Source organism: Salvelinus alpinus, chromosome 23, assembly GCF_045679555.1.
Source record: "Salvelinus alpinus chromosome 23, SLU_Salpinus.1, whole genome shotgun sequence".
In the NCBI taxonomy this organism is placed as follows: domain Eukaryota; kingdom Metazoa; phylum Chordata; class Actinopteri; order Salmoniformes; family Salmonidae; genus Salvelinus; species Salvelinus alpinus.
Genome location: NC_092108.1, coordinates 9810313 through 9911349, shown reverse-complemented (window position 1 = coordinate 9911349; position 101037 = coordinate 9810313). Strand labels below are relative to the sequence as shown.

The 101037-nt window shown below is 44.5% G+C and overlaps 2 protein-coding genes across 6 annotated transcripts in view; both read right to left on the bottom strand.

Annotated features, from left to right (window-relative positions):
* Positions 1-19273: 19273 nt before the first annotated feature.
* Positions 19274-61649, bottom strand: mfsd14a2 (major facilitator superfamily domain containing 14A2). Its single transcript, XM_071360872.1, has 12 exons — positions 61434-61649; positions 54470-54565; positions 46878-46940; positions 46371-46498; positions 44564-44678; positions 41690-41908; positions 39968-40081; positions 29511-29582; positions 29251-29363; positions 24134-24231; positions 20496-20662; positions 19274-20030 (listed from the first exon to the last, which is right to left on the bottom strand). Exons 1-12 carry the CDS (start codon positions 61515-61517, stop codon positions 19818-19820), a joined length of 1482 nt encoding a protein of 493 aa, XP_071216973.1. The 5' UTR covers positions 61518-61649; the 3' UTR covers positions 19274-19817.
* Positions 61650-66427: 4778 nt separating this feature from the next.
* Positions 66428-101037, bottom strand: part of LOC139550190 (unconventional myosin-IXb-like) — a 97544-nt gene continuing 62934 nt past the window's right edge. Inside the window, exons 20-42 of one of the 5 annotated variants that reach the window (XM_071360890.1) lie at positions 100648-100770; positions 100254-100403; positions 99002-99159; positions 98091-98378; positions 97361-97540; positions 96463-96525; positions 95845-95908; positions 90409-90515; positions 89858-89961; positions 89516-89673; positions 87922-88029; positions 87411-87581; positions 86977-87012; positions 85821-85932; positions 85335-85408; positions 81304-81496; positions 80972-81100; positions 80586-80691; positions 76882-77013; positions 76498-76621; positions 75345-75466; positions 74952-75055; positions 66428-67464 (exon numbers count right to left, since the gene is read on the bottom strand). In XM_071360890.1, coding sequence (XP_071216991.1) covers positions 67274-67464; positions 74952-75055; positions 75345-75466; positions 76498-76621; positions 76882-77013; positions 80586-80691; positions 80972-81100; positions 81304-81496; positions 85335-85408; positions 85821-85932; positions 86977-87012; positions 87411-87581; positions 87922-88029; positions 89516-89673; positions 89858-89961; positions 90409-90515; positions 95845-95908; positions 96463-96525; positions 97361-97540; positions 98091-98378; positions 99002-99159; positions 100254-100403; positions 100648-100770 — 2997 coding nt within the window. In that variant the 3' untranslated portion in view covers positions 66428-67273. The remainder of the gene's footprint in view (positions 67465-74951; positions 75056-75344; positions 75467-76497; positions 76622-76881; positions 77014-80585; positions 80692-80971; positions 81101-81303; positions 81497-85334; positions 85409-85820; positions 85933-86976; positions 87013-87410; positions 87582-87921; positions 88030-89515; positions 89674-89857; positions 89962-90408; positions 90516-95844; positions 95909-96462; positions 96526-97360; positions 97541-98090; positions 98379-99001; positions 99160-100253; positions 100404-100647; positions 100771-101037) is intronic. The other 4 variants (XM_071360891.1, XM_071360895.1, XM_071360892.1 and 1 more) reach the window with 4 other exon arrangements.

Here is a 101037-nt window from a genome sequence, read left to right as displayed (position 1 = left end):
CCTATTCCCTACATTTGACCAGAGCCCATAGGGGACTATATAGGGAATAAGCCATTTGGGATGCACAGCATGTCAGAAAGGCCATCGCAGAGTACACTTATTCAACATCATGGAGTGAGATGAGATGAGAGGGTCAGGGAGGTGAGTCGATATAGCCTGGCTAACAAGATTCACGTGACTCACCAGGAGGGAGAGCTGTGACACGCTGGCCTGGACAGGAGGCTGTTGGAAATGCAGTAATGTGCTGAGCTTTGATTGGTTCTCTCAAATGTTTTTGAGAGAGAAAGAGGTAGAGAGAAATGTAGAGCGAGAGAGAGAGAGGAAGAGAGACAGCGATGTGACCAGCAGCTTTGAGCCAATGAGCTGATTTCAGCACCTCACTAGTGTGGGAGCATCTGGCATAAGAAGACGCTATACTGAAGCTAATAGAATCGTGATGCACCTATTGGCACAAATTATAGTCTTATAAAGTCTGTCTGTGGGGATATTAAGATGATGAAACTTGGCAGTTTTAATCACCCTGTCCTAAATGCCAGTCTTTTGTTCACTGTCTTACATTCAACACAACATTTCCATCAACATTTTATTTGAACGTTACCTACCTAAACACTTCATAACCATAGTGCACTACGTGTTATTACGGATGATAGGTTCAGTACACATCACTGCTTTTTATTTATTATTTTAAATAAATTCTCCCCAATTTCGTGATTTCGATCTTGTCTCATTGCTGCAACTCCCCAACGGACTCGGGAGAGGCGAAGGTCGAGTCATGCGTCCTCCAAAACATGACCCGCCAAGCCGCTCTTCTTAGCCCCCGAAGCCAGCCGCATCAATGTGTCGGAGGAAATACTGTTCAACGGACGACCGAAGTCAGCCTTCAGGCGCCCGGCCCGCCACAAGGAGTCGCTAGAGTGCGATGAGCCAAGTAAAGCCCCCCCCCGGGCCAAACCTTCCCCTAACCCGGACGACACTGGGCCAATTGTCCGCCGCCATATGGGACACCCGGTCACGGCCGGTTGTGACACAGCCTGGGATCAAACCTTAGACCTCTGCGCCACTTTGGAGGCCACATCACTGCATTCTTTACCAGAAAGTAGGCTGGCCCCCTTTGAAATCAGGTAGGTCTATTCATTGCTCTCTTTTTTATCTATAAAGCTCTCTTACAAAAACTTCCGCCATACCTAACATCATTAATAACCTTTAGATGTACAAATTACAAGCTCCCGAGTGGAGCGTCACTACAGTCACCCTGGTTCGAATCCAGGCTGTATCACAACCGGCCATGATTGGGAGTCCCATAGGGTGCTGCACAATTGGCCCAGCGTCGTCCGAGTTCGGCCCGGTGTAGGCCGTCATTGTAAATAAGAATTTGTTCTTAACTGACTTGCCTGGTTAAATTAAAAAATACCCGGTCTCAGGGATGGCAAACTCATTTGCTCTCCTCCGAGTTATGTCAATCAGCTTTTAGTTTATGTTTTGCAAAATAAAAGGTCAAATAAATCAAACATATTAGCAACACTTACATAACACATTCATAAGCATTATATAATCATTTCATAACAACCACATGTTGACAATTTCCTTTGAAGAAATTAAGCTTCATTTAGCAGTATGAGGTGACTGATAGAGAGTGATTGTGGTAATGCATGTTTTACCACCTTGACAATGTATTTCAGGAACCTGTTCAGGAAATTGAAGCAGGACAGTATTTTGTGTCCAGATATATCTTGCTCTCAGTTCCCAGTCGAAGATAACCATTTCCTTTCCCATCATTTGTTATGGAAATAAGAAGGAGGGAACAAATACATGCCGAGTCTAGTCAATGACTTCATTATAACTATATATACAGTGGAGAGAACAAGTATTTGATACACTGCCGATTTTGCAGGTTTTCCTACTTACAAAGCATGTAGAGGTCTGTAATTTTTATCATAGGTACACTTCAACTGTGAGAGACGGAATCTAAAACAAAAATCCAGAAAATCACATTGTATGATTTTAAAGTAATTAATTTGCATTTTATTGCATGACATAAGTATTTGATACATCAGAAAAGCAGAACTTAATATTTGGTACAGAAACCTTTGTTTGCAATTACAGAGATCATACGTTTCCTGTAGTTCTTAACCAGGTTTGCACACACTGCAGCAGGGATTTTGGCCCACTCCTCCATACAGACCTTCTCCAGATCCTTCAGGTTTCGGGGGTGTCGCTGGGCAATACGGACTTTCAGCTCCCTCCAAAGATTTTCTATTGGGTTCAGGTCTGAAGACTGGCTAGGCCACTCCTGGACCTTGAGATGCTTCTTACGGAGCCACTCCTTAGTTGCCCTGGCTGTGTGTTTCGGGTCGTTGTCATGCTGAAAGACCCAGCCACGACCCATCTTCAATGCTCTTACTGAGGGAAGGAGGTTGTTGGCCAAGATCTCGCGATACATGGCCCCATCCATCCTCCCCTCAATACGGTGCAGTCGTCCTGTCCCCTTTGCAGAAAAGCATCCCCAAAGAAGGATGTTTCCACCTCCATGCTTCACGGTTGGGATGGTGTTCTTGGGGTTGTACTCATCCTTCTTCTTCCTCCAAACACGGCGAGTGGAGTTTAGACCAAAAAGCTCTATTTTTGTCTCATCAGACCACATGACCTTCTCCCATTCCTCCTCTGGATCATCCAGATGGTCATTGGCAAACTTCAGACGGGCCTGGACATGCGCTGGCTTGAGCAGGGGGACCTTGCGTGCGCTGCAGGATTTTAATCCATGGCGGCATAGTGTGTTACTAATGGTTTTCTTTGAGACTGTGGTCCCAGCTCTCTTCAGGTCATTGACCAGGTCCTGCCGTGTAGTTCTGGGCTGGTCCCTCACCTTCCTCATGATCATTGATGCCCCACGAGGTGAGATCTTGCACGGAGCCCCAGACCGAGGGTGATTGACCGTCATCTTGAACTTCTTACATTTTCTAATAATTGCGCCAACAGTTATTGCCTTCTCACCAAGCTGCTTGCCTATTGTCCTGTAGCCCATCCCAGCCTTGTGCAGGTCTACAATTACAGACAACAACTTAAGACTGTCTGGAGCAGGGGCGTCATGCAACACAAAAACCTGGAATCAAAAATGGTTTCTTCAAAGGGTTCTCCTGTGGGGGCAGTCGAAGAACCCTTTCAGGTTCTAGATTTCTCAGGTTGTATGTGGTGCACTACTTTTGACCAGAGTCCTATGGCTAAGTGGTGCACTACTTTTGACCAGAGCCCTATGGCTAAGTGGTGCACTACTTTTGACCAGAGCCCTATGGCTAAGTGGTGCACTACTTTGACCAGAGCCCTATGGCTAAGTGGTGCACTACTTTTGACCAAAGCCCTATGGCTAAGTGGTGCACTACTTTTGACCAAAGCCCTATGGCTAAGTGGTGCACTACTTTTGACCAAAGCACTATGGCTAAGTGGTGCACTACTTTTGACCAAAGCACTATGGCTAAGTGGTGCACTACTTTTGACCAGAGCCCTATGGCTAAGTGGTGCACTACTTTTAACCAGAGCCCTATGGCTAAGTGGTGCACTACTTTTGACCAGAGCCCTATGGCTAAGTGGTGCACTACTTTTGACCAGAGCCCTATGGCTAAGTGGTGCACTACATATGGAATAGGGTACCATTTGGGACTGACACAGGTAGTCAGACTCAGAAGGCTGTTGTTGACAGAGGCTGTCTGACAACTAAAACAACAGGGTCAGGGTTCAGTCTGATAAGAGCCGTGTGAAGGCCTCTCTCTCTTTTATCATGTATAATAATATTTGTAGCTCAGCCTAGTTTTTGTCATCCTGCCAAGTCCACAGTGCCATGAAGTGCGTGTCTTGGAGAAGATAGATATGCGGGGATGGGGAAGGAAAGGGGAGGACCTTCATGGCAGGTCTGTTCTGTCCAACATTCACAGTTCCCAACCTTTCCCTGACGGAACAAAGTCAGCAGGCATGTCTCCCAGAGGTCCTCTGCTCTCCTGGCAGCATCCCAAATGGCATCCTATCCCCTACACACAGTAGTGCACTACAGGGCCCTGGTCAAATGCAGGGGACAATATAGGGAATAGGGTGCCATTTGGGACTCAGACTTTGTCCAAGCGGCAGTGCGGTGGGTGGGACACACCCATCCCAGTGTTAATGGTTAACCCAATCAAGCTGGCCGGCAGGAGGGAAGAGGGAAGGGCGCAGCCAGTCTGGAGGTCTAGGTATAGAACAAGGGAACAGCAGAGGGGAGAGACAGAGACCCTTTCACACCAAGCTGCCTGACAGAAACAACAATAAAGTTCACAGAGTGATTCATACGAGGACTCCGCCAGGGCGCCACTGCGTTCCGCGCTGCCCCGTCAGGAAGAGGTAATACCCTCCATCCTCTCCACCCTCTGTCCAAGTATGACGTCCTCTTCCACCTTGCCGGCTTCCTCTCTGGACCGTCCGGAAGAAAGATTCCTTCCTGCTGCCCTTTTCTAGCGTTCCTCCATCTGGACTGATGGATGCTGGGGCTTTGAGGGGATAATGGACATACACACTGTCAGATACTTCCATAGTAAATGAGTATGTGGGTGTCTGCATGCGTCCATCTGTGCTTGTGTGCTTGGGTCCACGTGCGTGTCCGGTACGTGCGTGTCCGGTGTGTGCATGTCCGGTACGTGTGTGTCCGGTGTGTGCGTGTGTGGACCCGAGCCAATTCCAAAATTTGGAGGCATTCTTCCAGTCTCGGGCTCCTTAATCTGGAGCTGGAAGCTAAATCTGCTATGACATCATCTCTGCATCACAATACATTCCAGCAGATCTGCCCAGTCACATGGATTATTTAATCCTGACACAGAGGGACAAATAATGCTTCTTTTTTTTTACAGTCACTTTATTTGCACGTTAGAAATAAATCCTTTTTCATTTGCGCTTTAGAAATCCTTTTTCATTTGCACCTTAGAAATAAAACCTCTTTCATTTTCACGGTAGAAATAAATCATTTTTCATTTGCGCCTTAGAAGTATAAACACTTCTGTAAAGATGCACTTGTTAAAACATGTTACTCTCTTAACCTTGCCAGACAATTATCAGATCCATTGTAAGGGAAACGGAGACCTCTGCTTATGTGTTGATTTGCGATATCGGGATCGACGGACAACATCTGTACCCAATGTCATTAAATTCACCATTTATTCATATTGAATATCACATGGAAGAGATCCAGAATATTTTATCTGGAGATTTTCCTTTGAAAGAATTTGAAGTAACTGTAAACTTTGACAACTGTCTGTGCTGTGCCAATGTATCTTCTTTCACCCATTCTGATGACTAATTAGACTAGATGATTTCAGACCCCGTACCGTCCACCCATTCTGATGACTAATTAGACTAGATGATTTCAGACCCCGTACCGTCCATCCATTCTGATGACTAATTAGACTAGATGATTTCAGACCCCGTACCGTCCATCCATTCCGATGACTAATTAGACTAGATGATTTCAGACCCCGTACCGTCCATCCATTCCGATGACTAATTAGACTAGATGATTTCAGACCCCGTACCGTCCATCCATTCCGATGACTAATTAGACTAGATGATTTCAGACCCCGTACCGTCCATCCATTCCGATGACTAATTAGACTAGATGATTTCAGACCCCGTACCGTCCATCCATTCCGATGACTAATTAGACTAGATGATTTCAGACCCCGTACCGTCCATCCATTCCGATGACTAATTAGACTAGATGATTTCAGACCCCGTACCATCCATCCATTCCGATGACTAATTAGACTAGATGATTTCAGACTTGATGAATCAATATCATATACAGATCCAGACAGACTCAGGTTGCCTCCCAAATGGCACCCTATTCCCGAGACAGCGCACTAATACCCATAGGACTCTGATCAAACGTAGTGCACTACTACCCAAAGGGCTCTGATCAAACGTAGTGCACTACTACCCATAGGGCTCTGATCAAACATAGTGCACTACTACCCATAGGGCTCTGATCAAACGTAGTGCACTACTACCCATAGGACTCTGATCAAACGTAGTGCACTACTACCCATAGGACTCTGATCAAACGTAGTGCACTACTACCCATAGGGCTCTGATCAAACGTAGTGCACTACTACCCATAGGACTCTGATCAAACGTAGTGCACTACTACCCATAGGACTCTGATCAAACGTAGTGCACTACTACCCATAGGGCTCTGATCAAACGTAGTGCACTACTACCCAAAGGGCTCTGATCAAACGTAGTGCACTACTACCCATAGGGCTCTGATCAAACATAGTGCACTACTACCCAAAGGGCTCTGATCAAACATAGTGCACTACTACCCATAGGACTCTGATCAAACGTAGTGCACTACTACCCATAGGACTCTGATCAAACGTAGTGCACTACTACCCATAGGACTCTGATCAAACGTAGTGCACTACTACCCATAGGACTCTGATCAAACGTAGTGCACTACTACCCATAGGACTCTGATCAAACGTAGTGCACTACTACCCATAGGACTCTGATCAAACGTAGTGCACTACTACCCATAGGACTCTGATCAAACGTAGTGCACTACTACCCATAGGACTCTGATCAAACGTAGTGCACTACTACCCATAGGACTCTGATCAAACGTAGTGCACTACTACCCATAGGACTCTGATCAAACGTAGTGCACTACTACCCATAGGACTCTGATCAAACGTAGTGCACTACTACCCATAGGGCTCTGATCAAACGTAGTGCACTACTACCCATAGGACTCTGATCAAACGTAGTGCACTACTACCCATAGGACTCTGATCAAACGTAGTGCACTACTACCCATAGGACTCTGATCAAACGTAGTGCACTACTACCCATAGGACTCTGATCAAACGTAGTGCACTATGATGTGAATAGGGTGCCGTTTTTTGATGAAGCAACCTCAGTCCATCATCATAGAGTATGAAGGCCTAAATGAGGCCAATGACAGAATTAAGGCTAAGACTCTTACTAGTATCCATCTCAGAGACTCCCTTCAAGTCCACGTTACCGCCACATACCATACCACCTGCTGCTGTAGATAGCAGACAGTCCTATCAGGCTGCCGTGCCTACGTCGGCATTGCATACTGATATGCTAGGTGTGTGTGTGGACATACCACCCCAGACACCCTGGTATACCAGAAGAGAATAATCCTCAACATGTAGAGGATAAAAGGCCACTCAAAGAGATACTGGTCACCTCAGGTGTGACAAACTCTAAACCCAGATTGTCCCTCAACAACCCTACGGAGGCTTGGGTTTGTTTCATCAACTGTCATTTTCACTAAACCACTTAGTACTGTCGTAAACGGTAAATGTGTCAGATGTGTGTTTTTGCATTTAGTTGTACTATTTCCCCTCATGCTATTTAATCATTTTATTGATATGCCACACCTGTCAGGTGGATGGATTATCTTGGGAAAGGAGAAATGCTCACTAACAGGGATGTAAACATATTTGTGCACAAAATTAGAGAGAAATAAGCTTTTTGTGCTTATGAAACATTTCTGGGATCTTTTATTTCAGCTCATGAAACATGGGACCAACACTTTACATGTTGCGTTTATATTTTTGTTCAGTGTACATATTATCCATGGCATTTTGAATGCACAGTGATACCGTGACGAGATCCTGAGGCCCATTGTCATACCATTCATCCACCGTTATCACCTCATGTTTCAGCATGATAATACACAGCCCCATGTCACAAGGATCTGTACACAATTCCTGGATGCTGAAAATGTCCCAGTTCTTCCATGGCCTGCATACTCACCAGACATGTCACCCATTGAGCATGTTTGGGATGCTCTGGATCGACGTTTACGACAGCGTGTTCTAGTTCCCGCCAATATCCAGCAACTTCGCACAGCCATTGAAGAGGAGTGGGACAACATTCCACAATCAACAGCCTGATCAACTCTATGTGAAGGAGATGTGTCGCGCTGCATAAGGCAAATGGTGGTCACACCAGATACTGACTGGTTTTCTGATCCACGCCCCTACTTTTTTGCATACCTGTATTCCCAGTCATGTGAAATCCATAAATTAGGACCTAATTTATTTATTACAATTGACTGATTTCATTATATGAACTATAACAGTGAAATCGTTGACATTTTTGCATGTTGTGTTTGTATTTTTATTCAGTCTAGAAAGACAAAAATAATGGGGTTCCAAAAAAATGTTCAGTTGCCAGGACAACAATTTCCATTGAGACACCGTTGCCTTAGAGCACACAAAGAACTATACCCACGTTGGTCTTAACATCAGCATCACAGAAACCTTCCAATCTGAGAGGCAAGATGTTTCTTCTACACTATCAAAAGGAACATAACATTTGACATCCCAATTAGGATCTGGCTAAAAAAATACTTCAAATCAGTTATATAACCAATTGCCGCTATGGTTGTGAGGTCTGGGGTCCACTCACCAACCAATAATTCACAAAATGGGACAAACAATAAAATTGAGACTAATCTATGCAGAACTCTGCAAAAACATCCCCTGTGTACAATGTAAAACTCAAAATAATGCATGCAAAGTAGAATTAGGGTGATACACGCTAATGATCAAAATCCAGAAAAGAGACGTTAAATTCTACAGCCACCTAAAAGGAAGCGACTCCCAAACATTCCATAATAAAGCCATCACCTACAGACAGATGAACCTGGAGAGGAGTCCCCTTCGCCAGCTGGTACTGAGGCTCTGTTTACAAACACAAACAGACCCCACAGAGCCCCGGGACAGTAATACAATTAGACCCAGCCAAATCATGAGAAAACAAGAAAATAGTTGAGATTTGAGCACTAAATGCATCAGGGCATCACATGCATAGGCTTAGGCATCCACTGTGTGATATTAATATATATACACTGCTCAAAAAAATAAAGGGAACACTTAAACAACACAATGTAACTCCAAGTCAATCACACTTCTATGAAATCAAACTGTCCACTTAGGAAGCAACACTGATTGACAATAAATTTCACATGCTGTTGTGCAAATGGAATAGACAAAAGGTGGAAATTATAGGCAATTAGCAAGACACCCCCAAAAAAGGAGTGATTCTGCAGGTGGTGACCACAGACCACTTCTCAGTTCCTATGCTTCCTGGCTGATGTTTTGGTCACTTTTGAATGCTGGCGGTGCTCTCACTCTAGTGGTAGCATGAGACGGAGTCTACAACCCACACAAGTGGCTCAGGTAGTGCAGTTCATCCAGGATGGCACATCAATGCGAGCTGTGGCAAAAAGGTTTGCTGTGTCTGTCAGCGTAGTGTCCAGAGCATGGAGGCGCTACCAGGAGACAGGCCAGTACATCAGGAGACGTGGAGGAGGCCGTAGGAGGGCAACAACCCAGCAGCAGGACCGCTACCTCCGCCTTTGTGCAAGGAGGTGCACTGCCAGAGCCCTGCAAAATGACCTCCAGCAGGCCACAAATGTGCATATGTCAGCATATGGTCTCACAAGGGGTCTGAGGATCTCATCTCGGTACCTAATGGCAGTCAGGCTACCTCTGGCGAGCACATGGAGGGCTGTGCGGCCCCACAAAGAAATGCCACCCCACACCATGACTGACCCACCGCCAAACCGGTCATGCTGGAGGATGTTGCAGGCAGCAGAACATTCTCCACGGCGTCTCCAGACTCTGTCACGTCTGTCACATGTGCTCATGTGCTCAGTGTGAACCTGCTTTCATCTGTGAAGAGCACAGGGCGCCAGTGGCGAATTTGCCAATCTTGGTGTTCTCTGGCAAATGCCAAAAGTCCTGCACGGTGCTGGGCTGTAAGCACAACCCCCACCTGTGGACGTCGGGCCCTCATACCACCCTCATGGAGTCTATTTCTGACCGTTTGAGCAGACACATGCACATTTGTGGCCTGCTGGAGGTCATTTTGCAGGGCTCTGGCAGTGCACCTCCTTGCACAAAGGCGGAGGTAGCGGTCCTGCTGCTGGGTTGTTGCCCTCCTACGGCCTCCTCGTCTCCTGATGTACTGGCCTGTCTCCTGGTAGCGTCTCCATGCTCTGGACACTACGCTGACAGACACAGCAAACCTTTTTGCCACAGCTCGCATTGATGTGCCATCCTGGATGAACTGCACTACCTGAGCCACTTGTGTGGGTTGTAGACTCCGTCTCATGCTACCACTAGAGTGAGAGCACCGCCAGCATTCAAAAGTGACCAAAACATCAGCCAGGAAGCATAGGAAGAGAAGTTGTCTGTGGTCACCACCTGCAGAATCACTCCTTTTTTGGGGGTGTCTTGCTAATTGCCTATAATTTCCACCTTTTGTCTATTCCATTTGCACAACAGCATGTGAAATTTATTGTCAATCAGTGTTGCTTCCTAAGTGGACAGTTTGATTTCACAGAAGTGTGATTGACTTGGAGTTACATTGTGTTGTTTAAGTGTTCCCTTTATTTTTTTGAGCAGTGTATATATATACATACACACACATACAGTTCACGTCGGAAGTTTACATACACTTAGGTTGGAATCATTAAAACTCGTTTTTCAACCACTCCACAAATTTCTTGTTAACAAACTATAGTTTTGGCAAGTCGGTTAGGACATCTACTTTGTGCATGACACAGACAGATTATTTCACTTATATTTCACTGTATCACAATTCCAGTGGATCAGACGTTTACATACACTAAGTTGACTGCCTTTAAACAGCTTGGAAAATTCCAGAAAATTATGTCATGGCTTAAGAAGCTTCTGATAGGCTAATTGACATCATTTGATTCAATCGGAGGTGTACCTGTGGATGTATTTCAAGGCCTACCTTCAAACTCAGTGCCTCTTTGCTTGACATCATGGGAAAATCAAAAGAAATCAGCCAAGACCTCAGAAAAAAAATTGTAGACCTCCACAAGTCTGGTTCATCCTTGGGAGCAATTTCCAAATGCCTGAAGGTACCACGTTCATCTGTACAAACAATAGTACGCAAGTATAAACACCGTGGGACCACGCAGCCGTCACACCACTCAGGAAAGAGACGCGCTCTGTCTCCTAGAGATGAACGTACTTTGGTGCGAAAAGTGCAAATCAATCCCAGAACAACAGCAAAGGACCTTGTGAAATGCTGGAGGAAACAGGTACAAAAGTATCTATATCCACAGTAAAACGAGTCCCATATCTACATAACCTGAAAGGCCGCTCAGCAAGGAAGAAGCCACTGCTCCAAAACGGTCATAAAAAAAGCCAGACTACGGTTAGCAACTGTACATACTTTTTGGAGAAATGTCCTCTGGTCTGATGAAACAAAAATAGAACTGTTTGGCCATAATGACCATCGTTATGTTTGGAGGAAAAAGGGGGATGCTTGCAAGCCGAAGAACACCATCCCAACCGTGAAGCACGGGGGTGGCAGCATCATGTTGTGGGGGTGTTTTGCTGCAGAAGGGACTGGTGCACTTCACAAAATAGATGGCATCATGACGGAGGAAAAGTGTGTGGATATATTGAAGCAACATCTCAAGACACCAGTCAGGAAGTTAAAGCTTGGCTGCAAATGGGTCTTCCAAATGACCAATGACCCCAAGCATACTTCCAACATTGTGGAAAAATGGCTTAAGGACAACAACGTCAAGGTATTGGAGTGGCCATCACAAAGCCCTGACCTCAATCCCATAGAAAATTTGTGGGCAGAACTGAAAAGCGTGTGCGAGCAAGGAGGCCTACAAACCTGACTCAGTTACACCAGCTCTGTCAGGAGGAATGGGCCAAAATTCACCCAACTTATTGTGGGAAGCTTGTGGAAGGCTACCCGAAATGTTTGACCCAAGTTAAACAATTTAAAGGCAATGCTACCAAACACTAATTGAGTGTATGTAAACTTCTGACCCACTGGGATTGTGATGAAAGAAATAAAAGCTAAAATAAATAATTATCTTTATTCTGACATTTCACATTCTTAAAATAAAGTGGTGATCCTAACTGACCTAAGACAGGGAATGTTTACTAGGATTAAATGTCAGGAATTGTGAAAAACTGAGTTTAAATGTATTTGGCTAATGTCTATGTAAACTTCCGACTTCAACTGTATATACACACACACACACACACACACACACACACAGTACCAGTCAAAAGTTTGGACACACCTATCCATTCAAGTTTTGTTTTTGTTTTTACTATTTTCTACATTGTAGAATAGTGAAGACATCAAAACTATTAACTAACACATTTGAAATCATGTAGTAACCATAAAAAAGTGTTAAACAAATTACAATATATTATATATTTGAGATTCTTCAAAGTAGCCACCCTTTGCCTTGATGACAGCTTTAAACACGCTTGGCATTCTCTCAACCAGCTTCACGAGGTAGTCACCTGGAATACATTTCAATTTCAACAGGCATGCCTTCTTAAAAAGTTCATTTGTGGAATTTCTTTCCTTCTTAATGCGTTTGAGCCAATCAGTTGCGTTGTGACGTACATATACGGTTCCTTCGGAAAGTATTCACTTTTTCCACATATTGTTTGTTACAGCCTTATTCTAAAATGTATCAAATAGTTGTTTCCCTCAATCTACACACAAAGCAAAAACCGGTTGAATTGTTGCAAATTTATTAAAAATTCAAAACTGAAATATCACATTTACTTTAGTATTCAGACCTTTTACTCAGTTGTTGTTAAAGACCCTTTGGTAGCGATTACAGCAGAGTCTTCTTGGGTATGACGCTACAAGCTCAGCACACCTGTATTTGTGGAGTTTCTCCCATTCTTCTCTGCAGATCCTCTCAAGCTCTGTCAGGTTGGATGGGGAGCGTTGCTGCACAGTTATTTTCAGGTCTTTCCAGAGATGTTTGATCGGGTTCAAGTCAGGGCTCTGGCTGGGCCACTTAAGAACATTTAGAGACTTATCCCGAAGCCATTCCTGCGTTGTCTTGGCTGTGTGCTTAGGGTCATTGTCCTGAAGGAAGGTGAACCTTAGGACCTCAGACTGGGGCTGAGTGCTCTGGAGCAGGTTTTCATCAAGGATCTCTCTGTACTTTGCTACGATAATCTTTGCCTCGATCCTGACTAGTCTCCCAGTCCCTGCCGCTGAAAAACATCCCCACAGCATGATGCTGCCATCACCATGCTTCACCGTAGGGATGGTGCCAGGTTTCCTCCAGAGGTGACGCTTGGTATTCAGGCCAAAGAGTTTAATCTTGGTTTCATCAGACGAGAGAATCTTGTTTTTCATGGTCTGAGAATCTTCAGGTGTCATTTGGCAAACTCCAAGCGGGCTGTCATGTGCATTTTACTGAGGAGTCGCTTCTATCTGGCCACTCTACCATAAAGGCCTGATTGGTGGAGTGCTGCAGAGATGGTTGTCCTTCTGGAAGGTTCTCCCATCTCCACAGAGGAACTCTCAAGCTCTGTCAGAGTGACCATTGGGTTCTTGGTCACCTCCCTGACCAAGGCCCTTCTCCCCCAGTTGATCAGTTTGGCCGGGCAGCCAGCTCTAGGAAGAGTCTTGGTGGTTCCAAACTTCTTCCATTGAAGAATGATGGAGGCCACTGTGTTCTTGGAGACCTTCAATGCTGCAGAAATGTTTTGGTACCCTTCCCCAGATCTGAGCTCTACGGACAATTCCTTTGACCTCATGGCTTGGTTTTTGCTCTGACATGCACTGTCAACTGTGGGACCTTATATAGACAGGTGTGTGCCTTTCCAAATCATGTCCAATCAATTGAATTTCCCACAGATGGACTCCAATCAAGTTGTAGAATCATCTCAAGGATGATCAATGGAAACAGGATGCACCTGAGCTCAATTTCAAGTCTCATAGCAAAGGTTCTGAATACATATGTAAATAAAGTATTTCTGTTTTTATTTTTAATACATTTGCAAATTGCTTTGTCATTATGGGGTATTGTGTGTAGATTGCTGATATATTTTTTAAATCAATTTTCTTGAATAAGGCTGTAACGCAACAAAATGTGGAAAAAGTCAAAGGGGTCTGAATACTTTCTGAATGCACTGTTTATGTGTATGTATGTATATACACAAAGGAAGAGAAGTTTAGGCCTAGCGAGAGAGAGAGAAACACGGAGACATACGGCCGGCATGCTACCACTCTGACATGCATTTCTTTATCCTTGCCCGATAGGCTACTGAGTACAGATATAGGCTACTGAGTACAGATATAGGCTACTGAGTACAGATATAGGCTACTGAGTACAGATATAGGCTACTGAGTACAGATATAGGCTACTGAGTACAGATATAGGCTACTGAGTACAGATATAGGCTACTGAGTACAGATATAGGCTACTGAGTACAGATATAGGCTACTGAGTACAGATATAGGCTACTGAGTACAGATATAGGCTACTGAGTACAGATATAGGCTACTGAGTACAGATATAGGCTACTGAGTACAGATATAGGCTACTGAGTACAGATATAGGCTACTGAGTACAGATATAGGCTACTGAGTACAGATATAGGCGTCTGGGATGCTAATTCATACATTTTTCTATCGTCATATTTTGTATGATATTGTCAGATTATAGGAGTAACTCTGGTAGGCCTAAAACATGCTTCCTCACCTCAAGTTAACCCCCCCCATCTTCCCACGGTTACGCCTGACCACTGTGACTGACCCCAAATTAAGAAAAGCTTCGACTATGTACAGACTCAGTGACCATAGTCTTGCTTTTGAGCGAGGCCACCATAGGCTGTCGAGGGAAGACAGGCTGTGCGCCCACTGCCCACAAAATGAGGTAGAAACTGAGCTGTACTTCCTAAGCTCCTGCCAAATGTGACCCCATTACAGACACATATTTCTGTTAATTTATTTTCCCTTTCATACTTAAACTATTTGCACATTGTTACAACACTAGACAATATTATAACAATAGAAATGCCTATTCTTTTGAAACTGTTAATTTCTTATTGTTATTTCATTTCTGTTTTTCTCTCCCTCTCATAGACTCAATGAGAGAATGTTAGAGGTTAGTTTCCCCACCTCACACTGCTGCCACCTTGTGGCTTAACTTGTTTATTACTAATACAGGACAGGACAAGTGCGTGAGAGGATAGGGCACGACAGGACAATTCTGATTCATGTTATGGCTCGGACCATGCAGCTACAAAATGTATTTAAAATGAGAACTGGTGAACTGCATGGCACACAGTTTGTTCTTCCAATGTTCAGCCGTCGTCTAGAGACTGGGTGAGCGTGCACACTGCCAAGTTCTCTCTGGTCAGGTCACATGACCCTAATGACACCGATTGTCAACGTCCACATATTGACAGACCGTCATGAACTGTTGCTTTAAGTAGATAGTATGTGATGCATAGGATGTGATGGTCTTGGAGGGCTGCTACATTATCTCTACGTAAACGTTTAGAATCGCACGAAATTCTAATTTTTGAATATTCGCATGAAAATCTGTGGCCAATTGGAAGGAAAGCTAGCTACAGACTAAACATTCCTACTAACCGTTTACTAAAAAGGGCTCCATCAGTGGTTTCTGAATAATCTCGTAGTGGGAGGGAGGAGGTGCTTTGAAAACAAGAACATCCTCACATTACTACCATAGTAAAATAATTTAACACAAATGAAGAACAGAACGTTCTGTGTTTGTTCTGTCCGCTGAAGCCTGGGTGGTGTTCAGTGGGCATAACATGTAATAAAGCCTGAAACGGAATACAGAGAGGTACAATCTTAGTCCAATAATATATATTTTTTCCCATTGCAAAAACGTTTTGCTACGATGTGCACTAATAAACACGACCACGTTTCCAGGTCATGTTTTTACATGTAGCCTACTGTATGTGGCAAAAGACAAAAAGTCAAAACTCAATGTACAATAAATCTTTAATAAATACTTTGCCATTAGATTCCCATGTTTACATGCTATTATTATGATGATCATCCTCCACCGGTCCAGTCACAGAGGGGAGGCTCAGCTCAGGCCACAAACCACATCGGACTACAAAACAGGAGTGGCCCACAGAACCAAGGTCAGTATGAGAAATATATACTGAACAAAAATGTATAACGCAACATGTAAAAAGTGTTGGTCCCATGTTCCATGAGCTGAAATAAAAGATCCCAGAAATGTTCCATACGCACAAAAAACTATATTTCTCTCAAATGTCTTTACATCCCTGTTAGTGAGCATTTCTCCTTTGCCAAGTTATCCATCCAACTGAGGGGTCAACATTGTGAACAGAGTGCCCCATGGTGGCAGTGGGGTTATGGCATGAGCGGGCATAAACTACAGACAACGAACACAATTGCATTTTTTCGATGGCAATTAGAATGCACAGAGATACCGTGACGAGATCCTGAGGGCCATTGTTCTGCCATTCCTCCACCGCCATCACCTCATGTTTCAACATAAGGTATCTGTGACCAACAGATGCATATATCTGTATTCCCAGTCATTTGAAATCCATAAATTGGGGCATCATTTATTTATTTCAATTGACTGATTTCCTTAAATGATCTGTAACTCAGTAAAATCTTTGAAACTGTTGCGTTTATATTTTTGTTCAGTATAGTTGCTCCACACTACTGTAGCAAATCAGACCGGTTGGATCCCATCTCCTTTTAAGTTAACATACACACTGAGTTTACAAAACATTAGGAACACCTCTTTCCTTGACAGAAGGACCAGGTGAAAACTATGATCCCTTATTGATGTCACTTGTTAAATCCACTTCAATCAGTGTAGATGAAGGGGAGGAGACAGGTTAAAGAAGGATTTTTAAGCCTCGAGATCATTGAGACATGGATTGTGTCTGTGTGCCATTCAGAGTGTGAATGGGCAAGACAAAAGATTTAAGCGTCTTAGAACAGGGTATGGTAGTAGGTGCCAGGCGCACCGGTTTGTGTCAAGAACTGCAACACTGCTGTTTTTTTTTTTTATACTCAGTCTCCCGTGTGTATCAGAATGGTCCAACACCCAAGGACATCCAGCCAACTTGACAACTGTAGGAAGCATTGGAGTCAATATGGGTCAGTATCCCTGTGAAACGCTCTCAACACCTTGTAGAGTCCACGCCCTGATCAAATGAGGCTGTTCTAAGGGCAAAAGGGGGACCAACTCAATATTAGGAAGGTTTTCCTAATGTTTTGCGCACACACACGTCAAGTAAACAAATGTTTGTACATTTACTGAAATACATGTTTGAACTGTAAATGTGTTGTGGCTGGTGAAGAATCAATTGTAATAATTCATGTAGGATCTTAGTCATTGGCTTTACTGTCCTTAAGTGTGTTGTTGGTCCAATTCAATATTTTCTGAGCAATGGCATATCTATTCCCTATGTGGTGTACTACTTTTGACCAGGGCCCATAGGGTGTCAGTTGGGACACACAGGTAGAACAGAAAATCAGAGTTAATGGCCTCACTGCTAACCCAGTTGAAATTACAAATAGTATGTTTGGTTGGCATAACATGTATTGCTTAGAACATTAAATTATGCTAGTGATGTCATCTATTGATAACATTTAAACAAAATTAACAGCTTATTGTTAAATTGAACTGACCATTGAGAAATTCGTTTTTAAATGCAAAGCTGAACATTCAATAAATCCCCAAAATGTTGAAGAAATCCACAACTAAAAACATTGGAACATCTAAGTGTTAAAAGCTTTTAAAAAAAATTAAGTAGTCAAACAAATTAACAAAAACAAACAAGATTGTGATCATGAAAAAGTAAACTATGACATATATATTATATTACTATCATGCACACGCACCCTCACACATAAGGAGGGCTCTGTTGCGGAAAGACTGATACATGTTTGATAGTGTCTTGATGCTGTATTGTTTGTCCTTCATGTTCTAATACTTCAATGTTACCCCTTCCTTGTGTTTTTTGTCATAAATAATATATATATTTTTTTTTTAAATGGCACAAAACAAGTTAATTTGACTAAAAAGAAATTCTGAAAATGTCCAACATTTTGACACCAATCAGTTCTATTTGGTTATTTCAATGCACTTGAGGCTCATTTACAAAACAAAAAAATATTGTTTCAAAAGTACAACAGCAAAGATTTACAGTAGTATCTGCAACACCTTTGCAGTCAGACACGGGAGCTAAAACCACATTTGCAGTCTTGTCTAATGCCACACAACATTTAACCTTTACTATCCTACCGCAGAACAACAAATGATATTAATTTTTACTGAACCTAATAATATTACCACAGACCGTTTTATTAACAATATCAGTGCTCACATTGATACCAACATTACAGATAAGGAAACTTATTCACTAAGTATCTTAGAGTAGGAGTGGCTGATCTTGGATCAGGTTGTCCCCCGACCATATAATCATATTCACTATGATCTAACAGGCAACACTGATTCTAGATCAGCACTCAAGACACTTTGTTAATAAAGAACCAGAAACCGTCTATGGTAAAGTTGTTAACAGAACTAAAGTCATGCCAGTCTGTGTGTTAACTACGGTTGTTAACAGAACTAAAGTCATGCCAGTCTGTGTTAACTACAGTTGTTAACAGAACTAAAGTCATGCCAGTCTGTGTGTTAACTACGGTTGTTAACAGAACTACAGTCATGCCAGTCTGTGTGTTAACTACGGTTGTGCCTAGATTCACATGGAAGAGGGTTGTGAGGAGTAGAATTAGAAAACAAGACTAAAATGACTTAAGGCTCCAATAGCAGCGAAAGCAACAATTACAGACCCACCTCAGACAACAGTCTTCATACAGGTTGTTGTAATATATTAAATATGAAGACAACATCACTTCCAAGGCAACCCTAGCCTTAAGTGATGAACACAGGAAACATACCCAAACCAAAAGGTCCTGTACTGTCTGTCTGCTAGTCTAATGGAACAAGACGACAGGAAGGTAAACATCGGAAAACTAGTGGTTTACACACAACTCAGCTAAATGTGATATTCAAATGGAATGGAGGTTGGTCAGTCAAATGCTAGGTTCAACTCCCTCTGGAAAAATCGTTAAAGGTTGATGTCTATTGTGCTGTCCCCATCTGGATGGGTAGTGGTTCTTAGATGGATCTTCAGAGGCTCTGAAGTTCTACAGTGTTTTCCTCCCAAATGGCACCCCCTTCCCTTTATAGTGCACCAGAGGCTGGTCAAAAGTAGTGCACTATAAAGGGAATGGGGGCCATTTTGGAGGCATACAGTAACTTCTCTCCCAGCGTTGGACACACACACACACACACACACACACACACACACACAGAGGAAGACCTGCTTTCTCGTCTGCCACATTAAGACAATAAAATCAGTCACAACAGAAGTTTGGTAGCTTGTAAACTGGCCAGCGGAACTGACTCTAAGGGAAAGAACAGTGGTTGTCAGAGTGGGTTGCTTGGCTACATTGGTTGCATCACAAACGGTACCCTATTCCCTAGTGGTCCCTGGTCAAAAGAAGTGCACTATATAGGGACTAGGGTGCCATTTTGGACGAATAATTCACACAGAGCTTAGTAACAGTTCAGATAACCTTGGACCTTCACGCCAACCAGATCCCGCCCATGTGGGACGGATGGGTGTGCTGCATAGCTCTCTGGCAGGAACTCTACATCCCCACCTCCTTTATCCTCTTCCTGCTTCTCAAGACTCTCAGGGCAGAGATCAGCTCAACCAAGAGAGTCTCACTCACACACACACAACTCAGCTGCTTCAGATAAACCACAGCCCACGAGGTGTTCAGACAGACACACATCTTCCCTGCCCGAAGAAGAGGCCACTCATCTGGGTACATGTGTGAAAGTAATGGTTCACTTGTTTGGGCTCAGGGGGAGCAAGTGTGGAGTTTGTGCCCCCAGGCTGGCGTTATACACAGCTGCCACCCAGTAGCAGCTCCTTGCCCTCAGCCCCACTACTGGGAGGGCTGTGTGAGTGGCTCTGGGCCCCGTTGTTGTGTTTCTTGTAGCCTCCCGGCCGGACCCCCGGGCCACTGTGCTCTGGGATGAACAGGGCTACTAACAGAGAGAGCAGTACGGAGCACGCCCCGAACAGGAAGGGAGGGCCGGGGATGATGGAACTCTGGAGGAAGAGAGAGGGGGGCAGAGAAACTGATGATTAAATGGGGAGGGTCTTTGTGAAAGGGGGGCAGAGAAACTGATGATTAATGGGGAGGGTCTTTGTGAAAGGGGGCAGAGAAACTGATGATTAAATGTGGAGGGTCTTTGTGAAAGGGGGGCAGAGAAACTGATGATTAAATGTGGAGGGTCTTTGTGAAAGGGGGGCAGAGAAACTAATGATTAATGGGGAGGGTCTTTGTGAAAGGGGGATGTGTGTGTTTTAGCAAAGTGCACAACAACAGTTCCTTCAGTCAGATGTACAGTAGGTAGGAGATTATGAATGGAGAGTCTGAAGGCTGAGACCTCCATGTTCTTATAGGCGAGTGACGCCATGATATCAAAACGGTTGGATCTAAATAGTGTCTGAATATATACTCCTATACCGTTGTCTCTCAGTCCTGTCCCATACACTCCTCCACGGTCTCACCTCATCAGCAGGGTTGGCCATGTTAGGTTTGGGTTCTTTCCCAGGGCTGTCTACAGCGTCCAGATCAGTCAGCTCCACATGGAACAGGTAGAATATAAAGCCATAGAAGGCCGGGCCGAGCCCGTTACACAGACCACGGATACCTGTTATCACCCCCTGGACAACACCTAGGAGACGGATACAAAGACATTCAATCAAGATGCACTTTCAGTTAGGGCTGGGTGGTCGACCCCATTTTACTAAATACTAGTATTGATGCATGGATCAGTTTGGGTTTTTACTTTGCATACCGCTATTTCAATGTTTGGTTTGTTACATGTAAAATAAATGTAATAACTGAGTAAACAAACTCAAATGATAGTAATCGTCTGTTCCTACCAGCAGTAAGAGGGCGCTGACAGCCGCCTGTTCCTACCAGCAGTAAGAGGGCGCTGACAGCCGCCTGTTCCTACCAGCAGTAAGAGGGCGCTGACAGCCGCCTGTTCCTACCAGCAGTAAGAGGGCGCTGACAGCCGCCTGTTCCTACCAGCAGTAAGAGGGCGCTGACAGTCGTCTGTTCCTACCAGCAGTAAGAGGGCGCTGACAGCCGCCTGTTCCTACCAGCAGTAAGAGGGCGCTGACAGCCGCCTGTTCCTACCAGCAGTAAGAGGGCGCTGACAGTCGCCTGTTCCTACCAGCAGTAAGAGGGCGCTGACAGTCGCCTGTTCCTACCAGCAGTAAGAGGGCGCTGACAGTCGCCTGTTCCTACCAGCAGTAAGAGGGCGCTGACAGCCGCCTGTTCCTACCAGCAGTAAGAGGGCGCTGACAGCCGCCTGTTCCTACCAGCAGTAAGAGGGCGCTGACAGCCGCCTGTTCCTACCAGCAGTAAGAGGGCGCTGACAGTCGCCTGTTCCTACCAGCAGTAAGAGGGCGCTGACAGTCGCCTGTTCCTACCAGCAGTAAGAGGGCGCTGACAGTCGCCTGTTCCTACCAGCAGTAAGAGGGCGCTGACAGTCGCCTGTTCCTACCAGCAGTAAGAGGGCGCTGACAGTCGCCTGTTCCTACCAGCAGTAAGAGGGCGCTGACAGTCGCCTGTTCCTACCAGCAGTAAGAGGGCGCTGACAGTCGCCTGTTCCTACCAGCAGTAAGAGGGCGCTGACAGTCGCCTGTTCCTACCAGCAGTAAGAGGGCGCTGACAGTCGCCTGTTCCTACCAGCAGTAAGAGGGCGCTGACAGTCGCCTGTTCCTACCAGCAGTAAGAGGGCGCTGACAGTCGCCTGTTCCTACCAGCAGTAAGAGGGCGCTGACAGTCGTCTGTTCCTACCAGCAGTAAGAGGGCGCTGACAGCCGCCTGTTCCTACCAGCAGTAAGAGGGCGCTGACAGTCGCCTGTTCCTACCAGCAGTAAGAGGGCGCTGACAGCCGCCTGTTCCTACCAGCAGTAAGAGGGCGCTGACAGTCGCCTGTTCCTACCAGCAGTAAGAGGGCGCTGACAGTCGCCTGTTCCTACCAGCAGTAAGAGGGCGCTGACAGTCGCCTGTTCCTACCAGCAGTAAGAGGGCGCTGACAGTCGCCTGTTCCTACCAGCAGTAAGAGGGCGCTGACAGTCGCCTGTTCCTACCAGCAGTAAGAGGGCGCTGACAGTCGCCTGTTCCTACCAGCAGTAAGAGGGCGCTGACAGTCGCCTGTTCCTACCAGCAGTAAGAGGGCGCTGACAGTCGCCTGTTCCTACCAGCAGTAAGAGGGCGCTGACAGTCGCCTGTTCCTACCAGCAGTAAGAGGGCGCTGACAGTCGCCTGTTCCTACCAGCAGTAAGAGGGCGCTGACAGTCGCCTGTTCCTACCAGCAGTAAGAGGGCGCTGACAGTCGCCTGTTCCTACCAGCAGTAAGAGGGCGCTGACAGTCGCCTGTTCCTACCAGCAGTAAGAGGGCGCTGACAGTCGCCTGTTCCTACCAGCAGTAAGAGGGCGCTGACAGTCGTCTGTTCCTACCAGCAGTAAGAGGGCGCTGACAGTCGTCTGTTCCTACCAGCAGTAAGAGGGCGCTGACAGTCGCCTGTTCCTACCAGCAGTAAGAGGGCGCTGACAGTCTGTTCCTACCAGCAGTAAGAGGGCGCTGACAGTCGTCTGTTCCTACCAGCAGTAAGAGGGCGCTGACAGTCGTCTGTTCCTACCAGCAGTAAGAGGGCGCTGACAGTCGTCTGTTCCTACCAGCAGTAAGAGGGCGCTAACAGTCGTCTGTTCCTACCAGCAGTAAGAGGGCACTGACAGTCGTCTGTTCCTACCAGCAGTAAGAGGGCGCTGACAGTCTGTTCCTACCAGCAGTAAGAGGGCACTGACAGTCGTCTGTTCCTACCAGCAGTAAGAGGGCGCTGACAGTCGTCTGTTCCTACCAGCAGTAAGAGGACGCTGACAGTCGTCTGTTCCTACCAGCAGTAAGAGGGCGCTGACAGTAGACAACCGCTAATCAGCTAGCAAGAGCTTTGGGTGCACATTAACCTTTTCCATGAACAATGCCTGTGAACAGAACATCCCTGGTCATCCCTATCGCCTCTGATCTGGTAGACTCACTAAACGCACATGCTTCGTTTGTAAATGATGTCTCAATGTTGGAGTGCCATCTGGTTTGCTAAATATAAGGAATTTGAAATTAATTTCTAAATTTACTTTTGATACTTCACTATATATTTTAAACCAAATACTTTTACTCATGTAGAATTTTACTGGGTGACTTTTACTTGAGTCATTTTCCATTAAGGTATCTTTACTTTTACGCAAGTATGATTGTTGGGTACTTTTTCCACCACTGCCTGTGAGTTGTAACTAGTGTCATAGCACCCCAAAACATATACAGACATTAATTTGTGTTACGGTATTGAAAAATCATACCATTGGTATTTCGAAATACCCCCGTATGCGGTATAAACGGTACATCTTCCAAGCCGAGGAAGGACCACACAACATATCGTGTCCCTCCAAGTTTACTTCGATATGATGCTTATCAACATGTGTGCGTAAAGGTGTTTCCACCTCTCATAATACCTTTTACACACACAAAAAAAGATACAATTTTGTCTAGCGTGTTTTGTTTTGTCAGCATTTGGAAAGTTAAGACAAATTTGCTGTTTCAATCAGGCCTGTCGTGACATTTCTTTATCCGACATGTACTTTACCCGCATAAAAAAAAGTTGGATAGAAACATGTTTAGAGGAAAATAATAATTATGATAATGGAAAATTTGGTTGAAGTTTTATATTGAACAGTATAAAACAAAATCAGAAGAGAGCAAGCCTCATTGAAATCACTTATAATTTATGTGTTTCCACGAACTACTCAGAAAACATAGAACTTTTATTATTAGAAAAGGAAAAAAAAAAAATATATATATATATATATATAGTCAAATACTGTCAAATGTTGCAATATGATATTTGGGGCATATCGCCCAGCCCAACTTTCCGCTACTGCGTTTCCCTATATAACTTTGACATATTCACTACAATGGTCTTGAATATGTAATGTTGCAATCTTGACAGCAAGTTTGAGACTAAACATTGTACATGATCTGGAATAAAACTTCAGATCTGAGAAAGAGGGGGTCAATTTATGATTGGGCAGTCTCATATTGAGGCTAATACCGTTTTTGGTAGCATTAGCTTACCCTGCTGGTCGGGGTCTGCGTTGCGGGACACGATGGCACTGACGGCTGGGAACGTGATGCTAGACATGGCTGCTACCGCTCCTGCTGCCCACATCATCCTGATGGGAGAGAGACAACACACACACACACATCGTTACACACACACACCTCGTCACACACTAGAGCCCTGCATAAGAGTTGAATTTTAAAGGCCGAGCCCTACCCATGCCCCGTGACATTCAGGCTCTACCATACCCAGGCCTGATTGTTTCTGCTAAATTTAAAGCCCGGCCCGAAACCACTTCCTCTGTTAGTAAATCCAGTAGGTGCCCTCTCGCCCTCTAGGTCTGTCACTCGCTCCCTGTGCGCAGGCAGCTCGCCCTGCATGCACTCTGCTAATGGCGGCTCTGGGTCTGTGAGTAGCCATAGCAACGGCTCCACTTGGCCTGCTCAATGAAGAGACATGTTAGCTATTTTTAAAATCACTCATAACTGACAAAACTCAAGGAGGATTATTTTCTGTGAAATAATTTCTCCTGTTTTATATCTGACGAGGCTGAAGCACTTCTGACACCATGTTGTGATCTTAGTCAGATATGACTGTACTGTGCAGCAGAGCACGTGCAAATGGCTCAGCTTCAAAATGTTACTGATCAATTTAGTGATAGAGTCCTGCCCGTAACCTAGATATTTATGAGAAAACCAGGCCCTACCCGTAACCCAGTTATTGATGAAAACCAGGCCCTACCCAGCCCTAATCACGATGTATAATGTTGGCGTCCGTCGGGCTTGGGTCAGGTAGCAGTCATCACACACACGGTGGGAAATTAACTTTAGTCCACCAGGTACATTTAAAAGAAATCGTCCAGCCACTGATTGTTTTTAAATCAGCCAAAATATTTTCTGCCATTATTACACCCCAAAAAATATAACGAATGCGCATGTATTACTAGTGTGAAGTAAATGGGGTATATTGCTTAATTTAGGGACCTGGGTCTTTTAACCAATGCATGTTAAAATAAATAATTTAGATACAATAGTAAAACCAGATGAACAGTTCTACAACTGAACATCACTAATCAACAAAGTCCCTTCCCTGCCACAAAATGAGTGATAGGGCTAATGTATTACCCTAGTTCAGAGCTCTAAGCTGACAACGAGAAGATTTATCTTTTACCCCTTTTTCGCATTTTTTTTAACCAATTTTACCAATTGGTAGTTACAGTCTTCTCTCATCCCTGCAACTCCCGTACGGACTCGGGAGAGGCGAAAGTCGAGAGCCGTGCGTCCTCCGAAACACAACCCAACCAGCCACACTGCGTCTTTACACAATGCCCACTTAACCCGGAAGCCAGCCGCTCCAATGTGTCGGAGGAAACACTGTGCTCCTGGCGACCGTGTCAGGGAGCACTGCGCCCGGCCCGCCACAGGAGTTGCTAGTGTGCGATGGGACAAGGACGTCCCTGCCGGCCAAACCCTGGATGACGCTGGGACAATTGTGGGCCGCCCCATGGCGGCCTCCCGCTCGCGGCCGGCTGCGACAGACAGAGCCTGGACTCGAACCCAGAAACTCTAGTGGAACAGTTAGCAATGTAATGCAGTGCCTTAGACCACTGCGCCACTCGGGAGGCCCCTAGATGATGTGTTCTTAAGTAGAAATCTAGAAGCATTAAAGTATGAGTGTTTTAATGATAAGAAATTACTAAAGGTTAATGAATAAAAGTTATGCGCGATCCATGCTCAATCATTAGGTGAGACAAAAATGTTCAGATGCCCATTTAAAAGGAAAAATACTAAATCCTATCATTAACAGTGTATATTTTTCGTGAATAAATTTTAAAATTTGTCATTATCACAAGGTTGGTAGCAACATATGGATATCGTTTGTGGATATCTGTTGCAGCTCAAGTCTACTACAAAACCCACAATGCAATGCTCTATGTGCTGGGTAGCTAGCTAGCAAACGTTTTTACACACTAGGGATGTGAACATTTTTGCTTGACATTTAAAAAAACCCAGCCATTTATCAATTTACAATGCAGAATAATGGTCCTATTACATATGTATGACCGCTAGGGCTGGGCAATTAAATTGTATACAACTAGTGGGTCTAATCCTGGATGGTGATTGGTTAAAACCGCATTCCAGCCGGTGTCTATTCCACAAGTTACCACCGGCTAAAGCTATGACTTCGAAATGCCTATTTACTCTGTTCTATCTCACTGCGCAATCCACTGTCATCAGCCCAGCCAGGCAATGTATAAACTTGATCTCCACTATGAAAAGCATCTAGACATTATCTCCCATTGCTTTTAGAGTAGCATTTGGTTTTCAACAGCGGAGATTTGTAGAAACCTTGCGGTCTGCCTCTGACATTTGCAACATCGTTTTAATATTCAAATTCAATCTCCAGCTGTCCAATAGTAATGAAAGTGTCAGGAGTTGGGAAGAAAGACAGGCAGGCAGCGTTTCTTAGCCAGTCGAAATCATGAATCAGCCGGCATAATTTTTATGGATATATACAAAGAAATGTCATTAGAAAACAGGTAAAATTAAACTAAAACGTCATTGCAGCTTCAGTTTGAAATTACTGTGTTAGCTGTGTTGTTGGCTAGTTCCTCAGAACAACAGAGTCATAAGAGAGTACATTTTCTATGCCAGGTAAAATCGCGCTTCATTAGCTCATTGTTATGAATGTATCCAAATGAATGTCACTAGAAACTGCTTAAAAAGACAAATGTAGCTACTTTGTTGTTATTCTGGCTGCACTGGCTGATGTGAATAAGTTAGCCGTAGTTGGCTAGCTAGCAAGCAAGGAATTAGAACTTATGGCAATGTGAGCCAGTATGACAATGGAACATTTAGAATGAACGCCTGGGTTGTGTCCATAAATACAGAACAAAAAGAACTGAACGACTGCGTCACGTCTGGCAACCAAACCGATAGAACGAACGACCAGCCGGCTTGGATAGCAACCTAAAATGTGCGTCGGGACAATATCTCGCTGAAGGATGAAATCGTATGAATAAATCCATCAAAATAATGTTTATGAAAATATTATGTCAATGTAATGTCAAACATTATTTGAATACGTTGGTAACCTGTTATAGAAGTGATAATACCCTCGAAACCGATGTTTGGAGGATATATTGGCATGGTTTTGCGGCCCGAGACGAATCCTCCAAACACCGGCTTCAAGGGCATTTTAACTTAAACTTCTACCGCAACCCTTTACAGACATAGAACACAGCTACAGTAACATGTCCATAGAGACAATTGAGAACTTTACAATTTAAAAAAAGTGCTGCATCAGTTCTGTACCTTTTCAGACAGTAGAACAAATGACCGTCATCAGCACCATCACTCCTGTGTTCCAATGGCACGTTGTGTTAGCGAATCCAAGTTGATCATTTTAAAAGGCTAATTGATCAGTAGAAACCCTTTTGCAATTAAGTTAGCGCAGCTGAAAACTGTTGTGTTGATTAAAGAAGCAATACAACTGGCCTTCTTTAGACTAGTTGAGTATCTGGAGCATGAGCATCTGTAGGTTCGATTACAGGCTCAAAATGGCCAGAAACAAACTACTTTCTTCTGAAACTCATCAGTCTATTCTTGATCTGAGAAATGAAGGCTATTCCATGCAAGAAATTGCCAAGAAACTGAAGATCTGATAAAACGCTGTGTACTACTCCGTTCACAGAACAGCGCAAACTGGCTCTAACCAGAATAGAAAGAGTGGGAAGCACCGGTGCACAACTGAGCAAGAGGACATGTACATTAAAGTGTCTAGTTTGAGAAACAGACGCCTCACAAGTCCTCAACTGGCAGCTTCATTAAATAGTACCCGCAAAACACCAGTCTCAACGTCAACAGTGAAGAGGCGACTCCAGGACGCTGGCCTTCTAGGCAGAGTTGCAAAGAAAAAGCCATATCTCAGACTGGCCAATAAAAATTAAACATTAAGATGGGCAAAAGAACACAGACACTGGACAGAAGATCTCTGCCTAGAAGGCCAGCATCCTGGAGTCGCCTCTTCACTGTTGACGTTGAGACTGGTGTTTTGCGGGTTCTATTTAATGAAGCTTGAGGACTTGAGGCATTCGTTTCTCAAACTAGACACTAATGTACTTGTTCAACCTGCAGATCGAAGTGCCTCACAGAGTGGGGTCTGACATTTACAACGGTTACCATGCAATGCACCCTGGACTGAAGAGGCAGACAAATAGGAAAAATGTGTTAAGACCCTCTGTTAAATAAAAACACTTCGAGGTAGGAATATACAAAAAAAATATGATCAATGTCTCATTGGAGAGAAGACAACCTCCAGCATTATGACTTGGCCAGTATTGAAATCTGACATGTATGATAATTTTTCTGCGTTCTTAAAGTCGTATTCCTATAAACTTCCAGTGTAGTGAGAGCGGCGTTATCGCAATGCCACGTCATACCGGACACATTTCTTCCTGCTGGAACAGCAATAGCTCACATAAAAACATGAAATGACCCCAGGAAGAAGAAAAAATAAATAAAATGTATTTTTATTACAGTATGTTAGGGTCAGGGTGGAGGTCAGGGTTAGTTGTGACCAGTATGTCAGGGTTAGTGATAGTATATTAAAGGTAGTTAGTAATGACCATGGTTGTGATCTGAAGCCATACCAGGGTTAGTATATTCGATAGTAGGTAGTTGGTACTGACCATGGTTGTGATCCGAAGCCATACCAGGGTTCGTATATTCGATAGTAGGTAGTTGGTACTGACCATGGTTGTGATCCAAAGCCATACCAGGGTTAGTATATTCGATAGTAGGTAGTTGGTACTGACCATGGTTGTGATCCGAAGCCATACCAGGGTTCGTATATTCGATAGTAGGTAGTTGGTACTGACCATGGTTGTGATCCGAAGCCATACCAGGGTTCGTATATTCGATAGTAGGTAGTTGGTACTGACCATGGTTGTGATCCGAAGCCATACCAGGGTTCGTATATTCGATAGTAGGTAGTTGGTACTGACCATGGTTGTGATCCGAAGCCATACCAGGGTTCGTATATTCGATAGTAGGTAGTTGGTACTGACCATGGTTGTGATCCGAAGCCATACCAGGGTTAGTATATTCGATAGTAGGTAGTTGGTACTGACCATGGTTGTGATCCGAAGCCGTACCAGGCCAGCTGTAGAATCTGGAAGCCCAGGCCCAGTAGGATAGTGTTCTTATTCCCTATGGAGCGCATCAGAATCCCCAGAACCATCGTCTGACAAAGGGAACATAGCAGGTAGTCCAACAAAAATCAGCCAATCAGTACAGATATGTCAACTCTGTCTCTGGGACCTATTGCGAGGCAGAATATCGATACTAAAAGTATTTTTTTAAAACACAACGAGTGTCAAAAGTCACCAACCTGAGCAACAATGGAGAGGATGCCCACCACAGCTATGAAGGCAGCTACTGTCTCTGAACTGAACCTTTGTACCTGGGGGGGGCGGGAAGATACAGGTTAGAGACCTGGGGGGGTATTCATAACAATGTGAAATAGGTCCAAGGGTTATTTTACAGCTTGAATTCACACAATACCCCCATAATGACAAAGTGAAAACATGCTTAGGCATTTATTGAAAATAAAATACAGAAATCAAATCGACAATTATTCACACCTGAGTCAACATGTTAGAATCACCTTTGGCAGCAGTTACAACTGAGTCTTCCTGGGTAAGTCTAAGGGTGTTTTAACATATAGTCCTCTTTAAAAAGAACCGATCTCAGTCCTCTTTAAAGCATACTCTGGGGTAAAAGCAAAATAACTTGGATTGAGAACTCTGTTCTCTTTGTATTCACACTGCCCTTTCAAATGAGGACTATACTCTTTTGCCAGTTCACTTCACCTATTTTGTGGCCTCAGTCCACTTTGCAATCACATTGCTACTTTTGGAACATTCACTCAATGCACTCTGGGTTTTAATAAAGTGAAGACAAACAATTCCATCAGAACGTGTTATCGGACAGCTAGATACAGTGTACTTACATTTCGGAAGCTAATAGATTGCATTTAGTTAAATCTGCAATGCGTAACTTTTTGGGTGACCTGACCAAATACACAGAAATGTGAGTTACAGATCAGTCACTCACTGAAAGCAAGTCTAAGAAGCAGTAGATCTGTTCTATGTGCGCCATTTCTATGCTTCCGTTTCTGCATCTTTTACATTTGGTTTTGTACACCAGCCTCAAAACAGCTGAAAACACAATATTTTTGGTTATGGAAAATATATTTCACAGCGATTTAAATGGTACAATGATTCTCTACACTATATTGCCTTAATTTGGCGAAACTGAAAACTGAAACTATGCGAAACATTAGATGTTTTGCAACCAGGAAATGACGGAGCGATTTCTGCATAATGCACCTTGGAAAGATGACAATTAAAATCAGAATATAATATTAACATGTAAATATTAATTGGTAATAGAATAAATAGCAGAAGAATACTGAAGATTAAATAATGCTGTAATTCCCCCCCCCCCCCCCAAACATTATAGGCTACTGCCCCTTTAAGAGCTGACGTTGATTTTGTACCCTGTGTTGTGACTAAATCTACACTATACAAACCCCACAATCAATAAAAAGCTTATGAAGCGCTTTGCCTATAGATCACATATGGCAAACAAATAAATCTGAACATTGTGTCAGTACAAAACTCTACACACATTTTGTAATGGCATCCTTTGACAAACGCTAATCAATGTTCAAAAACAACACGTTTCTCTGCAAACATGCACATCATCTCTGTTTTGTGGCACCAATGTGAGGGGTATTGGCAGGGGAAAACGGTGTTGCAGTAGTCTAGTGTGTGGTGAAGAAAAAAAATGACAAGCGAACACTGGGAGCTTTGTGTTCACATTGTCCTAAAAAAGGGAACCGGGTCCCGGAATCAAGCGAACTGAACTCGGACCAGCTCTCGGCCTCAGTTCGGTTTGATTCAGGGGCTCTTTTGAGGGGTCCGAGTTCCTTTGGAGTGTTCACACTGCACAAAGACTTAAGCGAACCGCACTGGGTTCACAACATTGTCTGAAAGTGACCAAGTGTGAAAACACTAAGAGCCTTGCACACCTGGATTGTACAATATTTGCATATTATTCTTTTAAAAATTCTTCAAGCTGTCAAGTTGGTTGTTGATCATTGCTAGACAGCCATTTAAGTCTTGCCATAGATTTTTCAAGACGATTTAAGTCAAAACTATAACTAGGCCACTCAAGAACATTCAATGTCGTCTTGGTAAGCAACATCAGTGTGTGATATATATATGGTCTTGTGTTTAGGGTTATTTTCCTTCTGAAAGGTGAATTAATCTCGCAGTGTCTGGTGGAAAGCAGACTGAACCAGGTTTTCCTCTAGGATTTTGCTTAATACGGCGGCCAGGAGCAAAAACTCCCTATTAGTCGGGCCCAATGGAGAAAACCTGGGAGGACCAGTCTCCTTGGAGTTGCCATTCCTCTGAGGCTGTACCGGGTCAAGATAAGATTTCACCAGCGGCACCCAACCCGCTGGCGGCACCTTTTTTCGGCTGTCAGGAAGTGCATCCTGTGTCCCTTAGCTTAACTCCATTCTGTTTCTTTTTTATCCTGAAACTCCCCAGTCCTTAAAGATTACAAGCATACTCATAACATGATGCAGCCACCACTAGCTTGAAAACACGAAGAGTGGTATTCAGTGATGTGTTGTATTGGATTGCCCCAAACATAACACTTCGTATTTAAGACAACGTTTATTTCTTTCCCACAATTTTTTGCAGTTTTACTTTATTGCCTTGTTGCAAACAGGATACATATTTTAGCAATATTTTTACTCTGTACAGGCTTCCTTCTTTTCACTCTGTCATTTAGGTTAGTATTGTGGAGTAACTACAATGTTGTTGATGCATCCTCAGGTTTCTCCTATCACAGCCATTAAACACTTAACTGTTTTAAAGTCACCATTGGCCTCATGGTGAAATCCCTGAACAGTTTCCTTCCTTCTTCTCCGGCAACGGAGTTAGGAAGGACGCCTGTATCTTTGTAGTGACTGGGTGTATTGATACACCATCCAAGGTGTAATTAAGAACTTCACCATGCTCAAAGTGATATTATTAAATTTTTACCCATCTACCAATAGGTTCCCTTCCTTGTGAGACATTTGAAAACCTCCCTGGTCTTTGTGGTTGAATCTGTGTTTGAAATTCACTGTTCGAATGAGGGACCTTACAGATAAATTGTATATGTACAGAGATGAGGTAGTCTTTCAAAAAAATCATGTTCAACACTACACTATTGCACACAGTGAGTCCATGCAACCTGTAACTTGTTAAGCACATTGTTTTTCTCCTGAACTTATTTATTTAGGCTTGCCATAAGGAATGGGTTGGATACTTATTGAATACTGGACTTATTGACTCCAGATGTTTCAGCTTTTCATTTTTGGAAATCTTTCTAAAAACATAATTCCGCCGTTTGACATGATTGGGTAGTTTGTAAGCCAGTGACACAAACATCTCAATTTAAACGATTTTAAATTCAGGCTGTAACACAACATAGGAATAAGTGAAGGGGTGTGAATACTTTCTGAAGGCGTAGACGGACAAAACGCTCACATACACAGACCCTGAATCCCTACCTCCTAGGCACTGTTGATTTTGGATTCAGGGAAAGGGCTAAAACTCCCCCCCTCACTGGGAGATGCTTCCAGTTTTCACAAAAATAAATATTTCTATGTGGGCAGTGATACTAGTTTGCAAACAACGACTCGAATTGAGTTCCAACTGTCATAACACATTCAGCAGACAAACAGACAATTATATGACAAGTCTCTCCAGAAGAATTCTCTCCACATTCTTCACACTCCTCCTCACAAGCTTGAACACACCAGAGAGAGGCTGTGACTGGTGTTTTGTTAACTACTGTAGTCCTTCAATAACACAAAAAAAGGGCCTTTTCAGTGTTTACTGGTAGTGGATCTAATTTGTCAGTCAGTCAGTGGTTTATGTCCCACATGGCACCCTAATTCCCTACATAGTGTTCTGGTCAAAAATAGTGCACTATGTAGGGAATTAGGGTGCCATTCGGGACAGTGTGAGAGAATCAGACTGGCCCAGGGGTCTAGACTAACTTTTTCCACTGGTGGCACTGGTGCTACCAACTATTTCAGTTGATTGCAGCAGCACATTTGGCTGCACACATTGTTTATGATATTGACCTGTCCTATAATGTACCTGTATTCCATACAGAACCAGGCTAACAAATGACTAGCCATCTTTAAAATATGTAGGCCCTTGCAGGGCTTGACACTCAGGTAAATTTGCCCGGAGCGGGGCCTTCCGAGTGGAGCAGTGGTCTAAGGCACTGCATAGCAATGCTGGCTGTGCCACTAGAGATTCTGGGTTCGAGTCCAAGCTCTGTCGCAGCCTGGACGCGACCCGGGAGACCCATGGGGCAGCGCACAATTGGTAAAGCGTTGTCCGGGTTAGGGGAGGGTTTGGCCAGCAGGGATGTCCTTGTCCCATCGCGTACTAGCGACACCTGTGGCGGGCCGGGCGCAGTGCACACTGACACGGTTGCCAGGTGTACACTTGGCCAAAGCTACAGGCCAGAATGAAAATCATCCAGGAAAGTGGCTGATGCGCGCATCATTTAAATGTCCTCTTTAAATTTATGGACTGAGCAATACGACAGGTGGACTCTTAATTGGGGAGGACAGGGCTCATAGTCATGGTTGGAATGGAATTAACGGGATGGTATCAATCAAGTCAAATCAAATGTATTTATATAGCCCTTCGTACATCAGCTGATATATCAAAGTGCTGTAGAGAAACCCAGCCTAAAAACCCCAAACAGCATGCAATGCAGGTGTTTCAATACCATTCCATTGCAGCCATTATTATGAGCAGTCCTCCCCTTAGCAGCCTCCTGTACTCCATACACAAATAACATTTTAACTTGATGATATCATATTTACAAATCAAATCTTATTGGTCACATACACATATTTAGTAGATGTTATTGCGGGTGTAGTGAAATGCTTGTGTTCCTAGCTCCAACAATGCAGTAGTATCTAACAATTCACAACAATACACACACATCTAAAAGTAAAAGAATGAAATTAACAAATATATAAATATTAGGACGAGCAATGTCGGAGTGGCTTTGACTAAAATACAGTAGAATAGAATACAGCATATACATGTATATGAAATGAGTAAAGCAGTATGTAAACATTATTAAAGTGACCAGTGATTCCATGTCTATGTACAAAAGGGTAGCAGCCTCGAAGGTGCAGTCTTGAGTAACCAAGTGGTAGCCAGCTAGTGAGCTCTATATAACAGTCTAATGGCTGAGGTTGGTTGTTTTTCAGGTGCAGGGTTGTGTAACTGGGTGGTAGCTGGTTGGCGATGGCTATATAACAGTCTGATGGCCTTGAGACAGAAGCTGTTCAGTCTCTCTGTCCCAGCTGTGATGCACCTGTACTGACCTCACTTTCTGAATGATAGCGGGGTGAACAGGCCGTGGCTCGGGTGGTTGATGTCCTTGATGATCTTTTCGGCCTTCCTTTGACATCGGGTGCTGTAGGTGTTCTGGAGGGCAGACAGTGTGCTCCCTGTGATGCGTTAGGCAGACCGCACCACCCTCTTGTCATGACATTGCCCTGTTGGGTGAGGTTTATGACCCCCCCATAAATAACCTTTCCCCCTTTTCTCTCCACTCTACAGAATGGACTCTTGGAAAGCCCTGTGTTACCACAGAGAAAGTATGGTAACATCACAAGGTTGGGGAATGGAACAATATTTCCCTGTCTCAACCAGTTGAAAGTGTCCTTTGGTACTTAAAGAAAATGATGTCAGATCAGTTGGTGTCTGGGACATATCTGATATGAGAGAAATTGTATCTTGGAAGTCTACACATTCTAGTTATCAGATTCACATGGAATTATTGTGCAATTTAAATATGAAACTATGTGAGAAGATGAAATGTGATTTTAGCTTCTAAATGAGAGAATTGTTTTCATAAGTAAACTTATGCTCACTCAGTGGCCACACCCAAGTGAACAGACATTGGTTGGAGAGGGATGAAACACGCCCTTCTCTTCCCCAGTATAAAAGCCCCCGTGACCCAATTCACGTTAGACTAAGCAAACCCCAGCGTGAGCTGTGGTTGTGTGTGGTTGAACAACTACTCTAACGAAATTTACATGAGACCAGATCACGTGGAGTTGACGATGAATTCCGACTAGACCAGTCAGAATACAGCACGAGCTGATTATGGCAACTTGGTATGAACTTTGAACTATTATTCACTAAAGAAGAAGTGATACATCCGAGACGTAGAGTTATCAGCTGCAGCTGTAAACGTACGTGGCCTAGGAAAGGACAGACAATCTCCTAAGATCGACAGGGTACTTTAACGTATCCGCTCTACAACACTACGATCAGAAAGATTCTTCAAAAGGACAATGGCGATCTCTGCTGGGCAAACCAGTCTTCCATATTCAACCCATTTATCGAAGAGCAGCTCAGAGTAAATATCTTGCCTAATCAGGCCTACTACTGTTGTGTAGTCTGCAAACTTGATGATTGAGTTGGAGACGTGCGTGGCCACGCAGTCGTGGGTGAACTGGAAATGGAAGTGGGTCTAGGGTGTAAGGTAGAGGTGATATGATCCTTAACTAGCCTCTCAAAGCACTTCATGATGACAGAAGTGAGTGCTACGGGGCGATAGTCATTTACCTTTGCTTTCTTGGGTAGAGGAACAATGGTGGACATCTTGAAGCAAGTGGGGTCAGCAGACTGCGATAGGGAGAGATTGAATATGTCTGTAAACACTCCAGCCAGCTGGTCTGAGGACGCGACTAGGAATGCCATCTGGGCCGGCAGTCTTGCGGGGGTTAACGCATTTAAATGTCTTACTCACGTTGGCCACGGAAAACGAGAGCCCACAGTCCTTGGGAGCGGGCCGCGTCGGTGGCACTGTGTTATCCTCAAAGCGGGCGAAGTGGTTTAGCTTGTCTGGGAGCAAGACTGTGTCCGCGACATAGATCGTTTTCCATTTGTAATCTGTGATGGTCTGTAGACCCCGCCACATACATCTCGGAGCCGTTATTTTGCGACTCCACTGTCTCTGTACGGACAATTTGCCTGTTTGATTGCCTTACGGAATGAATAACTACAGTTTGTATTCTGCCATATTCCCAGTCACCTTGCCATGGTTAAATGCTTTCAGTTTGGCACGAATGCTGCCATCTAGCCACGGTTTCTGGTTTGGGTAGGTTTTAATAGTCACAGTGGGAACAACATCCCCTATATACTTCCTGATGAACTCAGTCACCATGTCCGTGTATTCATCAATGTTATTCTCAGAGACTACCTGGAACATATCCCAGTCAGCGTGATCAAAACAATCTTGAGGCGTGGATTCTGATTGGTCAGACCAGCGTTGAATAGTCCTTAGCACAGGTACTTCCTGTTCGAGTTTCTGCCTATAGGAAGGGCGGAGCAAGTCGTGATCTGACTTGCCAAAGGGAGGGCGGGGGAGGCCTTGTAGGCATCTCGAAAAAGGTGAGTAGCAGTGGTTTAGTGTTTTTCATAAGAAAGTACTACTACAGTCAATGTGTTGATAAAACTTCCGTAGCTTTTTCCCCATATTTGCTTTATTAAAATCGTCAGCTACAATAAATGTGGCCTCAGGAGATGTGGTTTCCAGTTTGCATGAAGTCCAGTGTAGTTCATTGAGGGCCGTCAGAGTATCGGGAGAATTCCTTGTTGTAATGCTGGTGAGTTACCACCACTCTGATATCCAAAAGGTATTTCCAGCTGTATGTATTAACACATTACTAGCCCAGAATGTTTTTTGTAAGAAATAACACAACAAAATACTGCAAAGTTGCTTAGGAGCTAGAAGCAGAGCTGCCATGTCTGTCGGCACCATCTTACACATTGATTGTTTGGAGGTATTAAAATAAAACCTTTGCTCAATCTCGAAGAGGGTTTTATTGTTTTATTGTTTTATTTTTCCAGGTTTCCGAGTCATCCTATTTTTTACCCATGTATTCACACACAAAAAAAATATTACAAAAATGTAAGTTCTAAGTTCACAACAATGCTTCAGGAGACTATTTTCAGGTCTGGGAACAATACAACACAGATGGTGTGGTTGCCCTTTAACTCAATTGTGCGCCTAGCAAATGACCGTTGTGTTTGGCTAGCACTGTACAATTTAGGCTACATGTGATAGCAGAGTTTGCAAAACAAATGCCATCCGATTAATACAAATGATCACGATATAATTCTGCCAGGTTGGCCTACTTTGCAGGCAACATTTATTTGGGAAAGCCTTTAGAGATGTTCATTCAAAACAGCACTACTGGATTGGGAATATCCAAGACTCAACCAACACTTCGAACCGAACTTTGAATACCTGGCTTGCGTACCCATTGCTGTTTGAATAAAAAACAAAAAGTAAAATTGTGAACAAAAACGAATGCAACCAGCTACATATATTTCACTGGCAACCTACGACCAATAAATAAATAAACTGGTGTCACACTGCCATGTCAAAGGGCAGTGTGACATATGCGAGAGTTTGGGGGTCGCAGTGTTGAGCCCTGCTGGCTGACTAGTTCGCTAACTGTAGTTAACTGGAGACATACCAGACCATGTTGTTGACACTATAAAAACAGTAGCCCTACTTGGCCACATTCTAAGGAGTTTGTTCAGAGGCCTGCCATTGGAACTCCCCACAGCCAGTGAATTCACAGATATGAAGCAGACCACATTGTATTATTTTTGTACTCTGAACTTTCCTGCGTGGGAAGAATGGACTTCTCTCCACTATAAAATGTGCTGATGCATCACTGAATCTACCCACCAAAATAGGGGTCGAGGCTAGATGTTAGAGGGTTGTGGCTAGGAGTTGGTTTGATGCGGATCTTACCATGATTACAGATCATCCTAAATGAATCGTGAATAATTATGAGTGAGAAAGTTAGACACACAAACATCATACCCCCGCAAAAATGATAACCTCCTCTGTTATTGTAATGGTGAGAGGATTCGCATGTTTTGGGGTTATGATCTTCTACTCTCTCACTCATCACGATTCAGGATTATCTGTAATCATGGTAGCGTCCACATTAATGTAGAAGTGTTTAGAAACATATTCTATTCTTATTGACAATAAAGGTGACTCCAAAATGACAATACATTATTTACCATTCATTTCTATTGGGCACAATATAATCTGAAACCACCAAAACAAACAGCAACTGCATCCAACAAATGTGTAGAGTCACAAGCTTGACGTAGTCATTGTGTGCTATGAATATGGGATCAAATACTAAACTTTTGACTACTTTAATACACAAATGAATTTGTCCCAATACTTTTGGTCCCCTAAAATGGGGTGGGACTAAAGTACAAAATGTTCTGAAATGTCTAAATGGTTCACCCAATATGGATGAAAATACCCTCAAATCTTCCCAAAAGTGTTTATTTTATTTTTAAAGTCCAGTATCTCTAAATATATCTGGAATAAATAAGAAACCTAGAATCAAATTAACCAAACTAATTAAGCCTAAGGACTTGAGCGGGCTCTACTATATCATTGGCCTGCTCACATCAATCCCTTGTTGGTGCCTAGACAGACGTGACTCACTTCGGATTGGGATGGAATCTACAGCATGTCATCCATGGGCGTTATGTTCTTTACCATTTATCAATAATTGTGGAAAAAAATGCAGGCCTTACCTGACCATTTTATAGTATGTAATACACTCAGTTTGGAAAAATGCAAGGAGATACTTAGAGAATCCAGACCATTTATCACTCTGGTCACCGATTTCCCTTAAATCGGGCAGGGCGGCAGGTAGCCTAGTGTTTAGAGCGTAACTTGTAACCGAAAGGTTGCAAGATCGAATCCCCGAGCTGACAAGGTAAAAAAAAAAAACTGTCGCTCTGCCCCTGAACAAGGCAGTTAACCCACTGTACCTAGGCTGACATAAATAAGAATTTGTTCTTAACCGACTTGCCTAATTAAAGTGGGTAAACTATGTTTTCAAATTACTGTGGTTGAAAAAAACATTTCAAATTCTACTGCTCGGAGGGATTTAATCTGACACATTGAGACATATTTTGGAAGAGAAACATTGAGTGCATTTGGTGATGAGGACTGGACTGCTATCTGTGAAAGGGTCTTGCCCCAAAACCACCTCTATAAGCTAAATTATTTAGAACCTAGTTTACACCGGTTTGCCTTCATTTGTTTCAAAATGTCAACCAGATACTGGCACCTTTGCGCATGTATTTTGGGACTGTAACAGAATCCAGTCTTAATGGGAGGAGGTTCATTTACAGATTCAGAAGATCTTAGACAATATGCTCTTTCACCAAACCTATAACTTCTTTATTTTGACTAACATTGTATTTGATCCGGACTCTTCTGAACATCTGTTTAATACTCTTGTCTATTTTGTTAAAATATTTATTTTGCTGTTGATGTCCACACCTGAAATACTGTCGGCGAGGATGTGGCTTTCAGGCTCCTGCTATTATAGCCCCAGAAAAAAAGCTCACTTTTAACCTGCATGAGAATACTGAGAAGTTCTGGAAAATTTGGTCACCATTATGGTCATATGTAGAAAACCTCCCATAAATGCCATATAAATCTTACCGCTGTCTTTTTATTTTACAACTGCTAATTTTTCTATATATATATATATATATATTTTTTTTTTTTGTAAAACCAGATTTTTATTTCTCAGAAAACTTGAGGGCCAAATAAAAATCACATGCGGGCCACCAGTTGGAGAACCCTGGAGGAGGTGAGTCTAGGTGTTGTCAGTACCTGTCTGAGATAGAGGAAGAAGCTGGAGTATTGTCCGGCCTCAGGTAGGTAAGACAGGAACACTGTGATGCAGATGAGAAGCACCGTGGAATCCTGGCCCACCTTCCTCAGAGACTGGAGGGGACATAAAATAAATTACATTCAGATACATTTTGTTGTCAAACACAGATCGGTTGTCCTGTTCCTTAGAGTTGGAGGCTCCCCTCAGGCAGAACGGTATTCAGCAAAATTACATAATTCATAGTCGCACCAATATTGTCTTGAATGGTCGTTTTATTACTGATGCCCAACTGAGCAGTCTACTCAATGCATCCTCATTAGGCGTTGATGACGATTCCGTCCAAGGAGCATTACCATGGCTTGAAAACACAATGACAATTCTAAAGAATGCAAATAATTAGTAGGAAAACCTTGTCATCATTTTGATGTCGCGAGATTGACTTTAGATGCAGTTGGCTATCTAGCTTATATTGAGGAGAGATTTGAGATAGCATTGCTAACTATTTTAGACTAACTTTGCTAGCTAATGACAACATTGCAGTGGTGTACAGTACCAAAGTAAAAGTATTCCTTAAGTAGTTTTTGGGGGTATCTGGACTTTACTATTTATATTTGATAACTTTTACTGTACTACATTCCTAATGAAAATTATGTGAAGGGAAAGGGGTCAGCCTGCTCCTAGGAGGTAGTATACTATATAGTACTCACAGCGAAGGGGTCAGCCTGCTCCCAGGAGGTAGTATACTATATAGTACTCACAGCGAAGGGGTCAGCCTGCTCCTAGGAGGTAGTATACTATATAGTATAGTACTCACAGCGAAGGGGTCAGCCTGCTCCCAGGAGGTAGTATACTATATAGTATAGTACTCACAGCGAAGGGGTCAGCCTGCTCCTAGGAGGTAGTATACTATATAGTATAGTACTCACAGCGAAGGGGTCAGCCTGCTCCCAGGAGGTAGTATACTATATAGTATAGTACTCACAGCGAAGGGGTCAGCCTGCTCCCAGGAGGTAGTATACTATATAGTATAGTACTCACAGCGAAGGGGTCAGCCTGCTCCTAGGAGGTAGTGTACTATATAGTATAGTACTCACAGCGAAGGGGTCAGCCTGCTCCTAGGAGGTAGTATACTATATAGTATAGTACTCACAGCGAAGGGGTCAGCCTGCTCCTAGGAGGTAGTATACTATATAGTATAGTACTCACAGCGAAGGGGTCAGCCTGCTCCCAGGAGGTAGTATACTATATAGTACTCACAGCGAAGGGGTCAGCCTGCTCCTAGGAGGTAGTATACTATATAGTACTCACAGCGAAGGGGTCAGCCTGCTCCTAGGAGGTAGTATACTATATAGTACTCACAGCGAAGGGGTCAGCCTGCTCCTAGGAGGTAGTATACTATATAGTACTCACAGCGAAGGGGTCAGCCTGCTCCTAGGAGGTAGTATACTATATAGTACTCACAGCGAAGGGGTCAGCCTGCTCCTAGGAGGTAGTATACTATATAGTACTCACAGCGAAGGGGTCAGCCTGCTCCTAGGAGGTAGTATACTATATAGTACTCACAGCGAAGGGGTCAGCCTGCTCCTAGGAGGTAGTATACTATATAGTATAGTACTCACAGCGAAGGGGTCAGCCTGCTCCCAGGAGGTAGTATACTATATAGTACTCACAGCTAAGGGGTCAGCCTGCTCCTAGGAGGTAGTATACTATATAGTACTCACAGCGAAGGGGTCAGCCTGCTCCCAGGAGATGGGTGCTCCCCAGGAGGCTGGTCTCATCTTCTCAGGCAACGACTCGGGGACGACCACCAGGATGAAAATGATGTCCAGCAGGGCGATGGCCGTAGCCAGGATCACTACCAGGGTGTCACCGTACGTCTCCGACAGGTACGCTCCAATGGCCGGGCTCGTCACTAGGCTGGCTGCAAAGGTAGCGGACACCTGAAGGGGGGGGGGGGAATGGTAGAGGGGAAGACAGGAGAAGAGGGAGAACTGAGAGGTAGAACTGGAGTCATTCTTAAATCAGGAGTATATATATTGTTCAAAAGTTTGGGGTCACCTAGAAACGTCCTTGTTTTTTTAAAGAAAAGCAAAAGAAATTGTCCATTAAAATAACATCAATTGATCAGAAATACAGTGCAGACATTGTTAATGTTGTAAATGGATATTGTAGCTGGAAACAGCAGATTTTTTTAATGGAATATCTAAATAGGCGTACAGAGGCTCATTTTCAGCAACCATCACTCCTGTGTTCCAATAGCACATTGTGTTAGCTAATCCAAGTTTATCATTTTGAAAAGGCCAAATGATCATTAGAAAACCCTTTTGCAATTAAGTTATCACACCTGAAAACTGTTGTCCTGATTAAAGAAGCAATAAAAAAAAACTGGCCTTCTATATACTAGTTGAGTATTTGGAGCATCAGCATTTGTGGATTCGATTACAGGCTCAAAATGGCCAAAAACAAAAAAAACTTTCTGAAACTCGTCAGTCTATTTTTGTTCTGAGAAATGAAGGCTATTCCATGCGAGAAACTGCCAAGAAACTGAAGATCTCGTACAACGATGTGTACTACTCCCTTCACAGAACAGCGCAAACTGGCTCTAACCAGAATAGAAAGAGTGGGAGACCCCGGTGCACAACTGAGCAAGAGGACAAGTACATTAGAGTGTCTAGTTTGAGAAACAGACGGCTCACAAGTCCTCAACTGTCAGTCTCATTAAATAGACCCCACAAAACACCAGTCTCAACGCCAACAGTGAAGAGGCGACTCCGGGATGCTGGCCTTCTAGGCAGAGTTCCTCTGTCCAGTGTCGGTGTTCTTTTGCCCGTCGTAATCTTTTATTTTTATTGGCCAGTCTGAGATATTACTTTTTCTTTGCAACTCTGCCTAGAAGGTCAGCATCCCAGAGTCGCATATACAGTGGGGAGAACAATTATTTGATACACTGCCGATTTTGCAGGTTTTCCTACTTACAAAGCATGTAGAGGTCTGTAATTTTTATCATAGGTACACTTCAACTGTGAGAGACGGAATCTAAAACAAAAATCCAGAAAATCACATTGTATGATTTTTAAGTAATTAATTTGCATTTTATTGCATGACATAAGTATTTGATACATCAGAAAAGCAGAACTTAATATTTGGTACAGCAACCTTTGTTTGCAATTACAGAGATCATACGTTTGCTGTAGTTCTTGACCAGGTTTGCACAAACTGCAGCAGGGATTTTGGCCCACTCCTCCATACAGACCTTCTCCAGATCCTTCAGGTTTCGGGGCTGTCGCTGGGCAATACGGACTTTCAGCTCCCTCCAAAGATTTTCTATTGGGTTCAGGTCTGGAGACTGGCTAGGCCACTCCAGGACCTTGAGATGCTTCTTACGGAGCCACTCCTTAGTTGCCCTGGCTGTGTGTTTTGGGTCGTTGTCATGCTGGAAGACCCAGCCACGACCCAACTTCAATGCTCTTACTGAGGGAAGGAGGTTGTTGGCCAAGATCTCGCGATACATGGCCCCATCCATCCTCCCCTCAACACGGTGCAGTCGTCCTGTACCCTTTGCAGAAAAGCATCCCCAAAGAATGATGTTTCCACCTCCATGCTTCACGGTTGGGATGGTGTTCTTGGGGTTGTACTCATCCTTCTTCTTCCTCCAAACACGGCAAGTGGAGTTTAGACCAAAAAGCTCTATTTTTGTCTCATCAGACCACATGACCTTCTCCCATTCCTCCTCTGGATCATCCAGATGGTCATTGGCAAACTTCAGACAGGCCTGGACATGCGCTGGCTTGAGCAGGGGGACCTTGCGTGCGCTGCAGGATTTTAATCCATGACGGCGTAGTGTGTTACTAATGGTTTTCTTTGAGACTGTGGTCCCAGCTCTCTTCAGGTCATTGACCAGGTCCTGCTGTGTAGTTCTGGGCTGATCCCTCACCCTCCTCATGATCATTGATGCCCCACGAGGTGAGATCTTGCATAGAGCCCCAGACCGAGGGTGATTGACCGTCATCTTGAACTTCTTCCATTTTCTAATAATTGCGCCAACAGTTGTTGCCTTCTCACCAAGCTGCTTGCCTATTGTCCTGTAGCCCATCCCAGCCTTGTGCAGGTCTACAATTGTATCCCTGATGTCCTTACACAGCTCTCTGGTCTTGGCCATTGTGGAGAGGTTGGAGTCTGTTTGATTGAGTGTGTGGACAGGTGTCTTTTATACAGGTAACGAGTTCAAACAGGTGCAGTTAATACAGGTAATGAGTGGAGAACAGGAGGGCTTCTTAAAGAAAAACGAACAGGTCTGTGAGAGCCGGATTTCTTACTGGTTGGTAGGTGATCAAATACTTATGTCATGCAATAAAATGCAAATTAATTACTTAAAAATCATACAATGTGATTTTCTGGATTTTTGTTTTAGATTCCGTCTCTCACAGTTGAAGTGGACCTATGATAAAAATTACAGACCTCTACATGCTTTGTAAGTAGGAAAACCTGCAAAATCGGCAGTGTATCAAATACTTGTTCTCCCCACTGTATATAAAACAGCAAAAATAACACTGATAGGATGTCCATCTAGGTTGTTATTTAGTTTCCCTCCTCACCAATCCGTAGGCTGTGCTCCTCTCGTGTTCTGCCGTGATGTCCGCCACATACGCAAAGATCACAGAGAAGGTGACGGCAAACACACCAGACATGGAAATGACTGCAAAGTACCACCTGAAGAGAGGACGGGAAGGAGGTGAATGGAGGGAGGAGAAGAGATGAGTCAGGTGATATGTTAGCAAGTCTGTATAGCTCTATTGTGACTGTGGATACCACTACAGTGGAGGTCCTGTTGAACCACAGGGAAGCGACCGATACGGGGGCAGCGATACGGGGCCAGCGATACGGGGGCAGTTGCTTAATCTACTCTTGAACTTAAAGCTGCAATATGTAACTTCTTGGATGACCCGACCCAATGCACATAAAAGTGTGTGTTATAGATCTGTCAGTCACATTGAAAGCAAGTCTAAGAAGTGGTAGATCTGGTCTATGTGCGCTGTTTCTATGCTTCCCGTTCACGCGTCTTTTACTTTCGGTTTTGTACACCAGCTTCAAACGGGTGAAAATACAATTGTTTTGGTTATGAAAATGTATTTCGCAGCGGTTCTGGATGGTACAATGATTCTCTACACCAGGGGTAGTCAACTCTTACCCTACAAGGTCCGGAGGCTGCTGGTTCTGTTCTACCTGATAATTAACTGCACACACCTGGTGTCCCAGGTCTAAATCAGTCCCTAATTAGAGGGAAACAATGAACAAAAAATACAGTGGAACTGGCTTCGATGTCCAGAGTTGAGTTTGAAGGCCCTATACTATAATGTAAACTCACTGACTTTTGTACATCCCCTTGGTCCGTACAATTGACGTTATTTTAGCGCCCCAAAAACGTAATACTTCCAGATCAACTGTAATGTCAATGCCATTGTAAAGCATAATTTCTCCCCTTTCCAACAGAATCAATTACATGACCCCTACGCTGCCCATTTCTGCATGATTCAAGAAGGCAATGAGCCCCGCCGGGTCTTTGTACAAATGGCGGGTGGGGAAGCGAAACTAATGCGTGATAGTGAGAAGGAGAGATGTGTGGGAAAATTGCTTTTTTTCACTCGATCTGTCCAACTTCTCACCTTAACGCCTCTAAAATGTAAATAAAACACTATAAAGAGTTTATATAATGTGTCATTACATACCTATTTGAAGGTTTGTGTCGAATTTGAATCTGTTTTTTAGGGCGGTGCTAAAGTGATCTTAGAAGTAAACAGCGGTTTTGAGAATGATGATCGCATGCAAGGATGACGCAAAAAATGACTAGGTATCCCCCCCTACCCCAGTCACTGTCCATTTCTTGTTTTTAAAGGATGAGACAAGTCCTACACCTGGTGGAGAGAGATTGTAAGACAGAAATAGTTGCTTTATGCGTGCTGTACGTTACGACATGACACGCCACGATGTAACGGCGGGTCAGTTCTCTACCTTTCTCCAATACTATAGAGACATTACCATGTCGATCAACGCTTGAATAGAAACGTAGTTCACACCCCCGATTTTGAAGTCAACACAGTCACTACAGTCCCATTAGTTTTCTTTGTAGCCTCGTTTGAATGTTGCGGTTGCGCACATTTGTACGGAATGGGGTGAGTTTACGTTACTTGCTTGTTTTTTGTCACAAACTGAAATTAGAACTATTAGAATTGTAGCAACCAGGAAATGGCGGCGCGATTTCTGCATAGTGCATCTTTAAAAACACCTTTATGTCTCTACACACTTGGAGTTAACCATGTTTAAAAATATATATATATTCATCTGGCTCTGCACAATCACAGCCCATAGTGATTAGTGATGTAGTGTGTGTGCACGTGTTCTCACCATGGGCTGATCTTCATGAGGGGGATGGGGGCGCAGGTGAAGAAGACCGTTAGCAGCAGGAAGGACTTCCTACCCCATACATCTGATAGCGCACCAATCAGAGGAGCACTCAGGAACGACAGAATACCCTAGGGGAGAGAGGGAGAGGAATGAGGAGACCTTGGTGATCTGGGCACTGAAATAATGAGTAACTAACAGTTAACTAACATGGACAATCCTTCACACGTACTGTTTGTGGCTCTAGTCCAGTAGTCCATGCTTTCCCATGATACAACCTACTATACTAGGCATACACACTCCCACCTTCCAACATCTCCACAGACAACCTGAGGTTAACATAATTGAAACACTCCACTACACAGTCAACAAGAGATTAACAGCATCTACACACCCAACTACATAAACAACCGAAGATTAAAATGGAACATGGTGAGTTTACCTAACGAGTGTCCTAGCTACAGGCTAGACTGCAACAGGCTAGGCCGCTGTAAACTGTCGTTATCTTACCTTGACGCCGTGAATAAGCCCATTCATCAGGAATGTGTGTTGAGGGAATGTTTGATGTAAGACCTGGGAAACAAACACAGATAACACCTCAACTGTTGTGTCCATACAGTAGCCTACAGTAAGATAACCCACACAGTACCGTGTTACCACTTCAGTGTTAGTCAAACTAAAGCAGAGGAAAGTACTCATGCATTCACTTTCACAATATCGACTTCAATATAAAAAAGAGACAAAACAAAAATAATTGTTGTGTCTGTATTAGTACAGGGTAACAGACTTATGACCTAAGGTGACTGGTCTTCACATCAGTAACTCTCCCCCCCCAAAACAGAATGCCCTTTGACACTGCTGATGGTTACTTTGAAGATAAATGTACTTTACTACGACATGTGGCCATCTTAAGATGAATGGACAAACTGTAAATCGCTATGGATAAAAAGAGTCTGCTAAATGACAACTATTTAAAAATGTTCACTTAGGTCAACAGTTAGTCAAACTACAGCACAGGAAAATACCCATTACACAATATCCACTTCATTATTTGATCGTGACCTTTCTGCATCGGAGATAACAAATACAATTAGTTAGGTCACAGAAACTAAAAACAGAGGTAGAAAGGTCGAATGGGACTCCAGCACACTGTGTAAAGTTAGGTATCTTAAAGTACAACGTTTTGTTACATTGTTAACTGAAGGGAGGTCACCGAAACACACTGAGGCAAGCAGGCACATTGTGCATTTGAGGGAAATGATACAGAGGTCAGAAGTAAGGCATGGCAGTCCAAATACATGGGCTAAATCAATGCCATGCAGTTTTAAAAAAGTCTATAGTATTTGAGATGGGGGGGGGGGGGGTCACAGCTTGAGAACAAGTGAGGGAGGGGTCATTGACACCAGTAGGAACATGATCCTGTGCATATTCAGAGTCAGACAGGACAGATTGCACCCTAAATGGTACCACCCTATTCCCTACGAGCCCTGGTCAAAAAGTAGTGTGCTATATAGGGAATAATGTTCCCTTTCTGACACAGCCAGGGTCTGAGTATTGGTTAGGAGGACATGGACTCAATACAAACCTTGAGAAGAAAGATTAAGGCCGTGACCTCGGTGAGTCCCTTCAAAATAAAAGTCCCGCAATGAAGATGGTAAAAAATGTAATTAGGAGGAAATACTAGGAAATGGGTTTAACAATATATTTTAAAAAAGGAAAAAAGTTTAGCCTTCATATAATATCATAGAAGTGTTTACAACATTAAGAGTAATGATTACTAGATTGTTATTTGCATTTACTGTTACCATAACAATAATCGTATTATAATAATCAACTTGAGAAAACATTTAATTCCCATTGTTATTTTGTGGCCCTTAAAAAGGAGTGGCCAATCAGCTTAAAATGCAGAAATTGCTGATCAACAGTAAAACAGAAGTTTCAAATAATACGCAAGATCCTCTTCATCGCATTGGTAGAGAGTCGACGCACTGGGCACAAACAGGTTGAATCATTGATTATTTGTAATAAAAAAAATGTATGACTTTGAAATGTGATAATGCGATGATACTAACCTACAGCAACACGATCTCACTAGGACCCTGCCTCAATATTAAAATTTTATTAGACGAACCAAAATGCTTGACCTGATGCATATTGTGGTACGCAAGGTTGGCCTTGGGCTCATTTAAAATGTGTAAAGTCTGCAGCCTGCTCATCATCATTAACGTAATGTAGCCATTAACAGGTGCCAGATCTACTGATCACATTGATTCGCTTAATAAGGCGATGTCCGCACCCCTGCCAAAATCGAATTAGCATAATACAAAAATCCCCTTTAAAAAAAAATCTGAAAGGTGAGTTACAGCGGTGTTTGTCAGTCCATGAGACATCCCGAAAACCGGTCTTCTCACAAAATAGTCTGTAGCGGCCGAACGGTTTGGCCTAAAAACTATTTTGACCCCTCTATGAAAAGATGAATCACATACACGATGGTGTTCTCCATTCCACAAGCGTCTTGGGACTCGTCTGAAGTCGGTACAGCCGATCTGCCAACTTCTGTCTGTAGCGTCCGAACAGTTTGGGTTACACACTGATATGACCTGTGTGACTCTCCAGAACATGTCGGATGTTTTGCTCTGATGCCAACATGCCTCACCTGAAGGTCCCTCGGTACCAGTTTAAAACATTTATGGAACTTTACAGTGCATTCGGAAAGTATTCAGACCCCTTAACCTTTTCCACATTGAGGGGAAAAAGGCTGTACCGTAACAATCTACACACCATACCCCATAACGATGAAGCGAAAACAGGTGATTTTTTGTTTCTCATGGTCTGCGAGTCTTTAGGTGGCTTTTGGCAAACCAAGCAGGCTGTTGTGTGCCTTTTACTGAGGAGTGGCTTCCGTCTGGTCACTCTCATAAAGACCTGATTGGTGGAGTGCTGCAGAGATGGTTGTCCTTCTGGAACTTTCTCCCATCTCCACAGGGGAACTCTAGAGATCCATCAGAGTGACCATCGGATTCTTGGTCACCTCCCTGACCAAGGCCCTTCTCCCCCGATTGCTCAGTTTGGCCGGGCGGCCAGCTCCAGAAAGTGTCTTGGTGGTTCTCAACTTCTTCCATGTAAGAATGGAGGCCACTGTGTTCTTGGGGACCTTCAATGCTGCAGAAATGTTTTGGTACCCTTCCCCAGATCTGTGCCTCGACACAATCCTGTCTCGGAACTCTACAGACAATTCCTTCGACCTCATGGCTTTGTTTTTGCTCTGAGAGTACCAGTCAAAAGTTTGGACACACCTACTCATTCAATGGTTTTGCTTTATTTTTTACAATCTACAATAATAGTGAAGACATCAAAACTATGAAACAACACATATGGAATTATGTAACCCAAAAAAAGTGTTAAATCAAAATATATCTTATATTTGAGATTCTTCAAAGCAGGCACCCTTTGCCTTGACAGCTTTGCACATTTGGCATTCTCTCAACCAGGTTCTTGAGTCACCTGGAATGCATTTCAATTAACAGGTGTGCCTTGTTAAAAGTTAATTTGTGGAATTTCTTTCCTTAATGTGTTTGAGTCAATCAGTTGTGCTGTGACAAGTTAGGGGTGGTATACAGAATGGTTTTTTTACCAAATAGGGCTAAGTCCATATTATTGCAAGAACTGCTCAAATAAGCAAAAAGAAACGACAGTCCATCATTAAGACCAAGGTCAGTCAATCGGGAAAATTAATAACTTTGAAAGTTTCTTCGAGTTCAGTCGCAAAAATCATCAAGCTCTATGATGAAACTGGCTCTCATGAGGACCGCTACAGGAAAGGAAGACGCAGAGGTCCCTCGCTCTACCGCAGAGGATAAGTTCATTAGAGTTAATTGCGCCTCAGACTGCAGCCCAAATAAATGCTTCAGAGTTCAAGTAACAGACACATCAACTGTTCAGAGGAGACTGCGTGAATCAGGCATTCATGGTTGAATTGCTGCAAAGAAACCACTACTAAAGGACACCAATAAGAAGAGACTTGCTTGGGCCATGAAACATGAGTAATGGACACTACACCAGTGGAAATCTGTCCTTTGGTCTGATGAGTCCAAATTGGAATTTTTTGTTCCAACCGCCATGTCTTCGTGAGATGCAGAGTAGGTGAACGAATGATCTCCGCATGTATGGTTTCCACCGTGAAGCATGGAGGTGATGGTGCTTTGCTGGCGACACTGTCAGTGATTTATTTAAAATTCAAGACGCACACTTAACCAGCATGGCTAGCACAGCATTCTGCAACGATATAACATCCCATCTGGTTTGCGCTTAGTTCGACTATCATTTTGTTTTTCAACAGGACAATGACCCAACACACCTCCAAGGTGTGTAAGGGATATTTGACCAAGAAGGAGAGTGATGGAATGCTGCATCAGATCATCTGGCCTCCACAATCACCCGACCTCAACCCAATTTGGGGCAGCAGGTAGCCTAGTGGTTAGAGCCTTGGGCCAGTAACCAAAAGGTTACTGGATCTAATCCCCGAGCTGACAAGGTAAAAATCGGCCATTCTGCCCCTGAACAAGACTGTCATTGTAAATAGGAATTTGTTCTTAACTTGCCTAGCTAAACAAAGGTTACATTTTTTTTAAATGTAGATGGTTTGGGATGAGTTGGACTGCGGAGTGAAGGAAAAGCAGCCAACAAGTTCTCAGCATATGTTGGGATCTCCTTCAAGACTGTTGGAAAAGCATTCCAGGTGAAGCTGGTTGAGAGAATGCCAAGAGTGTGCAAAGCTGTCATCAAGGCAAAGGGTGTCTACTTTGAAGAATACATTTGATTTGTTTAACACTTGTCCAATAACAAAAAGTTAAACACTTGTTTTCTTATTACGTTGCAAAACGTTTTGCTACCTTGTGCCGTAATGAACATCTGTGACTGTCAATATTGTAGCTCAAAGATTGTTTGTGGTTATCATTTGTTTGGTTGGGGAGAAAAGTAACTAGAGCCATAGTAAACGTGTATATAGTTTGTCTGATATGATTACTTCTTTCATTAGTTCTTCCATTGAGGGGAGTCGTGTTAATATCTGCCTGAATCTAGGCCCCGTCCCAAATGGCACCCTATTCCCTATTGTGAGAGAAAAATTACATCTTTACCTGATTTGATATTAAATGTTTAACAATTAATACTTAACTAATAGTAAGACATTTCTGTCCTACTAGTGTCTGTGTTTTTATGGTCTCCACTCTAGTTCCCTGCAGCCAATCTGGGCGTATGGTCACCAGAGATGGCTTGAGCTGACAAATGAGTTAAAGACTGCATTACATAGCTATCCCTAGTAAAACACATTATTGTCTATTTTAACTCGAAGTGACACAACGACAAGGTTTAAAGTTTTCTATACAGTTTAAAGTTTCCTATACCGTATGAACACACTACAAGGTAGCCATCGCACACCAGGCTAGGTCCATTAACAGCAAGACTTCCCGCGAAGGCGCACTCTTGCCTGGGTGATAGCCCCGTAATAACAGAAATATAGGGATACTTAAAACATGAACTTAACAGCTAAGGAGTAGAACAATCCCTGCTTGTGTCAAAATCATCCTTGCATCTGGGAGACTAATCCAGGGTGGGGTTAAGGCAACAACCCACGTGCAGATAATGACAGGATGAACCCAGAGTGGCTTATGATGCTCCTTGGTGTGCATGGGAGGGGTTGAACCAACCACGAGTGAGTATTGTTAGTGTCAGCTATATATAGTACTCTGCATTTGTGTAAAGGTAAAGTTACTCGGTCCAACACTCAAGGGTGAGGGGGTCGACCAGCCTCATTATTGCAATAATTAAATAAAGATGATTGTTTGAAGAAATGACAGTCTCTCACTTGATTAGAATATTCCACGACACTATATAGTGCACTACTTTTGACCAGAGCCCTATTGGCCCTTCTCAAAAGTAGTGCACTATATAGGGAATAGGGTGCCATTTGGGACTCAGCCATATAACAACCTTGCACTGAACTTCTCCCCCCCCCCCTCGCTTTCTGATAAGCCCTTTCAAAAGTGAAAGGGACCTAGTTCAAATAATACACTGTTTGATGTCCCTTTACATATTCAGTCCATTAGTTCCTACCGACACAGAGCCTCTCATCCACACAGCAGGCTGCGTCATCAGGCTCACTCAACATTTCATTATCAATTCAATTATTCATAGCCGTTAGTGCAGCTGTTTGTTGGGAAATGTCACTCCCTGGTTGGGCTTAGGAAAGAATTAGGAATGGGTGGGAGGTATGAATGCAACATAAAACAGTCATTATGAATGCTATATACAATCCGGTCCTTTTGGGGGACGAGGGCTCTTATCATTTTGGTCATTCAGCAGACACTCTTATCCAGAGTGATTTAAGAGCTTGTTGTGCTCAGTGGGGGTGTGCAACGGGGCTGGCTCAGTGGTTAGTGGAACATGGCTGGCCAGACACCTATAGAGAGCTGAGACTGATGAGAAACATCATAATGTCAGGGTTTCTCCTGGATCAAAATGGGGCTTAGGTGGTGGGCGTGGCGGGGGTATGGCCAACGGTGCGATCGCCGACTTGACATTTTAGAGGCCCTCGTTGGCCGCAGTGACAATTTAGCGGTTTTAAAGCAAATGTCTTGCTATTCTACACATCTTTCCATCGCTTATGCTATTTGAGTGACACAAACGTTAAAACAAAATCAAATGGGGCCATGACCAAAATACTTCTGAATGAATAATTTGGGGAATTTTAGATTCTCTCTGACTGTCAAGCTTATATTTTGGTAAATTGTTAGTTCTTAAAGAAAATCTTATTGAAAAATATATTTATATCCATTATCTCTTCTACATACTTTATATCTGGTTTGAGATGTATAAGTTGGGGGGGGGGGGCATAGGCGGCCCGAAACACTTAGGCGGCAGGCCAAATGGTTTTCTGCATAGAAAAGTCCCTGAATGTAATGCTTTGCATCAGGTGGTTCATCATGATCAATCACACCTTATAGTTACGCTTTAACAAGGACCTTGAGTTAGATTTTTCTTCTTCTCCCAGACAGGTAATGTGGTCAGGACAAACTCAGGACGCGAGGCGTACTGCATGCTTTGGCCTCCGGTGTGATGGCCATTTGGGCTAGCGTGGGCATGTGTTGTTGAAGCTTGTTTTGCATACAGTAGCAAGGTGGGTTGTAGATTACTGTGATCATGGGCAGGGTAGCCAATGAGCATGCATTGTATATCCCAGCTGTATGTATCCCTAAGTAACCACTAACCGTGGGTTTAATAGTTGAGAGGAGCAGTTGGGCTCAGGTGTGAGTCACACCTGAGACCAGTTGGTGGTTTACTCATGTGATAATGACCGAGAAGCCGGTGTTTAGAGGATATATTGGCATGAGTGTCGTTAGGCCCAAGACGTCATAGCTTTAGCCGGTGGTAAATTTGTGGAACAGACACAGGCGTTGCGTTCCCTACTGTACGTAGACCAATATAAGCTAGAGAACAGCTGGTGGTGGTGGTTACCGTGGAAATGGGTTGTATCACGACTGTATGTAATGTAGTCCTAGGTAAGCTCCATAGTTGAGGGGAGCAGGTGGGCACAGGTGTGTGGTGGTTTACCTACTTACAGTTTCTACTGTGGGGATGGGCGTGGTGAGCTCAGCTGTGAGCAGTCCTATGTGACCTACTCCTATGCTCTACAGTACGCATCACTGCATAAGCCCTATGGGTCCTGGAAAACAGTAATGCACTCTAGGGACGTGACCGTAGACTCAGGGGGTTAACCTACCGTTAGCATGGGCGTGGTGAGCACATGGTCTCAGGGGTTTGATGGGGGGGGGGGTTTAACCTACCGTTTGCATGGGCGTGGTGAGCACGTGGTCTCAGGGGTTTGATGGGGGGGGGGGGGTGTTAACCTACCTTTAGCATGGGCGTGGTGAGCACGTGGTCTCAGGGGTTTGATGGGGGGGGGGGTTAACCTACCGTTAGCATGGGCGTGGTGAGCACGTGGTCTCAGGGGTTTGATGGGGAGGGGGGGTTAACCTACCGTTAGCATGGGCGTGGTGAGCACGTGGTCTCAGGGGTTTGATGGGGGGGGGGGGTTAACCTACCGTTAGCATGGGTGTGGTAAGAAGCCCCCAGGCAAAGAACTCCAGGAAGATCACCACCACAGCATGATAGACGCTGGGCTCACCCATCCCCTGGGGCTACAGCATGGAGAGATAGAGAGGAGAAACGGAAAAAAGAGAGATAAGAGAAAAGGAGGGAAGGGGGGAGAGAGGAGAAAATAAGAAAAAAAAAATCAGATTAGCTGACAGGCATACAATTCCAAAATGCTGACTGCACAACCACAAAACTTTAATTTAAAATAGCCAATGGACAACAATCGTTTCAAAAGTAGTGTGAGCAGTGTGAGTGAACATCCACCAAACTGCAACAGGTGCTGAGTATAGTGAGTGGGACTGCCCTTCTAACCCCAAGTGTCCACGAACATGTTCACTTCTGTTCATGAATTTAAAAGGAAAAGACTGGTGAAATATGATGGAACTCCCTACCCATGCCAACACCAATCCAATCCTTTTACATGCGTGGGGAGGAACGCAGAAGCGTATACTTCCCCAGAGATGGAAGAGGGAACATGGGAGTCTTGACAGAGAGGTGGGAAAGCCGCATTTGCTGTAAAAGTAGGGCTGGGTGTGTTCGTTCTAGACCACAAATCATGCAATGCAATGTCAAGGATGGCTAGTTTCATTCTGACTGCCATCGCCTAGATCAAGCTAGTCTGCAGGTAACCAAGACCGTGTCAAAGGCTATTTGAAATCCAAACTATTATTGTTGAGAACATATGGTTCTCGTGAGATCTCATTGGCTCAAGACTATAGCCAACATAAACAAGTGGTCTCAAAGTCTCAATTCTAGTACCTACCCAAACCATGTTCCAAAGGACCACATTACTCAATCAAGATCATTGACCTTTTGGTTATTATTGAAGCCTGAATTGAAGGGACAAAACTCAAGCAAACTCATACTCGTATTTCAGCCAGCTAGGTAACGTTTTGTTTGGAGTAGTGTGAACTGACAAAGTCATTAACCTTTTAGGGATAGGGGGCAGCATTTTCACTTTGGATGAATAGCGTGCCCAGAGTGAACTGCCTCGTACTCTGTCCCAGGTGCTAATATATGGTTATTATTATTACGATTGGATAGAAAACACGGAAGTTTCTAAAACTGTTTGAATGATGTCTGTGAGTATAACAGAACTCATATGGCAGGCAAAACCTGAGAAAAAATCCAAACAGGAAGTGGGAATTCTGAGGCTGGTCGATTTTCAACTCATCGCCTATTGAAATCCCAGTGGGATATGGATCTGTTTGCACTTCCTACGGCTTCCACTAGACGTCAACAGTCTGTAGAACGTTGAATGAAGCTTCTACTGTGATGTTGAGCCAGATGGGAGCTGTTTGAGTCAGTGGTCTGGCAGAGCGCCAGGTCTTGGTCATGCACATTCCACATGATATCGACTTGCGTTCCATTACTTCTATAGACACAAAGGAATTCTCCGGTTGGAACGTTATTGAATATTTATGGCTAACAACATCTTAAAGATTGATTCCATACTTAGTTTGACACGTTTATTCGACCTGTAATATACGTTTTTGAAGTTTTCGTCCGAAGTTCGCCTGGACCTGCACGAGCGTTTGGATATGTGTACTACTTGGACATAAATAATGGACATTATCGAACAAAACAACAATTTATTGTGGAACTAGGATTCCTGGGAGTGCATTCTGATGAAGATCAAAGGTAAGGGAATATTTATAATGTAATTTCGTATTTCTGTTGACTCCAACATGGCGGAGATATGTTGTTTCTATCTGAGCGCCGTCTCAGATTATTGCATGGTTTGCTTTTTCCGTAAAGTTTTTTTGAAATCTGACACACACTTGTTCTTAATGCAACCGCTATCTTTAATTCTATGTAAAACATGTATCTTTCATCAAAGTTTATGATGAGTATTTCTGTTATTTGATGTGACTCTGAACATTTCTGAACATGGCGCCAATGTAAACTGAGATTTTTGGATAGAAATATGCACATTATCTAACAAAACATACATGTATTGTGTAACATGATGTCCTATGAGTGTCATCTGATGAAGATCATCAAAGGTTAGTGATTAATTTTATCTCTATTTCTGCTTTTTGTGACTCCTATCTTTGGCTGGGAAAATAGCTGTGTGTTTTTTGGACTTGGCGGTGATCTAACATAATCATGTGTTGTGTTTTCGCTGTAAAGCATTTTATTTATTTTAAATCGGACACGATGGGTAGAGTAACAAGATGTTTATCTTTCATTTGCTGTATTGGACTTGTTAATGTGTGAAAGTTACATGTTTCTAAAAAAATATTTTTGCATTTCCCGCGCTACCTTTTCAGCGGAATGTTGTCGAGGGGTTCTGCTAGCGGAACGTGTGTCCTAGAAAGGTTAACTGACAACAATTCATGAAGTTTGATACAGTCCTTTCAGATGACATTTACAAATCATGCATTTTATAGCCATCACATCCCTACAGACACTGTATCAACCTCATGCTTCAGCTAGCTACCTAGGAAAGCAACACATCCAACCAGTGAGTGAGTATGCATGTAGGGATGCACGATATATAAAAATATATATATAAAAAGAATTCGGTAAACATATCGGAATCGGACGAATTTAGCTAAAAATACAAACATCGGTATCGGCCCGATGTCTAGTTGAACCTTTTCTCAATAGGGGGGGCGCTGTTTTCACTTTGTAAAAAATCGTGCCCAAATTAAACTGCCTCGTACTCTATTCTAGCTCGTACAATATGCATATTATTATTACTATTGGATAGAAAACACACTCAAGTTTCTAAAACCGTTTGAATTATATCTGTGAGTAAAACAGAACTCATTTTGCAGCAAACTTCCTGACAGGAAGTGAAAAATCTGAAATCGAGGCTCTGTTCCAGGGCCTTCCTATTAATTTGCCTGAAATCTATGGATATACATGCACTTCATATGCCTTCCACTAGATGTCAACAGGCTGTGGGAGGTGGAATGGGGTGTCTAGCTTGATCTGAGGCCGAACAAGAGCTTTTGGAATGACGTGTCTGGAAATTTCATTGTCTTTGAAGGCGCGAGAAGGAACCCCAGATTGCCTTCTGAAAAGCTTTCGGTATACACGTTAGATATCTCCGGCTCTGATTTTATTTGATAGATGTGATAAAAACATCATAAAGTAGTTTTTTTTCAACCGAGTTGTATCAGTTTATTGAACGTTTATTGCGAGTTTTGGAATTTTCTTTTCTTTGCATCAGGTGAAGTTGGGCACGTTTGCGCCACATGGCTAGCTATGGTTGCTAATTCGACAGGAGAAGAGGACATTCTAAAACCAAACAACGATTATTCTGGACCAAGGACTCCTTGTACAAGATTCTGATGGAAGCTCAGCAAAAGTAGGAACCATTTATGATGTTATTTCGTATTTCTGTGGAAAATGTTTAGTCCTATTTGCCGCCCTTATTGCGGGCGCTGTCTCGCTATAACGTAACCTGTATGTCGTACTAAAGTTATTTTAAAAAATCTAACACAGCGGTTGCATTAAGAACTAGTGTATCTTTCATTTGCTGTACAACATGTATTTTTTAGTAAAGTTCATGATGAGTTATTTGATTAGATGACTGTCCAAAATATCTCCGGAGAATTTTGTGCATTTTGGCTACGTATTCACATTGTAAAACCACGATTTGTACCGCTAAATATGCACATTTTCGAGTAAAAACATATATGTATTGTGTAACATGATGTTATAGGACTGTCATCTGATGAAGTTTGTCAAGGTTAGTGAATAATTTAATATCTTTTGCTGGTTTTTGCGATCGCTACCTTTTGCTGCTGATAAATGCGTTTGTGTGTTTGGCTATTGTGGTAAGCTAATATAATGCTATATTGTGTTTTCGCTGTAAAACACTTAAAAATTGGAAATATTGGCTGGATTCACAAGATGTTTATCTTTCATTTGCTGTACACCATGTATTTTTCATAAATGTTTTATGATGAGTATTTAGGTATTTCACATTGCTCTCTGTAATTATTCCGGCTGCTTTGGTGATATTTTTTATGGTAGCTGCAATGTAAAACTATGATTTATACCTCAAATATGCACATTTTCGAACAAAACATAGATTTATTGTATAACATGTTATAAGACTGTCATCTGATGAAGTTGTTTCTTGGTTAGTGACTAATTATATCTCTATTTGGTCAGTTTTGTGATAGCTACCTATGCGGTAAGAAAATTGTGAAAATATGCGGTTGAGTCTTTTGCTATTGTGGTTAGCTAATAGAAATACATTGTGTTTTCGCTGTAAAACATTTTAAAAATCGGAAATGATGGCTGGATTCACAAGATGTGTATCTTTCATTTGGTGTCTTGGACTTGTGATTTCATGATATTTATATGCTAGTATTTACTTGTGGCGCTATGCTAGGCTATGCTAGTCAGCTTTTTTACTGATGAGGATGCTCCTGGATGGTGATGAAGTAGAAGTTAACGCCGATGTGCAAAACCGATGTCAAAGCTGACGTGCATACCTACACTACCATTCAAAAGTTGTGTCACTTAGAAATGTCCTTGTTTCTGAAAGTAAAGCAAAAAAATGTTGTCCATTAAAATATCAAATTGATCAGAAATACAGTGTAGACATGGTTAATGTTGTAAATGACTATTGTAGCTGGAAACGGCTGATTGTTTATGGAATATCTACATAGGTGTACAGAGGCCCATTATCAGCAACCATCACTCCTGTGTTCCAAAGGCACGTTGTGTTAGCTAATCCAAGTTTATCATTAGAAAACCCTTTTGCAATTATGTTAGCACAGCTGAAAACTGTTGTTCTAATTAAGAAGCAATAAAACTGGCCTTCTTTAGACTAGTTGAGTATCTTTGTGGAGCATCAGCATTTGATTACAGGCTCAAAATGGACAGAAGCAAAGGACTTTTCTGAAACTCATCAGTCTATTCTTGTTCTGAGAAATGAAGGCTATTCCATGCGAGAAATTGCCAAGAAACTGAAGATCTCGTACAAAGCTGTGTACTACTCCTTTCACACAACAGTGCAAACTGCCTCTAACCAGAATAGAAAGAGGAGTGGGAGGCCCCGGTGAACAACTGAACAAGAGGACAAGTACATTAGAATGTCTCAAATAGCAGCTTCATTAAATAGTACCCGCAAAACACTAGTCTCAACGTCAACAGTGAAGAGGCGACTCAGGGATGCTGGTCTTCTAGGCAGAGTTTCAAAGAAAAAGACATCTCAGACTGGCCAATAAAAATGAAAGATTAAGATGGGCAAAAAAGAACACCGACACTGGACAGAGGAGCATCCCGGAGTCGCCTCTTCACTGTTGACGTTGAGACTGTCATCAAGGCAAAGGGTGGCTACTTTTGAAGAATCAAAAAAATATATTTTGATTTGTTTCACAGTTTTTTGGTTGCTACGTGATTCCATATGTGTTATTTCATAGTTGAGGTCTTCACTATTATTCTAGACTGTAGAAAATAGTAAACAAAGAAAAATCCTGGAATGAGCAGGTGTCCAAACTTTTGACTGGTAACACACACACAAACTAGATGACTGACAGGGCTCATTGTTTTGAAGCCACCGTGCCTCCATCTTGGCTCTCCCCAACCACTGTAAAAACTATTTTGGAAGCTATAGAATTGCATTGATTGATTGATTGATTTTTTTTGTGGTTGCTGCCATGTTTATTCTTTTACAGACACCTTAATGCATAGTTTTCAATTATATTATGTGAGCTAAACATAAAAAAAGGAATGGAAAATTCAATACCCTACAACATTGCACAGTTTGGTCTTGATCGGATTTAGCTTCAGAGAAACTGCGCAATGAGTGCAGAGAAAAAAATAATACCTCATGCAATTCAAATAACTGAACCGATGGTGAAGTAGTTTAAAAAAACAACGAATTGAAATACAATAGAATTCCATTCATTCCAATGGAGGACTACTCCTTCTAGGGAGTGCCAACATGGCCGACCTATTGCTTCAAAGCCTCTCATTGGCCTATACACAGCATTAGCGATCTTATGTTTATCTACACAGAGTGTACAAACATTAGGAACACCTGCTCCTTCAACGACAGACAGACCAGGTGAAAGCTATGATCCCTTATTAAATCCACTTCAATCAGTATAGATGAAGGGGGAGACCGGTTAAATAATGTTTTTTAAGCCATGAGACATGGATTGTGTATCATTCAGAGGGTGAATGGGCAACACAAAATATTTAAGTGCCTTAGAACGGGAAGTAGCAGGTGCCAGGCACACCGGTCTGTGTGTCAAGAACAGCAACGCTGCTGGTTTTTTTCCACGCTCAACAGGTTCCTGTGTGCATCAATAATGGTCCACCACCCAAAGGACATCCGGCAAACTTGTCAACTTGGGAAGCATTTGAGTCAACATGGGCAGCATCCCTGTGGAACGCATTCGACACCTTGTAGTCCATGCCCCGACTAATTGAGACTGTTCTGAGGGCAAAAGGGTGTGCAACTCAATATTATTAAGGTGTTCCTAATGTTTTCTACACCATTGCAAACAACTGACACCGAGTTAAACGTGTTCGATTTGCTTTGTTTGAATACTACAGTAGCTTGACTAGCCATCACATACACTTGAGGCACAATTTTAATCTAAAAGCTAAAAAACATCTTACGTCAAACACCAAACAAACTCGGATGACGCGTGGCTCAAAGCTAACAGCTGACTTAACTCGCTGTGTCTTGTTTCCTTTAACAGTAACGTTACAACTTGTACCACCTAGCAAACATTAGCTCACGTTAGCTAGCCAACAGCTGCTAGTTTGACATGACACTAGTGAGCTGACATGTTAAACTGCCCAGCCCGAAAACAACTGGTAGCTAAACTTGATAAAACAAGCAAAATAAAATATCATGCAAAACATGTCAATGTACATAGCTACCAGGCTAACGAAGAAAAATAGCAAAATATGTTAGCTAACGTTACTCACACTGCCTCCATCTTTTATAATAATTTTCTTAGCCAGAAGAACGCTGCGGTTCAGCCGCTTTTTCTTCTTCTTTTCTCCCGTCATTGTTAACTTATGTCCATTCTTGATGTCAGAGGGGTAACTTCAGTAATAAGCTCTGGAAAATGATCAATATTTGCCTTCGCCTTCTCTGGCTACATAGCAAGTGATTACCCAATGCACATATCCCCACCTCATTTTGATCCATCTTCCTGTGTAAAAAACAAACCGCCCCTCCGGCACGAGACTTAGCCCTGATTGGCAGGCACTAAGGAGGCGGAAAAGGAACCTCTGGATTTGATAGGTTCAGTAAAAAGTTTGTACTATTGATCACAAAATGTATTTTGTCGACATCATCTGTAAGTTTTGCCAGAACAGAGGAACATCATTTCAGGCAGTACAGTAACACATGCTCTGATATAATTCATTGTAGGCGGCATGTGTTCATCTGTCCCTTTTCACCATACAAAAAATAAAAAGTAGTCTACAGTTACCTTTTCACCTCGTCTTCGTTTATTGGTTGTTTGGCACATTGACATGTCCATCAAATATGTAAGTGAAAACCCAACATGCAACAATTGCATTGAGTTTACGGGGTTACAGTTCAAAGGAAATCAGTCAGTTGAAATACATTCATTAGGCCCTAATCTATGGATTTCAAATGACTGGGAATACAGATGTGCATCTGTTGGTCACAGATACCTTAACAAAAGTGGGCCTCAGGATCTCAAGATGGTATTTTTGTGCATTCAAATTGCCATCATTGTTGTCTGTAGCTTATGCCTGCCCAAACCATAACCCCACCGCCACCGTGGGGCACTTTGTTCACAACGTTGACATCAGCAAACCGCTCACCCACAGACACCATACACGAGACCGGTTGGACGTACTGCCAAATTCTCTAAAATGACGTATGCGGTTTATGGTAGAGAAATGAACATGGCAATAGCTCTGGCGGACATTCCTGCAGTCAGTATGCCAATTGCACACTCCCTCAAAACTTGAGACATTGTGGCATTGTGTCGTGTTACAAAACCGCACATTTCAGGGGCCTTTTATTGTCCCCAGCACAAGGTGCACCTGTGTAATAAGCATGCTGTTTAAATCAGCTTCTGGATATGCCACACCTGCCAGGTGGATGGATTATCTTGGCAAAGGAAAAATGCTCACTAACAGGGATGTAAACAAATTGTGCACAAAATTAGAGAGAAATAAGCTTTTTGTGCGTATGGAAAATTTCTGGGATCTTTAAGTTTCAGCTCAGGAAACATGGCACCAACACTTTACATGTTGCGTTTATATTTTTTGTTGTGCCGAGGAGTATTTCTGTCTGTAATAAAGCCCTTTTGTGTGGAAAAACTCATACTGATTGGCTGGGTCTGGCTCTACAGTGGGTGGGCCTATGGCTTCCCATGCCCACCAATGGCTGCACCCCTGCCCAGTCATGGGAAATCCACACATTAGGGCCTAATGTATTTATTTCAATTGACTGATTTTCTTATAACTCAGTAAAATCTTAGAAATTGTTGCGTTTACATTTTTGTTCAGTATAATTCGGAATTACCCCATTCATAATACACAGACATGATAAACTGGATGAATTTGTGATACTTGATAAAGTAATGTACAAAATTACTGATGTGAGCAGGCAGTCAGTCAATCTATGATGAGGGAGAGAGAAGGTGCATTATCTTAAAGGTAGACTCAGCGATATGAAGTAGATGCTCAAAGTAAATAGCATTGTCGGTCAATTTACGCAACAACTAAGAGTGTTGAAGTAAGGCTAAACTTCTCCGCTGTTTTGGTCCCGTATGCTTCACATTGTAACTCTGTGAAGCAAACTCATGCAGATTCTGTCTTAGAGCAAAGTCTTGCATCTCGCTCATCGCAATCTCTTCAGTGCTGCTCGTGTCTACATCATTTAGCTGAGTCAACATTTAACTGTCATGTTTTTTGTGGGGGATGCTTGTGAAAATGTAAAAATATGTCAATATATATAAAAATATAAAAAAGAAGGAGGACCAAGGTGAAAATATCCATTTCCATTTCAATGCTGATAACCTTAAAACAGTCTTGACTGTATTGTTTTCATTTTAGGTTAATTATCAATAAAATAGAACATTTATTTCACAAAGTACCAAACTAGGTGGCATAGAAGTAGTCCATTGCAAACAAGGAGCCTGTATTATGGATTTAAATTATTTGGTCCTCGTTATACAGGTGCGACACAGGTGAGACATCCAAAATACTCTGATTTACAATAACATGAGATTGTACATGGTTGAAATCAAAGGTGCATTGGTACAACAGACTGCACTGTGTCTTGTGTAATTCCATTATGACAGTATTAGAGAACCACAGATGCCTTCTTAAGAGGCTCTCAACGTCAACAGCAGCATCGTGGACTACAGGAGGAGGAGGGCCAAGCACCCCCCCCCCCCCTTCACATAGACTGGGATGTAGTGGAGCAGATCGAGAGCTTCATGTTCCCTAGTGTTCATGTCACTAAGGACCTATCATGGTTCAAACACACCAAGACAGCTGTGAAGAGGGCACGACAACACCTATTCCCTCCTCAGGAGGCTGAAAAGATTTGGCATGGGTGCTTAGATTCTCAAAAGGTTCTATAGCTGCACCATCGAGAGCATTCTGACTGGTTGCATAACCGCTTGGTATGGCATCAGAGGGTAGTGTGTACGGGCCAGTACATCACTGGGACCGAGCTTCCTGCCATCCAGGACCTCTATACCAGGCAGTGTCAAAAGGAAGATCAGTTGGTAGAGCATGGCACTTGCCAGGGTTGTGCGTGCGATTCCCACAGTGGACCAGTACGAACAAATATAAAAATGTATGCACTCACTACTGTAAGTCGCTCTGAATAAGAGCATCTGCTAAATGACTAAAATGTAAAAATGTAAGTTACAGACTGTTCTCTCTGCTACCGCATGGCAAGCGGTACCGTAGCGCCAAGTCTAGGACCAAAAGGCTCCTTGAGAGCTTCTACCCCCAAGCCATAAGACTGCTGAACAGTTAATAAAATGGCCACCCGGACTGCCATCTCTTATTTATTCAAATCTTTTTGCACCGACTCTCTTGCACAGGCTCGATGTACCCTCACTGGACTCTAGCCAGACACACTACACAACAAGTCCAACACACACACACATACATACATTCACACGCTTCACATACGGTGCTGCTACTTTGTTTATTATATATGCATAGTCACTTTACCCCTACCTACATGTACAGTACCAGTCAAACGTTTGGACACACCTACTCATTCAAGGGGTTTTTCTTACTATTTTCTAAATTGTAGAATAATAGTGAAGACATCAAAAATATGAAATAACACATGGCATCATGTAGTAATCCCCCAAAAAGTGTTAAACAAATCAAAATATATTTTATATTTGACATTCTTCAAAGTAGCCACCCTTTGCCTTTGACAGCTTTGCACGCTCTTGGCATTCTCTCAACCAGCTTCATGAGGTAGTCACCTGGAATGCATTTCAATTAAAAGGTGTGCCTTTGTCACGAATCCCGCTTCCTGAGTCTGTTTTTGCCTGTGTTCTGTCCTGGAGTGTTTTTTCCGGTGTCCTGGAACGCACCCTGTCTGGTTGCCGGGCGACGTAGCTAGTTGGAGGATCTCTGAGTACCCGCACCTGTATCCCATCAGCTATCTTCACACCTGGTCCTGATCATCACCCCTCCACTTCATAAGCGCTGACCTGACATCCATTCCCTGCCGGATCGTTAGCCATGAACAGTATGTTGTGCCAGCGTATCAGCCTCCAGTTGGATAGAGTTTGTTTTGTACGTCTTGCTTGCCTTGAACTTACCTCCGTTTTTTATGTCTACAGTCATTCACCCGGAACACTCATCCCTACCTGGTCGTCGGTGACTTCAGTTACTTCCTTGGATCTGCTTACTCAATTCCATCAACTCACCTCCGTTGCCCGCTCCGCTACTTGGATTTTTCTATCACTACATTTAAACTTGTAAATAAATACTCACCTTCGTCTTACTCTCCTTGTCCTGGTCTGCTTCTGGGTTCTACTTTAGAGAACCGTGACAGCCTTGTTAAAAGTTAAATTGCGGAATTTCTTTCCTTCTTAATGCATTTGAGCCAATCAGTTGTGTTGTGACAAGATAGGGTTGGTATACAGAAGATAGCCCTATTTGGTAAAAGACCAAGTCCGTATTATGGCATGAACAGCTCAAATAAGCAAAGAGAAACGACAGTCCATCATTACTGTAAGACAAGGTCAGTCAGTCAATGTGGAAAATGTCAATAACTTTAAAAGTTTCTTCAAGTGCAGTCGCAAAAACCATCAAGCGCTATGATGAAACTGGCTCACATGAGGACCACCACAGGACAGGAAGACCCAGAGTTACCTCTGCTGCAGAGGATAAGTTCATTAGAGTTACCAGCCTCAGAAATTGCAGCCCAAATAAATGCTTAGTTCAAGTTAGACACATCTCAAATTGCTTCAAAGAAACCACTACTAAAGGACACTAAGAGGAAGAGACTTGCTTGGCCAAGAATCACGAGTAATGTACATTAGACCGGTGGAAATCTGTCCTTTTAGTCGGAGTCCAAATTGGAGATTTTTGGTTCCAACCGCCCTGTCTTTGTGAGATGCAGAGTAGGTGAATGGATGATCTCTATATGTGTGGTTCCCACTGTGACGCATGGAGGTGTGGGGGTGCTTTGCTGGTGACACTGTCAGTGATTTAGAATTCAAAACGCACCCTTAACCAGCATTCTGCAGCAATACGCCATCCCATCTGGTTTGCGCTTAGTGGGACTATCATTTGTTTTTCAACAGGACAATGACCCAAAACACACTATTTGACCAAGGAGAGGGATTGAGTGCTGCATCAGATGACCTTGCGTCCACAATCACCTGACCTCAAACCAATTGAGATGGTTTGGGATGAGTTGGACCACAGTGTGAAGGAAAGCAGCCAACAAGTGTTCAGCATATTTTATTTTTATTTTATTTCACCTTTATTTAACCAGGTAGGCAAGTTGAGAACAAGTTCTCATTTACAATTGTGGGAACTCCTTCAAGACTGTTGGTAAAACATTCCTCATGAAGCTGGTTGAGAAAATGCCAAGAGCGTGCAACGCTGTCCATCAAGGCAAAGGGTGGCTACTTTGAAGAATCTAAAATATATTTAGATTTGTTTAACACTTTTTGGGTTACTACATACATGATTTCATATGTGTTATTTCATACTTTTGATGTCTTCACTATTATTTTACAATGTAGAAAATAGTACAAATAAAGAAAAACTCTTGAATGAGTAGGTGTGTCCAAACTTTTGACTGGTCCTGTAAATATTACCTCAGTTACCTAGACTAACCCGTACCCCTGCACATTGACTTGGTATAGGTACCCCTTGTATACAGCCCCGTTATTGTGTTACTATTTTCCCTAGAGTAGCACATTTTTCTTACCTTTTAAAAACTAAGCATTTAGCATCTGTTGTTTTCGGCGCATGTGACAAACAAAATTAGATTTGATTTGAGCTTTGATCATTACACACACACACACACACATTAATGGATGTAGGAAAATATACATCATGTGCTTGGTTCTTGTTGCCATAACACAGCTCCAACGCTATCAGTCGAAGGACTAGCATCGTGTATTAGAGACGCCACCTGTCGGAGGACAATATGGCCCAGTCCTAGATGTCCTCTAGCCTGGTCCCAGATCTGTTTAGTGCTCTTTCCAACTACATTGCTGTCATTGTACAGCCATGTTTGGCATGACAATTCCATTTGGAGCAAAAACAGACTGGCACCCAGGCTAGTCCTCTTCCTCATCTATGAAAGGGATGTCCAGTTCTGAGAAGTTCCTGCTCCTGGTCTTGTTGTAGGCTGGGGGTTCTATCCATCTAGCCTGGTCATGGCCTGTGGCTGTAGTAGTTCTCTGGGCCAGGTCAGGTGGCTTAGGAGGGCACTCCTTCCTCTGGCTCCTCCACAACAGGTTCACTCTGCCTGGTGGAGAAAGTCTGGATTATTAAGAGGCGTTGGCTAAACCACATACTGATCTGGGACCAGCAGGCTAGTTAAAACAGGGCCTGGTAGAGACACTCTGAATAAATCTAATAGCAGCTGGTCCCAGATCTGTAGGTGCTGGGAATGACAATGAGAATCAGAGGAGTGGCCTCCCGGGTGGCGCAGTGGTCTAGAGCACTGCATCGCAGTGCTATGCTGCGCCACCAGAGTCTGGGTTCGCGCCCAGGCTCTGTCGCAGCCGGCCGCGACCGGGAGGTCCGTGGGGCGACGCACAATTGGCTTAGCGTCGTCCGGGTTAGGGAGGGTTTGGCCGGTAGGGATATCCTTGTCTCATCGCGCTCCAGCGACTCCTGTGGCGGGCCGGGCGCAGTGCGCGCTAACCGAGGGGGCGGGTGCACGGTGTTTCCTCCGACACATTGGTGCGGCTGGCTTCCGGGTTGGAGGCGCGTTGTGTTAAGAAGCAGTGCGGCTAGGTTGGGTTGTGCTTCGGAGGACGCATGACTTTCGACCTTCGTCTCTCCCGAGCCCGTACGGGAGTTGTAGCGATGAGACAAGATAGTAATTACTAGCGATTGGATACCACGAAAAATTGGGGAGAAAAGGGGATAAAAATTAAAAAAAAAAAAAAGAGAATCAGAGGAGTTAATATAATATTAGACATTTAGGTGGTCCCGGGAATCAAATCCACTATACTGGCTCTTGCAAGCACCATGCTCTACCAACTGAGCTACACGAAGCGCATACAGATCGGGTACCAGGCTCGTACAACAGGCTGATACAGTCGGCATGCTCCTGATAATAATGAAAAAAGGTTCTTCAGTCAGAAATGAACAAAGACACCAAGAAATACCATAGTTACTGTTACCTGGTTACACAAAACCCAGAAATACCATAGTTACTGTTACCTGGTTACGCAAAACCCAGAAATAACATAGTTACTGTTACCTGGTTACACAAAACCCAGAAATACCATAGTTACTGTTACCTGGTTACACAAAACCCAGAAATACCATAGTTACTGTTACCTGGTTACACAAAACCCAGAAATAACATAGTTACTGTTACCTGGTTACGCAAAAAACACAGAAATACCAAAGTTACTGGTAAGGCTGTCAGTAAATCATTCGCCTGGTTACACAAAACCCGCACTAAATGTATGCAGACTGCATGCATGACCCACTTTAACAGGGAATACACCACTTGTTTCTTCCCATCTCTCCCGTAATATAGCCAGGAGTTGGCTAGGAGGAGATCGGTAAAAATACCTCAAATGCTGTATGTCAACCAATGTCCCAGTAAAAGAAAAACAATACTTTATTATACAAGAATCTAGAATCTCATAGTAGCACCATCACAACATACTTATTAGGTTATTGTTTTCATAAGTCATTTCTAAGTTTCTACCTGGGCTGTAAAATAAAGTGTAGGCTGTAACAGTGGGCTGTAAAATAAAGCGTAGGCTGTTACAGTGGGCTGTAAAATAAAGTGTAGGCTGTAACAGTGGGCTGTAAAATAAAGTGTAGGCTGTTACAGTGGGCTGTAAAATAAAGTGTAGGCTGTAACAGTGGGCTGTAAAATAAAACGTAGGCTGTTACAGTGGGCTGTAGAATAAAGTGTAGTCTGTTACAGTGGGCTGTAAAATAAAACGTAGGCTGTAACAGTGGGCTGTAAAATAAAGTGTAGGCTGTAACAGTGGGCTGTAGAATAAAGTGTAGTCTGTAACAGTGGGCTGTAAAATAAAACGTAGGCTGTTACAGTGGGCTGTAAAATAAAACGTAGGCTGTAACAGTGGGCTGTAAAATAAAGTGTAGGCTGTTACAGTGGGCTGTAAAATAAAACGTAGGCTGTAACAGTGGGCTGTAAAATAAAGTGTAGGCTGTTACAGTGGGCTGTAAAATAAAGTGTAGGCTGTTACAGTGGGCTGTAAAATAAAGTGTAGGCTGTTACAGTGGGCTGTAAAATAAAACGTAGGCTGTTACAGTGGGCTGTAAAATAAAGTGTAGGCTGTAACAGTGGGCTGTAAAATAAAGCATAGGCTGTTACAGTGGGCTGTAAAATAAAGCGTAGGCTGTAGAATAAAGTGTAGGGTGTAAAATAAAGTGTAGTCTGTTACAGTGGGCTGTAAAATAAAGCGTAGGCTGTTACAGTGGGCTGTAAAATAAAGTGTAGGCTGTAAAATAAAGTGTAGACTGTAAAATAAAGCATAGGCTGTAAAATAAAGTGTAGGCTGTAAAATAAAGTGTAGGCTGTTACAGTGGGCTGTAAAATAAAGCATAGGCTGTAAAATAAAGCATAGGCTGTAAAATAAAGTGTAGGGTGTAAAATAAAGTGTAGTCTGTTACAGTGGGCTGTAAAATAAAGCGTAGGCTGTTACAGTGGGCTGTAAAATAAAGTGTAGGCTGTAAAATAAAGTGTAGGCTGTAAAATAAAGCATAGGCTGTAAAATAAAGTGTAGGCTGTAAAATAAAGTGTAGGCTGTTACAGTGGGCTGTAAAATAAAGCGTAGGCTGTTACAGTGGGCTGTAAAATAAAGTGTAGGCTGTAAAATAAAGTGTAGGCTGTAACAGTGGGCTGTAAAATAAAGTGTAGGCTGTTACAGTGGGCTGTAAAATAAAGTGTAGGCTGTTACAGTGGGCTGTAAAATAAAGTGTAGGCTGTAACAGTGGGCTGTAAAATAAAGTGTAGGCTGTAACAGTGGGCTGTAAAATAAAGTGTAGGCTGTTACAGTGGGCTGTAAAATAAAGTGTAGGCTGTAACAGTGGGCTGTAAAATAAAGTGTAGGCTGTAAAATAAAGTGTAGGCTGTTACAGTGGGCTGTAAAATAAAGTGTAGGCTGTTACAGTGGGCTGTAAAATAAAGTGTAGGCTGTTACAGTGGGCTGTAAAATAAAGTGTAGGCTGTAACAGTGGGCTGTAAAATAAAGTGTAGGCTGTAACAGTGGGCTGTAAAATAAAGTGTAGGCTGTTACAGTTGGCTGTAAAATAAAGTGTAGGCTGTAACAGTGGGCTGTAAAATAAAATGTAGGCTGTAACAGTGGGCTGTAAAATAAAGCGTAGGCTGTAAAATAAAGTGTAGGCTGTTACAGTGGGCTGTAAAATAAAGTGTAGGCTGTTACAGTGGGCTGTAAAATAAAGTGTATGCTGTTACAGTGGGCTGTAAAATAAAGTGTAGGCTGTTACAGTGGGCTGTAAAATAAAGTGTAGGCTGTTACAGTGGGCTGTAAAATAAAGTGTAGGCTGTTACAGTGGGCTGTAAAATAAAATGTAGGCTGTTACAGTGGGCTGTAAAATAAAGTGTAGGCTGTAACAGTGGGCTGTAAAATAAAGTGTAGGCTGTAACAGTGGGCTGTAAAATAAAGTGTAGGCTGTTACAGTGGGCTGTAAAATAAAGTGTAGGCTGTTACAGTGGGCTGTAAAATAAAGTGTAGGCTGTTACAGTGGGCTGTAAAATAAAGTGTAGGCTGTAACAGTGGGCTGTAAAATAAAGTGTAGGCTGTTACAGTGGGCTGTAAAATAAAGTGTAGGCTGTTACAGTGGGCTGTAAAATAAAGTGTAGGCTGTTACAGTGGGCTGTAAAATAAAGTGTAGGCTGCAACAGTGGGCTGTAAAATAAAGTGTAGGCTGTAACAGTGGGCTGTAAAATAAAGTGTAGGCTGTTACAGTGGGCTGTAAAATAAAGTGTAGGCTGTTACAGTGGGCTGTAAAATAAAGTGTAGGCTGTTACAGTGGGCTGTAGAATAAAGTGTAGGCTGTTACAGTGGGCTGTAAAATAAAGTGTAGGCTGTTACAGTGGGCTGTAGAATAAAGTGTAGGCTGTAACAGTGGGCTGTAAAATAAAGTGTAGGCTGTTACAGTGGGCTGTAAAATAAAGTGTAGGCTGTAACAGTGGGTTGTAAAATAAAGTGTAGGCTGTTACAGTGGGCTGTAAAATAAAGTGTAGTCTGTAAAATAAAGCGTAGGCTGTAACAGTGGGCTGTAAAATAAAGTGTAGGCTGTAACAGTGGGCTGTAAAATAAAGAATAGGCTGTAAAATAAAGCCTTACCGAAAACAAACAGTTGAAAAGAGTTGAATTGCAAGAAGGCAGAGGATGGTGTAGGCCTACCTGTCACGTTCCTGACCTGTTTTCTGTTGTTTTGTATGTGTGTGATGGTCAGGGCGTGAGTTTTGGGTGGGCATTCTATGTTGTGTGTTTCTATGTTGGTTTAGGGTTGCCTGGTATGGCTCTTAATTAGAGGCAGGTGTTTTGCGTTCCTCTAATTAAGAGTCATATTTAGGTAGGTTGTTTCACTGTGTTCGTTGTGGGTGGTTGTTACCTGTCTCTGTGTTTGTGTTCTGCACCAGATAGGTCTGTATCGGTTTTGCACGTTTGTTATTTTGTAAGTTGTTTGTAGTGTTCACTTGTTCTTATAATTAAACATGTTGAGCACTGGCTACGCTGCATTTTGGTCCTCCGATCCTTCTCTCCTCTCCTCGTCCGAGGAGGAGGAAGAACTAGACAATCGTTACAGAACCACCCACCAAACCAGGACCAAGCAGCGTAGCAACGGGGAGCAGCAGCGGCCCAGTACACAGGACTACTGGACACAGGAGGAATGGTCTTGGGAGATCATGGACGGAAAAGGACCCTGGGGAAGGGTTGGAGAGAATCGCCGCTCTCGGGAGGTGAAGGAGGCAGCCACAGCCCAGGAGCGGTGGATTGAGGAGGCAGCACGTAAGAGAGGCTGGAAGCCCGAGAGGCTCACCCAAAAATTTCTTGGGGGGGGGGGGCTAAAGGGGAGTGTGGTGAAGCCGGGTTGGATACCTGAGCCAACTCCCCGGGCTTGCCGTGGAGTGAGAGAGCGTCGTACTGGTCAGACACCGTGTTATGCGGTAAAGCGCACGGTGTCCCCAGTACGCGTGCTTAGCCCAGTGCGGGCTATTCCACCTTGCCGCACTGGGAGGGCTAGGTTGGGCATCGAGCCGAGTGCCATGAAGCCGGCCCAACGTATCTGGTCTCCAGTACGTCTCCTCGGGCCGGCGTACATGGCACCAGCCTTACAGGTGGTGTCCCCGGTTCGCCTGCATAGCCCAGTGCGGGCTATTCCACCTCGCCGCACTGGCAGGGCTACGGGGACCATTCTACCTTGTAAGGTTGGGGAGGCTCGGTGCTCAAGAGCACGTGTCCTCCTTCACGGTCCGGTATATCCGGCGCCACCTTCCCACCCCAGCTCAGTACCACCAGTGCCTACACCACGCACCAGGCTTCCAGTGCATCTCCAGAGCCCTGTTCCTCCTCCACGCACTCTCCCTATGGTGCGTGTCTCCAGCCCAGTGCCTCCAGTTCCGGCACCACGCACCAAGCCTCCTGTGCGTCTCCAGAGCCCTGTACGCACTGTTCCTTCTCCCCGCACTCGCCCTGAGGTGCGTGCCCTCAGCCCGGTACCTCCAGTTCCGGTACCACGCACCAGGCCTAGAGTGCGCCACGAGAGTCCAGTGTGCCCTGTTGTTGTTCCCCGCACTAGCCTGAAGGTGCGTGTCCTTAGCCCGGTACCTCCAGTTCCGGTACCACGCACCAGGCCTACAGTGCGTCTCAGCCGGCCAGAGTCTGCCGTCTGCCCAGCGGCGCCTGAACTGCCCGTCTGCCCAGCGGTGCCTGAACTGCCCGTCTGCCCAGCGGCGCCTGAACTGCCCGTCTGCCCAGCGGCGCCTGAACTGCCCGTCTGCCCAGCGGCGTCTGAACTGCCCGTCTGCCCTACGCCGTCTGAACTGTCCGTCTGCCATGAGCCTGCAAAGCCGCCCGTCTGCCATGAGCCTGCAAAGCCGCCCGTCTGCCATGAGCCTACAGAGCCGTCCGCCAGACAGGAGCCGCTAGAGCCGTCCGCCAGACAGGAGCCGCTAGAGCCGTCCGCCAGACAGGAGCCGCTAGAGCCGTCCGCCAGACAGGAGCCTCTAGAGCCTTCCGCCAGACCGGATCAGCCAGAGCCTTCCGCCAGACCGGATCAGCCAGAGCCTTCCGCCAGACCGGATCAGCCAGAGCCTTCCGCCAGACCGGATCAGCCAGAGCCTTCCGCCAGACCGGATCAGCCAGAGCCTTCCGCCAGACCGGATCAGCCAGAGCCTTCCGCCAGACCGGATCAGCCAGAGCCTTCCGCCAGACCGGATCAGCCAGAGCCTTCCGCCAGACCGGATCAGCCAGAGCCTTCCGCCAGACCGGATCAGCCAGAGCCTTCCGTCAGCCCGGATCAGCCAGAGCCTTCCGTCAGCCCGGACCTGCCAGAGTCCCTCAGCCCGGACCTGCCAGAGTCCCTCAGCCCGGACCTGCCAGAGTCCCTCAGCCCGGACCTGCCAGAGTCCCTCAGCCCGGACCTGCCAGAGTTCCTCAGCCCGGACCTGCCAGAGTTCCTCAGCCAGGACCTGCCAGAGTTCCTCAGCCAGGACCTGCCAGAGTTCCTCAGCCAGGACCTGCCAGAGTTCCTCAGCCAGGACCTGCCGCCCCTTATCCCGGTGCTGCCCCTTATCCCGGTGCTGCCCCTTATCCCGGTGCTGCCCCTTATCCCGGTGCTGCCCCTTATCCCGGTGCTGCCCCTTATCCCGGTGCTGCCCCTTCATTTAGGTGGTTTTAGTTGGAGGGTGGTCATTGGGAGGGGGATACAGAAGCGGGGAGTGACTATGGTGGTGTGGGGACAGCGTCCGGAGCCTGAGCCACCACCGTGGTCAGATGCCCACCCAGACCCTCCCCTGGACTTTGTGCTGGTGCGCCCGGCGTTCGCACCTTGAGGGGGGGGTTCTGTCACGTTCCTGACCTGTTTTCTGTTGTTTTGTATGTGTGTGATGGTCAGGGCGTGAGTTTTGGGTGGGCATTCTATGTTGTGTGTTTCTATGTTGGTTTAGGGTTGCCTGGTATGGCTCTTAATTAGAGGCAGGTGTTTTGCGTTCCTCTAATTAAGAGTCATATTTAGGTAGGTTGTTTCACTGTGTTCGTTGTGGGTGGTTGTTACCTGTCTCTGTGTTTGTGTTCTGCACCAGATAGGTCTGTATCGGTTTTGCACGTTTGTTATTTTGTAAGTTGTTTGTAGTGTTCACTTGTTCTTATAATTAAACATGTTGAGCACTGGCTACGCTGCATTTTGGTCCTCCGATCCTTCTCTCCTCTCCTCGTCCGAGGAGGAGGAAGAACTAGACAATCGTTACACTACCCAACCTCTCTACTGACCTTCTCAGTCTCTATGCTCCCTACTATCCTCTAACGGGGGTGGACAATTCCAGTCCTCGTGGGCCTGATTGGTGTCACAGTTTTGCCCCAGCTAACACACCTGACTCCAATAATCAACTAATCATGATCTTCAGTTTAGAATGCAATGTGATTAATCAGCTGTATTTTCTAGGGATGGAGAATAAGTGGGACACCAATCAGGCCCCAGAGGACTGGAGTTGCCCACCCCTGCATCTAGCACGATGGTGTAGGCCTACCATACCCCTCTACTGACCTTCTGAGTCCAGGCTCTCTGAGCTGATTGATGACTCAGAGTCCAGATTGTCGTTGTCGGAGTTCTCCTGCTCCAGCTCTGGCAACCTGCATGCCAGCTCCTCCCTGAAAAACACATACACGCACCCTTCCAGGAATGGTTTGACAAACACTGAGCTGAGCTGTATGGTATCTGGTGCCAGCTATAACATACTTACTATAACAGTCATATATTTCACAGAGTCCAGCACGTTACAAACACATTAACACCATGAAATATACAGAACTAAACAGCTTCTACAGTACCAACTAAGACAGTGTTTCTCTTTAACAGTTATATGTGTTGTTCTAGGGTCGAGACGACATGTTGCCCCCGACAACAGAGAACGAGAGGAGTCTCCATCTCTTCACTCACTTCTCCTGCTTGATGGATTTGATCCTTTCGATGAGGGTCCTCTCTGATTCCATGTCTATATCCAACAGGTCAAGGTTGTCCATGTGAGGGGCGTCCGGCTCCGATGAAGGTTTCTCTGAGATCTGTAGATATACAGTAGAGATGAGTCAATACACCAGAGACAGGAAGACAAACCGCTTTAGGGAACCTGGCATTCCCAAAGTGAAATTCTCAGTGGGAATGATGGAACTTCCCACAGTGATCCATATCCGTATTCACAGATATTCTCAGTATATCAAGTTTATATTCACAGTAGAGCATTAAAGGGTAATCAGAATAGATACGTGTATGTGGACACCCTTTCAAAAGTATGTGGACACCCTTTCAAATTAGTGGTTTTGGCTATTTCAGCCACACCCGTTGCTGACAGGCGTGTAAAATCGAACACACAGCCATAAAATCTCATTAGAAAAACATTGGCAATAGAATGGCCTTACTGAAGAGCTTAGTGACATTCAACGTGGCACCGTCATAGGATGCCACCTTTCCAACAAGTCAGTTCGTCAAATTTCTGCTCTGCTAGAGCTTCCCCGGTCAACTGTAAGTGATGTTATTGTGAAGTGAAAACGTTTAGAAGCAACAACGGCTCAGCTGCAAAGTGGTAGGCCACACAAGCTCACAGAACAGGACCACTGGGTGCTCACTACCGAGTTCCATTTGCCTCTGGAAGCAACGTCAACACAATAACTGTTCGTCGCAAGCTTCCCGAAATAGGCCTCCATGGCCGAGCAGCCGCACACAAGCCTAAGATCATCATGCGTAATGCCAAACATCGGCTGGAGGGGTGTAAAGCTTGCCGCCATTGGACTCTGGAGCAGTGGAAACGCGTTCTCTGGAGTGATGAATCACGCTTCACCATCTGGCAGTGCGACGGACGAATCTGGGTTTGGCGGATGCCAGGAGGACGCTACCTGCCCCAATGCATAGTGCCAACTGTAAAGTTTGGTGGAGGAGGAATAATGGTCTGGGGCTGTTTTTAATGGTTCGTACTAGTCCCCTTAGTTCTAGTGAAGGGAAATCTTAACGCTACAGCATACAATAACATTCTAGACGACTCTGTGCTTCCAACTTTGTGACAACAGTATGGAGTAGGGTGTGAGCACACTGTCCTTACAGTGTTCTGTCTCTTGAGTTTGAGCTGGTTGACGGCCAGGGCCTCAGCGTATTCCAGCTCGGTGATATCCTGCATCTTCTCAGTGTACCGTCTGAACTGTTCCGAGATCAGGATCTCCACACACCTGGGGGAGAGAGGAAACGTCAGGGGTTAGGGCTTCTTACAACCAAAATAAATCCCAGAATGCTTACTAAGGACTGACTCCATCCTACCTTGAGATATACTGTATGTACACACATGTAACCCTAAACTAGGAAGTAGCATATACTGTATTCCACTGTGCAAGTCTCTTTTTAAGGTTTGCTGAACATATGTTTTGTGATATCTAATACCTGCTCAAAGACATTGGATGTGCGTATGTAAACTTTTGCTATATAGACTCACGTGGTTGTCTTGGAGACGTCCTTCAAGACTAGGAAGGGGTCAGTGGTGTCTTGGGATCGCAGGATGCAGGGGGCAAACACTATGGCCAGGGAGTTTGCTGACATCCTGTTGTGTTCTTCCTCCTTTGCCACTCTGGAGGAAGTAAAAAAAAACCTCCATCAAGATCTGACACAGCACGTCTATTATCGTCCTAATACACAACATGGTTATAAATGACCTGTGGCATAACCAGGGCCCGGAGTTTTCCCTGGCCAGGTCACGTGCTTAGGGAAAACTCAGGGACCTAAGTTCAAGCCTAGCGGGAAAGCCTTTGTACGATAGATGGTGATTTACAAACTTCAGTCAACATGAATACACATATGTGTAAAAGAGTGAAAAACAGAACGGGGGGTATATAACCTACCTGACCAGATGAAAGGGGGGTATATAATAACCTACCTGACCAGGTGAAAGGGGGGTATATAATAACCTACCTGACCAGATGAAAGGGGGGTATATAATAACCTACCTGACCAGGTGAAAGGGGGGTATATAATAACCTACCTGACCAGATGAAAGGGGGTTAAATAATAATCCTGACCAGATGAAAGGGGGTTATATAATAACCTACCTGACCAGATGAAAGGGGGGTATATAACCTACCTGACCAGATGAAAGGGGGGTATATAATAACCTACCTGACCAGATTAAAGGGGGGTATATAATAACCTACTTGACCAGATTAAAGGGGGGTATATAATAACCTACCTGACCAGATGAAAGGGGGGTATATAATAACCTACCTGACCAGATGAAAGGGGGTTATATAATAACCTACCTGACCAGATGAAAGGGGGTTATATAATAACCTACCTGACCAGATGAAAGGGTGGTACAACCTACCTGACCAGATGAAAGGGGGTATATAATAACCTACCTGACCAGATGAAAGGGGGGTATATAACCTACCTGACCAGATGAAAGGGGGTTATATAATAACCTACCTGACCAGATGAAAGGGGGGTATATAATAACCTACCTGACCAGATGAAAGGGGGGTATATAATAACCTACCTGACCAGATGAAAGGGGGGTATATAACCTGCCTGACCACATTAAAGGGGGGTATATAACCTACCTGACCAGATGAAAGGGGGTATATAATAACCTACCTGACCAGATGAAAGGGGGGTATATAATAACCTACCTGACCAGATGAAAGGGGGGTATATAATAACCTACCTGACCAGATGAAAGGGGGTTATATAATAACCTACCTGACCAGATGAAAGTTTTTTTTAAATGTTTTATTTAACTAGGAAAGTCAATTAAGAACAAATTCTTATTTACAATGACGGCCTATCGGGGAAAAGTTGGTTAACTGCCTTGTTCAGTGGCAGAACGACATATTTTTACCTTGTCAGCTCTGGGACTTGATCCAGCAACCTTTCGGTTACTGACCCAACGCTCTAACCACTAGACTACCTGCCGCCCCAAACCTACCTGACCAGGTGAAAGGTGGGTATAACCTACCTGACCAGGTGAAAGAGGGGTATATAATAACCTACCTGACCAGATGAAAGGGGGTTATATAATAACCTACCTGACCAGATGAAAGGGGGGTATATAATAACCTACCTGACCAGATGAAAGGGTGGTACAACCTACCTGACCAGATTAAAGGGGGGTATATAATAACCTACCTGACCAGATGAAAGTGGGGTATATAATAACCTACCTGACCAGATGAAAGGGGGGTATATAATAACCTACCTGACCAGATGAAAGTGGGGTATATAATAACCTACCTGACCAGATGAAAGGGGGGTATATAATAACCTACCTGACCAGATGAAAGGGGGTTATATAATAACCTACCTGACCAGATGAAAGGGGGTTATATAATAACCTACCTGACCAGATGAAAGGGTGGTACAACCTACCTGACCAGATGAAAGGGGGTATATAATAACCTACCTGACCAGATGAAAGGGGGGTATATAACCTACCTGACCAGATGAAAGGGGGTTATATAATAACCTACCTGACCAGATGAAAGGGGGGTATATAATAACCTACCTGACCAGATGAAAGGGGGGTATATAATAACCTACCTGACCAGATGAAAGGGGGGTATATAACCTGCCTGACCACATTAAAGGGGGGTATATAACCTACCTGACCAGATGAAAGGGGGTATATAATAACCTACCTGACCAGATGAAAGGGGGGTATATAATAACCTACCTGACCAGATGAAAGGGGGGTATATAATAACCTACCTGACCAGATGAAAGGGGGTTATATAATAACCTACCTGACCAGATGAAAGTTTTTTTTAAATGTTTTATTTAACTAGGAAAGTCAATTAAGAACAAATTCTTATTTACAATGACGGCCTATCGGGGAAAAGTTGGTTAACTGCCTTGTTCAGTGGCAGAACGACATATTTTTACCTTGTCAGCTCTGGGACTTGATCCAGCAACCTTTCGGTTACTGACCCAACGCTCTAACCACTAGACTACCTGCCGCCCCAAACCTACCTGACCAGGTGAAAGGTGGGTATAACCTACCTGACCAGGTGAAAGAGGGGTATAACCTACGGTATAACCTACCTGACCAGGTGAAAGAGGGGTATAACCTACCTGATCAGGTGAAAGGTGGATATAACCTACCTGACCAGGTGAAAGAGGGGTATAACCTACCTGACCAGGTGAAAGCGGGGTATAACCTACCTGACCAGGTGAAAGAGGGGTATAACCTACCTGACCAGGTGAAAGAGGGGTATAACCTACCTGACTAGGTGAAAGCGGGGTATAACCTACCTGACCAGGTGAAAGAGGGGTATAACCTACCTGACCAGGTGAAAGAGGGGTATAACCTACCTGACCAGGTGAAAGCGAGGTATAAACTACCTGACCAAGTGAAAGCGGGGTATAATCTACCTGACCAGGTGAAAGCGGGGTTTAACCTACCTGACCAGGTGAAAGAGGGGTATAACCTACCTGACCAGGTGAAAGAGGGGTATACCCTACCTGACCAGGTGAAAGCGGGGTATAACCTATCTGACCAGGTGAAAGCGGGGTATAACCTACCTGACCAGGTGAAAGCGGGGTATAACCTACCTGACCAGGTGAAAGAGGGGTATAACCTACCTGACCAGGTGAAAGAGGGGTATACCCTACCTGACCAGGTGAAAGCGGGGTATAACCTACCTGACCAGGTGAAAGAGGGGTATAACCTATCTGACCAGGTGAAAGCGGGGTATAACCTACCTGACCAGGTGAAAGAGGGGTATAACCTACCTGACCAGGATAAAGAGGGGTATAACCTACCTGACCCGGTGAAAGCGGGGTATAACCTACCTGACCAGGTGAAAGCGGGATTTAACCTACCTGACCAGGTGAAAGTGGGGTTTAACCTACCTGACCAGGTGAAAGCGGGGTATAACCTACCTGACCAGGTGAAAGCGGGATTTAACCTACCTGACCAGGTGAAAGCGGGATTTAACCTACCTGACCAGGTGAAAGCGGGATTTAACCTACCTGACCAGGTGAAAGCGGGGTATAACCTACCTGACCAGGTGAAAGCGGGATTTAACCTACCTGACCAGGTGAAAGAGGGGTATAACCTACCTGATCAGGTGAAAGAGGGGTATAACCTACCTGACCACGTGAAAGAGGGGTATAACCTACCTGACCAGGTGAAAGAGGGGTATAACCTACCTGACCAGGTGAAAGACCAATCTCTCCAGTGTTTTGAAGTTAGCGGAGGGAAGCTCGTCCAGTTTCTGGTAGACCGCACGAAGCCGCTCAGATTGCTCTGGCAACTCTGCACATGAAATGTCACAATGTCAAATACAGTTATTTCAAGTACTTGAGGTTCGCTTGATTTAGCTTGACTGCCTGGTGTGCAGGGTGGGCGGGGGTCTGCAGAGTTTCACTTTTGGGACTATACCATTGGCTCAATTGTAGCCTAGTGGGCAAGCTAAATGAAGCACACAAGTATTTGAAATGGATTTCACTGTCAACTCTGTACATTCAAAACATAGGTTTTTAAACCCTTTTGCTACGCTGTGACATTCAGAACAGGACCCATGAGACAGACTCACCGACGGCGTGAAGGAAGTCCTTGTAGAGGCGGTAAGTAAGGAGGGGGTCAGGCAGCTCTCTGAGCCAGCGTTTCACCAGGCCAGTCATCGTGTGGATGGAGTAGTTCTCCAGAGTCGCCGTCTCAGGGTCTGACAAAACAAAAAAAGAGATTGCACTTAATTTTACGGTAGTTTCTACCGGTACCTGCAATGCGCCGGATGATGTCATGCCATAGCTCTATGTTGTTCATGGCAGCTGGTAGGTCCTCTGTTCTGACACCAGTGTCTCGGCAGATGGTTCCCACATAATACATTCAATAGGAAAACAATGTTTTCTGGAAAAATGGACTTACTTGTCTCCAGTAGTTGGTGTAATTCCCTGGCGTGCGAGGCAGAACCAGATTTACGGTAGAGGCCCTCTGTGTACAGGCCATTCATCTCAACATGCTCCAGCATCATCAGAAGTACCATGGGGATCGGGTAGGTCTTACTGGTCAGTACACACACCTGCACCCCAAAGTGCAGACAGCCAGGTCTCCCATCGTCCTAACACACAGGATTAATCAATAGTCTTGACAAACTTTACATCACTAAGTTAACTTTACTTGTTAAAATGGAGTTAAAAATGGAGCCGGAGAAGAATGCAGACATTTACATGTCCCCAACCGGTTGTGTTTTTTGTTAGTTTATTTGCGTTTTTTGTAACTTATTTTTTTTGACTTATTGTGTACATAATGTTGCCGCTACCGTCTCTAACGACCGAAAATTACTTCTGGACATCAGGACTGCGATTACTCACCACGGACTGGCAGAATCCTTTTTTTCCATTAACGAGTCTGACGAGCCCGACGCGAACGATATACTGCTTTCTCGGGAACAGGCCCAGATCCCCGTGATTTGCGTGAAGAGGAGGCGGAGAAAAAGGGGCCAGAGGGCGGGGCTGCCTTCTGAGAATTCGTAGTCGATCGAATAAACCCCCACTTCCTTCCATTCTGCTAGCAAACGTGCAATCTTTGGAGAATAAAATAGATGACCTACGCGCAAGATTAAACTACCAACGGGACATTCGAAACTGTAATATCTTATGCTTCACGGAGTCGTGGCTGAACGACGCCACTATCAACATACAGCTGGCTGGTTATATGCTGTACCGGCAGGATAGAACAGCAGCGTCTGATAATACAAGGGGCGGCGGACTATGTATTTTTGTAAATAACAGCTGGTGCACATTATCTAAGGAATTCTCAAGCTATTGCTCGCCTGAGGGAGAGTATCTCATGATAAGCTGTAGACCACACTATCTACCTAGAGAGTTATTTGTATTTTTCATAGCTGTTACATACCACCACAGTCAGAGGCACTAAGACAGCATTGAATGAGCTGTATTCCGTCACAAGCAAACAAGAAAACGCTCACCCAGAGGTGGCGCTCCTAGTAGCCGCGGACTTTAATGCACGGTAACTTAAATCTGTTTTACCAAATTTCTAATCAGCATGTTAAATGTGCCATCGGAAGGAAAAAAACTCTGGACCACCTTTACTCCACACACAGAGACGCATACAAAGCTCTCCCTCGCCCTCCATTTGAAAAATCTGACCATAATTCTATCGTCCTGATTCCTGCTTACAACCAAAAATGAAAGCAGGAAGCACCCGTGACTAGATCAATAAAAAAGTGGTCAGATGAAGCAGATGCTAAGCTACAGGACTGTTTTGCAAGCACAGACTGGAGTATGTTCCGGGATTTCTCCGATGGTATTGAGGAGCACACCACACCAGTCATTGGCTTCATCAATAAGTGCATTGATGACGTCGTCCCCATAGTGACCGTACGTACATATCCCAACCAGAAGCCATGGATTACAGGCAACATCCGCACTGAACTAAAGGCTAGAGCTGCCGCTTACAAGGATGCCCTTCGACGAACCATCAAACAGGCAAAGCGTCAATACAGGACTGAGATTGAATCGTACTACACCGGCTCTGATGCTCGTCGGATGTAGCAGGGCTTGCAAACCATTACAGACTACAAGGGGAAGCACAGCCGAGAGCTGCCCAGTGACACGAGCCTACCAGATGAACTAAACTACTTCTATGCTCGCTTCGAGGCAAATAACACTGAAACATGCATGAGAGCACCAGCTGTTCCGTGAAGGTGTGATCACGCTTTCCGCAGCCGAAGTGAGTAAGACCTTTAAACAGGTCAACATTCACAAGGCCGCAGGGCCACACGGATTACCAGGACGTGTACAGCGAGCATGCGCTGACCAACTGCAAGTGTCTTCACTGACATTTTCAACCTCTCCCTGTTCGAGTCTGTAATATCAACATGTTTCAAGCAGACCACCATAATGCCTGTGCCCAAGAACACTAAGGTAACCGGCCTAAATGACTACTGACCCATAGCACTCACGTCTGTAGCCATGAAGTGCTTTGAAATGCTGGTCATAGCTCACATCAACACCATTATCCCAGAAATCCTAGACCCACTCCAATTTGCATACCACTCCAACAGATCCACAGATGATGCAATCTCTATTGCACTCCACACTGCCTTTTCCCACCTGGACAAAAGGAACACCTATGTGAGAATGTTATTCATTGACTACAGCTCAGCATTCAACACCATAGTGCTCTCAATGCTCATCAATAACCTAAGGAACCTGGGACTAAACACCTCCCTCTGCAACTGGATCCTGGACTTCCTGACGGGCCGCCCCCAGGTGGTGAGGGTAGGTAACAACACATCCGCTACACTGATCCTCAACACAGGGACCCCTTAGGGGTGCGTGCTCAGTCCCCTCCTGTACTCCCTGTTCATTCATGACTGCACGGCCAGGCACGACTCCAACACCATCATTAAGTTTGCCGATGACACAACAGTGTTAGGCCTGATCACCGACAACGATCAGACAGCCTATAGGGAGGAGGTCAGAGACCTGTCAGTGTGGTGCCAGGACAACAACCTCTCCCTCAACGTGATCAAGACAAAGTAGATGATTGTGGACTACAGGAAAAAGAGGACCAAGTCCGCCCCCATTCTCATCGACGGGGCTGCAGTGGAGCAGGTTGAGACCTTCAAGTTCCTTGGTGTCAAATCAAATCAAATCAATTTATATAGCCCTTCTTACATCAGCTGATATCTCAAAGATATCTGTACAGAAACCCAGCCTAAAACCCCAAACAGCAAGCAGTGCAGGTGTAGAAGCACGGTGGCTAGGAAAAACTCCCTAGAAAGGCCAAAACCTAGGAAGAAACCTAGAGAGGAACCAGGCTATGAGGGGTGGCCAGTCCTCTTCTGGCTGTGCCGGGTAGAGATTATAACAGAACATGGCCAAGATGTTCAAATGTTCATAAATGACCAGCATGGTCAAATAATAATAATCACAGTAGTTGTCGAGGGTGCAACAAGTCAGCACCTCAGGAGTAAATGTCAGTTGGCTTTTCATAGCCGATCATTAAGAGTATCTCTACCGCTCCTGCTGTCTCTAGAGAGTTGAAAACAGCAGGTCTGGGACAGGTAGCACGTGTCCACATCTCTAACAAACAACTAATATGGTCCAAGCACACCAAGACAGTCGTCAAGAGAGCACAACAAAACCTATTCCCCCTCAGGAGACTGAAAAGTCTTGGCATGGGTCCTCAGATCCTCAAAAGGTTCTACAGCTGCACCATCGAGAGCATCCTGCATGGTTGCATCACTGCCTGGTATGACAACTGCTCGGCCTCCGACCGCAAGGCACTACAGAGGGTAGTGCGAACGGCCCAGTACATCACTGGGGCCAAGCTTCCTGCCATCCAGGACCTCTATACCAGGCGGTGTCAGAGGAAGGCCCTAACAATTGTCAAAGACTCCAGCCACCCTAGTCATTGACTGTTTTCTCTGCTACCACACGGCAAGCGGTACCGGAGCGTCAAGTCTAGGTCCAAGAGGCTTCTAAACAGCTTCTACCCCCAAGCCATAAGACTCTTGAACACCTAATCAAATGGCTACCCAGAATATTTGCATTGCCCCCCCCCCCCCCCCCGTCTCTGTTGTTATCATCAATGCATAGTCACTTTAATAACTCTACCTACATGTACATATTACCTCAACTAACCGGTGCCCCTGCACATTGACCCTGTACCTGTACCCCCCTGTAAATAGTCTCGCTACTGTTATTTTACTGCTGCTCTTTAATTACTTGTTACTTTTATTTCTTATTTTTATCCGTATTTTTTTTTAAACTGCATTGTTGGTTAGGGACTCGTAAGTAAGCATTTCACTGTAAGGTATGGGTCCTGTTGTATTAGACACATGTGACTAATACAATTTGATTTGTCAGACTTAACTTGGTGAACTTGACAAACATTACTTGACAAACATTACTTGACAAACTGCTCACCAGCCTGGCACATCGAGTTGAGCAGTCGGTGATGATTTTGGAAAGGCATTTCTTGTGACATATCAATTTGCAAGCTAAACAAAAGAAGAGGAGAAAATAACACAATGATAAGATCTCGTCTAAATTCTGTTCAAATGTTCTCTTCTATATTCTAATTCTCTGTTCTAATTTTCTTCTATATTCTAATTCTCAGTTCTAATGTTCTCTTCTATATTCTAATTCTCTGTTCAAATGTTCGCGTCTATATTCTAATCATATGTTCAAATGTTCTCTTCTATATTCTAATCATATGTTCAAATGTTCTCTTCTATATTCTAATCATATGTTCAAATGTTCTCTTCTGCATTCTAATTCTCTTTTAAATGTTCTCTTCTGAACTCTAATTATATGTTCTAATGTTCTCTTCTATATTCTAATTCTCTTTTCAAATGTTCTCTTCTATATTCAAATTCTATGTTTAATGGTGAACAACAGATAGCCACTCACCGCTGCACATGTAGGCCTTCTCCATGCCCCAGATGTAGAAACCACACAGGTCACAGGACTGCCTGATGTTGACCTGGTACGTACTAAACATGTGACCTAAAGGGCTGTCGAGCTGGAAACACACAACACACATCATTCAAGCCGGACCATTGACCTGGGATGCATTGACCTGGGTTGTGACACTGATATTCTGATATTCAACTTAGTGTTGGTCGCAACGAGTCAATTCACCTTAGTGTTGGTCGCAACGAGTCAATTCAACTTAGTGTTGGTCGCAACGAGTCAATTCAACTTAGTGTTGGTCGCAACGAGCCAATTCACCTTAGTGTTGGTCGCAACGAGCCAATTCACCTTAGTGTTGGTCGCAACGAGCCAATTCAACTTAGTGTTGGTCGCAACGAGCCAATTCACCTTAGTGTTGGTCGCAACGAGCCAATTCAACTTAGTGTTGGTCGCAACGAGCCAATTCACCTTAGTGTTGGTCGCAACGAGCCAATTCAACTTAGTGTTGGTCGCAACGAGCCAATTCAACTTAGTGTTGGTCGCAACGAGCCAATTCACCTTAGTGTTGGTCGCAACGAGCCAATTCAACTTAGTGTTGGTCGCAACGAGCCAATTCACCTTAGTGTTGGTCGCAACGAGCCAATTCAACTTAGTGTTGGTCGCAACGAGCCAATTCAACTTAGTGTTGGTCGCAACGAGCCAATTCACCTTAGTGTTGGTCGCAACGAGCCAATTCAACTTAGTGTTGGTCGCAACGGGCCTATTCAACTTAGTGTTGGTCGCAACGAGCCAATTCACCTTAGTGTTGGTCGCAACGAGCCAATTCAACTTAGTGTTGGTCGCAACGAGCCAATTCAACTTAGTGATGTCATAATGAGACAATTGAACTTAGTGATGTCATAATGAGACAATTGAACTTAGATGTCATAATGAGACAATTCAACTTAGATGTCATAATGAGACAATTCAACTTAGATGTCATAATGAGACAATTCAACTTAGATGTCATAATGAGACAATTCAACTTAGATGTCATAATGAGACAATTCAACTTAGATGTCATAATGAGACAATTCAACTTAGATGTCATAATGAGACAATTCAACTTAGATGTCATAATGAGACAATTCAACTTAGTGATGTCATAACTTACACATTTTTTCTTTTTCGTCTTTGGCTTGTTCACGGTCTGCAACAAATAGAAAAGTAGATCAGACGTGGAATACATCTCCGAACCTCTTAAAATTACACCTACAACTGATGTTTTACACTTCTCAAAACTATGTGTACTGCTGCTCTGGAGCATTCAAAAAGAGTCAAAGATAAAGTCAAAGATACTGTAGGTCAAACCCAAAGATGTGTGTCTGTGACATGTCTGTGTACCTGCATGTGTGTATACAGTATCCGCGTGTGAGTGGTTGTGTGCGAGTGCCTGTGTCTGTGACATGTCTGTGTACCTGCATGTGTGTATACAGTATCCGCGTGTGAGTGGTTGTGTGCGAGTGCCTGTGTCTGTGACATGTCTGTGTACCTGCATGTGTGTATACAGTATCCGCGTGTGAGTGGATGTGTCTGACTCAGAACTACCTTGACCGGCCCAAACCCCTCTCGTTTGATCTCTCCCCGTATGAAGCCGTCCAGGATGGACTGGAACAGGTTGACCACCAGGCTGACCTCAGTCAGCTGCTTGGTGCCAGCATGACTGGACACACAGTTGTGGTAGCCCGTCATCAGGACTTTATAGCTGATATGGGGCTTCTGTTGACCAGGGGAGGGTAGAGGACAGAGTTAATGAAGGGTGTGGGGGTGTTAGGATATATACAGCACATGCCAAATGTTCACACCAGTGCTGTGCTAAAAAATAAACGCTGAGAATAAAAAATAATTGGTGCTCCAAAGTGCTTTATAAAGCACTTACCGTGTGTGTACTCCTGGCCCTAGTCAAGCTCTCTATATATACACTGTTGATTTGGCTTCATCTCTTTTTCAAGACAGTCTTCTAAACTTGAATAGTACAACATGCATACTTTATTATGAACAAACCTAAAAGCTCCATACAACCATCTCTTCTGGTGCCAAGGTCAGGAAGTAAACTCACCAAGACGGAGTACATGCCCTTTATGGTCTCTCTGAACTGCATGGTGGCTGTAAGGAAGATCCTCTCTGTGGCTGACAGCTCCTTTACCCTGGTCCTCAGATCGTTTACCTGGGAGGTATAGGAACGTACATTATTTCATAGTAGTAGTCTACTATTCAAAATAGCCTGGAATCAACTTTACAATACTCTGCAATAAGACATGTAACTGGTAACATCCGGCAACCTTTCTAAAGATGCACCAGTATGAGAGAGAGAGAGAGACAGAGAGAGTGAGACAGAGAGAGTGAGACAGAGAGAGCGAGACAGAGAGAGACACAGAGAGCGAGACACAGAGCGAGACACAGAGCGAGAGACAGAGCGAGAGACAGAGAGAGCGAGACACAGAGCGAGAGACAGAGCGAGAGACAGAGCGAGAGACAGAGAGAGCGAGACACAGAGCGAGAGACAGAGCGAGAGACAGAGCGAGAGACAGAGCGAGAGACAGAGCGAGAGACAGAGCGAGAGACAGAGCGAGAGACAGAGCGAGAGACAGAGCGAGAGACAGAGCGAGAGACAGAGCGAGAGACAGAGCGAGAGACAGAGCGAGAGACAGAGCGAGAGACAGACAGACAGAGCGAGAGACAGAGCGAGAGACAGACAGACAGAGCGAGAGACAGAGCGAGAGACAGACAGACAGAGCGAGAGACAGAGCGAGAGACAGACAGACAGAGCAAGAGACAGACAGACAGACAGACAGAGCGACAGACAGACAGAGCGAGAGACAGACAGAGCGACAGACAGACAGAGCGAGAGACAGACAGAGCGAGAGACAGACAGAGCGAGAGACAGACAGACAGAGCGAGAGACAGACAGAGCGAGAGACAGACAGACAGAGCGAGAGACAGACAGACAGACAGACAGACAGACAGACAGAGCGAGAGACAGACAGACAGACAGACAGACAGACAGAGACAGAGCGAGAGACAGACAGACAGACAGACAGACAGAGCGAGAGACAGACAGACAGACAGACAGACAGACAGAGAGACAGACAGACAGACAGACAGACAGACCGACAGACAGACAGACAGACAGACAGACAGACAGACAGACAGACAGACAGACAGACAGAGCGAGAGACAGACAGAGCGAGACAGAGCGAGAGACAGACAGAGCGAGACACAGACAGAGCGAGACAGAGCGAGACAGACAGACAGACAGAGCGAGACAGACAGACAGACAGAGCGAGACAGAGAGACAGACAGAGCGAGAGATAGACAGACAGAGCGAGAGACAGACAGACAGAGCGAGAGACAGACAGACAGAGCGAGAGACAGACAGACAGAGCGAGAGACAGACAGAGCGAGACAGAGCGAGAGACAGACAGAGAGAGAGACAGAGAGAGAGACAGAGAGAGTGACAGAGCAAGTTAGTCAGTCAAAACCTGCTCATGAAAGACCCTCTGAAGACTAAGGCTTTGGTAGCCTGAACCCAGATCAATTTGTGGTGCTTGAAAATACACAAATAGATGTAACACCAGGCTAGAGATCCTAATGAACCGGAAACAGTCCTGAGGCTGAGGTGATTCCAGGTGAGTGCCAGACAGGTATCCCACCTGGTTCCCCAGGAACTCATCCAGGTGTCGGATCTCGTCGGTGTTGGTGATCTCCCGTTCCAGAGAAGCATTCCACTGCTCGGAGACCCGCGTGGCTCGGCTGATCCTGATGGTGGCGTTACCATGGCGTCCAGTGGACAGGGAGGAGGTAGAGGTGGCTATAGGTAAGGATACGTGTGTGTTTAGACTGATAGAGAGCGGTTGAGATTATACCATTGATCACTAGATGGTAGTAGAGGAGAGACAGGATGTGAAAGGTACTAAAATAGTTTTCATCATAGCAACAGTCTAAAGGTGGACAACACAGTGAGCAGTGTCCTGTAGGGGGTGGGACTACAGTACCTCCTTTCCCAGATGGTGCATTCTCATTGGTCACCATCCCGTACGCATTTATCTGTGAGTTTTTAGTCGGCCGTTTCCTCCGAAACTTACTGAAGAAGCCAAGCCTGTGGAACACAAAAGGGTTAACATGTAACCATGACAGAGAAAACGCAGCAGCGTTTCCACACTCGGTCCATGCAAAGATGATCTATTATATTGACAAGATGTTCGAGTTACCGCTCTAACAACGGAAATATACGTCCTCAATAATGGAAGGCAAGCGAGAGGAGGCGAGATCAGCTGGGACCATTCTAGCCGATGAGAGGGTACAGTAGATACGCGTGTGAACAACAGGCATAACTAAGTCATTTCTTCCTCAAAGTTGCCAGAATGCCAGTTGCATCCACTTACATGTAACAGCCTAAACGTTACAAAAACGTATATTTGATTTAAAAATAAGCCTCACGTAATTCGACTCTCTCGTAGAACTCCATACAAAAATAATGACATACAATATCTAGTCAATTTATGGACAATAACTCCTGTGTCCCAGTTGGCTGAATGGCTGTTACCTATCAGGAGTGGTCGGCTGGGATTGGCTGGAGTCTCTGCGGGTTATGCTCTCATGTGGGAGGCTGAAACTAGCCCCGTCCGTGGAAATATCAAAAGATTTCGGAAACTGAGAGATAAAACAAAATTACTGAACATCTGAGATTGTATGACATGACACAACACAACCATGCTGGGGGCCAATCAGGTGGGCCGTTATTAACAGGTAACACGTGAGGAGTGTTGGTGCATAGAAAGGAAACTATTAAAAGGGACAGTGCAACATTTTGTCAAGGATCAGTTGAAAATGGGTTTTAGTGCAAAAATGTTGCACTATCACTTTAAGAACAGAGAAGTTTGTTTTCAGATCATCCCCTTTCACCAGCATCTATAGGGGTAGTAGCAGCACATACATCCCAGGCCCGGCAACACCAGAGTTAGTTAGTTAGCCTGCAGCAGCCACCACATCCTTAGCACAATACAGTCTTTCCTCCCCCTTCCTTCTCCCTACAGAGAGCTCTCATAGTCTCTCCCCCTTCCTTCTCCCTGCAGAGAGCTCTCATAGTCTCCCCCCCTTCCTTCTCCCTACAGAGAGCTCTCATAGTCTCTCCCCCTTCCTTCTCCCTACAGAGAGCTCTCATAGTCTCTCCCCCTTCCTTCTCCCTACAGAGAGCTCTCATAGTCTCTCCCCCTTCCTTCTCCCTACAGAGAGCTCTCATAGTCTCCCCCCCTTCCTTCTCCCTACAGAGAGCTCTCATAGTCTCTCCCACTTCCTTCTCCCTACAGAGAGCTCTCATAGTCTCTCCCCCTTCCTTCTCCCTACAGAGAGCTCTCATAGTCTCTCCCCCTTCCTTCTCCCTACAGAGAGCTGTCAGTCTCTCCTCCCCCTTCAGAGAGCTCAACAGACTCAACAGCAGCAGCAACAACAACTACAGAGCTAGCCCCAACTATCTTTGGGCTACTAGTGCTGGAATGTAAAGTATACACAGATTGACTGACATTGTCTCAACATTGTGACAAGAGAAAAAAAAAAGTCAGAAAGAGAGACCCATCCAGCCACTGTGCGTGTTTAGATGGCAACCTGGCAGGAGATGGTTGTGACTGGCCACTGTGCGTGTTTAGATGGCAACCTGGCAGGAGATGGTTGTGACTGGCCACTGTGCGTGTTTAGATGGCAACCTGGCAGGAGATGGTTGTGACTGGCCACTGTGCGTGTTTAGATGGCAACCTGGCAGGAGATGGTTGTGACTGGCCACTGTGCGTGTTTAGATGGCAACCTGGCAGGAGATGGTTGTGACTGGCCACTGTTCTGTTTCTCTGGTCTGCAGGAGAGCAGCATGCAGTTGTAGAAGTAGGTGCTTGCAGAGTGCAGGATACTGCAGACCCATTCAGCTGCAGTGGTGACAGGATATGTCTGTATAGACATACACAAACCCTGCACAGGAACAGAGTCAGTCACAGTGACAGTGTGCCAGGGCCCGTAGTAGTATTCCATAGACTCAGGCCGGTTGGACCCTGGACCCGGGGTTACGAGGATGGACGTTGACTGCTGATTGGCTGGACTGGCCCATCCCATTGAGGGGAAGGAGGTAACTCCAAAAACGAATTATCCTGAAAATCCCCAAGGTTAAACATCAACACGTTGTGGACGGAGGCTAACCCCTGATTGTGATTGGGTTGCTTGAGGTAGAGCACCTTGACCTATGATGGTCAAGAGAAGTCAAGAAGCACGGATGAAGTAAGGTGAGGGACAGAGATCCCTCACTGTCACAGGGCTGTGCTCAGTAGGAACAAAACAGGAAAAATATTTTGAAAGAAACGCAGGTAGCCTGGTCAACTGCCAATAAGAATGTTTGTTTTCTGAAGAGTGGGATCTATCCATCCTACTGACCAGCTGAAGAGTGGGATCTATCCATCCTACTGACCAGCTGAAGAGTGGGATCTATCCATCCTACTGACTAGCTGAAGAGTGGGATCTATCCATCCTACTGACCAGCTGAAGAGTGGGATCTATCCATCCTACTGACTAGCTGAAGAGTGGGATCTATCCATCCTACTGACCAGCTGAAGAGTGGGATCTATCCATCCTACGGACTAGCCGAAGAGTGGGATCTATCCATCCTACTGACCGGCTGAAGAGTGGGATCTATCCATCCTACTGACCGGCTGAAGAGTGGGATCTATCCATCCTACTGACGGGCCGAAGAGTGGGATCTATCCATCCTACTGACCGGCTGAAGAGTGGGATCTATCCATCCTACTGACCGGCTGAAGAGTGGGATCTATCCATCCTACGGACTAGCTGAAGAGTGGGATCTATCCATCCTACTGACCAGCTGAAGAGTGGGATCTATCCATCCTACTGACCAGCTGAAGAATGGGATCTATCCATCCTACTGACCAGCCGAAGAGTGGGATCTATCCATCCTACTGACCGGCCCGAAGAGTGGGATCTATCCATCCTACTGACCAGCTGAAGAGTGGGATCTATCCATCCTACTGACCAGCTGAAGAGTGGGATCTATCCATCCATGGGTGTGTCAACATCAGTAGCATGTTTAGACATAACACTTCACATACAGTAGCCCTTTACGTAGCATCTTAGCTCTCTGTGTAGGTGTGAAATGTAATGTAGCAGCACCTCAGTTGTAGAGATGTGATATCTAGAGATGTGAGATGTGAGTTGTAGAGATGTGCTATGCCATGTTGTGGTCTTAGGTCTCTCTTTACGCAGTGTTGTGGTGTGTCTGTTTACGCCATGTTGTGGTCTTAGGTCTCTCTTTACGCAGTGTTGTGGTGTCTCTCTTTACGCAGTGTTGTGGTGTCTCTCTTTACGCAGTGTTGTGGTGTCTCTCTTTACGCTGTGTTGTGGTGTCTCTCTTTACGCAGTGTTGTGGTGTCTCTCTTTACGCCGTGTTGTGGTGTCTCTCTTTACGCCGTGTTGTGGTGTCTCTCTTTACGCCATGTTGTGGTCTTAGGTCTGTCTTTACGCAGTGTTGTGGTGTGTCTGTTTACACCGTGTTGTGGTGTCTCTCTTTACGCTGTGTTGTGGAGTCTCTCTTTACGCCGTGTTGTGGTGTCTCTCTTTACGCCGTGTTGTGGTGTCTCTCTTTATGCCGTGTTGTGGTGTCTCTCTTTACGCCGTGTTGTGGTGTCTCGCTTTACGCCGTGTTGTGGTGTCTCTCTGTACGCCGTGTTGTGGTGTCTCTCTGTACGCCGTGTTGTGGTGTCTCTCTGTACGCCGTGTTGTGGTGTCTCTCTTTACGCCGTGTTGTGGTGTCTCTCTTTACGCCGTGTTGTGGTGTCTCGCTTTACGCCGTGTTGTGGTGTCTCTCTTTACGCCGTGTTGTGGTGTCTCTCTTTACGCCGTGTTGTGGTGTCTCTCTTTACGCCGTGTTGTGGTGTCTCTCTTTACGCCGTGTTGTGGTGTCTCTCTTTACGCCGTGTTGTGGTGTCTCGCTTTACGCCGTGTTGTGGTGTCTCGCTTTACGCCGTGTTGTGGTGTCTCTCTTTACGCAGTGTTGTGGTGTCTCTCTGTACGCCGTGTTGTGGTGTCTCTCTGTACGCCGTGTTGTGGTGTCTCTCTTTACGCCGTGTTGTGGTGTCTCGCTTTACGCCGTGGTGTCTCTCTTTACGCCGTGTTGTGGTGTCTCTCTTTACGCCGTGGTGTCTCTCTTTACGCAGTGTTGTGGTGTCTCTCTTTACGCCGTGTTGTGGTGTCTCTCTTTACGCCGTGTTGTGGTGTCTCGCTTTACGCCGTGTTGTGGTGTCTCTCTGTACGCCGTGTTGTGGTGTCTCTCTTTATGCCGTGTTGTGGTGTCTCTCTTTACGCCGTGTTGTGGTGTCTCTCTTTACGCCGTGTTGTGGTGTCTCTCTTTACGCCGTGTTGTGGTGTCTCTCTTTACGCCGTGTTGTGGTGTCTCTCTTTACGCCGTGTTGTGGTGTCTCTCTTTACGCCGTGTTGTGGTGTCTCTCTTTACGCCGTGTTGTGGTGTCTCGCTTTACGCCGTGTTGTGGTGTCTCGCTTTACGCCGTGTTGTGGTGTCTCTCTTTACGCAGTGTTGTGGTGTCTCTCTGTACGCCGTGTTGTGGTGTCTCTCTGTACGCCGTGTTGTGGTGTCTCTCTTTACGCCGTGTTGTGGTGTCTCGCTTTACGCCGTGTTGTCTCTCTTTACGCCGTGTTGTGGTGTCTCTCTTTACGCCGTGGTGTCTCTCTTTACGCCGTGTTGTGGTGTCTCTCTTTATGCCGTGTTGTGGTGTCTCTCTTTACGCCGTGTTGTGGTGTCTCGCTTTACGCCGTGTTGTGGTGTCTCTCTGTACGCCGTGTTGTGGTGTCTCTCTGTACGCCGTGTTGTGGTGTCTCTCTGTACGCCGTGTTGTGGTGTCTCTCTTTACGTCGTGTTGTGGTGTCTCTCTTTACGCCGTGTTGTGGTGTCTCGCTTTACGCCGTGTTGTGGTGTCTCGCTTTACGCCGTGTTGTGGTGTCTCGCTTTACGCCGTGTTGTGGTGTCTCTCTTTACGCCGTGTTGTGGTGTCTCTCTTTACGCCGTGTTGTGGTGTCTCTCTTTACGCCGTGTTGTGGTGTCTCTCTTTACGCCGTGTTGTGGTGTCTCTCTTTACGCCGTGTTGTGGTGTCTCTCTTTACGCCGTGTTGTGGTGTCTCTCTTTACGCCGTGTTGTGGTGTCTCTCTTTACGCCGTGTTGTGGTGTCTCTCTTTACGCCGTGTTGTGGTGTCTCTCTTTACGCCGTGTTGTGGTGTCTCTCTTTATGCCGTGTTGTGGTGTCTCTCTTTACGCCGTGTTGTGGTGTCTCTCTTTACGCCGTGTTGTGGTGTCTCTCTTTACGCCGTGTTGTGGTGTCTCTCTTTACGCCGTGTTGTGGTGTCTCTCTTTACGCCGTGTTGTGGTGTCTATCTTTACGCAGTGTTGTGGTGTCTCTCTTTACGCCGTGTTGTGGTGTCTCTCTTTACGCAGTGTGGTGTCTCTTGTCGTGATGTGTGTTTTGTCCTACATTTTTGTGCTATGTGATATGCAGAGATGCGACATGTATTGACGTAATAGTGTAACGGGAGTAGAGTTATGACAGTATGAGAAAACAGTACCTCAGAATGAGAAAACAGTACCTCAGAATGAGAAAACAGTACCTCAGAATGAGAAAACAGTACCTCAGAATGAGAAAACAGTACCTCAGAATGAGAAAACAGTACTTCAGAATGAGAAAACAGTACCTCAGAAGGAGAAAACAGTACCTCAGAAGGAGAAAACAGTACCTCAGAATGAGAAAACAGTACTTCAGAATGAGAAAACAGTACCTCAGAAGGAGAAAACAGTACCTCAGAAGGAGAAAACAGTACCTCAGAATGAGAAAACAGTACTTCAGAATGAGAAAACAGTACCTCAGAATGAGAAAACAGTACTTCAGAATGAGAAAACATTACCTCAGAAGGAGAAAACAGTACCTCAGAAGGAGAAAACAGTACCTCAATGGCGAAGGGAGAGCTGTCTGACACCGACCCAGAGTTCCTGAGTTTTCAGAGAGAAATGTGAACTGTAAACTCTTTGTTAGAATTCAAGTAATATCTATAAGATATTGATGAAAGATACAATCAGAGAATGGGGAAACTCAGTGGCCAGTTTATTAGGTACACCACCCATTCACGAAAATGGTTCGCTCCTACAGACAGTCAGTCACGTGGCCGTGGCTTGCTATATAAAGCAGGCAGACAGGCATAGAAGCTTTCATGTTACTGTTCAATTTGAATGTTAGAATGGGCAAAACGAGTGACCTAGGCGACATTGAGCGTGGTATGATCGTCAGTGCCAGGAGCACCGGTTCCAGTATCTCAGAAACGTCCGGCCTCCTGGGCTTTTCACACACGACAGTGTCTAGGGTTTACCAAGAATGGTGCGACAAACAAAAACCATCCAGTCATGCGAAGTCCTGTGGGCGAAAACAGCTCGTTGATGAGAGGTCAAAAGAGAATAGCAAGAATCGTTCAAGCTAACAGGCGGGCCACAAACAGGCAAATAATGGCGCAGTACAACAGTGGTGTGCAGAACTATATCTCGGAACTCACAACTTGTCGGTCCTTGTCACAGATTGGCTGTTTGCAGCAGACGACCTCACCGGGGTTCCACACCTGTCAGATAAAAACAACAAGAAGCTGCTCCAGTGGGCATGACATCATCAACACTGGACAATTCAGGAGTGGAAAAACATTGCCCGGTCCGACAAATCCCAGTTCCTGTTGCGTCATGCTGATGGCAGAGTCAGGATTTGGCGTAAGCAGCATGAGTCCATGACCACATCCTGCCTGGTGTCAACGGTACCGTCTGGTGTTGTAATGGTGTGGGGAATGTTTCCATGGCACACGTTAGGTCCCTTGATACCAATTGAGCAACAATTCAGGCTGTTCTGGAGGCAAAGGGGGGTCCGACCCGGTACTAGTTGGGTGTAGCTAATAAACTGGTCACTGAGTGTATATCGGGCTACTGATTCAAGATGATATCGAGAGGACATTGAAAAGGTCCTAACAGGTACAGTTGAGAGAAGTACTAAGACATGACATAACCAGTGACGTAGTGGTAAGAAAACAGGTGGGTAAACGCTGATCGCCGTTCGCGGTGAATAAAGCACCGCTCGCTCTTCTGGCAAAGCCTTTTTCCGCAAAAGCTGGGTAAACATTTTTTTTAAAGTACGTAAATCACATTTACTCATTCTACTACACCACTGGGCATATCATTATCGTAACATGACATATCATTATCGTAACATGACATGTCATTATCGTAACATATCATTATCGTAACATGACATGTAATTATCGTAACATGACATATCATTATCGTAACATGACATATCATTATCGTAACATGACATATCATTATCGTAACATGACATATCATTATCGTAACATGTCATATCATTATCGTAACATAACGATAAAAAAATTATCGAAACATGACATAACATACCGCAGCAACCCCTCCATATTCCTGGGGCGCTGGACCTCATGGCGGGAGTCTTCCTGGTGTCCTCCCTCCCTCCTGCTCACATTCCATCCCTCAGCACGCTCCTTACTGTCCTCCAAGGTGGAGCAGCCCTTCAGTGAGCCTGTGTGGTGGGAGGGTCTGGTTGACTCTCCCTCTCCATCCCTGTTAAAAAACATCAGATGTATTTTTATAGTGATTTTCCACCTAGCAAAGCACTTTACATTGTATAATAATACATGTTCATACCACTTTTCCGGCAGGTGCTCAAAGCTCTTCACATTTAAGCAGTAAGACCCAAGGGGGTGTGGTATATGGCCAATATACCACGGCTAAGGGCCGATCTTAGCACGACGCAACGAGGAGTGCCATGGTATATTGGCCATATAACACAAACCCCTGAGGTGCCTTATTGCTATTATAAACTGGTTACCAACGTAATTAGAGTAAAAATAAATGTTTTGTCATACCCGTGGTATACGGTCTGATATACCATGGCTGTCAGCCAATCAGCATTCAGTTTAAATTGTGTAATAATATAATTGATATACCACTTTTCCAGCAGGTGCTCAAAGCTCTTTACATTGTATTGGTGGTGGGGATGAGAGCTCACTCATCCTCTACCAATATGTAGCCGACACCGACAATGATGCCATGGCATGAGGAATGGGGTGAGCGGGAGAGAGGTGAGGAATAGGAGTGAAACATACAGTACCTGCCAGCCTTGGCGTCTAGCGGGAAGGAGAGAGGTCTGTTGAGGGGAGGTGGAGAGCCTCTTCCCTCTCTCTTCTCCGTCTCTGTGTTCCTCTGGGCGGCCTTCTGTCCATTGACTTCTGGGCTCGTCTCGGGGCTTCTGTTGGGACCGTGTTCCTCACTGTGCTGCCTCCTCCTCAGCTCCGTCCTCTCCAGGCTTCTCTGGTGCTGGGTTTGGTACTGAGGCTTGGACTGCGTTTTGGGAGGGAGCTGAGAAGGCGTGGTGGGCTTCTCTCCCTCAGCCTTGGTGCTAGAAGTAGGGTCAGACATTTGTCCTGGTCAGTTAAAAAAACTTAGGGCCCTGAAGTTTCTACAACTTTTTTTTAAAATGTTTTTTTTATTTAATTTTTTTGATCCCCTTTTCTCCCCAATTTTCGTGGTATCCAATCGCTAGTAATTACTATCTTGTCTCATCGCTACAACTCCCGTACGGGCTCGGGAGAGACGAAGGTCGAAAGCCATGCGTCCTCCGAAGCACAACCCAACCAAGCTTCTTAACCACTGCTTTTTAACACAGCGCGCCTCCAAGCCAGCCGCACCAATGTGTCGGAGGAAACACCGTGCACCTGGCCCCCTCGGTTAGCGCGCACTGCGCCCGGCCCGCCACAGGAGTCGCTAGAGCGCGATGAGACAAGGATATCCCTACCGGCCAAACCCTCCCCTAACCCGGACGACGCTATGCCAATTGTGCGTCGCCCCACGGACCTCCCGGTCGCGGCCGGCTGCGACAGAGCCTGGGCGCGAACCCAGAGACTCTGGTGGCGCAGCTAGCACTGCGATGCAGTGCCCTAGACCACTGCGCCACCCGGGAGGCAGTTTCTACAACTTTTATTGTCCATTAGTAAGTTAGAAAAATACATAAAGTCTTAGTACCTGTTTGGACCTTGTCTGTTCCTGATCAGTGCCTGCATTTTCTTGACGCTGTTCCTCATTCTCAAGTAGTCTGTCCTCTCCTGAGAACCTCTCCATGCCGCCTGGATCACTGTGGCCGCAAGGTACCTGTTGTCCGCTCGGAACGCCAGCCAACATCGCTACAGGAGAAGATGAGATCAACTTTATTGTCTCTGTGGGGAAATTCAGCTAGGACACAATAGCTGCACCATTGTACAAAAAACATGAATCTTACCCGATCACACAGGGACATAACCCAGGGAGAATTTATCATACAGCGCTCTCTGGAAATACCCAAATACAATACTATTTTACAAGACCTGGGATAGGCCCTGTACACATTGTTGTGGTTTAAAGCAATAGCTACCTGTATGGTCATGGTTTCCATAGCTACCTGTATGACCACGGTTTCCATAGCTACATGTATGACCACGGTTTCCATAGCTACCTGTATGACCACGGTTTCCATAGCTACCTGTATGACCACGGTTTCCATAGCTACCTGTATGATCACGGTTTCCATAGCTACCTGTATGATCACGGTTTCCGTAGCTACCTATATGATCACGGTTTCCGTATCTACCTGCATGACCACGGTTTCTACCATAGCTACCTGTACGACCGCGGTTTCCATAGCTACCTGTATGACCACGGTTTCCATAGCTACCTGTATGATCACGGTTTCCATAGCTACCTGTATGATCACAGTTTCCGTAACTACCTATATGATCACGGTTTCCGTAGCTACCTGCATGACCACGGTTTCCTTAGCTACCTGTATGACCATGGTCTCCGTAGCTACCTGTATGATCATGGTTTTCATAGCTGCCTGTATGATCATGGTTTCTACCATAGCTACCTGTATGATCATGGTTTCTATAACTACATGTATGATCATGGTTTCTGCCATAGCTACCTGTATGATCATGGTTTCTTCCATAGATACCTGTATGATCATGGTTTCCATAGCTACCTGTATGACCACGGTTTCTGCCATAGCTACCTGTATGATCATGGTTTCTATAACTACATGTATGATCATGGTTTCTGCCATAGCTACCTGTATGATCATGGTTTCTGCCATAGCTACCTGTATGATCATGGTTTCTATAACTACATGTATGATAATGGTTTCTATAACTAAATGTATGATCATGGTTTCCATAGTTACCTGTATGACCATGGTTTCCATAGCTACATGGATGATCATGGTCTCTACCATATAGGTACCAACCTGTATTCGGATGGCAGCATCTTTCTTGCAGAGGAAGTGCCTCCTGATCAGACAGGCCCTGAACCAACGCTGGAGGATGACGATGTGACGCATTACTTCCTTGTTCAGGGTGTCCTGCAGATGCTGCCTCTCCCTCTCCTTTAGGAAGACCTGGGGGAGGGATGAAGACATTTACACTGGACTCGTTTCCCTTTTACTGTTGGATTTTTAAAACATTTTATTTAGTCCTCCTTGGCTACTTGAATGTTGTTATGTTGTTGTGATGTCGTGGTGATGATGTCGTCATTTGGGATATGTAAAGTACTTTCCGTTCTTGAAAAGTGCTATACAAATAAAATGCATCTATTTAGTATTAGTGTTACGATGTTTTTATATTGGGGCCAAGAAGTGTTACCTTAGTTTTCCCAATCTGGTATGTGCTCTGTCCCAGGCCCACCGTCTGCAGCAGGTTAGCTATGTCCTTCGGTGCCGTGGTGGCTTCTTTAGGCAGCAACACCTTAAACCTCTCTAGGAACTCCTACATCAACACACAATCAATCACTGCATATAATATGACCATCTGTTATCAAAATGACTCAATAAACAATAAGCATTACCTTTGACAATCAGAGTTTGCTTTTATCCACACTTAATGTCCAGCTTTCTAAACCTCAAAAAGTGTTTTGTTTTAGAGAACGGCAGCGGCATGAGAGATCTGATGGCTTTAGTATCTGTGCTTATTTCGTGGTTCGGTACCGTTCCATGTATTAGGTCAGATTTAGACGTTTGCTCGTTCATTTGTACA

Excerpts from the sequence above, each read along its gene's own strand:
- mfsd14a2 (XM_071360872.1), bottom strand. The coding sequence starts at position 61,517 with ATGACGGGAGAAAAGAAGAAGAAAAAGCGGCTGAACCGCAGCGTTCTT. Across the intron at positions 46,941-54,469 it reads TTACCACACCCATGCTAACG|GTCTTACATCAAACATTCCC; the intron begins GTAGGTTAACCC and ends TTTGTTTCCCAG. Across the intron at positions 46,499-46,877 it reads GGCTTATTCACGGCGTCAAG|GGTATTCTGTCGTTCCTGAG; the intron begins GTAAGATAACGA and ends TCTCTCCCCTAG.